Raw genomic sequence first — 144,179 nt, forward strand, 5'->3', positions numbered from 1 at the left:
GGGGTTATGAAACTGGGCCTTGTGATATAAACAGTCCCTCATTCCCTCAAGATTTTCCCCAGAGTTTGTTTTTTTTGTTCTTGCTTGGCTTTGAAGGGAGTAATAAATGAATGAGCAGGCCTTAGAGTGCTAGATAACAATCAGTTTCTTTGTAGAACTAAGACTGATATAATTGCAGAAATTAATAGTTTTTATCTGAAAATAAATTAAAGGTAAAGTAGAGTTTTGAAATACCATTCATAACATTTTTAGATGTTGTTCAGCAGCAGCCCAGAGTAACTATAGAATTTCTTGAGTTGATCACTGAATGAGAGTTACATATAAGGATATTGTTATTTATATTATTTTAATACATACAAAACTTAAACCAGCTGCCTCTATTATCCCCTCCTCCTTTCTGCTTCTCCCTCCACTATGTCCATTGTTTAGATCTGAACAAATGCACAATGAACAGAAAAGGTCCCAGTGACAGGATTAAGGAGTCTCTGAAACCTATTCCCATCTTCTTGGGTTCTGGATTTTATACTCATAATCTAGAGGGTCATGGTGGTTACAACAACCATGTTTCATGTTTGAAACTGTCCAATCTTCAAAAATTGTATTGCTTTGAAATTTTGTACAGGAAGAGTTAAAAAATGTCCAGGAGCCTTTTAGCTTCTATTATATGGTATTAGACCCACTAACAAGGCTTCTGAAAGCTTCTAGACAAGATTTTAGTGTTTAACTCTATTTTGTATTTCCTTATGCAGACTATTTCATCCTTCTACCTACAATTAGTCATTCAGGAATCACTTGATTTTTGCTGAGAGAATTTGATTAATTTTATGTGTTCAAGGGAACACCTAACTACTGTGATCTCATGATTATACAAACTAACCAGAATGTGATGTTTCACACAGTTTTCAATTGTGCATGCCTGGAAATGTGTTTACAGAAACCTGGAAAATCAGGAACAAACTGGTGAAATTAATGAGAGAAACAGGGAACAGCCAGATGAGAGATGTGATGAAATCTGAGTCTAACAGAGTTAAAATTAGCGAGGGGAGCATCTGAAAAGAGAAAAAAAAGAACAGGAAGGAAGGTTTCCCAGTGAATTAAGTGGTAGGATAACAGAGTTATTTTCTTACTTCATAATCAGACATATTAAATACAGTGAATGGCATTTACTGTGCTAAGATCTATTATAAACTACCAGAAAATAAATACATTAGCACTCTTATAAATTAGGAATAATACTAATTAAGGCAATGAAATCAGATTGTTCTAGGAGAAACAGGAATGCTTTTTTTTCAACTGTTCACTCAATGAGAAAAAGAAGAGCAAAGCACATCGTGCTTTCTAATTACATTTGGTAGAGGAAGCAATAAAATATATCAGAAAAATTAAACTCATCTTGTGTGACACAAAAGCATAAAACAGAAATGATGGAAGTAAGAAACAATTTTTAAAGTCTGGACTTTTTTTTTTTGGGGGGGGGTATAGGGATTTGTGGACAAGCAAAAAAATAAACTGTGATGGTTCCATCATATTATGTCTCAAGTAACAGGGAAACATTTTCTTTCCCCTTATTCTTGCAATCTTCACTGTAATTTCCTCAGGTTTTTTGCCACATTATGTATACGGCTCTTATGATTTTGAGTGTTTGTTTTGTGCCTTGGAACTATTCCTGTAACTCCAGCTTTTCTAACTCCCCATGACTAAGCTTTAACCCTGAAATGAAGAGATGAAATGTGGATAGAACTGTAACAGCAAACATCCGTCTTAATTGTTTGGGTCAAATAGGCATTAGCAGCAAACATGAACCAGTTTTACACCTTACTAAATGGTGTTTATTTCATTGTATCAACTAGACTTGATAATGCATCAAGTGTGCCCAGTTTAGAGCAAGATGCATGGCAAGAAACACTGCTATTCTGCACGTGGAGCTTGGCCAGTTGCTTAAAAGGATTACACAGTGGGATCTCTACTGTTTGCAGGGACTGGACCCAGTAGTCAAATACTTCCTTCTAGTACAATGTTCTTAACAAGCAAGGATTAAAAAGCAGACAAAATACTCTTTCACATTTTAAGTCATCTTTTAAGCTACTTTCTATGTAATGAAATCTGCAGTAAAGCTGGGGATAATACTCTTCACTGATCAGCCACACAGCTTTATTTGGAATAGTAAGCGATATTATTTACAAAAAGAGAAAAAAGGGTTGTTCCAGGAAAAGTAGAACTGATAGTAGAACTGATGTTTCCTGATTTGTCTTTGCATATTATCAGTAATTAAAGCTTCTTTTGTGATAGGTCTTACTAAATAACATTATATTTGTGGATTCTCTGGGATCTAATCCTAGTTGAAATTACACTGCAGTCTTTGTCTGGCAGACCATGGCCTCTCACAACTCAGAGATGCCTTGTTTCAGGCAACTTGCTGAATTTATAGATTGTCTACCCACTTCTTGACTTGAGTTTGTGTTAATGAATTGCAAAGTAGTGATGGACAAAGAGCTCTACAGTTAGTGCAAGGCATGGTACATGCACATAAATTCTGCAGGCCCATGGAATAGCACAAGCCACACTTCCCCCAGGACAAACAGGGGAGTCCAGAATGATGTGTACTACGTGATGGGATAAAGATGGCATCCACGGCAAAGGGCAATTTGATATGGGGAATTTCTACCTCCTGTATAATTGGGGAAACCTCAGAGGTGTGATTGAATGAAGGCAAGGGTGATGGTTACAAAAAATGATGGCTTCTTAAACTAATGTGTAGAGAACCCTGCCAGGAATGGTTCATGTCTAGACCTCGTTAACCAGTTATCAGGCAGTAAGAGCAAATTAGAATTGAGCCCCTGGGCGTCAAGTGACTACAATCTAATTAAATTTATTATAATTCAGAAACCAAACCAAATTAATACAAATATAAAAAGTATGACTTCTGACTGGCCTGCTCTGATGCCTCATGAAGAGGATCTTGGTAGTACTTGTACACTGGAGAAGGCAGCTCTTGTGTAGCTCTGGAGGTCAGGTTATGGAAGACAAATCTAGAATTGGTTCTGTCTAAAGCTTGACAATCCAAAAGGAAAATAATTTTTTTCCTCCTAGAAAATGCCCTCCTACCAGTTGCACTAGTTGCATTTGAAGTGATGATTCCTCTCTAATCAGAAAAAGTACACTAAAGACAGGATTAACATGAATATTATTAGCACTCCAGACAGAAGACACACCTTTTTAAGAGATTGCACTTTACAGGGACATCACACATGAATATTATGATATCAGTCATATGCATTATTAACATATGTCCAACCACTGCAAACAGCTGTATGGCTGGCAAGTACAAATCTCACGGACCTGCACTTGTTAGGCAGGGTCATGTAAGCAAAAAAAAGTGAAACACAAGAACAATTATTTTCTTGAGATGGGATATCCAGTTTTTATTTGGTACCAGCACAGCATTTTGTAAGAGATGGGCACACATCTATATAATGTGGCAACTGACCTGCAGCTAGTGAGAACTCAAGTGGGGATTCCCAGCTTCCTCAGACGTTACAGGCAGGATAAAACTTTTTACAAGGATGTATATAAAAGTTGTAACACACCAGAAAAGATCACAGGCAGAAAACTGGGCAGTATAGGTCCCCCAAACACTCATGTCCAAACTTGTCCACTGTCCACACAGAAGAAAAATCCAGGCTCATGCTGCCTTTTAAAGTCCAAGCACATATAAGCCTGACATATATGCAGGTAGCACATGACAGAGGAACCCCCCCTAGAACATCCCCTGCCAGACTGGCAACTCGTGTTTGTAGGAAGCCACAGCCCAGACTGCAGTCAGAGTGTGGATGCTGGAAGCAATGTGGGTGCACAGAGTCAGCTTGAAGAACAGCCTCTTCCAGCCTCTTCCAGCCTCTTCCATTATCTTTGGCTGGATAGGCCAACTTTGGCCTATCCAGCCAAAGTTAATGTAGTGCCATGTGATCAATAAAGGAATGACTGGTGCTTTGAAAGAAGGATTTTTAAAATGAAAAGGTTAAAAAGCCTCCCATGCTATAGAACTGCTGATGTGCAGTGCTGTGTAATGCACAGCATGAGTCTCTCTCCTCCCTACAATTTGCAGTGTCCCTATTTAAAAGGCAATGCCACATCCGTTCACGTACCAGCTCATGATCAAAAGCAACACTCAAAATCTACAATGTCTTGCAGTCATATCTTAGGAGGACTTTTGCCTTCTAGCACTGTTCTCTGGCCTGAAAAATCAGCACTTGGCTCTTTTAATAGTTCCAATGGGAAGTGTTACTTTTGATTAAGCCTGTGTAACACATTTAACATCCAAGAGTCAACAATATAGCTTATGAGTTACTGATTTCTAAGTTTATCAGACTTGATGCTAAACCATGAAAAAAAAAAGGACACAAATTATGAAATGGCAAATGTAATTTTTCATCCATTAATGCAACAATGTGAGGTGCCTCAAGGCAATGGAGATGGTTTCTGGTGGCCAAATATGCGTCATTTTTAAGATACCCACAATAAACTAAAGAATTAGTCATCACATTGAAAAATATACAAAAATACCTCTGTGCCAGTAAAGACAAAATCTTTGTTAAATAACTACAACTTCCACTTGGCTGAGTCTGCCATTGATATATCTTCTGACTGGTACCATATTACATGAGTAACCCCACTAATTTCAGTGAAATCAGGCAAGAGGTGAAGTCCTGCATAATGTAAGCACAAAGAAGATCCTAGTATTTACTAAACTAGAAGAGCAGCAATAACCTCCCATAATGGACAATTTCATTTTAAACATCTTTGAAGACAACAGAAGTGAAGTCCAGACTGTTGTTTTCTGTATAAATAAATTGATACAGAACTTAACTCTTTTTACTACAGAGAAACATTGATTTAGAAGACACCATCTTAACAACAGAAATATTCTGCCTGGAAATTAAATGAAAAATGCCACAGGAAAAAAAAAGTAAAGGAAATATATATTACAGAACTGGATATAGAATATATCTTATAGAACTGCCTTCTTTTATGAAGTGTAACTTACTGTTCATAAATTCATTTGCTATAATAGCTTTGATATTTTTCAGTGAAATTTAGTAATGTTTGTGACCTGAGAATAAGTGGAGGAAAGAACTAAGCTAAAGATAACTAAGCACATTCATTCTTCAGAAAGTATCTAGAGAAAACAGTAAAAATCCAATAAAACAAATTTTAAAAAACCCAACTCAATTCCAAAGCAAAATTACTTAGATTATGTTTTTCACTTTATATTGTTCTATTTTCATTCCTGACTGCTCTTTTTCTTTACAATTTTATTGTGTTTTTAAGCCACTGTAGCTGTGGCTTTTAAATTTTGTGTTTAACCTTTTGCAAGTCTAAAGACATCTTTCCACCCAACAAAGGAACACATGCAGGACTCATCTGGACCTATGACTCTAGTTGATACATCACCACTGATTAGGACACATAGGGGTCTATCACACCAGGAGTGTCCCTGGCACCACTGGGTCATTGCACTCAAGGGGTTAACTGATGGCATTTAATATGCTTATCTGGGGGCAGCGGTTCAAGGCTGGAAAATCCTTCCCCTCGTATTACCATTTGGTCAATTAGCAACCTTTAGGCCAGAGCTATGTGTTCATATTCTCTCTTAATCCTGTCAGGACTCCTTATGCATTCACCAGTAATGGAGTCCTGTGATTAAAACCTTTCCTGGCCAGGGTAGCTGAAAGACCAGCTTCTGATTCCTCACAGAAACTCTCCTATAGGCAATAAAACAGCAGTTATATCACAACTGCTCAAATGGCAAATGTGAAGTGACTGCTCCAGTATAAGATGCTGCCTGAAAAAGAGGAGATGGGGGTAGCTCATTTGACAGAGCTGTTCACACTTTTCCTGCACAGCTGAGAGACATTAGCTTGATTTCCCAAGATCGGTGTGTTTTCCAGCACGGCGAGTTAGAAAAGCCAGCAGCCTCACAGATAAGCTAGGTCTGATCATACATGTTTCAAAGCTCAGGCACCAAAACCCATCTCAACAAAAAAAAAAAAAAAAAAAAAACAACTCACAGAAAGCTGAATATTTTCACAAGGTCAATAGTTCAAATGAAGTAAAAAGAAAAAGATAAAAGGCTTTAGTGACCTGTCTCCAGTCCATCTTTCCCACAATGATACCCTATCTAAGCTCACATTTCCATAGAAATGTTTTTTGTAGATCTTTGGGCAAAATTCACTTGATTTAGTAAAAAAGAACAAATTATTTATGTTCACACAGACTGGAGATGACTGGTAACAACTATCCAGTTCAGTGGATTTGGGAATTAAGCAAAGCAGATACAGCTGATGCAAAACGAGGAAATGAGATCTTGTTTATTTTAGTTTTGATTGTTGTCTGAAGCTATAACATCTGTATTTTATACTGAATGACAGTCAGGAAGACTCATAATTAGCACTGATCGTTACCCATTTACCTTGCCCAGAGTACTTATGACTTCTAAAATATCACATAAGTTTTGAATGCCTCCATATGGATTAAGATTTTTATCTTGGGTAGCCATTTTTTTAAACTTGCAGAAAAAAATATATTTCACCAATCTCATTCTATCATAGTGACTGATAATCAACATTCCTGTAGAAAAAGATATAAAACATTCTATTTTTGGTAGTATCAGAACTACTTTAAAATGAGTGCTGTATTACAATACAGTTACTCTGTGTATTATATTGAATCATAATAGCTCCACCTCTGTCAAAGAGAGTAAAAGCAGCAGAGACTATTTGTCTAGAAAAGATGGAAATCTGTTGATTTCAACAGATTTTGGAATGTGAAAATTTGGAAACTTACTCTTTTGACTCATGGTATACAGTGAAGGGCCAATCTAAGCTAAGTGTCTACTATTTCAGTGTTGCCACTGAAATAATTTATAGTGGGACACTACCATCATTAGACCTTAATCATTATATGGGTAAAAATAAGCAAAAATATAATAAATGCAGTATTTTTACCTTCCCTAGGTAGCTTTGATATCAGCATATCCCAGTTACTGGATTTTTTTTTTCAAAATTAATATAAATAATTTCTCTTGATTACAGGGAATCTTGAAATCTCACTCATCTCACAGCAGAAAAAAATGGAGAAAACAGAAATGAAAGGAAACAGAATTAATTGGCAGTACCTTCTAATTGTGAACACCCCTCTTCATCAATGCTTCTAATTTTATGTTGCTTTAACTACAGTAAGTACCATCTAATTTTCTAATAGCTAAACTTCACAATAATATAAAGATGTATTTGTTTTAAACTACTAGGCATACTTCTCATTTTAGTTATAATGACAAAACAAATTCTACAAGAAAAAATCAAGTTAATACATGAGAGGGGTAGATCACAGCTATACAGATTTATGCTTCAGCATGCTCAATAAAACTAGAGACTGTGCAGGTCTAATGTTCCTCTTTACTATAAAATAAAAGACAAAGCAACTAGGAGAAAAGCTTTTTCCTATCTCCTAAAGTTGCAGACAAGATATTTTTCTGAAAAGCATTTCCCTTTTTTCTGCTGAGATACATGATTCCAAACCCTCAGTTTATTTATAAAGTGATACATTGCCTCCATCAAAATGCCAAGATCAATCCATTCTAATTCAGGATGTCCCACTGTTTTACATATTTGTTTCAATCTCCATCAAACACGATTGGTAATAATTGGTCCCTAATTATTTCAATTCAGACTTTGAAAACCTGACTTTTTATTTCAATTAAAATACATTACCCAGGTATTGTACTGTAAATTGTATTTTAATTGTTCAACATTAGTTTGCAAGTAAGATGTATTTTTGAGGCAGACTTTCCTCAAAAGTCCTCGCCAACAAGTCTGCCAAACTTTTTCAAAGGAAAACAGAAGGGAATTAGATGCAAAAACCAGATATCTTACTGGAATGTTCTAAAAGATGGGTGTGCAAGATGGGCAACAAACCTCCACATATGAGACTCATACTTTGATACATTTCAGGTGCCTGTTTAAAATTAGTGTTTGTCACTGTGAGAAATTCTATGATGAATGTTGAGACAAAAATCAGAATAACAGAGGTGACCACAGCTGGGAGTAAGTTTGAAAAAGAAGCAAAAATGAACAATCCACTCTCTAAATCGATACCACTGATAATGTAGACATATACTTTTTTCATATTGACTGAAAGCTGGGAGTATGTTGACCTAGGTCTGAACCCACTGCCATGCCATCTATATGTATCATGTGCTCTGAAAACTAATTGGTTGATGGACTTGCGCATGGAGGCGTGAAAAACTTTGTAATGCTCAGTCACAGCAGGATAAGACCAGAAGAAGACATTAACAGGGACTGAGGAGGAAGATGACATGGTAACAAGAGTGAAGAAATGCATGTCCTTGTAGACAAAAAAGACAAGACAGTTTAAGTAAGCAAGAACCATTTTTCCTTTTTCACTGTTAAGAAACAATCCTCACATACATTTTGCTAACTTTTGTCAAAATCAGACTCTATTTTTTAAATTTTTTACATATAATAGAGAACACAGCAATAGTTCCATATGATAGAGGTGAATGCAGTACAAATCCCTAAAGTGTAATCACTTTTCCTCTCCTATTGGGTTCAAATTTTCTTTTAGAACAGCGGAAGATGGAAGAGAGATTTTTGCTGCTGTTTTCATGTGCCCAAAGTCTCTCAGAAATATCTTTTTGTTAAGACTTCATAGCTACAGCACAGTTTTCAGCTCTTACTGCTACTTCTTCCATTACTAGAATTCCTCTTATTCAGTTGGGGCATTCGGTGGCCCATTGAACAAGAGGAATCCTAGTAATGGAAGAAGAAGCAGTAAGAGCTGCAAACTGTGCAATAGCTATAAAAGACAAAGTGGAACACTTCTGTAGTTAATCCATTAAAGAACAAGAAGCATTTTACAAGCATTTCTATCATGAAGAAACCACTGTCTGTACAACCACATAATTCATGACTTGGATTCTACAACTGACAGGCTTGGTTTGTAGTTTAGCAAGCTAATGCTAACTTTTTGCCTACCAGTCCTTTGCACATTATCTTCAGCTGGGTAGGTGGCTTCTCCATGCTGCTGAACCATCATGAACTACTACCCAAAAGTGCATTAACCATTAATCTGTATACCAGGCACATAAAACCTTCACTATTCTTCACTTTTTGTTCTGGTTTGCCACTGAATATCAAAAGTGAGGGCATTCATTTGCTCACACAAAGATTATCGGTACGAAATATGACCTAATGCCCACGCATGAAGATGACAATCAACAATTTTCTGTTTGGTTCAGTGGAGCTTTCAACTATCAGGATTATTTTATCTGCACAGAAGACACAGATTATGAAGTGCTTCTTCATTTCACCACTTCATAGGGAACTACAGACCATCACCAACCTCATCACTGCCTATTCAAGCTAGACACTTCTGAGCTTCCAGCTCTCTCAAAATAAAGGCCCTTCACTGAACACACTGCTGCCTCTCTGGAGTCCAAGAGCAAACACAACAGATATCAGTCAGCTTAACACACTGATGGAAGGCATAGGGATAAAATGGTAAAGCCTCAGGAGAAGAGAATACTTCAGTACATATACAGCTGACTGGAAGGGCATTAGCATAGCAAAATATAAGAAGAGAAAAAGCTCTGTTAAGTGTGAAGTACTACCTGTCATGGAAATTAAAAGCACTCATAGCTGTGAGTACAGCCTGTAGTCTGACTGTTGAACAATGACCAATACCCCAGTACAATACACTCTACTTCTGCAAAACAAAAGTGAAGTACTTTGAAAACTGTTCAAATGCTTAAAGTTACTTAAAATTAATATAGATTAAAAAACAAATGAGAACTATGCTACAAAGAAGATGCCACAAAATCTGAAAAATAGATTGATAAGAATGACATTTACTGGTGTTTTCTGATGAATTCTGAGGTCTCCTATAAGAATAGTGGATATAAAGCTATTGCAGGACTGAATATGGGCAGCACTAACCAGACAACTCCAAACAGGGACAGCAGTCAAAAGAAAACACCAAGGCACACAAATGTTCTAGCCAATGTTTGCACATATTGTAGGAACTACTCTTCCCACCTTAAATTTTTTCTTGCTAAGATAAATGCCATTCCTTTTACATATCATAAACTGGAATGTTGAGTCCGTTAGATAATCATATGAATCATATGTACCTAGCTGATTTAAATTTGAGACGGGCTGCAGGACTGAAAATCATTAACTACAACATGCACCAGCACAGATGAGAATGTTTACCCAGGCCCAGGATGGATCACCTTGCACTGTGCAGCAGTGGATCCTGACACTTTGAGAAATTCCCATCCAGATTCCTCTACAATGGACAATGGAGACTACAGCAATATTAAGAAGGATGTGCCCTTTTTATGTACTTAAAAAAATCAGAGGTGCTAAGAGAAAATCTTCCTCAGATACTATTGGTAAATTGGCTGGTTAATACTCATGAACCTCACACCTGAGGAGACAAGCACCCAAGTGGGCAAGACAGGAGGAATGTCAAAAGATTTGTGACTAGTTCAACCACTCCCAGTTTGTATGATATTTTTTGGTTGGTTTTGTTGGCTTTCTTTTAACACCAGAATTCTGCTGGCAGCCATTTCAACAGCTTGTCTTTGACTGTGAGAAAGACAGTTTCTCTTTCCATGTGATCAAAAGATACAAAAATAACAACCAAACATACTGTAAAAATACAGCTAATACCATATGTAACATCACACACACTGTAAAACAGAGCATTATTAAATTAAAAAAAACCCTACAACTGGTCCCCAGAATACTGGGGATCCTTATCCTATGTGAAGGAGCTCCTTTTGAATTTCTGTAGCTAAGATCACTACTGGAGAAAGATATCCTCCCAAGGAAGTGGAAAAACAAATAAAATATTTACACACATAATATAATCCTCAGTAAGCTTTTCCCTTATTTTGTTGAATGAGAAGGAAGTTGCTAAGCTTTTTTTTTTTCTTTGTGAGGGGGGTAGAAATGCATTTCAGTATTTCTATCATCATTTTAATTAGCTCCAGAATAAGTTATAAGAAGATATTTAATTTATTGTTTCTCTTTGCAGTGTTGCCACGAATATGAATTTCATTTCTTTTCACCCAACTACTTCAGTATTGTCATTTTAAAAGAAATATGGTACCACCATCCAAGCCCAGTGTGCAGTACCTTAATTTCATAACATCAAATATAGCTTTCCAAACTAGCAAATACATCTAGGCTACCAATATCTGTGCAATTTGATATGCTGACACATTTTTTTCTGTCTCATTTCAGTAACTCATTGCCATAGGCTACAAACAACTCGCACTCCCTGAAATGTCATACATAATTAATACATAGTAAATTTTAAAAGAGGAAGTTCTTCAGACCCCTTGAACAGAGCATTTCTTTCAATTTCTGTCCTACCATACTGGCTAATGTTGATGCAAATCCTATTTTCAATGTAGCCATATTTGGATGAGACGTGAAAAACTCTTACATCACGATATTCTCTAACCTTTGGTTGAATATACATAAGCATTGAAGCTCAGCTAAATATGGTAGCCTGCCTAAGCAGTGATTCACTGACTGCAAGCACTTCTTACATAGTTTATAAATGTACATATGCTTTTGGCCCTATAGGGCTTGTTTGGCTTGTGCATAAACAAAAAACCTACTCTATATATTCTGTATGTATTTTGAGTATCTGTAAACAAATATAGTACTACATACTTAAAAGATATATTTTCATGATGAAGTGCTGTACCTAAGACCTGTGACTCCTGGAGTCTTCAAGCCAAAAGCCATTCAGGAAGCAGCTTCTGTCCCTGTGGTTCCTGGTTTCAGTTACTACAGGAGCTGTGTAGTTACCCATGTGATACCATTGGTACAACAGCATGTGTACACAGACACAGTTTGCTTCCACAAATGATGTTTGCTGACATAACTCTTTGCAGATTTAGCTGCACAGTCAGTTAGAAAAAGTAAAGCAGCCTTAGGTCTGAATACCTCATCACAATCAACTTCTTTGAGATGCAGAGACACAACTATACAATGATGACTGAAGCCTTGCAGTACAGGTGGAAAGCCTTTGTTTCATTTTGCCACCCAGTCTTAGCCTTGTTCCCTCATTTTTGCTTCCCTGTTGCTATTTTAGCCATCAGTCTTAAAGCAGGTAAAGCAGTATTTATTGCAGTCCTTTAGCAGCAACTAAAATGTGAAACTTACACCTCAAAATTCTGCTTACATTAGATTGTGCAATAAACCTGCAAGCGTCTTACCAGATAGGAGCTACTAATATTATATAGGCCATACAATTTAGATCCTTTTAGAAAGAAAAACTAGAATGCAGTAGACTTATCTTTAAATGCAACTTTATGATTGTAACACCCAATATAATCAAATTTTCTTTATGCCTGGACACAAGGAATCTGTTCCAGTGTACCACTGTACATCTGTTGCACTACCAAGAAAGAGGTGGCTAATAATCTTACATTTTTTGGAGCTTTTTATAGGTGTGTCTATGTGCTCTTGGTTGCCAGGTCTAAAGTCCCAAAGACAGATGGCTAAAGCCATTTGTGTCCCCACTGTCATCCCACATTCACTTACAGCTAATGCCCACTGCATTCAACTCACTTCAAGAGGTTTGTTGGGCTCATTTGCTTTTGCACTCAGCAATGAGAGGCCTTCTCAGGATTAAACATGAAATGATTCTTGTGCATTTCACACATCTTATCATCTCCCAGCACACTCTGTGACAATCTCACTGGCTCAGGCAGGACTGAACTCCCTGCACAAGCTAACTGCATATGCATTTTTGAGCTGATAAAGTCTGAGATGTAAGTGGCTCCCCTGCCTTGAAGCCAACGCCCCTGAAGTTACAGGACACAGAATTTCTTTGCTTTTTACTTTTATCTTGATAGGCCTAACTACAGTCCCAGCCAGGACAGCTCTATATTTCTAGATCTAGGCAGACTCCTGAGGCTTGCATGAGTCTTCAGAGTGCCTATGACAGATTTACTGACCCATCCTTTCAAGTTTTAAGAGAACCACAAAGGTCTGGGCAACTCCTCCATATGTTCTGCATTTCCAGTTGAAGCTTCTTGTTGGGAACCAGTTGTTTTGCACCAAAGAAGAGACCGAATGTGAGCCAACAGTGGTTACTTGGGGGCTCTGAAATAAAATATGTGAGCTTGCTCTCTGAGTTACCATGAAAGCACAAAGTGCAGAACTAAGCACAGTCTAGGTTCTCACTCTCAGAGAACTTCTGTTTGTTTCCACAACTGTGTTCCATTAACCAGGCAGGCTACAGCTAGGAATCAAACCAAGCTTCCAGCAAGGCCACTTTTGTCACTCATTCATTCCACCTCATATCAGAATCACAGAATCACAGAACAGTCTGAGTTGGAAGGGACCCAGAAGGATCACAGAGTCCAACTCTTACGTGAATGGCCCACACCACCATTTTTCCTTGAGAACAAATTGAAGAAATTGGCATTCTCATTTAAAAACATGTTCAGTGTACATTTTAATATCATATATCCTGCACATTTTCTGCATATTTTTACAGACATGAAATATTTTGGAAAATAATTCATTTTCTGTGATCAATTTTTTCTTTGCAGACACATATCTAACATGCTCTATTATGTTGTTAGAAGCTTGTTTCCAGTTACAGAACCCCTTCCTCAGCATGTTCATTAAAAAGCTATTTTTCTGCATTGAACTAGCTAAACTTGCTCTGGTTTTAACCTGGGTAAGGATAACAATTTATAGTCCAGCTTGCTTATGTGAAGGACTAATAAAAAGAGAATTTTCCCCTTCCTATAATAAAATGTTTACTCTCTAATAATTTATCTTCTGTCTGAATTGTCTAAATACAGCTGGCACTTCGATACAGGTGGGAAGGGAGGGCTCTATCCCAAGTCTGAAATTTCTCAGTGTGGGAATACACTATTCACTGACACCATGTTCCACCAATGTATTTATTATTACATCTAGCCAGATACTTGCTTCAAGATAATCTATGAATCAAAGACACTATTTTATACGGTCTATGAAGTTGGCAGTTTGTGGGAATTGTGGCTATTTAGCTAACTGAACTCAAAGATATGAGAAAACTACGCAAAATGCCAAATGCCAGAGGGCATTTATAAAAATTTTCTCTGCTGCAATCAGAATTATTTTTCTTAAAATGTGATAAAGAAAATTCAAGTGTCTTCTGAAGAGTTACAGCATTATTCAGAGACCAAACTCAGTCTTTAACATGCGAAACAGAAGGATTCTAATTTTGCTTTTCAAGCAAGTATCAATAGAATTTAATTATGGAATTATGTCTGATGCTTCACTGAGTGTGCCTTGTAAAGCAAAATAAAAGACTGTCTCACAAGAAAACAACATTATTATCCCTCTAGCTTGAATCTAGCACAAAATAACCTCTTACCATCTTATCTGCAGCTGTAACTGGCTTATTAATCTTTATACAGAAGATATCATAATATCTAGACTATCATAAACACATAAAACATCAGTTTTATGAGTGATGGTTCAGGAAAATCCCTGACCAAAAAAGAAAATCACTGATATAAAGAAAACCACCCAACATATTAGTTCAGTTTCACTGTGTAGTAAATCAAATTGTGAACCATAATAAATATAACTGGATAATTGCAGGACATCTACCAAACCAGTTGGGACTATTCTGCTAAATTTACTGTTCATTCACACAGAATCTAGGAAAGGCTGCAGCAAGTGACACAAAATGGCCAATGGCTACCAACCACACAGGTAACCTGCTGTGAAAAGTCAGTGCCAAAAAATTACTCTCCTGTGCATAGGACACCTGTGGGTGAATCCTCTATCACACCAAAAGCTGCTAGCTGGCAATCAAATTCAAACACCTGATCACTAAATACATGTGTATTTACTTGGTCCATCTGCAGCACAGATCATGTGCCAGAACTGTGACTTAAAGTGAGTAAGAAAGGAGCCGTATAGTGTACCACATGTTTGAGAAACAGTTAATAAAACTGCACTAAATATTTTATTACTTTTTAAATTCACAATCAAAATGCTCCAGAGAAAGTGTAAACATCAGATTTTTTTGTAATGGGATTTACAAGTAGTTATTACTATTATTATTATTATTATTACTATTATTATTATCATCATCATCATCATCATCATCATCATTATTACTATTACTATTATTACTATTACTATTACTATTATATTTTTAAAATTAAATTTTGGGGACTACTGCTGTTGTAGTCTGAAACCTTTTTTTCAAAGCCCTAAAATTTCATAGTAAGAGAAATTTCTGAAAAACCCCATAGTTAAATCAAATAATTTCTCAACTGATTTCATTAGTTCGTGAGAACATGTTCAAAATCAGATCACTGGTACTAAATGCAAACTTTCTGGTACACATGGGTGAAAGGAAATCTAATGCATGATGGGATAAAGAACTGCCAGTCTTGTTAAAAACCAAGATTAATCTAAACCTCACTGAAGCTAATGGGACTTTCCATTAACTTCTACAGTCTTTGGATCAGGTCCTGCAGTTTATTTTTCTCTGTCCTTTTATCTTCTCTCCCTTTCAGATTTGTTTTTCTCCTTTATGTGTTACAAGAGCAGCAGTGAGAGCTGAAATGGACAATGCTTAGCTGGCAGTCATTCTCTGGTAATTAGACCGAGCCTCAAACACCTGACCTGCACATCTATGGATATCAAGCACGTCTGAGTGCCCAATTACCCAGGAGTATTAAGAAATAGGTTTGGAGGATGGGCAAATGATTTGATTCTTAAACTCTTCCGTAGTTGATGCTGTGCATGCTTCTTCTTCAGCACAGACTAGAAGACCCAAAGAGAGACTGGAGGTCAAACCCTGTCTGAACCATGATATGCTGTGAACAATTTCTTCATAGCGTTTAGGATCTTTGACCTTTAGAAAATCTACAGCATTCATAATTATATCTAAAGCAGCTTTGATGGTGTCTTCCCCTATAATGGATTCACAGACGTGAATAATACTCCTTAATTTTCAAGTATATCTTTTTCAAATTAATATTTCAAAGAGAAAAACCCTTATCTTGTTAAGAAGAAGAGTTTTAGGGTAGTAGCTCTTGCATAGGATGATACAGTTTGGTGGCCTATCTTGTTAAAAATGTTCTAGTACCCATCTAATGCCCACTTATTTATGGATTTTAGACTAAAAGCCCTTTTTTGCCAGTTTTCTTCACAAGCACTTATCTCAGCATCCTCATTAGATGGTTTTTCTCTTTTCTTTTTTTTCAAGGCCTATCCATGCCCTTGGTACTTTCCTTTGTTCCATTCTGCAAAAGGAATGGCTTTAAAGGATCTCTCTCTACCAGTTTCAACTTTTTTTCCTTTGTAATTAGCCTTATTTGAGGAGCAGAAAAGTAGAAGACCAGAGAGAAATAATAATAATAAAACCCCCTGGTGAACAAAGCAGATGATGTTCTTTACTTCAATCATATGCTGTATAGCCTGAGTCAAAGAACTTGCACATCTTTTTTTTTTTCAAATCTGACTCATACAGTACATGCAAGCAAGCTGAGAGACAGTTCTGAAGCTAAAGAACAGGAATGCTTTATTTAGCTGGTTATTGTTATTACCAAGAGCTTATTTAAAAGTTATAATTAAAGAAACCTTTTGCAGATCATAATTTGAAAATGAATTATATGTTTACCATCATCTACTGACAAGGAATATATTGATAGTGTTCATACACAAGTGTGTGAATAAGAAAGAATATATTCTATTATATTAATTGGCAAGTGTATGAATCTTTGAAAAATAGGCAGTGAAATAAGATATGGGAACTAAAATGGAACCTGAATATTAATTAATGTAGAATAAAGTCTAGAACTGCTCTTATCGTAGCTAAATCTGGTGTCAGCCTTTATTCAAATAATCAGGGAGGTAAATTTCTTTGCTAATTCTCTTTCAAACTGAAAAATACATATTGGCAATCCTGACAAATTGCTAAACTCTAGAAAGCATTTCAGCACACACAACACTGGCAGAAACACAGAAATCTGAATTTGTAATGATTCTGAGATTCACTTGTGAATGGTTCAGAAGGGCCAAGAAGAACAAAAAAGGGTCCCTTTACTAACAAAGTGAACCGATTTTATTCTTTTTGCAAACTAACAAAAACCCCCAAAAAATTTGTACCTTGAATATCACTTCCTGACTTCCTACAATTTGTCTGCATTTTTCTGTCTTTTTTCCTTCTTGATATGCAGTTCTTGCTATATTAGCTATCTAAATGAATGAACATTTATTACCTGGAACAAAAGCATATTTGGATTTTTAAAAAGCAGAACTCTCCTCTAAAATTGCTTCCAAGGACTTTCATTAACAAGATTTACAGAAGATATTTTACTACTGGAAATCCACAGCTGTTGAATCATGAGCCTTTTGTGTTTTTTTAATCTGTGAATTACAAAAGTAATTCATATTCATATCACTTTGAATAAGTACATAACATTTGACTGCTACCAATAAGTCAGTTATCTTTTATGCACTTGAAGATTACACTTGTGTCATATGTTGACCATCTTGATTTTATGTTGACCCTTAAATAAGTTCACCCAAGCCAACAGTAATTTTCACAGATGTTATAAGATTACTAATATTTACTATAAAAGAAGCAACATACATGCAAAATCTTGATCTTTCAATTTTTGTTTATATGTCTAACTTTTAATAATTTTAGAATTATCCAGGTTAAACTAATTTTGATGGGCACCCAGTTCAGTTAAATATTTCTACTTCTGTGAATTTTACTCACAGTACAAGATCTCTTTGAATCTGCAAAACTGACTGGAGTCATTCCAGTAAAAAAGATGCCATTTGTTTTGTTGCTTATGTCAGAGCAACCACCATTTCTGCCACTCATTCTTTTTAATTCTAGGCAGAAGTCTAGTGAAAATAAAGCAGTTTATATAATTTCAGAATGATCACTGTACAAAATTGAACTATAATAAATAAGGTCTGAATTTTGGACAGAAAGTTCAGACATTATCTAAATAGGAAAACTTTTCCTCATTTTGTATATCCTGAACCCAGCCAATTTACCAGCATTCTCTGTAGGATAATTCATCAGTTTGTTGATGCTAAAACCTGCATGTCTGAGGTGGTTAAATCTCTCACTATCTTATCTCTGTACCTACTCAGATATTTTCCTGTGGTCCCTGCTCATTTACAAAACTGTCTCAGATAATGCAAATACATTATGCAATCCCTGCTCACAACAGAATGATCAAATTTAGTTTGTGGTCTGCATTGTTTAAAGAATTACATCTGTTTCTGTTAGTATGCTTAAGATACTGAGATATACTGTATTTTATCATTTAAAGGACTTTCTTTTCTTGGAAAGGGAAGTTTACTTCTTCTTTTCATTTCATATTTTGTATACTTTCTTTTATATTTTAAGTTACAAGCTGACATTTTTAATTGATCCTCTAGCTGAACCCAGCTACGGCCTCAATATGCACAGGAAAGGCAAACATCACAGATTTTGCAAAATCTATAAATGTGCAAACACCTCTGGTGCCTCACCTGCATGAAGTTAGGCACAGAAAACATCTGTGGGAAAATTAGAAACTGACTCTTGCTCAGGCTAAGGGAAGGTGAAGAGATTTATAGAAGAGATTTCTATTTCCTTCTCTCCTTGATAATCCCAACCTAACACACTGAGAAGAATATAGAATGAATGAAGTCATTTTAACCGCATCCTGCTAGAATAAGCATAATTGGATGCAACAAACCTCTTCAAAATCTTTTCAATTACATTGTACAATTAAATTTCATTTAGCAGGATGTTGCATAGAATAATTAACTTGAATATTAAGGGTTTTTTTTTTCCTTTCCATTTGTAGGAACTTACCTACCTATTAGTGGTAATTTACTTTGTCTGGCAGTAGGTATTTTAAGTGAATATTTCATACAGGAAATTACTCCTCCCTATGTTTTAAAGAAATCAAACAGAAATGAAAAGCTGAGAGTGCATTTTCTCAATTTAAACTTGTACCTATGCTCTCAATCTATTTTTTTGGCCAGCCTGTATTTGTGCTCAGGACTGCCCTGACTCAGGTGCAGGTCCTTGCTCCTGGCCTTTTTGAACTTCATGAGGTTAGCACAGACCCACCTCTCAAGCCTGACAAAGTCCCTCTGGATGGGATTCCTTCCCTCCAGTGGGCTGACTGCACCAAACAGCTTGGTGTTGTCAGCAAACTTGCTGAGAGTGCACTCAACGATGCTGACAACGTTGCAAAAACAGATATCAGACAGTGCTGGTCCCAGTAAAGACCCCTGAGGAACATCACTCATCTCTGGGCTCCACTTCAAGCCATTGACCACAACACTTCAAATACAACCATCCCACTAATTCCTTATCCACTGCATGGTCCATCCATCAAACCCATGTCTCTCCAGTTTAGTGATAAGGATGTGATGCAGGACAGTGTCAAACACTGGTCAAATGCATCCCACTCTGAGCAAGAGGCTGGAGTAGGTGACCTCCATAGGTTCCTTCCAAACAACTTTTCTATCATCCTCTGACTAAAGTGAATGAATAAATCCTTTAATTAGGCACATTCAACTTTTGACTTTGGTACTCACTCACAAAAGAACAATGTTACCTAAACCCTCTGTTTTTCATAGAATCTTTCTTCAAATATTGGAAGCAGAAGCATTAGATGGTTCTGAATGCCTTTCATACAGAATGACTATCTTTGGTTTCATGGCCAAACACTCTTACAGATGAGCCTACCCCCTCGATTATGGATTTTCATACTCAGCAGAGAAAGAAATCTGCTCTCTGCTGACAGACCTGAGGACCATAGAATTGCTCTGATCCTGCTGTGCAGAACTTCTTCCTTTGTGAAAATGCATTTATAGACACATCACAAACGTTGTGAGTCTAGCATGTTGTCAGCTCAGTTAAAATGGTATCCCAAAGCAGAAGATTTGGAAGAAAACAGATGAGGCAGAACCAGAACTATAATGACTGGCAACACACAGATCTCAAAAGTGTCTTTCTATGTTACTCATGACTGATGTCAGACTCCTGCTGCTAAAGGCAGCTGGGCACTCTAACCCTGTTATGAACCAATGAAATGTCCTCCTTAAATCAACCCCATTTGTTCTCTCTATTGCTATTTTAAAGAGGCTGTTTCAGGGCTCATTCTTCTAAAAAATGTTTTAATATTCAATGACATGCATGCCCAGATTAAATCTTCTTTCTTGTGCCAACTCAGATCTTTTGCCATAAAGAGATCTACCTGCTACCAAGGGTTGAGAACCGGTAAGAAAAGTTGTTTCTTGACTGAAGATGAAAGCAAATTTACTTTTGTTTGCAAATAAACAAAAAGTGTTTTGCCACAAGTTCCAAAAGCCAAAACCAAATACTTTGTGCTTTGTCCAGCACCGTTTTTTCTTTAGATTAAGGAAATTAAACAAGACTCTGGAGAACCACAGAGCAGCAGGAAAGAAAGACAGGAACCTACTTCTGAGTTTTGGGTGGATCAGCCTCTACAGGACTTGGCCTCAGCCATGCATATGAGCTCCCATATCATCAGCACTAATGCTGCAATGGCAGTCTTAATGCCCCAAGTATTGCCAGTAGCCTGAAACCATACACAGCAAACCTTTCTCAGTACACTCTGAGCTGAAGGCATCCATGGCCAATCTGTTCTCACCAGACTTTACAAATCTTGCAGGCACCTAAAAGGGTTATCTCAAGTCCTCCTCACAGTAAATAAAATATTCTTTAAAAGGCTTTTGGGGATCCTCAGGGCATTCCAGTATTGCCAGGAAGATGCTCTACCCTACCTAGTAGAGAAATACATAACAATGTGCTTTAAAAATTAAAAATTTAAAAGAATCTGAATAATGCTTCCTGTCAATTTTCTAGGTTGGCATCATGTAATTCAAGAGAAAACCATCTCAACAAATTCATCTGGAAATGTCTGTCTAGCCTGTGGAAAAGCTATGTAAAACTGTGTACACAGCACAACACATAATGAGGTTTACACTTGCTTTGGGTTTGTCCTGAGGAACATACAGCAATTCTGACACAGTTTCTGTCAGTGTTACCAGCTACAACATGCAGCTCGCTAGCACAGGAATCTACTTCCTGTTCAAAGGGGAAAACAAGGACTTTAATATTTACAGGTTAACTGTCTCAAAATATTATCACTTGCTTCTCCTTAAAAATAATTAAGTGCCTCTTTACCAGAATTAATGAAAAAGAATATTATTAAGCAGATGTTAAAACTACAGGGCAGGTCAAAAAATTCATAATGAAACCAGTGTTTTTCTATCTGCTTCTTTAGATTTGCACAGGCTATCGTCTCAGACTGCTCCCTTTTGACCTGACCATAAGAATGAATCAAAACTAACTTGATCAGGGTCTTGTACTCTGATGTGCTCAAATAATTTTATTTTTTTGACATGCACCAAAGGGAGCTGTATGCACAATTGGGGAGGATGTATCCTACCAGCAGAAAGACTATGGTTTATTTCAGTATTTTCTGAATCTTGAAAATAGAAAAAGTGAAATGGTAAGACATATTCGATTATAGTACACATCCACCAACAAGTGTAAAATGCCATCAAACTTGAACAGAAAATCTCTGAAAATTGCAAAGAGCTGCTTGAAAACTTTAAAGCAACAGAATTTCTCAGGAAAGCAATAGCCAAGCAAACAAATACACAGTGAAAAAAACAATCTTTTCAGTAGGATTCTGGGGGAGAGTGCTTTTTTTTCTGTTTGTTTGGATTGGTTGGGGTTTGTTGTTGTTATTGATTTTGTAGTTATTGTTATTTTGGTTTTGTTTGTTTGTGTATTGACATTTCTGGTTGCATGTTTATTTTGTTTTCTTTCCCCAGAAAACAGATTGATTTGCTTGTTTTGATTTGATGATTTGTTTTGCTGCTTTTAGAAAAACCAAGGAGACTCAAAGCAGACTCAGACCATGAAGAATTTCAAACTGTATGTCTTCCTGTGTCTCAAAACTAAAGGCATTCACACTGTGACCAGATCAGTGCACAAAGCACAATGAAACTTCTGCTATGACTGTAATATAAATAACTTTTGCATTAAGTTGGATGCATGTTAAAGACTAAAGAAAGAATATAATTCTCAAATACAAGGTAGAAAAGTGTAAAATTACAGATTTGAGATAGGAGTAAAATCAGATATTCTCAAGAGTTAAGCCTTCTTATATATCTGGTACTGCTTCAACCAGTGTGGCTAAGGTGTCTTTACTTACCTGGGCAATGAATCGATTACAGCTATACACCTATTCCGCTACTTTCATGTATTTATATACATACTTTGAAGGAATCATTCTTACTGCTGTGGGAGACTTACTGAGCAAAGAAGACTACAGCTCAAAAAGAAGACTAAAGTTCCCAGTTGAGCTACAGAACAACACAGCAAAAAAAAAACCCCAAACCAATTAACCAAGAAAAAAAACCCCAAAACCCCCAAAACCAAAAAACACCCCAAAAAACCAGAAACAAACCACAAAACCAGAACATTTTGGTTGGAAAAGTAGCTGATACTGAATCTGTTATCTCACTTGTTAAAAATAGGACCATGCTGCTCATTTTCACTTGTCTTGCTCTCATTTCTAGCCTCAGAATTTCCCCACAGATATCCATGCACAATCTGGCTGTATAAACGTATGCCTCACACCAAAACAAAACTTAGACTACAGTCTGCTTCTTAACATGCTTTGACCTGAGAATTCAGAAACAACACTTGTGAATCACTATGAGTATTATGAAGTGTTTAAAACATAATATAGAAAATCTTAAAATTGTAAGGGTAAAAGGTTTAAGTTGCATTTTTAGAGCAATATTCAGTTCTTAACTTTGGTATCTTGGATACCACTATTTACATGATACGGAGCAATTTCAGAAAATAAAAATTCAGATGAAAAGAAAGAAAACAAAGAGGAAGAGAGAACTACTCTTCACTGACCAAACTGACAGGCAGTAACCCTCTTAGTTATTTCAAAAGCTGCGTGATACCCAGGTGAACTTAGAAGTAATTTATTGCTCTTCATTCCTTGAAGAACTAGCTTCCTTCTTGTCCTCCAAATACCCACTGACCAAACAATTTTCTCTCAATCTGCAGGAAAGGGGTAGTGAAAGTTTGCCTTTAGGGGACCACAGAGGCAAAACATTGTTTTCACCTTTCCCCATTGCTCTCTCAGGGCATAGCACTCCTGACTTCAAGGCAATATCAGCAGTATTTATTCACAAGCCTAGCAAGAACACCCATTAGTTATACTCAAGACAGTATTATTGTGCCCTTTCTCTAAGTTCTATGTACTAACTCAACATCAAATCACAGTTTTGGGTATTGATCAAATAAAAAATTTCCACTTGAGCAGTCCTGACAGAAAGCCAGGAGATTTGCTGCACAGCAGCATAGTCCTTCCCTGCGTGTAGCCCCATATACTGAGGTTTTCTCTGAAGTTTTGTATCCTGACAGCTCTGCCCCTGGAGTGCCTTGGGATATGCCTGAAATACCTCTTTATCCTCTCTCTGATCTTTATTGGCCCTTCACCCCAACAGGAGACACCAGCCTCACACTGATCCCCGCTCTGTTTGCCACACAGCATTCCCCAACTGCAAGGTGCCATGAACATGTCTTGAGATAATGGTCCACATTTGCAGAAAATGCTTCCGAGAAATCATGGGCCCTAAAGTTATGATTTCCCCCTCATCTACCTGAACCCCAACTTTAGCCAAGTTTAATGACAAAAATTCCCCCCAACCCCAAATGAGTAAGCGAGTATTAAATGTAGACTTAGTTCAAGAAAAGAAATCCTGAACTCCCACTTACACCCCAAGCCTGGTTGCTCAGTCAGTAAGACTCTTATTTTTATATCTGTAACCTCTATTTGTTTGTTATATTTTGCTGTTAGTTTTAGGACACAAAAGCAAATATTTGAAGTGCTCCAGCACAGTACGGATAATTGTAAAATTGGGGATTACCATCATACTTATTTAGTGAAGCTCATCTCTTACAAGGAGTGCTTTTTAAACTGGACACTACATCCACCAGCAGCAATGCCAAAACTTGATGAGCTGAAATAAAGAAAAAGGTAAATTTACACAAAATTTACTTTTGCAGAAATACAAAATGAATCATAGGCTTAAGCATCTTCTTTGAATCACCTGAGACCCACTTTAATTTACCCGACATTGGGAATTGCACGCAGAAAAGCAATGAGGTGATTCTTCTTCCTAAGCTAACATAACATAAAGTTGTTAATGTCTTTTGAACTCTACCTTTGTGCTTTAGCAGACCAGAAGACAGAGCTTGACAAACTGGAGTATTTATCCAGACAAAAATAGCCACTCAGCTGTGCTTTAGTGCCATTTTCTGTCACACCAGCATGACAGCACTAAGTGTTTAGTTCAAATAAGTGGTTCCACGTCCTCTGATAATACAACATGGTTCCAGCATTCTGTTCACTACAATTTCAGCTCCATCAGGGGTGGCACAAGACAGCTCAGTATTCCCAGAGATTTTCAAACTGTGGTGCATGTGTTCTATTATGCACTCAACCCGTCTGGTCCATTTGGACTGCATTCACCAGGGAATACAATTAGCTGGCCATTTTATTTACACAAGCCAGCCTGCCAATTTGTCTGGAGCTTCAGCTATTTTTTATTTTTCTCTTTCTTGCAGTATTGAATTATTTCTGATGCGGCAACTATCTGTAGCACAGATTCTTCTTCCATCAGGAATTAGTGTGTAAGGCAACCAGCTGTTGGGGGACTCATCTTGGGGCAGTCAAGATCTTCAAATTTGAAGCAGTAGTTATTTCCTCAACAAACTCAAGTACATTGTTCTTTAAAATGAGCCACTAATAAGACTTCTTGTTAATGTGCTGCCAAACAAATAATGGAGAATACAAATGAACAGCAACAGACAATGGCACACAAACACAGGGCAATGAATTTATTCTGCTCCTTATCACACAACTTATCAGTGCTCCCAAAGCAGGGCACTATTGCTGCCCTAAAGACCAGAATTTGACACAGGCAATGTGTTTTAGGAAAACAGGCAAATATTCAAAAAAATGAGACATGAAATGATCTTATCCAAAGGACAGAGAACTCAAATAATCTCATCAAGCCTTACAGAACCACCATTGTCACTGTATTTGAGATACACTTTCCAAAGTTCTGTTAGCACATACAACACAAATATTTAATGTCAAAAAATAAGACCAGACATAAAAAGAAACATAAAAATCACACTCATTCAAATGTGCTAATTTGAAATGGTAAATATATGAAAATATTGTGTGCTTTTTCAGACATGAAGGTTCATATATTACCAATTTTATGATGCCAAATATTTTCTGCCAAAGTCTTCACTTTTCTTCCTCTCTCTCTGCCTCTCTCCTCCTGCATCAAAGAAAAATCTCTCAGCCTTCATTTTTATCTTGAGCCAACAGTCTCAAAATGTTCCATACAATTAAAATGAAAACCTAGTAAAATTGAACCACCCTTCATTAGATATGGATTTTTTTTCTCTGCTGCTACTCAAAACAAATTTCCTGTCTTTCAATTTGCCTAATGACTTTAATTATATTTTTCCAAAAACATGCTACCCTTGGACAAGTCCATAAAGTATGTCCTAAGGTATCCTCTTGCCAAAAGCTTTTCCCATAAGCTTTTCCAGTCAGCTTCAAGAAACTTATTGGGTTTTTGTAATGATTTATAAATAAAATTTGATATGGAACTTTTGGCAACATACCTATAAAGAATTCAAATTATTAAAAAATTTATCATATAAATTGCAAACACAAAATGACTGATCAGATTACATAACATCTCTCATAACTGCACAGGTTTCAATTACTGTAAGTCTTTTTGTGAGCAATAATGAGTCAAACTGAAACTACCACCAAAAAAGGGTTAAATGAGAAAACATTATCCATGCATTTATGGACTGCCACAAACTACCTGAAGAGCATGAAACATTCACTCTGCTCACTGACACCACCAAGCACATTCCCATTTACATTAAGAGGCTTGAAAGCAAAAACCAGAACCTTTATGGAACTACTTATCTCGAGGGTCCCTTATTCTTCAGGCCAGTTCACTGTCTCCTGGAATGTTTTCCTAAAGCACTGTGTGTTACTAGCTCCCCTCTCAGGGAAGAAGAAAGTCCTAAAATCTTTTTCTGTATTCTGTAACTTCATATTGCATATTTGTCTGGTGGACTGACATAGCAGTCAGAACAAATACTCCTGCTGGGATGAGAGCATCTATGAAGCTACAGGAGGAGAGGGGGACACATTGTCAGGAAAAATGAAGTGCCACTGCTCACTGTGGCAGAGCACCTGTGAAGGAAAGGTCTTAAAAGCACTGACATCATACCATAATCAAGAAATGCATCACTTAATAGCTAGTTTTTGTACCTTCATCAATACCATTGCAAAGACATGTTCTAGAGTTTTGATTAACTGCTGGTAAAGTTTACATATTTAGGGAGACTAGATTTTGGGGTTCATAAGGGTTGTTTACAAAACACACTAAACATATCATTGTTTTCATAAATTAGGACACCTCAGCAATAAACAGGAAAACTTCCAGAATGGATTTTACAGTGAATAAAAACATCTGAATTCTAGTTCATGGATCAAGACAGTAATTGTCTTTGTTCTCCCCTCCAGCTGAGTAGAAGTCCTAATACATTGTATTGGTGGAGGAATTTGTGCTCCCACACCAAAAACAGAGCTGTCTGGCCACTGTAATCACTGCTGGGATATAGGGTTCTTGTCATTTCTTCAACATGACTGGTAGCAGTTATCTTAAGAGCTCTGTGATATCTTGGTGAACTTCTAAGTCATTTAATGCTCTTTGTTCCTTGCTGAACCTGCCACCTCTGTTTCTCTCATGTCTTCTACATACATAATATTAAGATCAGAGAACACAGATTCATAGGGCCATTTTTATTTCCTACTGATGAAGGACAATTCATTTGCAAATACAGAACAGTTACATCAGAAAGATGACACTTAAAAAGCCAGTTATTGTTGAAAGGCAATATAGTAAAAAAGCCAACAATGACAAACAGTTCCCAGAATGTTCAAATTCAGACTTTCAGAAAACTCTGAAATAATTACATCTGCCCTTAAGCCATTTGCCTGAGTACAGCTGCACACAGTGAGTGTCCAGGGACACTTTTCAAAGCCTGTGACTGTGAAGAGCAGACCACTGGGTACTGGTGGTCACAGGCAGGAGGCAAAAAAATCTGCTTAAGAGGGAATGGAAGAACATAAAGACAGCAGCTACAGGCACCTTGCTGTTGTACTTTCTAAAGCAATGATGCTGACACAGCTCCTTCCCAAGCAGTCCAGAAAGGCGCCTTAACACAATGAAAGAATCAATCCAACCACATAAAGATGGCTTACAGAGTACCTGAAGGGTAACTTTATTCCATTTTTACTGGAGAAAGTGAACTCTAGGCCAAGGTAAATGGTAAGGGACAAGTTTTTTCCTGTAGTACAAAACAAACCAAGTCAAAGCCAAGCTCAGAAAGTCAAAAAGAATGTGTCCATTTCTATCTCCATACTTGAATGAATTGTTGAAGCAGTTTCTCTTCTGCATGAACTTCAGACTAGAAGTTCAACACACTGTACCTCATGTGCAAACTTCATTCATCATTGACAGCTTGACCATTTCCTAGACTGCTTTCAAGGATTTCCTTTTTATTTATAAATACAAGTTTACTTTTTACTTTTGCAGCATAGTAGTTTATGCTCAGAAGAAATAGTACATGTCTATCCCACCAAATCCATTCGCACATTTGGAAACATTTGGGGTTGCTTAAGGTGTTCTTAGTTTTGTATCTGTTTTCAAGAAGAGCAGGTTAATTACAAAACTTATTTGAAAGGCATCTGTCTGGTCATGTGGTTTCTGCTGCAGTCTCCAGACAGGGAAAGTGAGGAGGGGAAATAAAAAAACCAGTTGTCATAAATAAACACACCCAATTTATTTTGTGGTTTGTATTTCTGCATTCTAGGTTTGAGCATGTAAAAGGGATCTGAATCTTCTGAGAATTTCTTCTCAAAGAGATTGCTGCTGGTCTGTGCTTCTGGATGTTGCAAAATATTCAGTGCTGCTTGAAAGGGGAAAGATAGTTTTCCCAGACAAAATAGAATTCAGTTTTGTACGCTTTGTCAAGAAATTTTTCAGGTAATATTAAAACAACAAACATATTAATATTTTAATATGAAAAATACAAGAACTTTCCTTTCAAATGTTGGTCAAAATTACTTTTAAAATTTACAATAAGAGCTGGAGAGAAAATGATAAATTTCTAGCTAAACATTTAGCAATATTCTTTAAAGTTTTCTGTATTTCAGACAGATTATACAAATCTTAAATACCACTGAATTCCTACACAGCTTAATAGTTTTCCATATTTCCCATGGACACTTTTGTCATCATTCATCATCAATTACTCAATTACATCATAACTCACCCTCTCTCAATCTCAATCTCAATATTTTTTCTGTAAAACAGATAACACCCATATTAACATTCCAGGAACAAGCCTAGCTCCTATGAAATAGTAAGGGAATGTAAAAAAGTCCTTTGTTAAGTTTTTTCTGGACATACAAAAGAAAAAACCCACCACACACAAAGAAATTATGCAAATCACCTTTGTAAATGTACTTGAACAGTCTGGAGATTTGTTAGTTGAAAACAAGAGAGTATTTCTGGTCCTCTGATAATTTTAATGGTAAAATGACCTAGGTTCGCCCCCATAAAACCCAAATACTGAATTCTTCATCATTATTGCCATCACAAGAGGAGACCTAAAACTTAACATTGACACATACAATATCTGGTAGTCCAGAAATCAATAAGAGCAGTGACCTGCTTTCAACTGAAAAGCAGGAAAAATCTCTCCCAAAGGTCTTAATGTCTATATGTCCTTCCAGCTAACCAGTAATACACAAGAAAAACATAGAAGCCTCAAACATGATGATAAAATGGACAGAAGTGAAAAAAACCACTTGTTTTAAACAAGTATGATTCAGACTTATTTACATTACTAGTTGGGTTTTTTCATACTGCAGAAGTCAGAAGTGGCCTGGAGTAAATGACAGAGGAGAGAGAAACTGAATGAAAAGGTGTTAAGAAGAGGTTAAGACAAAACCACCTAGCCAGAATGGCACACTGCTTACAGAATTACAGTAGTCTTCTGACTACAAGTGTGTGAAAAGCTAGGAGGGTATTTCTGATGTACATCAAACACAGTAAAAGCTGAAGTGAAACCTCAAAGCTCTTTCTTTTCTGAAACAGGTTATGAATTTAATTTTGCAGAAACAGAATTGGTATGTGCACATCTTCTTCCGAAGGCCTTGCAGATCCTTCCTAAAAAATTGGTTCCCTTATGGTAGCAAAGCCTCCAACTCCAAAGAGTTTAAGTATGCTAGTACTTGCTGCTCTCCCTTCACTGCAGACTCCAGCTCCTCCCTGAGTCAGAGTGAATGCACTTCTCTAAAAAACACAACTATTCTGACAATATGCTCATCCTTTCCCAGGATTTACTGCCAATTTCAAATGCCTAATAGCTGTTGTGAACTGTGAGGACATCCAAACCCTGTGGAATGGAAAATTACCTTTTTCTCTCTTCTAGTCTCTCCCTAATTCAGCTGCAGATTTTCTCCCTTGCTAATGCAAGTATCTTTTGTGGAGGATTTTTCCTTTACAATAAAACCAAAAGTATCTCCAGATTTCAACATGATTGTTACAGATCAACACCAATTCTGACTTTGTATTTGACATTAGCATTGCTCTTTAAAATAAATTTGGTAGTTTCTCAACAGTAGCACCACATTTCTTTAATGCTTATTGACAGGCAGGTCAGTAGCCAGTGACTTCTTTTTTTTTTTTTAATGACTGTATTCTTTTGTTCTCTTTGCAGTACCCACAAGGACTTGAATGACAGAAAGTTCATTTTTCTCCGAATGAACATCTGATTAGAGTAGCCCATGCTTTACCCCCCTTTGGGAGACATGCTGTCAGCCAGCAAAGCCATGGTGGTGGTGGTAGCTGTCACTGCATATCCAACAGCTGCTCCGTCACACATTCCCTAGCCTGGCAAGAACCGTGCCGCAGAGATTCTGCCGCTTTTCCCCAGCCTGGCTCTGCGCTGCCCTGGCCCTCCAGCAGGCAGCCTGGCCAGCAGCTCTGCCTGCAGCTGCTTCCCACCCTCCCAGTGCTGCTTCACCACAGCAGGAGCTCTCCTGAAGGTGCTTTCTATGGCCTTGGCCCTGGAGAGTGAGTGTCACCCCACCAAGGAACCAGCACTCCTTGGCTGTGAGCTTGTGGAGCACTAACCTGCTTGGTACCCACCCCTCGCACACTGCGGGGCCTTTGCTGTACCAATGGAAGGAAATTATGGGGGAAAAATTATGCTGAAGTGGACATTTTGGATTATTTACATTCAAGGCAGAACATGGCTTGATGAATAGGAAGTTAATCAAATGGTCTCTGTATGTTGCCCCAATATGAAAAGAATTATGTCAGTGCAGTAGAGCCGTGCTCTAGCCGAGTGCTAGCTCAGAACACGGGCTAGGTAAGAAAGAATTCAATGCAATTTGCATTCAGCAGATGGACTGAGCATCACCTGCACCGTCATTTCAGTTTAATGCTAAAGAGCTCAGAATGCTATTTTAATTACACAACACTAGGTACCTTAAAATTTTCTTTGGAACAATCCTTAACATTTCCATCTTTGTTGAAAATGTGGTTGGAATATGAATAGAGCTAAAACTGCCACCACAGCTGGTTACACCTTCCCAGAGGGACTTTGCACTAATGGTGGGTGTCCTGGTTAGGATTGTATTCTATGTCTCTCACATATGAGTAGCTCTGTGTTCCGCAATGAAATCCAGAACTGAAATCAATGTGAGACACTCTTAAACATCATACTTTTCTAGAAGCCTGAAGGTATAGCAAACTGCTTTAATTTTTTAAAATTAACATGTATTCCTGCTTGGGAAAACCATACAGAGATTAAAAAAGAAATTCAAAATTTTCCCTAATTTTTTGGCTAAGTGATAGCCAAGTGAAAAAGAGTTAATCTGACATTCCAAATGCAGTGTTTCTTTAGAACTCAGGGGTTAAAATCTAGCTGTTACTCCTAATCTGCTGCTTTGCATCAGAAAATCATGAAATTCAAACTTCAACTTCCCTTTCTATAGCTTATCCCAGCATGGGAATAGATTCATCACACACTGCAATCAACTTTTTGGTACATAACTGAATACAAATTATGATACCGAGGGAGATTTACATGTTTCTGTCATAGAACACAGAGCTCATGAAAAAAACAGTTGGTTTATCCAATGCAGGGATTCAGTTACATTTCCAAATAGCCATTCAAAATAAAGCACAGAGAGACTGAGAGAATGGGCATTTTAATTGTTTTCTCTGCCTTTCTATTTCTCTATGTTTGTTTATGTAACTGGTCATTTTTAAAAGTATTGTCTTCCATTTATCTCAATCCTTTGACTTACCAGAGATACCAAATTTGCTCTCCCATAATCTTCTTGTAAAAGTTCTGGATAATCTCAGAAATGTTGTGAACCTTACTGAAAGTTTAGAGGACTGAATATTCTTTTCTCAAAAATGTGAATTAGTCACTGAAATTAAATAAAAGGTGCTGTAAAAAGTGTGGGGGGGGAGGGGAATCTCCAAGAAAGAATGAATCTGAAAATACCTGATCAAAAATCCCTGCTTTTCTGAGTTGATTAACACTTAGTCCCAGTTATGTAAAAACATGACAGAAAGTTTAATATTAAAGTTACCCTTTCTTCTGATACATCCCCATTCAGTCATGTCTGATGCTATGCTCCTTTCTAATTCTGTACAATAAGTCAGAAAGAGAATCAATATCTATATATATGAAACTTTTACTACATTTCACATATATTACCAATGTATAATGGTAACAGATACACAGTAGATGTTTTCATGCTAAATATGACATTTGTAATGTCCTCTTGCTCTCTTTGCCCTTATTCAATTCTGCTTGTTAGGCCATTTCAATTGTTTGTACTGCAAGATTTTTGGAACAGATATGCTAACAATGCCTGAAAAAATAGACTCAAATCCCTCATACTGATGCTAATAATGCACAATGATCTGACTAATGCTGAATAAATAGTAAATAATAAAAATAGTAAATCCATCATCCAACATTGCATTTTATTAGGAAAAGTTGAGAAATATAGGATACACCTTAACTACCTATTTAATTGGAGAGCAAAGAGAGAACTATGAAATCCTAAATCATAGTATCTGTATTCAACTCCCAGTTTCAGTTTGCCCTAAATTAATATTGTTACCATTGTCACTGAAGTTTCAGAACTGTCCAGCACTTCCAAGATCTTAAAAGATTTGTTTTTCTAATTTTGCCAAGGGTTCTCTTGAGTATCCATTTCTCTCTCAAGCTTCAATTACATTACAATACATGAGCATACATGTCCTCATATAATTTTCAGTTGTGAGTAAAGGTTGAACATTGGTAGTAAAGCAAAGGATGTGGTTAACCAAATGCTTTGCAGCAAAGAATTTGAATGTGGAAGTTGTCAGGCTCTTATGGCCTCCTAAGTGCAGCTGGAATCAATGGGATAAATTGCTCGAGTTTTCACCTTGATTCTGCGTATTACAACATGTCACATTAATCAGTCCAAAACACATCTCATGATTCTTTAGACAACACCATGGCTTGACACATCAGCAGTGACCAACCCTTGCTGGACCCCCACCAAGTAGCCATCAGAACTGGAGTCAACCAAAGCCTGTATGACTTAGGGATGCATGTATCCCAGGCAGGGAATTAGGTACACACCAGAATCAGACTGCAGAGAAATACATGTTGAGAGCTGAGTTTTCATATCTCCCTGCATTCAGTGCTCACTTAACACTGAAATGAATGTCAGTAGGTGAAATGAATGTCAGCAGCTATAACACCACACTCAGGAACACAAAAAAAGAGATGAGAAAGGGAGATGAGGGTAGAAATAACATTTGTTTGCAGGTACAAAAAGAATTTATCTCTCAGCTCAAAAATGTGGGACATTATAATTTCACTGCTTTCACCAATAAGCCTCCTATAGTCACAAACAGGCAAATGCTTAACTGCACAACATAGAGAAGATACTAGGAACTAAGCAGTTGATTTTCAAAGCAATGGACGTCTTACAAAGAAGCATGCAAGACTTTTTTCCTTTACTGAATTTCAGGTTAAGGAGTTATATGACTGCCAATTCTTCCTCTTGACAACATCCATACCTCAGTAACTAAAACCTCAGAATCAGTGCTGGTCAGTTGAGGTTCCTTAGCAGAGGAGTGTTAAAGTCACATTGAATTTTCCAGACTGGTGAATATAGAGAAGCTAAGTGTTCAGAGTTATTATTGTTGCATCACTCTTACGCACCTAAAAACTAAAGAGGATGGAAAAGATTTTACAAAAAAACATGTTCTGACCGTATCTGTTGGGGTAGAAAAGCATCTTCCTCCACTCACATTCTGTTTATCAGGCTTTAAGTGACAAGCTTGAATTTAGAAACAAATGCAGGACAGGTATTCAAATGTAAATGTTAAGGTAAAGTCCCCGTATCTTAGATTGTATTTTTTATTTCACAGAGAAAAAGACAACTAACCAAAGACTTCTCAACAATATAAACCTAATAGGTATGCAAATATAACATCATAGATAATTATGTAACACTGTGAATCTGGTTGGATAGGCGTGAGGATTTACTGTAAGTTAAATACTGAGAGCTAGGTGCATGCAAAAGAAGCCATCTGCTGACAGAAGGATTTTTGAGATGGCATCAGGATCACATTTGGCAATGACATTGTTTCTCTTTCATTTCAGCATTCCTCTCTACATACATTAATAAGTAGCTTTTGTTTCATCACCTTTTTCTTCTGCCCCGAGGACTCGCATCTTATCATTTCCAATGATGACAATCCAAATGTAGAAGTATGGATTGTACTTAGGCTTAGTTGCCTGAATCATGAGTAGTGTTATGATCTCAAGTAATCTGAATGGACTATAAATTGAAGAGCTTGATCTTCAGATCTTTAGTCTATCACTAACATTCCTCCACAGTGCCAGGCAAACTGCTGAAGCTCTTTGTGATGGTTTTTCCCTATCTCTAAGGTTCTTTGTGGTTTAGAGATGAAAGAAGCAACTACTGCAGTTGTATGGTGATCCTACATTACAGGGTGGTGTGCCCTATGAGAAACAAACATTTCCAAAACGAAAGAAACAGACAATAATTCTTAAGAGGCTCAACCAGCAGTTAAGAGGATTTGTATCTCTAAGCAGGGATTTACTAAACAAAATGAGTATGTACAAACAAGACCAGCACTCGAATAGGACTGACTATGTAGTGCATTTCAGTTATTAAAAGCTTCCTCTTTCTTTTTCTGTACTTGTAATACAAGGTGACACCAAGGGTGGAGCTGTAACCTCTGTCTGCAGTAAAGAATGGATTGGAAAGTACCTTAGAATTTCAGAGTTTGCCTCCATAGCAATGTTCTCTGTTGTGGCACAAAAAACAGAAACAAATTAAAACCATACCAAGGAGTGATTAGGAAACATCCAGGCTAGTACTGATGCAAAGACAGCAAGAGAGTTCTTGTGCCAGCTCATATACCTAGAGGACTGCAGCACTACTACTACCACACAGTAGTTACTGTGGCCTAGAAGCCACATTGAACACTGAACCATTTCTTTTTTAACATTTATCTTCCAGGATTAGCCCTTCTCTGTGTGGCACATAAAAAAATGGGAAAGGGTAAAGCAAGAGAATGGCTAAATAGCTTTTCAAAGAACTTCACGAACAGAAATAAAACTTACGATGATGCAGAGCTGCAAGGAGGGAAAATGAAAATTCTAACCTCTAGTAATGACTCAAATAAATCTCTAAACAAAACTAGCAATATAAGCAAGAATCACCCTATAGTTGTTGTGAATGTATTCAGACAGAAAAGCATTCTGCCCACAGCCTGAAAAGTAACTCTTCTTGTAAGCAAGGTAAATCAAATGATGAAAGCTTTGTTTTGGTGGTCCTTCCCTTCCTTTTACATTACTGAACTAATAATACCTAAAAATCTTAATGAAAGTCTAATGATCTACACTGCTGTAGAGTTTTTAGCTTTGGGATACATCTGAATCTGTTGATATAAAAGAGGAATTTTTTAGCAAACAAAAGCCAGTGAAAGAGTGTGCTCTTGTGTGCAGACTTCAGAAAAGAAATGGAACTGTTTTCCACTTTGCTAGTCAGATCCAGTAGTGACTGGCAAAAAGAATTATTATTTGAGGTAATTTTTCTACTTTAGCAGATGGCCAGCTTCCTATATACAACTTCAGTGACATCCTGATAGAGACAGCAAGTTTTGGTAGTCACCCTGATTAGATGGTCCCAACTGTCCTGAAACTTGGAAAGGTCAGGCCTATGAAGGGGAAGATTTCATTCTTGGTGAAGTGGTAAAAACAGTCCACAGGACTCAAGATAAGCACTACCACCACAGAGCCTGCCACCAAGCAACAAGCCAGTTCTTCTTTGACAGCAAGAGAGGCCAAGGCAATGCAGTGCCAGTGCCTGCACTGTGAAAATACTGCAGAAGTCTCACATCACTTAAGCGAGCCTTGACAGGCTGCAGATTCACAGGTCTGCAACACAATGGCATCCACTAATATCCAGAACAGGCAAAATTAGAGACTCATGAGACAGGGCAGAAATAGTTCAATATGCTTAATGCTTCTTCTTACAGTAACAGATTCTGCTATAAAGATGTCCTATCCTGAAGAGACATGTGGATGGGTTTAATTCTGTGGGGGAATAAATACAAAATGCTGCAACTTACATAACAGAAAGACACTAAAACTCCTTCATGTTTTTCCCTCTTCTAGAAGATGTCTCAAGTCAGTGAAAATCTTGGATGGCAATTGCAAATAAGGCCCTCAACAACTCTGCAGTGACTTCAGTAAGACTACTTTACCTCCAGAAAAGAAGGAAACACTTCTTTGATTCTAAATATTCTCATTTAAAGTTCCCCCACATCTCACACCTATGAATGAATTTCACATGGGTAAGCTTAGCAAAGAATCACAACCCTTTACTGGTAGGTGTATTTCATGAAACAAGATTAAAAACATCAACAGTGAACAAATGTGTTTAAGAGGTGCCACTTGAAAATAAGCCTTTGAACTCATTTGACCAAGGCTATTGCTTAAAAAAAAAATCACACCTGTGTGCAGACAGATAGGCTCTCTTTATCTGGCAAAAACAAGGTGAGGAGACTCATGGGACAGATAATTAATCTCTATTGCTATCTATAGTTTCTTTGTTAACACTGTCTTGGTTGAAGTGTGAAAATATGTTCACACTTTGGAAAATGGGCGATTAGCTAATCAAATAACAATATGAATCTTAGAAACACAGAAATTACTGTAACCCAACAGCACTACTTCTGACTATATAGGGTTTTAAAAATTTTATAAGAAAAACATTCTCTCAATCATCCTTCAAGACTAAGGGAAGTTATCATACCTTCCCCACTGTAACAATCAGTGCACAAGTTGTGACCACCATCATCAGTCTATTTCCAATACTTCATCCAGTATTTCATCCTCAGGGAATTAATTGCAGGGAGTATTTTCTTTGTATAGACAAATTCCAAGAAACTGTGAAGAGAGATTACATAAGCAGCCAGGGGCACTCAGCAGTAGCCACTGCTCTGTTAGGGCCCTGTTAAGTAGCAGTTGTGTGTATTAAGTAGCACTGGTCTCACACCAGTGCCCCAGGAGATGTCCCAATTAAGCAAGTTTACCATAAGTGTCTCAGTTAAATGAAGCATATGGTACAAACTTGTATCAAAGTGCTACGTGGCAAATGCCCCACACATTTCAGCACAACTTCACAGGGCTGCCCAAGTTGTGCAAGATTCATATTAAAAAAGATCTGACTAAACACAAATTGTATACTCCAGATGTCATTTCAAAACTCTCTCCTGGGGTAAGATACAAGTTAGACCTCATGTTTAAGGAAGACTCACTTTGCACTTTTTTCTTTTTTTTTTTTTAATTAAACTATCCCCTTGAATGCTCCTACAGCATGGAGCTCATTTTCACAGGCACTTCCACATTAATGAAGGAAGCAATTCTTTTCTCTATATAAGTAGATGATGTTATTAACATCAAGATTGCATATAAAAGCCTGAAGAACACATATTTACAAAGTTTTGCTTTTTTATCTGCACTACTAAAATTTTTGATGTGGCACTTAACACTTCACATCTCTCACACAGTAACTTTCTCTCTTCTGGTGGCAAAAACTGCTCTGCTTCTGTTCACTCAAGCTGCTGTAAGAACATAATTATCCTGTGTCATTGAGTCAGCCATTGTGCCACTTCCTGGGATCACTGCACTGGCTCCCAAGTCAGACACAAGATATTATTCCTAATTTAAAGCCCCTTGTGGACACTTGCTACCTTACTGTCTTATTCCATTCCTCCTCTGCATGTCAGCCTCATTTGCTTATCTGTCAAGATAACACTTTCTCTGATACTTTCTCATTTCTGATCATTTCTGCTAACCCCAAAAGCACGAGACTGTTATCAGACTCACAGCTGCATATGCCCTCCCTCAAAAACTATTTCTGACCCTCAAATCTACAAAACAAAGTTGTTCTATCAACTTTTTTTCCTTTGTTCTTATTTTCTCAAGTTGTGTCTCAGTCCCTTTTGCACTTCTTCTTGTCTGTCAGACTTGGAAATAAAACTCCAGAAAGTCCTGTTTCTGCTTTCCAGACCTGCTTCTGAAGAAGCAGCAGCAGCAGAGGACAACTTCTCCAAGCTACAAAACTATTGGACATTTATTTTTGCAGGTACTGTTTCCATGAAAGAAGCAGCAAAGATCTGGCCTGAAACTTATCAAATTAACACAACACATGGAGCTGACATGTAAGTTCAAAGATCTTCATCAGTAAAAGAAACCTGCAGTTCTAATTTTGCAGGGCATATATAAGATAACAGTAGCCAAGAGTTTAAGAGCAGGAAAATTACTTACTTAAATAATGCCTTTTTTTAAAAGACTCAACTTACTTGGAAAGCATACATTCCACTTCTTTGGCTCTCATGCTGAAAGCTCCTCTTTGTATCATGTGTTTTCTTGTATTTTCTCTTTGTAGATTATATAAGAACCCTTTGCAGATTGGCTGGTATCTTTTTCTTTAACACTCTTATATTCTTTGCAGAAGTGGCATAGCCAAAATCCCTTAATAAAACAAATACAAATAAACTGACATGTTGCATTTGCATTGCTTTGTTCAATCAAAATTCTCAAAAAGTTTATAAACATTAACTGAAGTGGTATAGTTTAAAGTTACAGAAAACAACTGTAATATTCATGTTTTACTCTGAGGAATGAGATCAAACTTGTGGTTAAAAAAAGAAAAGCATAGAGGCACTTAATGGTATAAAGCAGAAATGCTCTAGATCAGTAAGGCCAAAAGCATTCACGTGGAAGATTTTGCCTACATCACGCTCTACTAATTTCTGTGAATGTATCAACACGAAGAACTTGGCTCTTAGTGTGGCCTCAAGTTGAAAAAACATATTTCCTAATAAAGAGACAAAATTTTCAAATAGGGAAAATATTGTCAATCTGGGGAAAACCTTGAAAGTTTGATGGAAAATCATTTTCCATCAAAATAATAAATAACATGATTATCTAAATTCCTCCTACTGAATTTTCTAGACTGCTTATTATCTTCCAGAGGCATACAGTCTGGAAGTTTGGGGAAGGCTCCTGGGTTTCTCACTTCCCTGAGAATGCAATGTTTAAAATTCACCTTTCCACTGTACAGAAAGTAGCAATGCCGGGTAACAGAGGAAATGCTATATTTGGAAGAATTTTTGCAGCCTCCTGTAAGAGGCTACTGCATAAAATGACTGATTTTTCATATCACTTGTCAGTCTAAAATGTTAAAGACAGGAAAAGAAGGTAGGCTTCTGAAAATTCTGGCTTGTATTTATTAAAACAAGACCCGAGTTTCAGATATGTCTCCTCACTCCTCATTTCTCTTAATTTCTCGAGAATCATGTTCTTGGGTTTTTTAAGCGTATGACAATTTAAGGAAATTTATCACTTTTTAAATTAATTTTTTTGCTCTGTGTTTTGTGTCCCAAAGTGGTTATTCTTGCCTCATGCAAGTAATAACTAAACGTTGATCAATTAAATATATTGCAGACTCCTAACTAAGAGTTGGAGGTGGGACGCTAGATTTCCTTGTTCCTCTGTCAACCGCACTGCTGTGACAGGAATGTGGTCCCAGTGACACTGAGGCATGAGAAGGGACCTCATGTCCAATGACTGGGAAGCCCATTTTTATGGTCAGAAACCAAGTCATCGATGAAAACAGCCACCAATGAAATTCTCATTTGCCACTTTGAGTCCTTGCTGTGGAAGCCTCAGGCACCCCAAGGGCTGGAGGATGTGACACCAGTCCCTGTCAGAGGCTGCCCACAGGCGGACACACACACACACAAGCTTCCCTGGGGTTTCCTGGGAACTTGGTGCTCACACCCAGGCCTGTCAGGAGCCCAATTCCAGGATCCTCAGTACAAAGAGCCATGGAGCTCCTGCGGTGGATCCAGCAGAGGGCAATGAGCATGAGTGGGGCACTGGAGCATCTCTCTTATGAGGAAAGGCTGAAGGAGCTGGGCCTGTTCAGTCTTGAGAAGAAACAACTGACGGGGGACCGTATCAATGTATATAAATACCCAAAGTAGGGCTGCCAAGAGGATGGAGCCGGGCTCTGCTCACTGGTGCCAAAGAATAGGACTAGAGACAACAAGCAGAATCTGATGCCCAGGGAACTCCATCTGAAACATGAGGAAGATTTTTTTTTACTGTGCGGGTGACCACGCACCGGAACGGGTGCGGAGTGTCCCTCACCACAGATACTCCAGAACGATGGGGACGCAATCCTCCAGGACGACCCTGTTTGCGCAGGTAGGTTGGACAAGATGACCCACTGCGACCCCGTTTCAACCTGACCATTCTGTGATTTTCTGATCCCTCGGTGACTCACGGAGTATGAGCCCACCCACGGTCAGGAAATCACCGCGGTGGCGGCTCAGTCGCGGCGGCGGCCCAGTCGCGGTGCCGCAGGGCCGCCCCCGTGCCCACACGCCCACACGCGCGGCACCTCCGCCCTCAGCGCTCCCGCCCCCGGTCCCCGCCCGGCGCGGGGAGGAGCGGCCGGGGCGGCCGGGCCGCACCGCGCCTGCGCCGCAGGGCCGGGGAAGGGCGGGCACGCTGTGCGCAGCTGCCGCCGCTGCGTGGGGCCGCAGATGGAGCCTGCCCCCGGCGCCGCAGGTAGGGGCGGCCGACGGGCGGGCGGGAAAGAGGGAGGGAAGAAGGGAGGACGGCGGGGCGGCGGAGCGCCCCCCAGACATACCCACTTCACCCCCGCCCTCCTCTCCCCCACCGCCGCTCGCCTCGCCAGGCTTCCTGTGGGAAACCCCCGTCGCTTTCCGCTGGCCCTTCGCACCCAGCGGAGAGGGCGGTGGCGTGGGCTGCGGCGCACCGCCGGTGGGTGCTGCGAAGGGCCACCCTGGGGGGCTCCGGCCCGGCCTCCGCGGTGTTCCCGGCGGGCTGGGACGTTCCTGGTGCCCTCAGCGGGCTCCCGGCGCCACCTCCCTCCTTCCCTCCTTGCCGCTCTGCCGCCGCCGTGACCTCCAGCGGCGGGACGCGGGGCGAAGGCAGCCCCGGGGCGTCCAGGTGCCTGCGGGTGCCTGCTGTGGCCTCTCTGGCTGTGTAACCAACGTAAAGGCAAAGCACCGAGATTGTGCTGTCCTCGGCTTCGTGCTACCGATGTCTTGTCCGAATGGCTATAGACACGTGTCCTCAGGAGTGAATGTAAACCCGTGGCCTTTATACCCATGCAGTGTTCACTCGCTGTGCCCGCGGTTCCCGAGTCAGGCGCCTTCGGCTTGGTGTCTTAAAAGGCCGTTCTCTTCAGCTAATGCAAGGTGTTGAGTCTCCCGTAGGTGCTGGTGCCCTGCAGTGGTCCTGGCTGTGCGCCTCGGTCCCTGCCGCCTGTGGCTGCTTCTCCAAAAGCTGAAGGATGCTGGCCGAGGCCAGGCTCTCAGTTTCTCATGGAAACCTAGACCTTCTCAGTTTCTGATGGAAAGCTGGACAAGGCCTGGAGACCAGACCCAAGGCCTGGGTCTCCAGGCCTTGCAAACAAGGCATTCATAGAGTAGTCAAGTTCTGGGTTTATTGATGGTATCCTCTACGCATCGATCTCTTAATCAAGAAAACATTATAAATCTTAGCGTGGCATTTCAAGTGGTGGATGTTCATCTACAGTGTAATTTCACTTCCCAGTTGTCCTGTGGAAAAAGCCTAGTTATTAGTTAATTCACAGATTCACAGAATAGGCTGAGCTGTAAGGGACCTGCAAGGATCGTTTGACTCTTAAGTAAATGGTCCATAATGGGATCAAACCCACAACCTTGGTGTTGTTAGCAGCATGCTGTAACCAACTGAGCCAATCCCAGCAATTCCACCTGTTGTGTTTTCAGTGCAGAATAAAAGGCATGGCACCAAACACTGAAGTCATTGGCATTCTGCTTCCATATTTATGTATGTAATGACATTATCTGTTCCTCCCAAACTATACTGTGGTTGTGTGTTAGCTGTGATAGGACTGCTAAGGGTGTATCTGCTGTGTGGCACCAATACTGAGATTCATCTGAGCAGTGACATTGCTTACTAACACCTCTCTAAATCTGCTACCTTGTTATCCACTATCTTTTGCTGCCCTCCCCCGCTCCCCATCAGTTTCTGGCTTATACAGTTCTGTTGAAAACCTCAGAATGAACTAAACGTGGAGATGTCTAAGTGAGGTAGTAGAGAAACTGGAACAATTGCTGCAAGAGGTGTGAGCTGCCCTGTTCATGTTAGCAAGGTGTTAACCCAAATACCCTGGTGTGGCAGGTTTTAATGTCATCGTTGTTAACTCCTTCTTGGCTCAAATATGAGAAAAAGAGGGAGGATCACAGTTCTGTAAATTGTTACCATGACTGATAATTCATTTTATGGTCACAAAAGACACAAGTATTCTCATGGCTTTGAAAGGGAGTAGGGAGTGAATATCAAGGAGTTCTCTTGAAACTCAGGTTGTAGAACCTGTGAATTATGTTGTGATTTGTATGGGAGGAGTTTTTTGATAGCCACAGTTTGGGAAGAAACTGTGGTTGTGTCATTAGGTAATTATTTCCAATAAATAAATTGGCTGTAAACATGTTCACGAGATTTTATGTTTATAAAATCACAGATTATCCTGAGTTGGAATAGACCCACAAGGATCCTCAAGTCCAATTCCTGGCCCTGACTTCTCCAAGACTTCCCAGAGAATCAGACCATGTGCTTGAGTGTGTTGTCCAAACACTTCTTGAACTCTGTCCTGCTTGGTGTCATGAGAACATCCTTGGAGAGCCTGTTCAAGTGCCCAGCCACCATCTGGGTGAAAAATCTTTTCCTAATATCCAGCTTAAAAAACCTCCTGTAACTCAGCTTAAAGCTTCTGCTTTTCCCCTTGTGAGAAAGCTTGAGACTGCAGTGAGGTCTCCCTTCAGTCTCCAGGCTGAACAAACAAGTGACCTCAGCTGCTCCTTGAGTGCTTCTAGGCTCTTCCTCTCCTCTGGGCCCCTCAACAGCTTTATAGCTCTCCTTTTGACGCTCTCCTAAAGTTTTATATTCTTTTTGTATTGTGGAGCCCAAAACACACAGGACTCGAGGTGAGTCTGCCCCAGCTCAGAGCAGAGCAGGACAGTCCCCTCCCTTGCCTGGCTGGTGATGCTGTCCCTGATGCCCCCAGGACAGGGCTGGCCCTCCTGGCTGCCAGGGCACTGCTGGCTCTCATTCCACTCTCCAGGACCCCCAGGTCCTTTTCTGCAGTGCTGCTCTCCAGATGCTTTTCCCCCAGTCTCTCTGTACGTCTGGAATTGCTCCATCCCAGGTGTTAAACTGTGTTAAACTTCACATGGCTGCTGATTGTTCAGCCCTTAATTTGTATAGGTCTTCCTAGAGGGTCTCTCTGCCTTTCAGGGAGTCAACAGCTTCTCCCAGTTTAGGAAAATGTTACACTATTTTGTTTTCTCCTTCTCCAAAATCAATGTCCTGTAGCCCAGCCCTGAATTTGATTTTTGTGTGCAGCACTTCCGAAGCTATGTAGGGTGCAGTTTTTAGTGGTAGAGGCCATGGGTTATGAGAAAGTTCATTTTATTTTTACTGTGCACTTGGTTATAGCTGTCATTTTCAGGTGGTGATGTTTGGATCCCTACTTGAACATTCACAGATGCATAAAGTGGAGTCATGGACGATAGCTGAGATAGACAATACAGATTTTGGTACCTATCCTTGACATAGGGGTTAAAAACAGAGGGTCTGAAGACTGTTTGGATATTTTAAGCTACTTAACATGTCTATTTCTTCATCTCAGGTGGAAGTGTAGGTTGCTAAATAAAATGGTTTTATCAGTGGACAGAGACAATTTGGCTTGCAGAAAGGATGTGACTTGTTTCAAAGTGGCAAGGGCAGTAAGACTAGAGCTAGAAGAATACACTGAAAAGAATTAAATTATAGCTTCAAAAGACTGAAAGGATAAAATAATGAGGGATAAAGCAATGTTGAATTTAAAGGGAAAAATGTAGAAGTAAAAGGAAAAGTTGTTTTTCAGCTGTTCTTTTTCAACTTTAATTAAACTTCTTTTAGATAAGTTTTGTGACTAATAACATAAGTTACCAGAATAACATCTGCAGTCCTTGTGTTAATGTAACTGACACGTTTTTAGCCTTGTCACCTCATGCTCTGAAACTTGAGAACACTGGTGTGTTTTAATCATATCCCTGATGTTAGGTTCCAAGATGTTCATTCATTTATATTGTGTGTACTGATTGCTCATTTACTACAGAGGTACAGAAGTCAAAGGTAAGCATTGTTTTTCGTTTGTCTCTTAATCCTTACTTCCAGTTAAAGAATTTTTTTTTAAAATTGCAAGAAGAATGTTATTCAGTCCTGTTATTCATAAGCCTTGCTCTTCATTTTTGTGTGATGTTCTTTATTTGGAATGAAAGGTGTAAATTTTATCTTGAAAGGAGTAGCTGAAGAGCTAAATATTCAAGCTCTCCAGGAGTTTGGGCAGATTTGTTTCTATAATGAAACTTTTTTTTGTGATATACATTGTTTTTCATTCCATCTTGTCACACGCTTCTGAAAATTATGTAGTGCTGGAGCAGCTGATTATTAGTATTGAGCATGGTGGCAAATTTTAGGTGCTTAATGTCTCTTCTTGTGATAACTGGGGGATTTGTTGCTTGTTAGATTTTCCTGCATCCCTTCCTTGTCCATATTGAGTACTTTGTTCTTTCTATGTTGGATTTACTTCTTACTCATCTCTTGTTTCTGGTGCAAGTTCTTGCACAGTTCCTTATGTCACTGCTTAGCTCTATTTCATGTGATCTGTTTGGTTTATACAATTCAGATAGTTTGTGGGTTTTTAGGACCTTTCTCTGTTTCTTACTCCAAGTGGAAGTAAGCAATTAAATTCTTGGACACCATTCACTGTTAGTTAGAAAGGGCATAGAAAAAATAGGGATTTTACACTTGGGACTGATTTCAGACCCGAGAGGTGCTCAAATGTGTGGGCTTGACTTTTTAAAAAGTGTGCCACCCTGTCCTATATGTAGGATTTGAATTGTGTCTGTACTGTTAGTATATTTTAGCTTCTCAGAAAAACCCCTGGAATGTATTTGGTTGCTGAAATCCTGCTGCATGGTGTTTTGTTTAAGTGACAGAAAGTTATGTTGAGGATTTTGCATCAGTTACCAAGTGAAGATTTACAATAGGGGAATTAGGGCTGGCTCTGCTAGTTTAATCCTTGGTCAGCCCACAGCCCTATCTGTGTTTTCTGCATTTTGCTGGAATTCTTACCTGTTTTCAGATGGGATTTGAGGTGGGCTGAGGTGTTCCCTTTATAGGTAGCTCACAGCTTAAGTTTTTCTAACTGGCAAGTGTGTCATACTTGAACAATGGTACAGGCTATGTGTTAATGAAGCTGCATTATTTCCAGTAGTAAATATCCTAATCTGTAATTAATTTTCAGGCCCTGTAACTGGATTTGCTGTGTGATCAGCAGTATAAAAATATCTCCTTGTGTTGGCTTGGCTTTAGTTATTACTCACTAGATGTATGAGCATTTGCAGTCTGCATGTAATTAACAAGAAAATGTGCTTTTCCTTTTCTTTCTAGGCATTACAGACTTGCTGTAATACAGCCATTGTTCACTTTTAGCAAACAGCATTCTCGTAATCCAGTACCGCCATATTGCAGGAACACGAGCCCGAAAGCAAAATGTAAGATAACAAATTCAGCCAGTGAAAAAGGTGAAAATTGACTTTGAGGTGATGATAGAATGGTGAGAAGTTAAAGCTTTGGAAATTTTCCCTGCTGTTGTCATCCCTGTACTCCATCTTAATTTAAAATGTTGTCAGTATTAAAAAGATCTCAAAATCTGTAACTTTTAAAATACAATTAAATTTATTCGTATACATTTAAAGAAGAATAAAAAAGGATACTGCGTAGAAAAGCTGCATTGATAAGTTTCTTTTGCTTTTAAATTAGGGTTTCAGAGTATCACAGATCTAGTTTCATTTGGATTATAACACTTCTGTCATTTCATATTGTCCTTCTGTATTTTAAAACCTCTGTAGAAGCTTGCTGCTTAAGGCTCTAGTTTGTATGCAAACACTGATGTGCAAATGAAATTACCAAACTCTGTAGCATTTCACATATGTATAAAGGTGTTTCTTTGGTCCTGGTCCATCATCCATCAGTTCACACTGGATGTCTTTGATAAAATTCTTAACCTTTAAAGGATTCTGTAGGGTTTTTTTAGGGCTCAGGTTTACAAAGCAGGATGCTGAAATTATTCTGTAGCTTTGACCCCTTGAATTCCTTGTCAGTAAAGGCACAGAAGCCCTCCCAAAGGCTACAGGATTGGATACTTAAAGGATTAATTGATACATCAAATACAATTGTAGGAAAAGACCCTAAGATTTTAGAAAGATAAGTTGTTTTTTTCTCCCATGACTTTAATGGGTCTATCTCTAAATGAATTTGTTCCCATGTGTGACTGGGTGTTTTCAAACAGAGGTTTTGAGTAGTTGATGCAGTCTGATTCAATGATACAGACTTGTTGGAGAAGTTTTTATGATGCACATAGGCATAAATGATTCACATGAATTAATCTAAGAATGGTAATTTTTATTTAATACAAGGGGAATAAGCTAGGCAGAATAATGGAGATGAAAATTTTGAGTTGAATGTGTTCTTTTCCTAGAGGAGTACTAAGCTCTTATCATATTTGCTTACTCAAAACACTAAAATAGATCTGATTATTTTTTTGTAAAAAAAAAAAGAAAAAGTAATGTCTAGAACCAATAGTCTGATTGATAAAAGGAGTGTTTGCCAATAAGCAGGCAGTGGACACTCTGCTGCTCCTTCTGTTATTTAGAAAAGTTTACTTTTCCAGTGTATTTTATAATTATCTCATAGGCAAGTGTTCTAAAGCAAAACTTTGTAATGAAATGGAGTATTTACCTCACAGAAACAATTTTTACCGAGTGGCATGAAGAATAACTGAATCCTCTAAATTAATGCAACTTTGCAACTTTTTTATAAACTTGTTATTCATTCTCCAAACCATATCAAGTATTGTGCAAACTATAGATCTGCATGTGGAAGAAATGACAGAATGGCTGTTAAATTCAAGTTTTAGTAGACTTGTCACAGATTAAAACAAGACCTTCCTTTCCAGGAAAACAGCTTCTTTGTAGTGGAGATTTTCTTTAAATGTGATGTAGGTTAAAGAATGGTAATTCTGCATCTCCTTGGTTTTCTTCCCTTTTCACTTTAGTAATTGCTATTTCTAGTACTGAAGTTCTTATTGATACTTTGTTTGAGTTTTATTTTTTAGCTTAAAAAAGAAGAGTATCTTTGAAATCTGTCTACTCTCAACTGTTTACCTTTGATGGCAACTGGTAGGATAAACTATTAAGATGTAATAAAAAAGAAGATTCCATTTATGGCTCCGCATTTCTCAATCTCCCAAACTAATGAAAGTGATTGCTTTTCAAATTTATATTTTGTTGTATTTTAACTTGGATTCATGAACCTTGACTGAACTTTCTAAAGCATTTTTTCTAGTAAGGAACATAACTGATGCTTAAAAGTTAATCGAACTGGACTTCCAAGAAAAGCATGAGGTAGTAAAATTGCTAATTAAAATGATGTAAAGTTACTAAAACTTTCTCTGTTCTTCATACATACTATGATTCTTAATGAAAAAGCAATAGTATTTAAAGTACTGTTTTGAACACTTTTTGAATGTGGCTAAATAAAGAAATCAAGAAAATCCGAATTATAGATTGTATAACTAGAAATGCACATTTCAACAACTGTTACTGGAATTGCTTGACTCAGTTCCCTTTGGATGGAGAAAGTGTGAGGTTCTTTAAGTAGCTGGGTAGAGCAGATTTCAACTTTTCTGAGTAATCTGTGTCCCTGCTACAAGAAGTCGTGAAAGAGGTGAGAGCAGAGATGTTAACTACCAGCAGGATGAGTAAAGGGTGAGCAAATCAGTTACTAGCTGTGTTGAATGGAGTGGGGAGATTACATGACTTCTCACAGGACACTCTTCTAAGAAAGCTTTTGTCTTGGTATTCTCTTCTTGTAATAGTGTTCTAATTAATATAGAAGCTGCTAGAGTCCCTTTCGTTGTTAGGACTGTAAAGCAGCTTTGTATTTCATTCTCCTCTCCCCTTTAAAGGTCTGCACAGCTCTACACCGTGCTTGAGGTGTTCTCAAGGCCATCCTGGCTCCTTTGGTCAGAGACTAGAAAGTCAGCAGAGTATTTGTCATCTGTTTTGCCAGCTTCCGTACAGAGTGAATTTGGTGTGTTCTAGTGGTTGGGATGTTCTTATTCCTCTTTATGTATATTAGTTTTTTGGGGTTTGGTCATTTTTAGAAAAATAGCAAAAACTATTAAAATTACCAGCTGTGGTCCTTGGCCTTCCATGGCAATAAAGAGCTTTTGCAGCTGAAGGTTTTTGATCAACCACAGAAGGCTGTTATTGCAACTGTAATTTTAACCCCTACATATTGTATTCAATGAGAACCATGAACACTGAGATTTGCCAAACTCCATAGATTTCATAAATGTTTCTTAGTGATTTAGTGAATAAGGATATCCCCTAGTTAAGTAATCTCTCTCTTTAATTCTTTACACTGGGCTGAGGTTTTATGGAAAACAATTTCTCTTTCACAAAGGTATTCCCTTTTCTGTAGCTTTCTCTCCTTGTCTTTTTTTTTTTTTTAGGCAAAGTTGTAACTTCTTTAACTGTTCTTTATCTTCTCTTCTGTTCTTTGTCCCCAAGAGGAGCATTCTGGAATCTGCTGATCAGTCTTTAGGAAACATTCAGTAGTTCTATCACACAGATTCCTTGTCTGTAGACTTATATTTTCTAGGAGCTAGTGACTTAGCTGGAAGCCTGCCTTTGGTTTTAATTCTGGCTAACTTTTTGTATATTTTTACAAAATACTTATTTTTAGCATTAGTAGTATTTAGTCTGTGTTTTGTAACCTTTACTTGATTAGCTGTGTTCATCCATCTGTCCCTTGTAATGTTTGATGGTACTTGGAAATTTCATCAGAAGGTAAGGGTAAACTATCAGAGTATTAAATTGATCTAACAAAAATGCCCAAGTTTGGGCTGGCAGAGGGAGAAGAAAAAGCTGCTGCTAGCATTTGTCTGGGGTGATGTGATGGTTCACTTTGTGGCCAAAGGCCGTGATCTCTTCAAACAGCCTACCCAGAAGACCAGGAAAAGTGTGTGGAGCATGTGAGTGATACCAAAAGTATCAACTTTCAAATGCAGAAGGCAAACTGTAGGAAAATGTATTTCTTACTTGTCTGGAAATAATATTTTCATGATGAAATAAAACAGGAGTAAGACTGTTGAAATGCAGATTCTTCTGTAGGGACTAGTTCACAGGTGTCTGGTATTAGAGTAAGAAGTAGCTTTCTTAGTGCAGAATAGTGAACTTTAAAAAGGGGGAAAAAGCTCTTATTCTGGAAACTGTAATATAGTTGAAAAAAGGCAAAAGGGGTTGATGGTTTTACATCATGGTTGTGGCCTATTTTTTGATGAAGTCTTTCTTCTGAGTTTTTTGGGTTTTTTTTTCCTGTGAAAGTTGTTGGCATATATGTTACTGCAGAGATGAATAGCTTGAATTGATGGTGATCTGAAATGCTTGTACATCAGTATCAGAAGTGCAGGTACTTTGCTTGTGAACACATTTGCTTTATCTGGTATCTGCTATTTTTAATATTTCCACCTTATTTTTCTTAACTATTTTGTGTAAATCCTAGGGATACTGACTTCAGTAAAGTGTTTTAAGATTGTTGAAGGAAAATCACTGTAATTGTAAAGCAATGGATAGTTGAGAATCGAGGAAGAATATTTAAGATGTCCAAGTAGAAACTCACAAGTAAATATAGTACTGCTTAAACTGAACATCTGCATTTGGGTTATTTGGAGAGGTAGTTGTACCCAGAGCCTGAAACTTAGACAGTATAAGATAATTAAAGTTCTTTGGACTTTTCATACAGTCACTTGGGCTAGGTTTAACGCCATCATTTTTACCGTGCACTGTTAAGTACTAAATACTTTCTAATTAAAAATACAAAAGCAAAATCCTCTAAATACAAACATTTTTTTAAATTAAAAAAACCCATTGAAACTGATACTTCACAACAGAGATTGTTCTAAAAGCTGTAGATGAGTTTATAAATAATGTTTACTGTAGTTTCCTTTATACTGTTGTATAATTACTTTTGAATTCCTGCTGTAGCTCTCTTCTCATTCTGCCTACTGGATGCTGCCCAGTGTCCTGATGTGCCCTCTCCTTCCTGCATTTTCAGCATTTGTAGACTTGACAACATGGGACTAAAAAGAAGGAATTTGCCTGGAGCACAGTTCTGTCATGGTTCTGGTTGTGCTGGTGTGAACACCAGTAGAGCTACTCCTTGCTATCAGTCTTACGCCTCTTTCTTTTGAATAATCAAACAGAAGATTGGGTGTTTAACCTAAGAGAAAACCCAACAATCTTTTTGGACTGTTCTGGGCTATCAGGGAAGTCTTCTCTTTTTGGTTTTCTTTTTCTTTGCTTGCTTGCTTGCTTGTTTTTCCCCAGATGGCCCTGTGTCCTGTTTCCTTTAGTTGCATTCCTACCCACTTCTCCCCTCTGTCAGTAGAGGGATAGCTGATCCTTGCACTGGAGGCCTGTGCTTTGGCATTTGTGAAAATTGTGGATGCTTCTATCCAGCTTTGCCAGCAGGGGAAACCCAGCAGCTCTTCCCAGGCCCTGAAGACTTCTCTCCTCTCTGCTACATTTCCATGTATGCTGTGGTAAAAAAGTTAAACCTGTGCAGAGCCAAGGGTTGGGCTTGCTGATTCTTGTGGGTCCCTTCCACCTCAGGTTATTCTATGATGCTAATTATGGGAAGCAGATAAGTGGATTTAATTACTCCAAAGTGTGAATCAGCTGAGAAGCACCTTTTTACATGTATTTGAGTTAGCTTTTTTGACTTACTCACTGCGAGGTTAGGTGCTTAAAAATGGTGATTTAATGGGGGTGAGTGAGGGCAATGTGGCACTGGTAAAACTTCCCTTTTGGTGACAGCAGGCAACCCACTTAATTCACTCTATCTGCATTTGTATTTGTGTACTCCAAGCACCTGTATAGCCAAGTTGAGTTTAGAAAAAGTGTGGGAAGCAGAAATTAAGGCTGTAATCTGAGCCAGTAGTACTCATGATACTTCAGTCTTTCTTCTTGTCCTCACCTCACTGAATTCCCTCTTATGGATGGCTTTGGAGTTATACAGTGAACAGGATCAGGGAATTCACCTAGTTGAAAAATAACCTAACAGGAAATTAATTTAAAGGAAATTAACTTCCCCTTTCATTCACCAAAGGGCTGCTGAGCCTGACTGTGTGGGCAGAGGGAAAAGAGATCATAGGGATGGGGAGAGGGCAGGAAGGCTGCAGTGCCAGCTTGCTTTGGCTGGAGTGAGTGGGGGCACGTAGTGTGGTGGTGCCAGTTCCTGCCGTGTCATTCCACTGAACTGATTTGTCCTGTTTGCAAAACATGCTTGGAAGTTTTCTGACAGCTTTGTCTTATCTCTAGCCTATGTACTGTACCAAGTGTTTGGTACGCTGATGCTCTGCAGGAAGTTAAAATGAAGGATATTTGTAACATTTTATCTGTAAAATAATATATTTGTAGAAATCTGGTATTTGTAGTATTTTAATATGAAAATCAGTGCATGGAAGCAAATCTAAGTCTGAGCTATTTGCTTTTAGTGTTTCTGTTGTATGTACAGAATAAAGGGTTTTTTTCCTGATGTAGAAATGCTAAGAAGGGTATTTTTGAGGAGAAATGTCTTTAGTGTATATTGCTCGTTGTAATCCTCTGTTGTTGCTAGATTCCACTACTAATATCACATACAGTACTGTGTAGTCTTATAGTGTAATGTCTTAGCATTAGTAAACTTTAAAAGATGATGACCTAAGAATGACAGATGTTGGTTTCAGTTGTTTTTTGTAGAGAGGTAACAAAAAATGCTCTGAAAAATGGTGTTTGAAAGTTGATGGTAACTTAAAACCTGCTTCTTTCCTTAGTTTCAGTACATTGCACTTTCACTTTTTCTTCATTTCATCTCCTTTTTAATGAGTAATTTTAAATTGAAATGATTGTCACCAAAAATATCTCTGACAGTAGAATTTCCATAGTGTGAGCATCCCAAGCGGTGCTATTTTGAAATGTGTTATCAGCTTCAAAAGATGAATAAAAAGTGTGTTTCAAGATGAAAACCATGTATTTGGTATAAGTGCATTGGACTATACAGTGTCCTCTAAAGGGTTTTAAACTCAGAAACTGAGAAATAAAAAACTGTTCTTGATGAATTCTCATCCCTTTGTTTTGAAGAAAGTGGATTTGGAAAAGCAGTATTTTTTTAATGGTCTGTGTTGTTTATTCTAAATCACTAGCTCTACTCAAGAGAATTCTGGAGACAGCTGAAAGCGAACTACAACTTTACTTTTGGGTATAGAAATCAGGCAGCAGCACTTCTCTTTTTGAGTTGGATTTCTGAATGAAAAATCTCCTAGATCCTCCACTGAAGAGACTTCATTTTCTTCTAAAGAACCAGAGTCTTCCACATAGCCATACAAATTCTAGCTTGTGCTCTAGTGTGTGCTGTTTTTCTCAGCTTTGTGTTAGTGAATGAAAGAGTGCATACAGATCGTGGGCATAAAAAAAAAATATTAGTATAATAAAAAGAAATAAAAGTATTTTATTGCTGTGCTGTCTGTATACAGGTTTTTTTATTCAATAAGGCAGAAATACAAATGTGCTGCCAGAATTTGCTCCTTTATTTTTGGTTCACAGTGCATATTAAACAGAGTAGAAATATTCAGGATAATGCTCATATTTGTATCTGAGCAAATTTTGGACTTTCCATCCTTTTGGTCTATGTAGTCTTTTCATGGTACTTTCTGCTGCTGTTTGTGACAGTTTTAGTATACTCCTGTATGTTACATAAACAATGTTGTGTTATTTCTTTAGATTGAGTCTTTCTGATGTATGGATAACAAATTTTTTTTCAAAATTATCTTTTTTTTTCACTCTTGCAGAAAATTCTAAGCTGAGACATGTAGAAAAAGATGTTTTGATTCCACAAATAATGAGGGATCGAGCCAAGGAGCTGTGTTCAGATAAGGTGCAAGGTAAGAGTCAAATATTCATTAGGAGATCAGATGTACTCACTTTGTGCCTTGAATATAATCCTTGTTTTTGAAATCATGTAGTCAGAGAATTAATATGTGTGATCTCCATCTTTGTCAGCTCGCTGTGAAACCAGTATTGAAGCATATAAATCTGCTGTGTTGGCTTTGGCTGCTTAGTAAAAAATTTTGGACTATTTTCCAAAATTTTTTACTCTCAGGGGCTGTCGAATTTAGTATGATTAATACAAATTTTTTTCACATCTCAGTATGGTGAGATGTGAAGAGTTATTGTGTCTCAGTCTGGTGAGAGCACAAGAGTTATTGTGTTTCTGTATGAATATTTAATATTAAATAAATTAACCTGCCTCATGCAAGCCTTCAGTTAAGGCTTCTCTCATTATAACAAATTTGTTTAAATATTCCCAACTTACTGCATCCTTTCCTTGCCCCAGCATTGAAATGATCCATGCACATAAACACACACGTTACTAGACAGATGTGGAAATAGAGTGATGCAGTGCACTTCTGCTTTCATTTTCTTGTGAAGAGCACTGGACTCTTTAAATTAATAACTCTTCAATAACTCTTTAAAGTGGTGTCACCCCCTCTGCTGAGGGCTGCTTACACACAGGTAAACCAAGAATGCTGCTATAAGAGGAATGTAAAGAGGGATGAAAAGCCACTGAATTATTCTGTACAAGTGTCAGCTTTCAGTGGAGAGCATTTGCATTCGATCATCCAGATCTGAGCTCTTTAAACTTCTTTTGTTCATGCACTCCAGCAGTAAAAATTTTCTGACTGCACAATCCCAATATGAGTATATTCATTTATAAATTATGTAAATGTATCACTGTAGTGTATGTTATATACATTATAAAACATAAAAATAGAAGTTTGAAAAGGATGAGATAAAGGTGAAATAAACAGTATTTTAAAATATTTAAAATATTTATCAATCTAAAAAGATTACTGCTAATAACTACTTTTTATTGAGATCTGTATTACTGAACATGCATCATAGTTTTTAAAATCTTTAACACTGTGATATAGGAATTTGAATACCTGGTTCTAAATTCGGTGTATTTCAATACTTGATAGGTGCCTAGAAAAGATACCTTACAGAGGTGTAAAATTACAGAGGTAATTTTACTTACCTATACTCATTTTTCAGTCCTATCCACAAGTTTTGCAAATGGTTTGCTTGAAATTAGGCTAATAAATTATCTTCTCCCCTGATGTCAATCAGTTTTTCTTCCAAACTAACGCGTGTCAGTGTTTTCAACCCCCTAAAACTCTCCTTGGGAAGATTTTTAACAGGTTAGAAAGGTTTTTAACAGGTAGAAAGGTTGACATCCTTTTAAAGTGCACAGATATAGGAGGTTTCTGTAGGTGACACATGTTTTTTGTTCACCTACAAAGCCAAGCCAAAAATTACATAATTAGGTGAACATATCCAAATACCTGTTTTCAAAATGCAAGTTTCTTTTGCAAAGGAGTTACTTTCTTAGTCATTATTAAAATGACACCTTCACCTTAAAGGGACACATTGAGTGTTCAGTTTTTGGAAATTCCTGCTAGGTAGCAAACTGCTCACAGCCACTTGTCATCACCAAAAAGGTCAGTGGATTTGGAGCACTTGTCAAACCTGACACATTTTTTTTACAAAAGACAACTCTTGAAGCACTTTGCCACAAATTATCCGGAGAGCAAACCTCTCTGTGCTGCCAGGGATTTTTGTGGCCCCTCCCCATCTCATTACAAAATCTGGTAAAGATGCCAACATTTAAAGGGCTCATTTTTGTCAGGTTATAACACTGATGCCGTCCTGCAGCACATTGTGCACTCCTGGCTCCAACTACTTTGCTGCAATAGCTTACCTCTGAGTGAGGCAGTGAAGGAGTTTCACATGCAGTGCTCTCTCTGTAGCCTTAGTCTGGAATTCCTTTCTTATTCCAGTCAAAGCAGCCACTCCATCAGTAGCTACTTTTGCACAGCTTTTCCATAATACATTGTTTTTTATTCAAGATGCCACTTCCTGTTGAGAATAGATCTTCTCTAGTGCATCTTTCCTTTAGTGGCTCACAAAAAAAAATTTATATTTTTGTGCATTTTATTGTTGAAATGCAAATACCACAAGGTGTGAGAAGTTAAAAACTTCTCTACTTTCAAACTCAACTGTATAGCAAACCTCCCACACTATGTAACTTGTTTTAACGCTTGTTTCTTCAAATCTTTAGCAGTGTCTTCTGTGCATCTTCCAACAGTATTTAGTGACAAAGGAGTGCATTTTAGTTTGTTGCCATATTATTTTCCCTGAATTATTTCAGCAAGTTTTACCATGACAGGAAGAACAGTTATTTCCCTAGTGGCATGTGGCTTTTTGTGTTTTGCTATTATTTAAGAAACTTCGAAGGAAGTTTCTGGAGTTTTATCACTAGGGCACTCTATGACTAGAGTCAAGTCTAGGTAAAGTGGACCAGTGTATTTTTAAGCATCTGCTTTTAGAGGTTCTCCAAAAAATTTTAAAAAGTAGTGTTACCATAATATCTGTCAAAGAAAAGTGGCATCATGTAATAGGTGCCTTCTGCGCTGCCAGAAGGACTTAACAGACCTTTTTTTAAAATTTGAACAATAGTTGAATCATTTTTACTTTGAATTCTATACCTGTTGGGGAAAAAAAATGAAGATGAAAAGCAATTACAGTGGTGTGGATCGTTTGAAAGATGTTGGTTAAAAGTATTTTGAGAGCTTGCTATTTGTATAATATTGTTTGAGGTTAACCAAAGGCACAGTGTGAATGTATTTTTCTCCTCTGAACTTTGTGCAATATGAGGAGTTTGGTTTCAGCATCTTCATTTTCTGTGGCAGCAGCCAATATTGGAGGTTCTTGAGCTGTGAACCATTACCTCGCAGCTTCTCCATCTTTTTTCCTACATAAATTTTAAAGCCAAATGTTATGGTTTTTCTGTTATGTTAAGCAAATTTGTAATTTCTTCCTTCTTTCACCTGTGTAGAGTTTAGTTTTGTATCTTTAGGAAAGTAAGTTTTGTGGATGCATCCATCTCCCCATAATTCTTCTGTCACCTGTCACCAACTTTGATCAAATTGTGTGAAAGTTAGAAGTAGAAACTGAGTATTTCTGAAACAATTTTTTTTTGTCAAATAGGTGAGCAAAACCCCACATTAATACCTCTATTAAAATAAAAAGGTGGTAGCAGAGCTTCAGTTATTTTGTTGTACACCTTTTCATCTGGGTGGAGGGGAGAGACCAAACCATGGAAGATGAAGCTTAAACAATTTTGTGATCAGTAGATTTACCATCTCATAAATCCATTGTGAGATTATTCCTGGAATAAATTTGTCTTGTTAGTACACAGGGATAGGTGTTAATCAGAGTAAAGAGGCTATGCTTTTTATGCTGTAAACAATTATAAGCTATGAACATAAGCTGTGTAATTAAGTAATCAAAGCTCTTGTGACTTGGTTTGTGTGCTGTGGAGTGTACACACATGCATGAAATGGAGTTGTTTACACTGAGGGCAGAGTTACTCATTTAACTTGCTCTCAATGTAGGATTTTTCTGCTTTATGTTAAGTCCATGTTTCAGAAACTCCTATTAGTAGACCTCTGTTTCTTTTTGTCTTTAGGAAATTGTGATAAATGCATCAGTACTGTAGGAAATGAGGCTATTCCACAAGTGTGGGCCCTTACAATTGGCTTGATCAGGCTGGGTTCACATGTGTCCCTATGGGGAGCCCTGTACATTCAATAGTGCTCTGCATGAGCACAGGGTCCATCTGTAGCCAGCCCGGTACCTTAGCCTGCAGCTATACCACCTAGAGCTGTGTGCTTATCAGAGCTAATAATGCAAGTAATGACAGCCTGTCCAGCACGTGTTCCAGAGCTGTCCAGGGAAAAGAAACCCCAAGGGTTACAAAAATACATAAAAAATAAAAGGCTCTTGTTAACTTAAGAAGTGATCCTAGCACACAGTTAAAAGGCTGGCTCATTGCTGTGTGTGGTTGTTAGCCTACCAAAATGACTTAGGGAAAAAATAACCATGGAAAGTATGTCCACTCTGCTCGTATACCATTTTACTTAGATTATTGAAATTTGCTTACAACTTTTTTTTTCAGATTGTTCGAGTATAAGTTCTTGTGTGTTCTGTATGTTTCTTCAGAATTTTGTAGCTCTCAGTTTCAGAAAGATTTTTGTGTGATTTAGGATTTTCAAGTACTTTTTTCAGTGAAAATGGATATATTAGTAGTTTTGTCAACTTGGGTAGTACTTCTGTTAACATGCTTTCTGGGAAATACTAGTCAGTTTTCTGTGACCGTTATGTAAATATGCTTTATTGTGTTCATATCCATGCATTGTATGTGTGTATGTGAAATTGTGGGCAAAAGTGTCAAAAAACGAGCAAACAAAAAACCCCAAAAACATTGTCATAAAGGAATGTTTCACTGTACTTTTACAAACTATAGCATGAGTCTGCCTGAAACAATATTAAATGATATATTTCTGTATCAGCATGTCCTTGCATTTCAAACCTAAGTAACTAAAAGGATCATTTGTTAGCCTTTGTCTCATTTACTGCTTTTATGAAATAATTTCTTAAGCAAGCTGTTTTCCTGTTTTGCTTTAATTTCTAGTTATAAAATCTAAATATGAGTAAGCTTCTTCAAAGCAAATTCATAGCAAATTTCAGGAACATGGAGTTGGTGTTTTTCATCAGAATGGTGACCTTTAGCACATCAGAAGTTCTGTAGTTTCACCAAGCTCTGCTTTGCTTTCCATGAGTCCGTGCCCTAAAATTAGGGACAGCTCCATGCTCTAAAACTTGGGACAGTCATGGAAAAATTTGCAAGAGCTGTAGTTGTTTCTTAATCATTTCTAAAGAGAAGTTTGTCTAATTTCTTGAGAGCACTTACTCTGCTGTTCAAAGTTACAGATTCTGAAACTGAAATTGATAGGTTTTTTTTTTTTTTAGTAACAGAAATACAGAAACTTGAGCTGTCAGCTTAATTTGATTTAATTTTGGGTTACTTGGCTTGGAAAATAGAAACAACTGACTGACTTTGAGATGTTGAAAGTTTAAACTCTGAAGAAGTGTTGAATTGAGAACCCAAAAAGAAATTACTGGGTCACAGAGTCATTAATGAAATTAATTCTGTATTATATTTATTGTAGATGTTTCATGTATTGGTTGTATTGTAAAGCATTTCTGCCCACCTTCCAAAACGTCGCAACATTTTTTTTCCTGGGAAAAGAGCAACTTGCTCCAGTGACAAGGGGTTTAAGTTCTGAACGTCTTTCCTCTGAATTTTGTTGTCTGTTACTGTCACATCATCTGGATTTGGGCTCTTAGGGTCATGAAGAGGACCTGCAAACATCTTCTGTAACTGAGACTCCTTTGTATGATTGAAGGATTCAATAGGAAATAGACCTACAGTATTTTCAGGGTCACTGCAGGGACAGATAGTTCAGCCTGGTTCTGCCATTAGAAAGATGGTGAAGTAGAGGTAGCCATTTCTTATTTTAAGCATATTCTGGGAGACATCCATTTGATCAAGATGACAGGTTGTTCTGTCCTTTAAAAAAAAATTATTGATCTATTTAAAAATTTTTACGAGGGAGACACAAGGAAGATATTTCTCCTTGTACTGAGTTGAGGACCTTCACTGAAGAACACTGTTGTGTTGGTTCTGTTGTCTGGAGGAGCTGTGTAATTAAAGCAACTGGAGTTACATTGCTGAAAAAAATCTCATAATACTTGGCAGGGCTTTAAAAATGGTTTGGAAAGTGTGGCTGGAAAAGGACATTTCCGAGCAACCATCCTCCTCCCATTCTCCAGATTTCCCATTAGCCCTCTCCTCCTCAGGGCTCATGTTGATACTTAGTGAAGATGATGGGATGCAACACTACTGCAGGCTTCTCTACAGTTGGGCATGACCAGTGTCATCAGGAGTTTTGATAATGTGCAGTTACTCAACAGTCCTGTCACTGACATTATCTCTGTCCCCCTAGGGGCCACCTGCTCCAGACCGTGACCCTTACACCTGACATAGCAAGGTCCAGAAATCCAAAGAAATTTCTGATTGAACTACATGTGGTGCTGTACATTTAAATGCCCAAGCACACCTTTAGATACTCCTTCTTTAAAATCACATTCTTTTTATATATACTTTCCTATCAGAAATGCAGATAATGAAATGTGTTAAATCCTTAGCAAATTTTGCTTGATGTTTCTTACTTTCCCTGGTATTGCAGACTGAGTTCTGTTAATTGTTGCCAACCCTTGTTGAATGCTGAGGGAGGATTAACCTGTTGGTACCTACAGTTCTGACATCAGAAAATGCTAACACTGATAGTAGAGGGAAATTACATGACAGCTCTGCTTAAAAATTTTGATGACTGTTCTTGTCTTATAGCAAATTAAAACTAAAATCACCATTTACAGCTGAGCTTTGCTCATCCACTTTGCATCATTGTGAAAATATAGTCCTCACAATTTTTTTTCAAGTTCACATCTCCTAGGAATATGTGGGAACACAGTGATCTTCTAATTGACCAAAGCAAAAAGATCAAGTGACTGATAAAAATCAATGAGTTAACATGACAGCTGCTGTTACCTTTTTTTAAATTGAGCTGCTGTGATCAGAAATTGCTTACATGTGCTTATGTCTATATTATTCAGTTTGGTGGAAAGCCTGAGAGTTACAGTGGAAGAATCACAGATTTTTTATGACCACAATAGCCTTCTCTTAGGAGGATGAAAAAAAAAAAAAAAGCTGCATTATTCTCTGCAACTCCATTTTTTGTGAGAGGAAGGTTAGTATAATTTGAGAACATAGTTTCAATTCAGCAACAAAACTGCAGGTGCAGAATGGAGGAAAGCTGTTGTCCTCTGTTGCTATATTTATTATCTGAATATTGAAGTATATTATAGTCGTATTGTGTGACCACATGACCTTATATGAAGCTATTAATATTACATTATGTTTTACATGTTGTGCAGTAGTCAGTTATTTAAATTATTTTAGATGTTTTGGTAGTTTGCAGTTATATTTAGTACTAATAGTAAATTGCTATGAACTTTTTTCTGGCTTGCATTCCTTGAGAGTAAGATGCTGAATTTTTATACGATGCTCTTATTTGCACACAATAGCTTTTATTTTGGAAAAATTATTCAGTGCTATATATTTCCAATGAAAATTTGCTCCCATCACATTTAACTATGTGAATTAGTACAATCTCTTGAGGGATTATGGTATATTGAGCTTTGCTCCATCAAACTGGGCAGAGAGAGCAGCTATATGTAAATTAGAATTTAAAGACATGAGATTCTAGATTTGTGTGTGTTTGTTTCCTTGAGTGAATGATAACAGCATGAACTACCCTAAGCTAGTTTATAGAAAAGAAATATGAAGGCATATTGTCTTGCTTGAAGATAGAAATTTCAGTGGTCCAAGTAGTTTTGAGCACTTTGAAGAAAATGTTCGGGGAGGGAACTTGCCTGGTTTGATTATTTTTGTTCTTACCCCTGTCCATGTCATTTCAACCCAGCTGATGACAAGAAATGGGTCAGACTGCTGCTAGCGTTACCACTGCAACTTAGTTGTGTGGGGTTTTTTATTTTTTTATTTATTAGGGAAAGGAACAGCTTTTACAGGGACAAAGAGAAATGAAATCACTTTCAGTGAAAGAAAGAGGCCTCATTATAGCCACCAACAGCAGTTATTGACAGCTACACTTCCTATTAACAAGGAGCATTTAAGAGTTTGGCTGTTGGATCTTTGGACTTGATCTAATTTGCTAGCATTAATTAGTTTCTTTTGAGCACAGACACTTGGTGCTCACAGCTATAGATTTAGAGGACTAATTAGGACAGAAAATTGAACAGAATGGGGTAAGGCATTAACCTTCAACCATTACCAGCTGGGGCTCTGATAAAGACCACAGAGTCCAAATGCTCCTATTCATGCAAAGAGTACTTTAATGAATATCAATTTCAGCCAGGTTGCCATATCTTACAAGCCCTGTTCTAATTTTGATTCTCTTACCTGGTAGAGATTTTTATGTATAGATATTAAAGTGATATTGGTAGTTCAGAGCTCATAGATGAGAACCTCAAAAGGTTATCTGTGTTTTGTGCAGTCTTTCAGTTTGCTTTTCTCAAGTTACAGATTTTATTGGTTTCCAGCTAAGATCCTGAATTTCAAATTGATTTCTCTGACCAACATAAATATATTAATATAGCCTGGATTAATTGCATGTTCTTAATAAATGCTGATGTAAAAAGAAGATGCCTGTGTGGTTTTGGATTATTGTAGTACATGGTAGTAATATCCATGAGAAGAGCACTCACCAAGCTAACTGCTGAAAGTTTAACAGAGGTTTGCTTCTTCTGCAGCTCTTATATGGTGTTCAGCTGGTAATCCAGTTTTAGGAGGAAAACTATTCTTCCAGATTGTTTTAACATTTGCAGAATGGATTTTTTCTTTCCTTAATTGTATATAAGGAAAGACAAAAACTAACTGCTTTTGTCCTCTTGTATAATTTCTTGGATTGTTGTAAGAGTTGAACTTGAAATTAAGCATCCAAATCATCAGTTGTTTCCACCCTTTGGTCATATTACTACTCCCTGACAAATTCCCCGTTGAAGCTGAAACATTGTTGCTGTCTTCATTTGACATCTGTACTTGGAAATTCTTTGCCCACTGATGAGAAAGGTTTAAAAGTCTCTTCTCTATCATAATTTCTCCAAACTTGTTTTTTCAGGAATGATGCTAACATTGATGGATATGCCTTTTATGTGCTCTAATTATTTCCAGTTCTCCACTAGTACACTCTGTAGTGCTAGATTGAATAGCTGGTTTTGTGTCTTAGGGTCCTGGTGAGGTAAGATTGGTACAAACTGTAAAAACAGAGAAATGCAACCTTACCTGTATCTAATGATCGTGGGATATTTCATGGTGTTTAGATCAGTCTTTAGGGAACCGTGGGAGGGGAGGAGTGGAGGAGACATGGTCAAGTTCTCCCAACAAAAGGATGAGTTCCAGCCCCTGACTAATGTCTTTTCCCAGGTGTTATACGCAGTGTTTGCTGATCTCAGAGTTTTCTTTTCCACTTGACACATTTTAATTCTTCTGTGTCAGTCATTCTTATTACCAGCAAGGGAGCACAAGGCTGGGATTCTGTGAGGGGTTTTTTGCATCCATTCTGATGGTGGCAATAACCTCTGGGTGCAGTGTTAGAGTGTTACGGTGAGATGTTAGTGTGGTGTGGGTGGACAGAGCAGTGGCAGTTCTTGTGACTCACAGTATCTCTTGTTTTAGCTGCCTGTCCTTAACAGTGCATGAAGTTGTTGCTCTGAAATTTTGCTATATAAACCCTTCCTAGGTACTGCATTCAACAGTTACACAGTTAGCAAGTAGTGTAAATAAATCTTAATACTTCTAAGAGGTCATGCTATATTCTCATTGCCTGTGTATAAATATTTATGTTGTATATGAATTATTAATATTACCCTTGGGTTAGTTTCACACAGAAAATAGGTTATTTTTCAGCTGTAGAAGTCAGAATGTGTTGTATAGGTACCTTTAGGTTCAGCAGTGGAAAATAAAACTTAGTTTGATCAAAATGTTGCTTCTGTGAATTCAGAAATACAATAACTAGTGAGCATTCATGCAGCCTAAAAACAATATATTGACCTTGTATTCGGCATAAGGTGATAGGGGAAAACTTCTGTCCATTCTTTAGAAAACACGTGGAGTTGATAAGTGTATTTGCCAAAGATAATTGCTTATCCAAACCTCAGAAATTGAAATGAAGCTCAATGGGAATTAATACTAAATTGAAATCAGAATAGGAGTAGTGGTTTTACTTAATATACTTTGATTTAATGAGACAATGGATTATGAGAGTTGTAGTTTTGATCTCCTGTATGTTGGAGACCTATACCTGTTGTACATATTTTGTGTAGAATGTTACAACTCTGCAGAACCAGTAAAAGAAAAAAAGGACAGGAATCAGAGTTCTTATCAGGCAATAAGTGAACACAAAGTTGAAACATAGTTTGGCAACTACACACACTTTAAACAAGAGGTGATGTTCCAAGTGTTCTTCATGCTTTTTTGGTCTAAGTGTTCTTCATTGTTTTCTGAAAACAGTGAAATCTCAAATTTTTATCCTGTTTTAGGATGGAAACATCTTAAGCTTCTTCTTACATGTAGAGCAGTAGTTCTAAAGATTGCTTAGCTCAAACTGAGGGAGTTGTCCCTCTAGTACTTATTCTTTGATGTAATATTTAATGGGTCCTGTGGTAACAACATTGACAATGCACAAGTGGGTTTTTTTTAATGCTAGAGACAATGTTGTCTGTTGCTGAATAAAACTATGTTCTTGTACATTATTTTTCAGGTCCTTTTAATAACAACAACAAAAAATGATCCCCCTCTTTCCCACCCCTAAATGTAGTTTTGTTGCTTTTGTAAATGCTTTCCAGCAGTTGTCTCTGTGGTGCTGCAGAGAAAAAGAGTAGGGGGATTTGTGCTCTGGAGAGTGTTTTACTTAAAGGCTACAGTATTGAAAGGTCATAAAACATTGTGCTGTATTGTCATCCCTCTGAATTTTATTCATAACAGTCCTGCAGAAAAGAGCACCTGGAACATTTGCTGCCCCAAATCAGGATGGATCTCTACAGGAAGTGTAATCATGTAACAGAAGGCAGGAGGTGTTTTGGATGAGGAATTAAGAGCTGCAGAACTGCTCAGAGGATAGGAAAAGAGATGATCAAAGACTGCTAGAGGTGTACAGAGCTTTGGAGGTATGGATGAGGCTTTAAATTTATGATTAGGGAACAAGAAAAGCAGTTTAACTGCTTTATCCTAGATTTGAGTGGAATACTAGTAAAGGATTTGAAAGGAATCATGGAAAGGAGGGAAGGTAGTCATGCTGATGGGACAGTGAGTAAGAAAGGAGGAATTTTGAAGAAAATGTAGAACACCTGTGCATGAAAGTTTCCCTTGGATGGAGTGAACAAATTCTTCTCTTAGTATTTATTCATTGTATTGGGAAGGAGTTGAAATGGTTGTAGGGAATTTGGGACTTCAATTATGGTATTAAGAAATCTGCCTTCTTACCTTTTTCCTAAAATGAGTATAAAGAAAGATTTCTTTAAGTCACTACTGCCTTTTTTGGGGGGCTTCTGATATTCGTGTTCTGGATTTCCTTGTATTACTTTTATCACCCGTAATGTTGTTCACTTTTTAGTTTTCTTTCCCTGTGGCTGTGATCTGGAATCTCCCAAGGAGAGTCCAGTTATTCTTCTTTTCCCTCCTCTTCAATATACACTAAATGATGCCCTTCAAGCTTTCAGATGACAGCATTTCAGGGATGTTTAAAGAGTCCTTTTTGAAGCACAAAATCAAAAATATATTGTTACATTTGCATGCCAGGCTTGAGACAGATCTTGCTTTGTTTCCTGGTGACAGAAATGTCCCTTGCTCTTTGCTGCAATCGGATGCCTGTGAAGTTGGTGAAAATAAAGCACTGCAGAGTTGTGGTTTGAGATGTGATCTCACCTATGGCTGTAGACTGTCAGACTTTTAAAAAGTTGTTTTAGGGAGACACAGCTAATCTTTGCAAAAAGACCTTCTGAATGCTATGGTTTAATATGTGGGAAATGTACAGAAAATGTATAATGTGGAAAGACAGAGAGAGCTGAAAGTAGGACTTCTTGATGCCATCTAGACTGGTCTAACTATCCTTCAAAAGCATGAACTTCATTTCTGTAAAATGCTTACCAAACCTGATGCCCTTGGAGGGCACATTTATCAAGCATGAAAGGGTTGCAAGTCTGCAAAGGACTTTGGGAAGGCATTTTGGGCCATCTTCTTCTCTTGGGGCCATACCTAGTGTGCCTGTGTCTGTCCTGTAATCTGGTTAATGTTTAAGCTGCTATGGCCTGTTTCAGTGTTTAGTTCTATTTTACCATTGAAAAATGCTTTTTGCTTTCTAAGTTTTTTGGGTTTTTTTTTTAATCTAATGTCCAAACTAATTTTTCTTTGCGTATCAAGCAATTTGGGTTCTCATATATTGGACAGATTGCTGGCAGTGATCTGAATAAAAGGAGGATTTCAAATGGAAGAAAGAGGATGATCTGATTTATGTTAACGAGCCAAAAAGAAAAAAGAAGAAGAAAATACTTACTCAGTAACCATCCTGGACAACTATTTCTGTCAGAGTCCCCGAAATGGCTTAGGGAAGGTGTTGAACCCTGAGATTCCAGACTTGTTTTCAGGAGCATTAAGTACTTTAAACAAAGACACCAAAAATCTTTAATGCTGTGGTGTTAAAAATTACATTTAAGTTCAGAGGGAGAACTTGTGCTTTCAGCTTGAAGAAAATTATATCCAGTGAACAAGAGTGACCACAGTCTGCAACTTCAAACTTTGTTGTTCATTACTTTTTTTCCTGCCTTTGGGGTGATAATTTTCTGCAGTGACTCTGACAGCCCAGTCAAAATGATTCATGAGGCCAAGGGTGAAAAGAACTCTTTCTTTTTCTCTGGTGTAAATAATCTTTGTCATTTCTGATCTGTCCTGATTTCCTCCTTGTGCTTCTTTGCATGTGTGGTTTTCCTTCTTTTTTGAGTGGTTTAGGGTTTTTTTACATTAAATGTAGGCTTTAGCATGTATGTAGTTAATGAACAGAAATTTACCTTTGCTTTCCATAGAATATGGAAAAGAGGAATACAAAAGAATGGTATAGTGTTTGGGGTTATATAACTTAAGATTTAATTAGTAATTAACTAATCTCTACTGGGGTGCTAGAAGAGCTCACAGCTTCTCTGGCATCTTCAATGACTTACATCAAAAGCCCTATGTTTAAAGTATTTTATATTAGTTATGTGTAACAATGCTTCATGACAGTTGAGTAGCAGTATTAATGGTTCTTCAGCCTTTTCTTCATAATAGAGGTGTCCCCATACTTTTGAAAACTATTCCAAATTTAAGGAAATTAAAAAGCATATTAATGTATGTATGTGTGATGATTTTTTATATTTTATTTTATACATTCCAGACAGCTTGAGGAAGTTTTGAGTTCTTTGTGGAGAGTGAGAGTGGTGTGGAAAAGATGCTTTTGCTTCATCAAGACTGGTGTATGTTCATTTTGATATGCTCCATCTGTTGAGTAACTATAAAACTTCAGCAGTTTTAAACCAAAATACTGTTGGGGGAATCTGTCCTCTTCACTCTGCTGTCAAATTCATGCAAATACTACTTACTGACTGTGCACAAACCATTTAGCAACATTCACTGTTGGGCAGAGAATACTTAGTAAATTACTACCCCAAAAAATAGTATTTGCACTTCTGTAGAAGGAAGATATTTAACAGAATTGTGGACTTTTGCTTTGGCTACCTTCTCCCACCAGATGAACAGTTCTGGTCTCATGATTTTCTTTTCTTCAGTGGTTTCAGTGCAGTGCTGTTTGTTCCAGACCTGATGTTACAGATCTCTGTGGCCCTAATGTTTGAGTTGCAATGACTTGACTTGCCTGAAAGTAATTCAGCCACTCTAATAAAGAGGAGAAATAATTGCCTCTGGGAAATGTGTTAAAAGTACTTAAAGGTAACAATGTTTGGGTTGTGGTATCAAGTTCAGCCAGATCCATTTCACATAAGCAGTAAATTGTAACAGTGACTGTAATTCTTTTGTGTGAAGCAGGTAGAATCTCCTTGTTTCTAATGTAATATAATCACCGTCTTAAATTTGATTGTAAAGTTGATACACTGATGACAGGGTTCTGCTGTGTTATAAAAAGATCTGGTACTTACAATCTTTTGTGTGTCTAGACCTGAACTGATTGTACAATAATATTTTACTTGGGCATTTTTGTACTAATAGTTGTCAAGTCCTCCGGTCTCTAAGCTGAACTTGTGACAAAAAAGTCAGAATGAATATCTAAAGCTTGTTGCATTTCAGGCAATCAGAGGGGATGAATCTGAGTAAGAAACAGAGTCTAGCCTTCCTCTTCTCCCTTCTGCAGTCTTTCAAAGCTCAAGGGGGATAGAATTTACTTCACTCTGTTCTGCAGTGTCCAGAGAGGAGACCCTTGTAACTGGAATACCCTTGGAGACTTATGTCAGCTCCTCAAACTCCTCCTTTGATTCTTGGTTAAGTCATGTAGGATGGGAGACATCTCATCCCAGTTGTAGTCCTCTCTACCTCTTCCCCATCCCCTTACCCCTGCCTTGTCAAGGCTCAAGGCAACAAGGACAGGAGGGTACTTTCAGAATCATCTTTGGGTGGGACATGGAAATTTTGGGTGGCTGAAAAGAGGTAGAGTGTATTCTGCTGGTAGTCATTCTTAGTCTCTGTTCAGCATGTGGGACACTGCATTGGTATGCATAAAGCAAGGATGGCAGTGCTATCAGTTTTTGTTTGGGTATTTGATCTTCTGCAAAAGCCTTGTAGAAACTCTTGGACTTTGCAAGCATTTCCTAAGGATTTCTTTGAGCTGTTTTTTTCCCTGTCTGTCTGGTTGCTTCCATATCTTGGGAATCCCATTTGTTTGTTAGTGGCTTCTCTAACATTAAGCATCAATGTGTCTGCAGGTTCTGGGCAGGTGTGGACTGGCAGGATAGTGTCTTTCAGCTCCCAACAAGATCTGATCAGAGTAGGGGAAAGGCAGTTGCTGCCTGCTGGTTCATGGCAAACAAGGCTCAGCTGGACACTGGTTACCAATTTAAAATTTGGGAAGAGCATTTGTAATTGAATATAGGCTTTTTACTTTTGAGGCTCCAATCACTTTCCTTTTTTTTTTTTTTCTTTCACTTTAGTCCAGCTAGTCCTGTACTTTAGCTAAAGACCAAAATCTAAATCAAATCAAATATATAAGGCTGAAATCTTAGTATGTAGGGGAAAACAGGCAAATAATCTTAACAGTGTAAACTTCGATTTATAAATTTGAGACTTGCAAGCAGACTGCTGTACAAGAAAACAGATGCCATGCAATAAATTAATACTAAGCTGAATAATAAACAAGACTTATTGTTAAAGGTCTTTAATGCAAAGACAGTGATTTCAGACTTTCATATGCTTGTTTTCTGTCTTTGTTTAAATGGAGCCTTTGCATGTGTTTTCTTTATTGTTCTCTTTTGCACACATTTGAGCTTTGTTGGGTTGAGGACTCGGTCTCTGGTTGGGCAGTGGTGATTAACTTACACTAAATAGGCAGCAATAATGTGATTTGAGAATGAAAAGGATTCATTTCTTTTAAACGAGGGGAAAAAAAACAAGGTTGAAGGAAATAGTTTACATAATCTGTAAACTAGTTAAGGAGCTGAATATTTATGCAGGTTGAATTTGAAGCTTAGTTGCCCTCTAGGGGTTTTACATTAATACAGCATATGCTAGCTTTTGGGTGTTTTTTTCTTCTTTCAGAATAAAGGTGAGACAGGTCTTTGGAAAAAACTTACATGCTGACAAATCTGTGGTGATAGAGGCATGTGTACATCTGCATTCAGTGAGTAAAACTCATTTAGTTCAAAACCGAGAAAATGGAGGAAAGATTTTTAGGCACATTAGGTTCTTTTTAATCTCGTTGTACCAGTGGAGAATGTACTCACAGTCAACCAGTCATAGCACTGAAGTCTCAACCAGGAAAGGTCCTTTCTTTCAGTCCTAAATAAACAGAAGACAAAAAGTCACAGGAGGGTGTAGTGACAGAACCAGGACCCTCAGTCAGTTTCTGCTCATGTCCCAGCTGCTGAATGCTGCTTCAGATTCTTGTGTCCTCAGCTGCCACTGAGTGATGCACAGGGGTCTTCTGTCACTTCTGGTCTTACAGCAGGTTGAGCCCTGGATATTGGTCTGTGATTGAATGTGTTAGGAATAATCTTAGTCTCCTCCTTTAGAAAGCAATTGACAAAACCAGTAGTTTTGCTTGGATAGGCATGTGCTGTTTCATTGGAAGTATCCTCATGCCATAGGAAGAAGTGACAAATGGCTTCTAAACTGGAGCTACATATATGTATCCCATTGTCTTAACTTTCAGTATCTCCTTTGCCAATGATTTTGTAGCAGATGCACTGTTAACATACTTAACTGCTAAATAAATTCATAAGTTTGGTTGTTTTTCTAAAAATGGAAACCGCATCTCTGTGATTGTTTTTGCCGTTTCTTTCATAACACTCTATGTTATGCTGTATTTGTATGTTGATGCTCTAAGATGTTTTTGCATCAGAAGCAAGATAACTGGAGCAGGCAGAATAGATGCACTTAAACAACTCCCTCCTGCCAAACTTGAATCCCTCTGCATACAGCTTGAGGAGCACAGTGTAGTCAACTTTCAGAAGGTAGAGCTGTGTCCCCGAGGCTTCAGTGTACCAAACTGCACCTGGATTTGTGCTAGTAAAGTCAATGTTCTCACACAGATTTTTATGCCATTTGCCTATTAAGCTTTACACTGCAAAGCAGTTTCTCTCTTTTGAGGGGTTTTCATACCTAGTTTCTGGTGCATTTTGTTTTGCTTTGTAGATTTATCAAAGACTAGTTTGTAAATTCCCTCTCTACTAGTATTTTATTTTATTGTCCTCAAAATTACAACTTTTCTTCTGAAGAAATGTACCTGGTTATTGCAGTCCCTTATTTAAAACATTTTACAGAAGATGAAAGATAATTTTTACAGTTACTACCAAGTTTCCAGATATTGCTGAGTTTTGATAGTGTGCTTTCCTGCCTCGTGGTTTAAAGTAATTTCTTCAAAATCATGAAATGAGTAGGGTAGTCTGAAATTCTAAATGCCTCCATAGTCAATGATGCAATTTAATTTGAAAAAGTAAGTTTAGGTACTTTATCACACAGTGGCCATAATTGCAGGGGTTGAGTTACTCTTCACTGTTCACTTCAGAATATGGACACAACAGAATTATTTTTTTTTCCTGGAAAATTTGCACTTTGGTTTTGTCATCCTTACTAGCACTGAGTAGTACCTCAATTAGCAGGAATTCTTCCATGGTGAAGAATTCCTGCCTCCACACCAGCCAATGGAAAAACTTGGGAAAAAAAGATATTTACTGGAAAGTAGGGTAAGTACATGATAACTGTTTTGGAGATGTTGGAACAGTGGTTGGGGATGAACTGTGAACTGTGAGGGAAAGTAACTTCCTCTTTTAATAACTGTATAAATATTTTATATTCCATATATTGGGCACATTCTATAGACTCAAAAGACCAGAGATTTTGACCGTATTCTGTGTGCCCTATCTCACCCTCCAGCTGGAATACTGGAACCAGTTTCAGGGTTTTTTTAGAAGATAATTCATTCAGGGGAGTGAGAACTACTATTACTGCTACCACCAACCTTCAGTATTGGAGCTCTGAGTTAAATAGGTAGTTTTGGAAGTCCGTGAAACTGAACAGGGGCAGGAGGAAAGGAAGAGTCCCTGGCACAGCGCGGTGTAACTGAGAGCTGGTGTCATGGTGGAATAGCTGGGCAAATGCCTCCTCAGGAGAGATATAAATGCCCCACCGTGTGGCAGAAGGCCATTACTGTTACTTCTTCTGCTCCGTGAAGCTCTGTTTTTGAGAAATAGATCTATTTTGCCTTTAGAGTTCAGCTGCAGAGTCAGTCGCTGTGGGACAGAGGGAGGGGTGTTGTTGCTTTAAATCCTCTGTTATCCGAACTTCTCAGCTGTCCCTGAGTGGCTCGGCAGCTCCCGAAGGAGGCGGGAGCGCAGGCAGAGGCGAGGCTGCTCTGCGCAGCTCAAGCTGGATGCACTTGTTTATATAAAAGCAGGCAGTGACAGACAGTAGCCATGGGGGAACTTGCATTTGTTCCAGTTCTGCCTCTTCCAGCGCCGGGTATGGTAACACTTGATGTCAGGGATACTTACTGCAGGGTGGCAGGAAAATTAGATCAAGGCAGTTGTTTGAAACCAGTGCAGTTTAACCAGGTGGCTGTGCTTGCTGGGCTTGCATTACCTGAAGCCTTTTAGAGAAGGTGATGCTTGTGCTTGACAGGAACATTCCTCAAGCAGGTTTCTTTAGTGGACAAATCATGATTTACCCAAATAAAATGCTTCACAGCAGTGTGCTTGCTTTGCTTAAAAGGGTCAATTTTTGTAATTGCACTAGGAAGAAAAGGAGGTCTGCTTCTCTGGAAAAATCTTCCTGCACAGCCCAGCAGATTGTCACCTTTGAGCACTTAAATCTGCCTTAACTGACAAAGTACTTGCTGTAAAGCTTTATACATAATAGTTATGCCCTTGCTATTTCTCCTGTGTCTTCTGAGGACATAACCCTCCTGTGTACTGCTGTGCTCTGCCTGTCATGCTTAGTCAGAAGCAGGAGGACTTGTCTTGTAGCTCTTACAGAGCTGGGTTGCTGGAATTTGCTTAAAAATATGACAGTGTACTGGATTCCTGTGTGTTTGGGGCAAAATGTGTGCACACGCCTATGTAGGTAGGTGGGTATACTCATGCATACAGAAAATGCTGACAACTCTGTGCATCCAGGAAGGAGGATCAGATCAGGTCTATGGCACCAAAACTAACAACTAGACATTTCTCTTTATCATCTCTGCCAAAGCTCCTTTTCCTGTTACAGTCCAAGTTCTGTTGAAATTCTAGTGACTAAACATATATTGCTAATGAATTCTGTCTTTCACAGTATTTCATCATTTAGCAATAGTCGGGAAAGCACTGCCTGACATTTTAAGGTATATGTTCTTTTCTGACTCTCTGACTCTTAGGAAAACACTTTTCCTAGTCAAGTTTCAGTATTCATATGAAACTGAGAACCTGCTTTAGTCTTTCCAGCTCTTGTCCCCAAGAAGACATTTTGGTCGGATCTCATACATGCAGGACATAGAATGAGCAGAGCTGACCTGCCCTTGTACTAATGGCAGAACTAAGTGCTCCTTAAATTATCCTAAGACTGCATGTGTATGTTATTTTCAGAACTTTTTTTTTTAATGCTTAATTACTTTAATCTGGCATATTTTTGTTAATACTTTTAAGTATTTGTCTGGGTTTTGTTAGTTGAACTGATCGGGTTGGCTTGAATTGCTGTGTTTGGCTGTGTTCCTCAGCTTGTTTTATGTGTTTTTCTTAAACAAAACAATTATTTTCTTTCTTAAACTTTGCTTTTCAGTTCCATTCTCTGTTTCTTGGTGCTTATTATAAAATTGGAAAGAAAAGGTACAACAGTCCACTGTGGATAAGTGTAGGTTATTTGGGACAACAGAAGGGCTTCTCTGCTGTTGCTTGAGGTTTTTGGTTATGCCTCTTGGAAAAATCCACAATTCTCAGTCTGAATGGTAGCAAATGTTGAACTGCAGGACACAGGTAGTGAGTCTGGTGAGAGAGGCTCCCCCAGCACAAGCCTCTGCATCACATGGGAATGGGACTGTATCTTCATGGTTCATGGCTTCCATGAATGTGCTTGTCATTCCTTGATGGTAGTTTCTTAAGATCCTCTTTTTCTCCCCTACAGATTCTGTTGTTGGATTTGAAAACAAGAGAAACCCTGCTAATATTTCTGTAAGAAAAAGATCAGCAGCTAAGCAGCGAGTTTTGAATTAACTGATGTTGGAGGATCCCTATGTGCCTTACATCTGTTTTCAGAACGGCTGTGGTATTGTGGTTTAAAAAAAAAAAAAAATTTAATAATTTTTGAAACAGAATGTTTAAATAGGCCATTGATTTCCTATATTGATTTTAAAAGCCCATTGTAAGCAGTTGACCAAACCTAGATCCTTGTAATATGAATGGATGTAGGACATGAAAACTTTGGAGACTCTTGTTCCTAAGTAGGTGGGTGGAGTTTACAGAGCGAGTAACTGGATTTACTGAAAAAAACCCCAACCAACTCAAACATTTTTGATCTGGGTACAGTGCCATTGCTCCCTACTGCTCTGGCCTGTTTCTGTATCCAGCTGAGAGATACTTTGAGGCCAATTAATTTTTGCAGCAGGATTTTGAAAACCTGCTAATGAAAAAAGCACGCATGGTATGAAACAAATAACTACAATTGCAGTAGTTGGGAGTTTAGCAGGAGTTGAGTGGGCCAGGGCAGAGAGATTTTCAAGGAATCCAAGCTAGTATATACCTTTCTGGTTTCAGGAGGTTTTTCCCCTCTTTCAACCTCTTGGTTTGGTTGCTTGTCCATTTAGACTCACCATGTAAGGCACCCTAAGGGTTTTGAAGGGCATGTGAGAACTTTATGCTTCAAGATATAAGCCAAACTTACAGTTGATAGGGATTAGGAAAAAACTTCACTTGAGAGGATGTTTTTCCATAATGCAGCCTTTCTGACACATTTCTTTAAAGCAGCTATTACAGCCTTCTGAGAAAGATGGTGTACAGGACAAATAGGCCCTTTGATCCAGTATGTTATGTTCTCATCTCTCAATGTCCCCTAAAGCAGTCTTCACATTTATTTCTAGGATATTGGTAAGATGCTTTCTTTAACCCAAGGCATTGTGTTTAGGCAAGCAGTTTCTAGGGGTTTTTTTTGAAACGTTCTTCCTCTGCAGATCACAGTTATGCTGTTTGCCTTCCTGATGTTCCTCTCCTGCTGTATGTTCACCTCAGTCATGAGGCAAGGGAGGTTTCTGCATTTTATTCTGGAGTGCCAGAGATGCTGTGGTCTGCTGGGGGATCCTCTGTTTGCACTCTGTACTTTAAGATAAAGCTGAGAGTGCCGTGGTAAAGATTGGCCAGGAAGATGAATATCCCTTCCTTAAAATTCTTGAATTCCTGGGATTCTCTGCTCCGCAGTCCTGTATTGTGTGCTAGTATGTATTGATCATCTCTCCTAGGATAGATGCCTGCAGCTAAAAAAGCTGAAATGGAGCAGATTTTGGGGGGCTGGTGATGAGCAGGAAAATGGAAAATATATGATTTTTATGTTATAGCAAATGAATATTTGCAGAGACAAAGTATTTGATCTGATAACAGAGGTTCACTTGAAAGAATCAAGGTTATTTTATGTCAATTTTCTCTTTGCCCTATAGAAGATGCATTTAATTATTTCATGCTATCTCCTTCTATTCAAATTAATCTGCCTTATATATGTTGTTGCTCAAATTAGAATAATTCTTTAATCAGCTGTGTTATGCATGCCATAGAAGGCTAGAATAGGAAAGCTACTCCTAGCATACCGACGATGCATGTACTTTATTTGTTGTTGTAATTTAAAAGTAAAATCAGAAATATTGATTTCTACTTGACTGGAGAGATGATTTAGTTTGAATATCAGACTGATCTTAATCAGGTGAGAATTAATTGAGTTGGAGGTATTAGATATTCAGTGATGTTAACTGAACCATGAGCAATCTACAGAGAAGCTTTCTTTTGTACTGTGTTGGAAATATCAAATAGCTCATACTCTACAATGTGAAACAATCTCTCCATGTTCATGCTGCTACTTCCTCTGGCTCATTAAATGCACCAGTAATCTGTTCTGTGCATACTGAGTCATCTTCAGAGTAACAAGCTAATGAATCCTAATTTAATACAAAATTTAAAAGCATAATAACTACCCTTAAAAATGTTGCTGGTAATGTTTTGGATCATTTAATGTTTTTGTACACATTTTGCAAACATAGGTTTTAAAATTTTGCCTTTGTTTAGATTTTAAAGGGAGCTGTTTCCTCCTCCTTCTGCTATCACCCCCAAGTCCCCATTATTATTTGGGCATCTTTCCCCACTCAGTGGGGAAAGGAATGACCCAAGGAATGACCCAAACACCAGACAAAAAGACAAAACTATTTTTTTCTTTTTTTTTTCTTTTTTTCCTTTTTTTCTTTTTTTTTTTTTTTTTTGTGTAGAGGGAAAAAACCTACCCCAGAATAAGTCTGGTCTGGATCATGATGCAAGCTGGTTTGTTTTTTTTCTTATTTTAAGAGTGTGATAGCAGTATCATAAGTGTTGAGAAAATATAAATGGTGAGATAACACCTCTGTAGGACTTTCTCTTAAGTAGTAAAATTGTAAAGTCTTTAAATAAATGAGAGCCAGACCTGAGAGGATCATTTTATCTTGATAATGGGGAATATTTCATTTATTTTGTGTACAAGCACATCTGCAAAATAGATGCACAATTATAATTGATAAAACTATGCTTCCAACATGATATGAAATGTACAACACTTCACAATATGAGGCAATACGAAGGTGCCAAGTATTTTTATAATCTGAATCTGCAAAAAATGAACTTTCAGAAATAGCCTTCACACTACAAACAGTTCAAACACTGAAGATAATGAGGACGATTCCTTGCTGTTATATCAACACGGTTTCCATGCTGCTGCTTGTCTGGATATAAGTCCCACTTTTTATTCTTCTCGTACTTTGCACATGGGAAGACTTTGATGTTTGGAGGAAGAAATAATTAACTATCTTAATATTTTAAAATATTTTAAGTAAAGAGAAAAAATCCTTTAGAAATCTGCTACAAATACAGTCTGATGCTGGTTGTTCCTCTTTATTAAATTGCAAAAAAAACCCCAGAACTTTCAGTTTGTTTTTAAACTTGTGGCAGGACGTAGCATGGTTATTTTTTATGAAGTCTTTCCTTTATGTACACATAACTGAAACTTCAGCAGTCCAACACACCTATTCCACCATTTCATTTTGAATGCAGCACAGTGAAGAAACCAGCTGAATTCTGTTTGGATGAGGGATGGTGTTGTAGGGTACATAAAGATCACTTTCATCATAAATATGTGGCCTTGTTTTTGGTGTCCACTGTTTGTAGTCCTGCAGACACTGTGATTAACAGTGTTAAATTTAACCTTGCCTGGTTTAATGGTGTGGAAGAAAATCATCATCTTTATTCTGCAGAGCTGTGCCTATGTCTTTTGCCAGATGTTGGTTTGTCCCTTTGACTCAAAATCCTACAAGTTTTATATTTTTGTCATAGAGAGCAAATATTTATTGAACCTATCAATATGTTCTAAAGTTAAAATGGACAGGACCCAGGCTTTTTATTTCCTTTTTTTAAATTAGGACTTGTATGTCCCAGGACATCTGTTGGTGGACCCCCACCAACTTTGTTGTAGCTTTCTGTTGATGTATCTGATCTTTTCAAATACTTTAGTGTGTATTGCATATGCCTGACCGGCTGCTTGAATGGACAGGGAAATAATTTGTCCAGTTTTTACTCTGTGATAAGTGAACTGTTAGCCAGCTTCACTTCAGTTTCCATCTGCTTCTCATATTATCTTGTCATAAAGTCATAAAACAGAGTTGGGGAAAAAGCAATTAGAAATACTAAAGAAAAACATTCTTCTTAGATACTGTTTTTTTCAGCACAGATTAGTGTGGACTGTAAAGATCTTTGTAAACAAAGTTTTCTTTACTGTGCCAACCTAGCTAATTATCAAAGAAACCTTAATAAAAAGAGTGCTCTGTAACTTAAAGAAGTTTTTAATCAACCATCAAATATACTAAGTCAGGCACTCAAAACTAATTGTTCATGCCTCCAACATAATTTGTATAATTCTGTATCTGAAGGGAATTACAGAAAGACTTGGAATGGGATTTTTATTTAAAAAATGCATGTCTCTCCAGCTTTTTAGATAAATTAAGAAGGGTTTAAAAAGCTCCTTTTTTGCTTTTACGTATGTCAGGATCTAATTTCTCCTAGTTCTTTCTGTCGTGCTTTCTCAGGTGGGTAAGTTGGGATAGGAAGACCCAGTGAGATCCGGCTCTTGGATCCAGGGCAGTGCCACAGGACCAAACTCAGCAGCTTCTCTGAGCTGCTCAGGGCTGGAGATGCTCCCTGCTGAAGGGTCAGTCCTTGGAAGGACTCGCTCATCTCTGGCCTCAGCCAAAAAGCCCTCCTGTCTCTCCCTGAAAACGTGCTCTTCCATCATAGGCAGATCCCTGGCACATGCCAGCATGCCATAGTGAGCAGGTGAGAACTGGCAAAACCGAATTGCTCTGTATTCAGACATGGCTGTTCAGCTCTTGTTCAGTTGACAGCAGACCTCTGTTTTGGCAAAGATGCATTTTGGCCTTATGTTGATTTAGAAAAGGTACTAAATTGCAGGCTCGCTTTAGCAGTTAAAATCTCTCTATGTGGCTGTAATGGCCAGAACGTAATGAGACTCTGAACTGCAACCAAAACTTATTTTGGACTTGCCTTACAACAGAAATGCAAAGCTTTCTTCATGAGAGAAAAAGAAGAAATCTGGCCTCAAATCAGTGCTGAGCTGTTCAGTGAAGTCTCTCTGAGCTGTAGCCTCGAGAAGAGATCTTTGCTCTGTGTGCATGCCCTTAGACAGAGCCTGTGGCACAGAGAGGAGCCTGTGGGGTGACCTATGTCAGATCTGATGTCATGAACCATGACTGCTGCAGGTGAAAGGGGGTCTGTAGCCAGTTTCCGTGGTAACTGGTGAGCACCTGCAGCTTGCTGACGCAGTAGTGGATCTGTCCTTGCCTGTGCACAGAGCATTCAGTGATGGACATATGTAGTTGTCCTAGAAAAGCCTTGGCAAAGGGTGGATTTGATGGAAGGCAAGCCTTTTCCCCCTTTCTTACAAGGCATTTTCACTTCTGTGGCGTTGAGCTCTCTTCCTCAGTTTATTTGCCTTCTGTCTGGAAATATTGGGAATGACCTTTATTGTTTGAAAAATGACTTTCCTTTGTGTTACAGTTTGCAGGAATTTACAGACTTGCTCAAATTTACTTCTTGTTTTGCTGCTGCTTGAGGTTTTGTTTTGGTAGCTTGCTGCTTGCAGGAAGAAAGAAAATGTATCAGCCCATGAACTTCTAAAGTCATGGAAAGCTTTCCTGAAATCATAAAGATAGTACCATACACAAGATTATGAAAAGATCAATTTTTCAATTTTATTCTTTCTATGATGTGCAGTGTATCAGGCAGAAGGTTTGTTCGGATTCTTTGGTATTCTGATTACCCCTCATAGCTGCTAAAGTGTTAAATTACAATAGGTTTGTAACTAGATGCTGTGTATCTGCTCCTTTTGTGGTGTCTTGCTATGCATCCTGAAAGGATGGTCAACAATGCAGATATTGCCTGAGTGAGGAATGACTAAGGCATGTCAGACATGGAGATAAATTCTTGGTTTGAGATGCCTGCAACTATTGAGCACTATTTCAGACATTATTCTCCAGACAAGTAGTTCAAACACTGTGTGTGCTGCTCAGCACTGACACATTCCATTTCATGGAAGACTCACAGGATCGTAGAATAAACTGAGTTGGAAGGGACCCGTTGGGATCATCAAGTCCAGCTCCTGGCCCTGTGCAGAACACCCCTATCACACCATGTGCCTGAGAGCATTGTTGACACATTGGTGCTGTGACCATTTCCCTGGGGAGCCTGTTCCTGTGGCCAGGGTGGATATCTTTTCCTGGCAGCAAACCTAAACTAGCCCTGACCCAGCTTCATGCCATTTCCTTGAGTCCTGTCACTGGTTAGGAGAGTGAAGAGATTGGTACTTGCCCCTCTGTAAGCAAGACAAAGCACAATTAAAAAAAAATAAAAATTCTCCAGATTCCTGAAGGTTTCTGGTATGTGTCCATAACTAAGCCTGTCTTACATTCCTTACATGACTGCCAAACAGAAGAGATGGATAATCAAGCTTTGTGTGCTCATATAAGGATGCCTAATATGCTTTAACCTTCTTTCTTCCTCTCTGTTGTTAAGCATCAGTAATGTTAAAGCTGAACAGCTGGAAGCAGTTTTATCACTTTGCAACAGTGCCTGGCCATGTACCACAGGCAGGACCTTCTGCAGCCAGGGAATGCTGGCAATTGCAGTTCAGGCTTTTTTTGTTCACTGGGACATCACGCCTTTAACCAATCAAGACTGGTGAGCTAACAAGTGAGAGGGACCTCCTGTTGTCTTCAGTGGTTTTTTTACTTCACAGCTTCCAGAAGAAATGATTACTACTACAAAAAAAAACCCCAACCCAAAACCTCAGCACAGCACTTAAAGAAGTGCCTGTAGAGAGTATAAATCAAATTAGACAGACCAAAAGCTTTCAAAAGCTTTGGATGTTTTTCCCACAAAAAAACAAAGAAATGTACTAATAGGTATGATTTTTCTGAGATTCTGATGTAGGAATAGTCAATATAAATAGTCCAGGAAAGAATGGAATAAATGACAGATTCACCCTGGAAAACCAAAGAAATAATCTGATAACCTAATAAAACATTGGCCTTGTTCTGAGGTTCAACTGCTTAGTAAACTTCAGCTGTCCAAGTGTTTCCTCAAAGCTGTGCTTGTGCATTTGGGTGACTGTAAGTCTAAACCACATTGATCTTAGAAACTGGGTGTGGTTGCTAATAAATACCTTTGAGCACAGGCTACAGTGTCTTCCCAGCTGGTAATAACTGGCTAACTTAAACCCATTTTCTGCACACTTTCATCTGGTTTTCATGTAGGGTGTGGTGGAGTTGCCAGTGTGTAACACTGGGTGCTGTGTTGGAGAAGGTTTTTAAGTGTTCATCAATAAATAATATGTTTGAAGTAGGAAAGAAGTCAGTTCTTTGTAAAGTTTCACAGTATAAGAACCCTGAAATCTGTCATCAACACTTTAGGCAAAAACTACCTTGTCTTGTCAATTGTTATAGTGAAAGCCTAATTAATAATAGCTGTGGACAAGCAGATTAATCTCACCTAGGGATTGCTTGCAGCTGTTGGATCACTTTCTCAAAATCTTGCCAGTAGTGTTCAGGATCCTAAAGGGCGGATTTTGTTCCACTGAGGTCCACAATTGCTTAATGCCCATTTCAGCAGGCATCTGCTATGAGCAAAGGACACGAGTGCTGCCTTTATAGACACAAATCTCCTCTTTCTTGTTTATTTAAGTCTTAATGTACCTATACACTGAGCATAGGTAACATGATTTAGCTGTTGTGTGATGTAGTACCATTACATGTTGATGTTACTAGATTAGCTGTAAATTGTGCAGGAAAATAATTTTTGTATACCCTAAATTTGCTGGATATTAAATCACTACCAGGAGGACCTTAGAGTAGGAGAAATGGATGGAATTCCAGAAGGGGATGTGGTAGGGGTGAACTTTGTTCTTCATCTGGCTCCTGTTGACTGTGGACACATGGCATTCTTTTTTTCTCTCTTTCTCTCTTTTCCATCTGCTAAATGTAGCTGATTACCTCTTAGAACAGCTTGAAATCTCCTGATAGAAATAACAGCCAGTTCTTATCTAGGGTTATTATTCAATGAAACATCTGTACAGAGTGCTGGTAACAATGAGGCATAATTTTAGTTACTCACAGATAAATCCCATGTCCTTACCCATGACTTTGCTGTTCTGTTTTAGTATCTCACTGACTTGTTTTTAAGTCTTAAGGTCCTTAAAACAGACCAGGTACTTTCACTTCATTGAGCAACTTCACTGTTCTTAAATGCCAGAGATCTACGTGGTAGCCCTGAGTAGAGCATGTGAAAAGCAGGCACAGCATCATGGATTTGCTGCAAGAATAACTCCAGAAATGGTATTAGCAACAGCCATATGTGTGTGAATGTGCTACATGATGAGGGGAGAATCCCAGTTAAAGTGTTGTTGCTAAACAAGTGACAAAGACCTTGCAAACAGTATGAGAATCTGGGCCAACTATGGTTGTATTAATAATAAATCAGATTTGGTCTGCTACTTCCTACACATAGAGTTTTTTCATCTATTGTCATTTTTCTAACTTCAATTTGTTTTTTGTTTTTTGGTTTTTTTTCCCAGCATTTACTAAGTGCTGTCAAGAAACTGGTGTTCTGATGGTGGTGAAGTGTCGGCAGGAGAACGCAGCACTGAAGGACTGTCTGGTTGGCTAGTAAGTCCCTCCTGAGTTTTTGCTGGGTTTTTGTGCATGGCCTGTACTAATCTAGAAATGTTAACTATTCTGAAAAGGGCTCTGCAGGCTTAGGGACTTGGATGTATTTTCTGAAAATGGTATCTTTGCTTTATTAAAGCCGTGCTGGTCAGGGCCCTAACTGACAAGATTTTATTTACCATATGAATCTATGGCTACAGAGCCTCTCTTTTTGATTCACCTGGGGACAGATTTCAGCCCAGAGGACCTGCAGCCCTTTATTTGCTCTGGTACATCACAGATGTGGGGATAGGGGTGCACAGTGAAGCTTCTTCGTAGTCTGTTAGTAAGACAGTAAAAGTTGGTTTTCATTTTGCTTCTGTTTTTTAAGATTTAGTCTGTCTTGCAAGTGTCCTGCTGCTGTGAACAGCAGTTGCAGGAGCAGTGGGAAATTGTTATATATGAGAGGTCAACTCAATGCCATGGTGGATTGAAACATCTTTTTTGGAAGTCCTAATTTACCCCCAGTGCCATTAGGCTGAAGTGTTAGATTCTTGAATTTCCCAGGGTGAGGGCTGCGAAGTTTTTTAGTTTGGCTGGGGGAAAAAGGAGATTGGTTTGATTTTTGCCGTGTCCTGCTCTCTTAAACCAACGATTGACATTAAAAATAAATGCCTTTGAACTAGTGACAGTTATTCTCAAGTATTTAGGAACTGATGAAAAAAACATCTGCAGTCAGGCAAAAATTTAGGCCTAACTACAGCCAGAACTTGCTGGAGTTACTTGGTTTTATTTGTCTGTTCCTTCACCTTTTGAAAAAAATAAAATTAAACAAAATGCTTCTGACAAAAAAAGGTTTATAGTGTTGAATAGTTATACTTCAAAAAATTATGAGAGAAAGGAATTTAATATAATGATCAAGGACCATTATGTCTACTGTTAAAGACATACACTTGAACCTATTCCCAGTAGTTACTTGGATGCACTAAAAAAATAAGTCATCTCCAGCAGGTTCCTGTGCTGAGGAAGAGAACTGCAAGTGAATTCTTCAGCTTATCTTAAATACCAAATGTGTTTCCCTTTTTTTTTTCTCTCCTCTTGATGGCTTCACTACAGAGGCTTGAAAAGGAGAGTGATTTTACTGTTAAAGGCAGACAAGTTTTCTTTGGGTGTGGAAGGAAGATCAGTTATGAGTGGTACTCGTGCAATATCTGTTCAGTATTCCAAGATTAAAAACAATGTGTGTTTTCTGTCTTGTAGCTATTCTGATCCATCATTCTATGAAGAATGCAAAGCAGAATATTTGAAGCAAAGAGAAGAATACAGAGCAACTGGAATTAAGAAAAAAAGACAGAAGTTTACTCAGAATGTGTGATTAAAACTTAAAATGAACTTTTTTTACATGCAATTTAGATTTCACTTGATTTAACAGACTTAAATTGTCTATACCACTCTGTGTGGAGTTTAACTGAAATACACAAAATGAGATTAATGGAGAATAAAATAATGTCTGAAATTAAGAGTTAGCTTTAAAACTTTTCCTAATTAAAGATCTAGAGCATGCCTTCACAGTTTGCAAGAGAGGTGGCAAAGGTGTGTTCCTGTATCTGGACTTGAGATTTTGTTACCAGTATTCAAGTTGGAGTTTATAATTCCAGCATGTCCATTTGAAATTTAAAGCCTATATCTAGCTACATAAAAACATAAGGGTGAATAATTTAAGTTGTATTAACTGGTCACAGATTGGGTATACACTGAAGTTGGTCTGTTAGTCATCACCTGAAGCTGACTGTATGGAGATGCCCTTACTAGAAGAGAAGGGTGGCAAATGCAGAAGAACTACTCAATGTGAATTACCCTTTTCATCAAGATGATGTCAGATGAGAGCCTGGCAGTACTTGTGCCTGCACTGTAACTCATTTTTACGTCTACACTGTGACTCACTTTCAAGCCTACACTGTCAGAAGGGATGGAAGGATGCCTTGTGCTTGTACGTGGCCCAGACTGACCATTTCAGCTCTAGGGGAGACAGTAATCTCATCCAGACCTTCCTTGAGAACAGGGAATGAGCTGCCATGCTTCAGGAGTGAGTGAGTGACCACACTTGCAAAATTATCCCAGGTAGAGGTGAGAAAAGAACTAAACCAGGCATAGAAGATGCAGATCACTTTGCAGGAACTAAGCAGGTCCCTAATTTAAAAAGAGCATACAAACATTCATTTGTGTACTGATACTTGAAGCTGCTTAATTGTAGTTAATTAATTAAATTATTAAAAAACTAATTGTAACTGCTTAAATGACTTCACTTATGGCTTCACTTGGTGATACTAATAGAAAGTTTTAGAAACTATCTTGGAGTATCATCCAAACATTCTGAAATTAAATGAAATTGTTTAAAAGCAATGAAAGGCTGCACTTAAACTTGGTAACTTTAATGCTCTGATTAAAGAAAAAAAAGTAATTTTCTGAGTAAGGAATAGGATTTGATACTGATCCATTAGAAGAGGCAACATTTTACTTGTTTATTTTAATACTGCTTCACCACAAACAGTGTTCCTCTGTTCAGGGAGTCAACTCTGACACATGTATATGAAGGACTTAATGCTCCAGGTCAGTCATTGCCCTTTGTTCTGTGCCTGTTACTGGAATAATCATTAATAATGTTGCTGCAGTAGATTGGGTGCAGGACTGGACTTGTGAGGGACAAACTGAAAAGATGTGCAGCATTCTGCCTTGTTAGGCAAACTTAAATGGCACTCAGCTCTAAAAGTAACCACCTTGAAACAGCTTATGTGGAACAGTGTCCTACACGTGTTCTCAGCTTCTTATCTCAAGCGTTTTGGAAAACCAAAATATTCCTAATAAGTTGTGTTGCTGTATGTATTTTTAAAAGGAGGAAATTTAAAATAGATGTGTTTTTGATGACAGTGACTGTTCTTCTGTCCCACTATGAAAATCTGCTCTATTTTCAACCTCTGGAAAGCCAGCAGGAATTGACCCTTGGATCATGCATCAGCTTCCTCTATAATACACCTCAGGCCTTACTTCATGTGATGTTCCCTAGCTTTGAATTCTTGGTTTCACACCTTTCATTTTCTTAGTATCTTGTGCATATCCTGTACTTGAATTGCATTTACATCTTTTATTTAAAGTTTAAATGAAAGAATGAGTACCATGACATGACAAACTCATACCACTGAATTACTTTTGGTTTTGGTTTTGTCTCAGCCATAAACTCTCCTTCGTAGTCAGGTTAATTGGAGGCAGCCCTGGATTCTAATCAGTGTAAGAAAACACAGCACAGGGGCCTGCCTATCTGTCCTCTTCAGAGCACTTGGCAGGCACCCAAGACACCCCCATTTTTCACTGGAGGCTGTATTAAAGGTCTCTTCAAACTCTTGAGGGGAGCCCCCTACAAATGGAAGATATGACAGGAAAGAAGGAGAAGGTGTCATGTACTTATTTAGAAGTTTGCCTTCAGACACTAAAACCCAAACTCAGAGGGAATCTGAGGGGCAATTTGTAATGCACAGGTTTTTTGAAGAGCAGTGGAACAGCCACTGCAGTCTGAGACAGCACCCAGAAATTAACGTGCAAGCCAGAAACCCATTCTGCTCCACATTTAGCACAGCCGTACTCCTCCTCAGGTAATTCCTGTAGGAAGTTCCTCTGTCCTGTTCACTCTGCTGATCAAGAAATGGTCAAATACCCTTGCACTCTAAGTGTTCCACCTAGTTAAAAATTGGTTCAATAACAGTAAGCACCTGGGTGTTTCTTGCATGTTTCTCCCTAGATCAAACAGCCATACTCAAACATAATCATCTTACCACTTTGATTACTGTATCTTAATGTTTGACTTGCTCTTTTCCATCTTAAAATACAATTAAATTAATTTTGCTGGACAGTTACCACACAGGGTGGGTTTTTTAATGGTCCAACTGCAACTCAGTTAAAAGTAGTTTTTACCTTTACTACTGGTCATAAAAAATAAAATGCTCTCATAGACTGCTCCATGTTCATACAACTGCAAGTAGTAACACCACTCTCCCTAAAGAAAGGCTCAAAAGCCTGAAAAAAATCCTCAAAAAAAATAAAACCTAAAAAAAAAAATTTAAAAAACCTTGAACTCCTACCTGCCCTTTTTTACACTCAGAGAATCAGGGAAATACCTTACACCTCTGCGGCCACTGTCCTTCACAGGGCCTGTCTGAGATCAGAAAACAACAGAGGTGTCAGTCAGGTGCCAGAGCTCTTCACTCTTCCTTTACCAGCCCACAGCATCATTAAAGTTGCAGTTGTCTCAGCACAGGAGTGGCAAAGTCTGCTGCAAGCTGGTGTGGAAGAAAATTCAATCTGCTTTATCCCACCAGTATAGTTCATGTGATACTTACACGGGCCTGGGTTTCATTAGTTGGAATGAGTATTGTTTTACTGTAACTCCACCATATGTCTTGTGCTGCTCTTGTCTTTTTCCAGCTGTAAAAATTGGACAATGCATCACAGCTAATTTGGGGGTTTGCTTTCTTCAATATGGATAGTTCACATCAGCTGTACACCAATAAACGGCAGAGAAATTTCAATGATCAGATTTTAAAAATACTTAAAATTAACGAAACAGGGCAAGTTAACATGTAAGTTATTAGGAGGTTCATCCAACTCACCAAATACCCAAATACATAATCATCAGGTTGCCATGTGATCATTTAAATGTGCAAAGCAACAACCTCCTCTTGCCCCAAAAGCTGGCTTTCATTTCTGTTAAATGGAGTTAGTGCTTTCTTAAATTAAAAATTGTCAATTTGGTGGAGGTTTTAAAATGTTCAAAGTTTGCATTCAAGTTAAAATTTTCTTGAGATCTTTTAACATAATTATTTGAGAACTTTGGTCCTTACTATATGCAGTTTTACAGTTTTATGTAACACAGGCACACTAACACCAGAACCCTGTTATTACAGCTACTTCTCCATGTAATTTGCTGTCACTGATGAAAAGATTTCACTTCTGAAAATGGAAAAAGCACTGTGTAAGCCACTAGTGGCGTGGATTTAAATGACTTTTCCATCTTCAGTCAAAATCTGATTGTAAGCTTCAGACCCAACAGATGCTTCACAAGCCAGCGAGCTCCCAAGTGACTCCAGGTCTGGGGACTTCCTCTTCAAATGCTACAGCCTGGACATGGCAGTGAGTGATTGGATTGGAAATGCTGCCTGCAGCAAACTCTCTGGCATCAGTCCCACTTCTCCCTAGTTAGCAGCAGCACTCCTGAAGTCCCTCTCATCAAACATTGCCTGGGAAGGAGCACAGAATATAAAAGCAAGGGTCAAAGGCAAAACCTGGAAATTCTCAGGCTCTGCAAAGAAAGTCTTAATTTCTTACAGGACAGGACAGGCTGACTGGGAACCTTTTGAAACAAGTAATCAAAGGTAAATAAATCCTTCAGATTTCAACATCCAGAAGGATACTTCTCACAGAAGATGCTGAAGCAGGCTACAGCAGATGGCTGATTTTTTTTCCTTGAGTCAAAGCAATGAACCTCAAATCTAATTGTTTTTGGAATAACATTTATACACAATAAAGAAATTAAAACTTCAGCAAAAAAATTTGTGCCCAATACGGAAAGGAGATTTGTTAGTGAAACCAATTTCAAACAAAAATAAATTTATTTAATATCTTACACAGTAGAATTCCTTCATTGCACAAATCATATTAATGCCTGTTGAATATTACATTCCTTAATAAAAAACCTCTGTAATACTGAGGTGGGGGACCCCAAAAGTAAACTACATTAGAACTAGGTACCATATAGCTTATGCAGCCACATGAGAAATGTTTTCTTTGTTATTACATAGGTAGTTGGTTCTATCAGCTAAAGCCTAGTGACTTGGATTTGTTTTATGCATATTGGATTTTGTTCTATTACTTTCCAAGAGATTGTACTCCCCTGAGTCAGCTGTGTTCATTGGTCAGAATAAATTCCAGCATCTGACACCATTTCCATTAATCGCAGACAAGCCAGTATACGTGAGCAAGATAATAGAAAGATAAAAACAATATCTGGTGAATGGAAAACATTGTTTATGTATGCTGTTTGTACTACAGGAGAAGGTCTCTGGAAGGCATTGTTTTTGCCTTTGACAGACAAAGTGAAAGATGGGCTCTGTGTGAAGTACTTACTGTGCAGGGGAGGGTGTCTGGAACCACACAGGTCACGTAGCACCCTCCTAACGCTTCTACAGCCCATCATTACTATGGCTGTGCTACTGCCAGAGCTTCCCCATGTATTTGCAAGCCATCTTAAGATAATTAGCTACTAAACAGCTGTGAAATTAATTTTTATTACTTTGATGTTAAGCTGGATCTGTGAAGCTGAATACTTCACCCACCCACAGCTTTGTAAATAGCGTATTCAGTATTAGATATCTTCCTGCCCATTACAAGTTAGGTATCATGGATCTAAAATACAATGCATTTTTCTTCAACTTTTTGAGCAGTCAAGACATTTCACTTAACCCTGTTGTATTAAGCCAGATATGAAGCAGAGAAGTTTACAAAAAAACCCCAAAAACATAAATTATGCTCGTCTAGAAACAGTTCATGGCCTTAAGAGGAAAAAAACAATGAAAAAGTAGTGCCTAGACACCCATAATCTATAAAGCAGGTAGCTGGAATTCCAGTAGCTCTGGTTCTCAGTGGCATACTAAAGACACCACAAAAATACTTATTTTTGTATATCAACAATGCAACAACACCAAGTCTGATTAAATTAAGGCTTTGTTTCTTTAACAAAAGAAAAATTAGTAGCCTTCACTACCACAGGAATGAAGAGTCAGAGTTGTGGTGCTGTGCAAAGGAGGCACAATATGGAAAACTGCACTGTGAGCACGCTGGGTCTGTGGCAGCAGCACTGCAGTTACAGCAGCTTCCTTCAGCAGGAACTGAGGGAAACAAGCTGAACCTCCAGGATTCACAGTGGGCAGCAGCAGCAGCTTTACTTACGGTCCTTGACCTTTCACAATCAAGCCCTAAATGGGGCAATCAAACAGCATAGCCTAAGGGTGGTTCTTCTGCCACTGTCTCATATAAATCAAGGTTGGAACAAAAAACAAACCAAACTCACCTTTCTCAGTTAGATATTACAGAAAAATGCATTTACAAACCAGAGGAATCAAAGCTAATTGAAAGGAGGAAGGAAGAGAATCCAATTCTTCATATTATCCTTATTCTGAAAAAGAACACTGTCAAAATATAAGCTCAGAGCTGGTTCAAGTTCTAACACTGGATGCCAAGTACTTTCTTGATAACATATAAATAGCAAACAAATACAGAACTGGATTATTTTGTTTTATTCCACAAACTCACTTTTCATTGTAACCTTTAGCAAATGTATGTCATTTGCAGTACAAGACTATCTAGGCCCCATACCAGATTTCTTTGTATTTACATTACACCAGCACAGCTTTAACATCAAGGAACTCACTCCTGATTTACAGCAGAGGAAGACTCAGCTTTCTGATTTGGAACTAGAATTAAAAATAAAGAAAGAACATTTCAAGCAATTTGTTTTCTCTCCTTAAAAGTTCGAGCATTAAGGTGCCTATTCAGAATCACTCCAAAAATGCCTCAGTTCATTCTAAAAATTGTTTAACTCTTGTGCAGACAGTTTTGATTACACTGATCCAGGTAATCTGCTGGACAGTTTAACAAAGTTGGATTATTTTTCATTTCCCAAAACATATTCTCATTGGGCTTTGGAGGACTTGGGAATACCCAGGAATTATCTTCCAGAGAGCTCTTTCCATAGGAATGGTGTTCCTGAAACATTTTGCTGTCAGCTGGAATTGGTCTCTCATCTGTCCAAGCTTGTAGGGTCACCCTTTCTGATGGGACACGGGCATCTCTCAGCAGAGGGGGAGACACAGCACTGCCGAGGGCTTTGTCGTTTTGTGACAGGTTTTTATGCACTACCCCAGATGTCAGATTCACCTTTGAAATGTTCAAGTCAACACATTGCACTGGTGCAGTACAGGCAGCTGAAGGAAGAAGATAAAAAAGATTTTAAAATTACATTATCTAATGCATTTTTCATGTACCCCAAATGTACTACAGTCTAGCAGGGATGTTAAACACAGTTTCTTCAAGCCACAAGTTTTTGGACCATATTCAGTAACTACTTGAAATCTAAAAACAACATACTACCCTCACCAGTCTCAAGATGAACCCAAAATCCTGACATCATAATGTCTAAAACACACCCAACTCCAAGGATATCTCCCAACTCCTATTTCAACACAGATAAACTGATGGATCTTTCTGACCAGACTGAAATGAATGCTGAAACAGAGACCATTTTCACATGCTGGAGAAATCATCCAGATGCATTAGACTGAATGCTGCTCCCTATTCTACTGATTCTTTAACAAGTAGTATTCTTGTGCCATCCAGAACCCAAATTCTCACTGCCTATGAAGCAGTAAGAGGGAAACACGTAGTGTTCACAGGTTCTCTTGTCCGACTTTCAAAAGTAAAGTGACAGACTGCAATGTTCAGCTATGTGACATTCCAGAGGAGTTTTAAACTGTTAGGGGGGGTGGGGGATTTTGAAACAGAACAGGATCTACCTCAAATGGAAGAGCTGTACCTTCAACACACATCTGAACATATGGCCAAATACAAGCAGGTAATTTTGTTTTGTAGTGATAATTTACATAAACATGTAATCAGAGTAGATTAATGCCTCCTGAGTTAAAACTCACATCATACATAGAGTTTTCTAGAGCAGCTGTTAATCTTGAGCATGAATTGTAATTTTTAACCTTTGTTCTTAAGGGACAGAAAAAGAAGCTGGTATCTTGGTCAAAGAATACAACTTCTATTTGTCACAATAAATTAAAATTTGTGGATGTCAGCCCAAACCACCTTCCAATACCATGGGCATCGTGTCTGAAAAACATGCAAGGCACTGGATTTGGCATTTTTGTGCTGGCAGGGGTAAAATGCAATTAGAGGCCCACAGACCTTTAGAAGTTCGAGAAAAATTGAATCCACTAAAATAGATTGAAAAAAAAACCCAAAAAAACTCCCAATAAACCAACTAAAACCACACAAATAAAAACCACCACCACCAACAACAAAAAAACAACCCCACAAGCACATCCATTTGTTGAAAATTCCTCCATACGTAACACATAAAATGCCTCTCTACATTCTAAGTAGAATCCACAAGTTAACTGATACTGTTCATGTCCCACACAAAGTAATGAACACGTGTTCTGCAGAATTAATGCACCTCTGACAATGGCAGCTGGTCTGTAAATGCCAAAAGTCAGTACTAGAGGTATAGGAAGTGGAAGGCTTCAGTCAATTGTACCCATATTTTGCATAAGCCAAGATTTGTCTATAAATACAAGCAAAGATATATCTGCACTGCATTCATAAGTGTGGCTGATGACCACAAGATTAGACCTGTCCACTCTCACATACTTCTGAAAAATTACTGAAAAAAGTCTACAGATGAAAAGGCAAAAGTCCACTGTTTCCTGATCAATCAAGAATGCCTTCTGTGGCTGTGGATGAACAACTGCATAAGAACTGCAGAAAATGAGTCTCCTCACCAAGGAGAAGAGAAAAGTAAGTAGTTGTGTAGTGGCAAGACAGGTAACTGCAAATTAAAAGTAAGGACATAAGGACTGTATGTGATCACATCAAACCTTGACAGATCTAAGATTATTTAGACTCATTCAGCTGCCAGTTTCTCTGCTGCAGTTATTTGACAAACATGTTTTAGAATTATAGGAACACAGACTCACCTGGTAACAATATGGCCAAATCTACAAAATGTGTTGACAGTTTGTATCAGCCAAGTACCAGAGACAAAGTGATCATTAGTCACTGCTGACCACAAAGGCAGGGACTGCTCGGGAGGTGAATCCTGTCATTACCTCACTGAGCTGTTTAGAAACAAAATGTCTTGATCTGGTAATGGACAGGGACATCAGAGACTGTCACCAGTACATTGTAACCAAGTCCACTGTCTTCCACCGGTATTCTGAGCACAGTAAAGATCACAATTGAAGTGAGCAGAAAACAAAGGAAATTAACTCTTTACCACAGTTTGTTTGCCTGACAGTCTAGCATTTGGCTTCAGAGAAACATATGTATGGAGTAGAAGAACTGTCTGATGAAATGCTCATGGAAAATTTAAATAATTTATGTGAAAAATATTTAACCCTTGAAATTATTTAAGGCAGCTTTGTTTCCCCAGTATTCTGACATTCAGAAAATGTCACACTGTGTAGCATTTCTTCAGAAAAGACAACTTTTCTGAATAAAATACAAAGAAATAGGGAACAATAAGGAACTTCATTCTTTTAAAGTCTGATTTTAAAATGTTGCAAATTTAATACTTCATATATTCTGCACTGGGAAAATAAGACTGCATTTGCAAAAAGATTTTTTCCCTCCTAATATGAAGTAGTTGTGGTAAAAGGTCAAATACGAGTAAACTTAACACCTCAGCCTTGTGCACATAAGCAACACTTGACTGAGAAAAAAGCCACAAGGGGAACAGAATACAGTACTGAAGAAAAAACACATCAGCAACACCTTTATGTGTGAAGTTGACCAGTATGAGACAGAAGCAAAAGCAGAAAATGGGGAAGCTGGAACCATAATACAGTCTAGCTTATCAACTTCAATTGATGAGATTCTGATAAGATATGATAGCTGGTTTATTTTTAAAATGCTACAGCTTGCATCAATGGTTTGTGTTTGTAAGGTCTGTTACTGCCAACACTGACTTGCCTTTCTTGGCTCCTGGTGGGTTCCTTTTCAGTTTTCGCAGGACCTCAGCTTGCTTGTCAGTCACTACACGCAAATTGGACATTTCTCTCTTCAGGTCCCAATAGGTTTGTTGCAAACTTTCAAAACAAAAATTTATTACAAGTTAAATATTGCTGCCTCTAAAGCAGCCTATCAACATGCCTATCAAGTGTTGACTGTTAGTAAATTGTTCTGCAAATTTTGTTGGAGTACCCTAACTGTAACTGGACTGAACAGTACTGAGAATTACCTTCAATGGATGGACCTTTGTATATAATTTGATTCTTACCTATTGCAATATACAATGCATTATATATTGACATACTAGGTAATAATAATAATTTCAACTCTCCAAAGGAAAGAAACATGAAGCTTACTTTTCATTTCAGTATCTGAAACTAACCATCTTCCAATAAAATTAGTCATCTCAAAGGAATACTTTAGTTAAAGTGACACCAGGTTATAAAAAAGGCAGAGTGTTAACTCTGAATATCTTTCAGTAAATGACCACATACCCCAACACATACTATGAGCCTAGTAATACTGATTTATTTTTATTTCAAATAATCAAGAACCAGTATTTGCGTCTTATACCATGCACATTGCTACACTGAATTCAGACTAAATACCTGAGACCCAAACTGGGCATACATACAGAGTCCAATCTAAAATATAAATCATACTCTTTCATATTCAAGGCCTCCAATTTGTGTTAATACACTGCCTCACCAGACAGTGTAAAAAATAGTGTTCCAATTCATTCTCTAAGACAGCATAATAGAAGAAACATATTTAGCAACAGCAGCACTGTTCCAACACTGATGTTTCAGGTTAATAACTGGTAAGAAAATTAAGAGGGGGGGAAAAAAAGTCAGCATTACCATATGTTTCTTGGTAAAATTTCTAGCAAAGGCTCACTGAATATCACATTTATGTTGATTAATAATTAACTTAGTGTTCAAAGACATAAGGATGTAGTTACTTCAACTTAAACATGAATGCAATGATTTAATGCTTTTTTAATGATTAACATCCTACCAAAACACATTTATTGAAGACAAATATAATGGACGAGAGTTTCCAGAATTTTTTCCTCCTCACTACATTCACTGAAGGCATTTATTTCAAAACAGCTCAATATCTCAAGCTACTGAGATGAGTAAGAATTAATAAGCTTTATAACAGTATGTAACACTATCCTTCAAAAATAACAATATAGGATCACTCCTGCATGAAATATCAAGCACAAATGTGGTCAAAATCACTCTGAGAAGTGGCTATTATGCAAGTCAACACTGAGAGAGTTCCCTTAAAGAAACAGAACTTCTGTCCACAGAAATAATTCCCCGGAATACAAAAGTTCAGATGCATAAAGTTCTGTTAAAGAACATAGGAAGGTGTTATTTTAATAAATAATGTGTTAAGTGTCACCAGTTCTGACTAATAGGAAGTTAAAATTTTCAGAACTGATATTTCAAGAAGTTCAGCTAAACCTGTGGCCTTTCTACTGCAGACTCCTTTTGGCTCTTTCAACTCTTAAGAGCTGACAATTTTACAGCTGATGTGGCAACCACACTTCCTTAATTCTCATGTTTTGGTCTAAAAAATAAGATCAAAAACTTTAGTTATGTTAAACCAGAACTGTCCAGTATTTAACACAGAAGTGGCAAATACAGGGACATCTCAAATATCTGCCACCAACCAGAAGGAAAGTGCTTGAATTAATTTTTTAAAATGCATTTAGCAGTTTTACAAGCATCTTGCAAAGGGTTGCAGGTACCAGAATTCCACTTAAATCACATGCAACTGATTTTAATTGTTTTTGTGGATACTGGCCTAGAATCCCATTGCAAAGCCTAATTTTCAAGGAATTTGTAATTGAAAACCAAGGATTCCCCATGCCTGGAATTCCCTGCCTTCTAACATGTGATATGAACCTTCACTATGACAGCCTGTTTAAATGTACAGCAAATTAGATTTGCACACTGAGAATTTAAAGTCAGATTTGCAGGCTGCTCACAAATATTAAGTAACTAGTTTCCAGAAAGTTAACTAGGGGCAAATGCCTCCATTTCCTATAAAAAGCAGGATTGCTTGCTACAACAAATGTTTCTCATAGGAGGTTTTTTGAGTGTTTCCTCCACAGATTTTTGGATGGGCTTACATATTTATTACACGTTTAGTATTTATATTACAATAAACACTATAGAGTCCATATGCTCTTTTAGATGGCTGCCACCTGAGCACCACTTGATGGAATATATCTGCTCTGATTAGTAATTATTTGATCAAATGATCAGTTTAATCAGAGCAGTGATCAAAGAGATAACTGCTGTGTGTTGAGAGAACATATTTTATCAGGTGTGTGGGGCTGACAGCAAAGCTCCAGGAGGAACCACAGGAATAAGTATCCAGTCAAGGTGAAAGGACAAAGTGTGATTTGTGTGTAGTGTGTGCATTGTTAGCCTCACTGCACCAGAGAACAGATGATGGGAAGTGTCTGTATGTTCTCTTTCAGGCTGAAAAGTCTCTTCAACACCCAAGGAAGCAGCAAGGCCCACTGCACTAAAGCCTGGTATTGTGAAGGGCTGCTCTTCCCTCTGGTGGAAAATGCTGTAAGTGCACCAAAGGCATAACTACCTAAATATTCATACAAACACAACAAAGGAAAAAAATGTACAATGATCTTGCTAAATAACTATACTTAGACTTTCAGTGAAATTATGAAACTTGAAATAACACACCTAAAGAGTCAGCAAGAATAATTTATTTGTTCAAACAACTGTCCCTCTGTAAACTGAAGTATTTCATACCTCTGGATGTCTTGCCTTTGAAGGTGGTCTCCATGTAATGGATTTTCCTCTTGAGCCTGGTCCTGCATAACAGAGTGAAAGGAAAACAGAGAATGAATGAACATGATTTCAGATCTTCTCTCTCAAACAACAGCAGTGAAACTCCAATTTGCCTAATACTGAAATTCACAAGAAGTTTTCATTTGTGTTAGCTGCAGTGGGTTTCAAAAGTGGATTTCAATTCTACTAAGAATTTCCACTAAGAAATGCTTAAACTACCTACGTACATGAAGGCATTGTTCAGCTACCTCCATACTCTTCTTTCTTAAAACAGCTGAACTCTCAGAATTAGAGATAGACTTTTCATGTCCATTTAAGAAAGTAATCATTCTCAATTTCTGCTTTTTAAACAGTCTTTTTTTTCTTCTTTCTCTGTCACGGTATATAAAGATCTTTAACTTCAAGGAAGCTGTTTCAGTATAGATTTACTTCCACAAGTCTCTTTTATAACTTTATAACATAACAGAAAATAATTTATGTTAATTTGTTAAAAATAACATAACAGAAAATAATTTATCTCTTCAGTCTGAAAGACTACTTTAAAATTGCACATATAGGCAGCCACACTGAATTTACCAGGATTGTTTAAGAAATCAAACATTGGACTCACTTTGTTAGCTGTGCTTCTATTAGACTCTCACTTGTGATGAGCTCCCTCCCTTTCATATCCCTTCTTTCCATGTTCCCTTCCTATCATCCCATCTAGCCAAAGCTGTTATGGATTTGATCCCTTTCAAGTGGCTTTAAGACAGGCTGCACATATTTCAAGCAACTTGTTAATGTACGCACTGCATCAACTACAATGTTAAACTTGAGTAAGAATATCTTAAAGTACAAAAAATAGAAAGTACACTTGCCTAAGGTAGAAAACATTTGAAAACATGTTTTCCTGTTTTCATTTTCATTATTACCTATTACATTCATTAGCTAATGTAATGAAAATAAGTAATAATGAAAATACCAGCTGAGCTGAAATAATGCTGATTTGTCATTGCCCATTGATCACACTTGACTGTATTTCACCTGACAGATTTTCCCCTCCTGAGCTTTATCACCATCTCCCAAAGGTTTAAATTCATAGCATAAAAAAGTTGCACTGTATTACCCCATATTTGAAAACATGCACTTTATTTCCTGTATTAAGCAGTTACCAGGATCAAGAAGAAATTGTATTAAAGACAAGCAAAAAAAACCAACCCCCCCCCCCAAAAACCAATGTAACAAAACCTCCCAAAACAAAACAAAAAGCTGTTCCCTGTATTTGCTCTGTGCAACAAAAGCTGCTGGCATAAACATTATTTAAACAGTGTCACATGCAGTATTCCTTACAAATGCTATTTTAGTCTGTTCTCTCTGACATCACTCACTCTCACAATACAATCTGTAATTATTTATGCAGCTGTTACTCCGTTCTAGAGTTACCCGAAGACACCAGAACTTCACACAAGTTACAGCAGGCCTTCAGATTTACAAGTTATTGAAGGCACCTGAAACAGCTCCAGACCCAAGTGAAACAACCAACAGTAAGGGAAGTTAACAGAACACCTCACATGCTTTATCCCCACCTAGTGGAAAAACTGCAGACTCACGCAAATGCTGTGTGATACCAGATTATATAATCATCATTATTAATGACCATAAGGAATGTAAAACAGTCTGCCTCCTCAAACACTCACATTTAAATGTTTTACATTCACTGTGTGACTTCAGTGGGACTGCAGAGTCCTAGAGACTGGCACTGTACCTTTATCAAAGGTAAGATGGAAAGAAGAAAGAATGCGCTAGACAATAACTTAGTGCTTTTTGTTACGGTTATCTTCATTTTCTTTTTGAGATCCTAACAACACCTAGGTTACAAAATGTGTCCCTCAGAACAGATACTTGTCCCAGAAATGGCAGGGAAGGGTGCCAAAAGAGGAACTTTCCTGACAAGCTTCATGCAACTACCCTGAAGAAAAGTGCCATACCTCCTTAAACAAAGTTCATGACATCTTTAAACGTTAGCATCCCGTTGCTATTAAAAAAAAAAAAAGAAAATAACAGAGGCCAGCTTTTGTCCAAACTTTCTTAGCAGCCCAGGTTACACAGAACTTCAGTGGCTACTTATAAAAAAATCATAAAGCTTTATTTTCTGTTGCTATATGGGCAACAGCTGGGAAATCTCACCCTTATAGAATCATAGCATATCTGGAGTTAGAAGTGACCTGTAAGGATTAAGTTCAACTCCCTGCTCACTGCAGTACTACCTAAAGCTAAACTTTCTAATTAAGAGTGTTATCCAGACACTTCTTAAATTTCGACAGGCTTGATGCCATGAACACCTCCCTGAGAAGCCTGTCCCTATTTCCAAGAAAAATGACAGCCTACGAAAATATTTAAGGTTAATTTTACCAAGATATTAATATTCATATATACGTCACCTTTTTGTTAACCCTTGATTTTGATTGACCTTGGGGTTTAAAAGTAACTATTAATACAAAAATTCCTTAAAAATTAAGGTACCTTCTGCTTGGAATTTTGCAACTCCTTCCTGAGACTGTTGCACTCTTCCTTGAGTTTTTCTAGATCTTGTTCCAGACTATGCACTTTCAGGTCACTGCTCAGCTTCTCTAATTCCCAGTTAGCCGGAGTACAATTCAGACTTTTTATCACTGTGAAGAAGACAAACAAGACAATTAGATTCCAATCTCAGTCCAAAGAACATAATTCAATATGCAAGATGTTCTTCAATCAGCCCATGCCTTACAAAAACATTATATTCTGGAGAAACTGGAGTCCATGGCAACAGGGAATTATAACACTGGTAATGCTGTTATTGGTCTATTTTCTGGGTTTAAAGCATGGAGCCCTACTTTCTAGGAAAGCTAGACATTTGACACAGAGAAAAACGAAGTACTAGCACAAAAAGGCACTGGAAATAAAAAAATCAATTTATGGCAAATACACATCATATATGCCAACTTGCATACTTCTCACATGCTCTGAAAACATGACTCTTTTTGCCCTCAGATTTGTATTATTACAACACTTACCATTACGTTTTCCCCAAGTTTAACATCAAGAAGTTGCACACAGAACAACAAAAGATACAATCCAAACAAAAGGGGAAAGCATAAAAGTTACACAAATCTTGTTAGACTGAAGCAATTCACATGGTGAGAAGCAACTTAAGCTGATGCTACCATCAGATCAGTAGCAGGGCAATAGTGAGACAGCAAGAAAAGAAGGAATGTGACAGGAAGAAACGCCACAAGTTTTCAACTGCGTGGTACACTTATTTCCAGAATTAATAGTTTAAACAGCCTTAAGTTACACTGATTCTTTTTTTTTTTAAACAAGGTACTCAGAGTCCACTTATGAGTAAAACTGAATTACAAACAAGGAAATCATCACATTTTCAGAGCTCTCCTTACAAACTCTGCAATTCTTACCTCCTGAAACGATGACATCCTCAACAGTGATACTAGCACTACCTGCAATTTGTTTTTCTAGGTTTAAACATTTGTGCAATTGAAGTAGTGCATTACATACATGTTTAAGGTCCTCTTGGAGAGTAATGAAATTCATGCACAGCCATACTCAAAAGTGCCTTTCAAATGACTGCATTTGTACATACTCTGAAGTCAGTCCATACTCTATACAGATGGCATCTTTTTGTAACTAAATAAAGGGGTTTTTTCCTTCCATGATGTTTTGTTTTACGCATCTATCACATACAGAGCACTCTTTACAACTGCAGTAAGAGATGCTGGATTTGGGCTTTTGGAATTGCCAGGATATAATGTTATTTTCTCCTTCCTCTTTTCACCAGGCTCTCTACAACCAACATCTTTCTACTTTCCCTCATTTCCCAGCCAGCTAAGTAACTGTTGGCAACTGCAGCTGTTGCTATACAACATCCTCTTGTATTTGTTGATCCAACAGCAAGACAAAGCAATATGCTGGACCCTCTACAGGTGCCAGAGGAAGTGGGATTGACTGAATGATCTTCATACTTGAACAGGCCTGTGCCCTGCTCTGAGGAAAAGGTGCTGGGGTCCAGAGAAGCACATGACCCAGCCTATAAACTGTTAGGTGGTGCCCATTTCTCAAATTTGTCAATCACCTAGGGTGGGAGAACACAGCAGCCTTAGAATATACGTTTCACCATTCACGAGAATGAAGACAAGTTCAAAGTACCTCGCTGCTGTTCATGCCTCTCTTACCTTGCCCCTGTACAGGGTTAAGCCTCTTCATGCCCCAAGATCACAATATAACCACTACAGCTCCTCAACATACCTTAAGATGAAGTAACCAAATGCATACCTTGCTGAGTTTCCACTTCAGTTCTTAGTTGTAACAGCTCTACTTCTTTAGATTGCAACTGTTCATTCAAGTTTTTCAAGGATTCCGCACTTTCTTTTGCCTGTTTTTCAGAGGAGAGAAAAACCCCAACCCAAAATAATTTGTGAGGCATTTTTCTATCATGTCAGACAATTCAATAATTTAGAACAAATACAACAACAAAAAATATTACTTTGATTTTTATTTTAAGCATTATTCTAGCCCAGTAATAAAACTGAGGTACATTAAATCGTTATTTCTACAGAAAATATTGTCATGTACTTTAAAAGGGTGATAAAACCAAGACCACAGATCTTAAGAACATAAAGCTCATTCTAGAGTAAACAGGTACTAACTATGCAGTGCTGATAAAGCAAGCCCTGAAGCCATTACTTAAAAAGGCACACCATTTTTTCCAGTTTGCTTTTCAGATGGTCGCGGTCGATGCAGGCCTCTCGGTAGGCTTGGTAGGCCTTATTGACTTGTTCCCGCCCAACCGAGCTGCACTCCTCTTCCGCCCGGGAGCCGAGCACCTGAACGGTCAACACACAGGACAAGGCAGAAGTTTTCTGTGTTATGCTGGGAACTGCAAAATTTTAAGCCTGCCATATTAATCTAACAGCTTTTCCTTTTTTTTTCAGTTTAGATAACAAATTCATCAAATACGCTGATACAGGCCATGTTTTTTACAACAGTGCAGCAAAGGCTGTCTACAGATTCTGAAATCTCTAACAATACTTAATGCTCACTAATTTATAGAATCATAGAGTAGTTTGAATTGGAAGAGGACATTTAAAAGCTCACCTAGTCCAACCCCCCTGCCATGGACAGGGACACTTTCCAGTACACTGCTATGAGTTCACTCCTATGAGTACTTGAAAACTATTCATAAGTTATCATTACTCCCACTGATAATCCCTTAATCATATTTTTTCCAGGCTCCAAAAAAATGTAAACTGCTTTTTGAAAAAGGAGTTTTAAGCATATAAATGCACAAAAAGTTCAAAGGAAGACAAACATAATTACTTAAACGCCTCATAATGTAAATAAAGATTTTTTTTCCCCGCGTATTTATGTACAAAAAGCCAAAGCAGAATAATTTTAGAAATATTTATTAACTTTGAGATTACCAACATCTTACTGCCTGCTATGGTAAAAGACAAGCAAGGCAGAATAACCACTACCCACTGGATTGCTAGAAAAAGGGGAACAGAGTTAAAATATATTCAGTGTTTTTAATATGACAGAAAGAAGTCTTACATCAAATTATATCCATTCATATTAAAAGTTCTTGTTTTAATTAAGTATTGCATTCTCCTTTTCATTCTATTTATCCTGCACACTTCCTTTATGTGTACCTCTTGCAGATATTCACAACAGATTTTCATATATTTTCTTAAAAATTAGGAGTCACACAAAAGAAATTACTAAAACAAAGCACTGACACTCACATATCTTCCTTAAATATCTCCTCTTTAAAGTGTTTGCTTGAAAGAAAGTATGGGAAAACAGGAAGACAGATAGGAAGCTTCTGCCCTTTGCTTTTTTTGTTTATCTGTATGATTCCCTTTAAGTTTTGTCCTTATATTTTCTCCCCCTAATAAAGCCACTCACATAGAACACAAGCCTTAATAAGCTTTCTGGAAGTTTCCATGCATGCTGAAACGACAGAGTCCAAAGGGGTAACTCCCCATATATTTTTTAAGCATACAGGTACATTAGCTATTGACAAAGACTGAAAGTCACTAACAGCCTTGGCCTCCCTCATGAAGCAATTTAGTGGTATTCACGCACTAAAAAGTTTTCTCTACAGAAAACAAAGTAGCATCTTAAGGAGAATTAAGCTAAACCAGGCCAAACCAAAACACACAAGACAAAAAGAATTGTCAAGGTCAAATCCTGTTTATTGTGATTCTGAGTAACAACATAAAAGATGTTACACTCAGCATGGTTCAGGTCTAAAGCTCTATTCCTATTCCCAACATCCCCTTAAACTTTACATAAAGACAGTCTTGAGATGGTTTTCCTTTTTGAGAAAAAGTCAATCCTGTCTTCATCAAGAATTCCCAAATAAGTGTCAAAGCTGTGCCAAGTGTGACTCAAGTGCTTCATTCCAATGCCACAAAATAATACACACTTGGAAAGCTTTTAAGAGTCAGTAGCATAGTTAGGAGAAAAGTCCTAAATAATGTCTCAGCTCTAACACTAGGATCTATCTTTACATCTTATATAAGAAAGCAATCTATCAAAGTCAAGAACTTCTGCAGTACAAAGACACTCAGTGCTGAACAATGGATGTACATTTCATCACAGCATTCCTTACTTGGAGAGAAAAACTTGTGCCCTGGTCAATTTTTAGCTTTAATGAACTTCACTAGTTTATGGCCATGAGAAACTGCTTATAAAACAAATTCCAATATTCATTTACATTTCAGAATTATTGCATCAAAAACCAGCCAGCCAACATCTATGTTAGGCATTTCAACTTTGCATTTCACACTTGAGGCTGTGATTAGCTAGACCTAGCTGGATATTCTTACCAACCAATTCTTCCTTATCATTTTGGTATGCTTAAGGGTCTTTTGACACACAGTTCCTGGATTCTGATAATTTACAAGCTTTGCACCTCACTGTTCAACAATAGTGTGTCACATGTGCCTAAGCTAATAAACACCACGAAGTGGCACCCAAACTACAGTGACGAATTCTATGCAATTAGACATCTGTCTGAATCAGCCACTGTCTTTGCATTGCATCATGTATGTGCCCAGTGAGAATCAAAAATGCCAGTATGACACAACTACACTACCAGAGGAACAAACTGCATTTCACTTAAATAAATAAAACAATTTATAAAAACTTTTTAACATGGAAATTATTTCAAGTATTTATTTCAAATCCTTAACCCTCTTCTCTGCCATCCAGCCAGGAGCAAAAAAGAAGCTGCTACCAGAAACTGGTATATCAACTATTTTCTTACCTTCTCTTCTAAAATTCTCACTTTTTTTTTTAAGAAGGAGTTCTCCTTCTCTGTCTCTTTCAGTCGTTTCTTGATATCTTCATATGCAGTGACAAGTGCAAAGTGTGAGGCAACAGACTCATCTCCACTATAGGATGGAACAGGAATATCACTGTCTCTCTTGTGAGCATTGTCTGCTTTTTCATGGTTCAAAATACAGATGTCATCCTCTACCAACTCCTCCATGACAGCTGTTAAAAAGACAGATACAAGTGCTAAGTTTTCACAAAGACAAATTCATCAGAGAGTCTGAAAACCTTCCAAAATAATACTGCAGGGTGTTTCTGTCTAAGTATGACAAGACAAGAGTGAATAATCAGGAAGTATCTTAATGTTGCAGAAAAATCTTGAAATCCATGTCACCTTGAAAATACACTGTTTAGAAAAGACACATTTCACTGTTACTTGATATAAATATTGAGTACCTATCAGATGTAGGAACCCTCAAATTCATTTTTATTAAGACTTAAAACCAATGTAGAATTTGGCTGGTACCAACTATCTGAACTCCAAAGGAATATTATATCAGGGCTTTTGCAAGCTGGCACTGAGCAGTAAAAGAGTACAGTTCCAACAAATCAACCAACTCCTGTGGTTCCTGAGCACAAGTGCCAAAGCCTCTTTATTTTTGAATGCAAATACTTATATTTTTCCAAAACATTAAAATAATCTTAAATAATCTTAAATTACACTTTTATTTGTCCTTAAAGAGACTGCATGGGTAGCTATTCTTTCCCTGGTCACAGTAGAAAACCTCCTTCTGAACAATTACAGTAATTTTTGACTGAAAATATGATGAGAATGAAAACATGCACAGTAACATGATCTGCCTCAATATGTGTGGAGAAAACTGACAATAATCTCATCATTAGTAAAGTGTCACTCTAAAATACCTGGCAGATCCATGTGAATTAAAAATGCAAAGTAGATGTTACACTGAGCTTTTGTTACAACCTCCATCATTCAGACACAGCAAAACATTCAAAAAAGAAAATACAATCTTAAAGAAATTCTATATATTTTCTTGAGCAACAGGTCTCAATGGAAAACCCCCAAAAGCATTTTCTTTAAGAGTTACAAGTTATCTGGAACAAGTTTTGGTGTTTATTTAAAAACAAGCCAACCTCCAAAATGCAAAAACAACTAACCAAAACCAGACACATCTCATTTAGTTATGAACATCAAGATTACTTGTATTCATATGCAGTAGTAAGAAATGCTACTAAGTGCCAGATAATACCACCGCCCTTGAAGCAAACTAGTGATGTGACTTCTACAAAAAGCAGACTTTTATTTTTTCCCCTTCAACAAATCCTTAGGTTCCTGATGATTAGCTAATGAACCAACAGAAATGCTGGAATGAAAGAACTGAGCATAATGAAGACAGCTTTTTGTACTGCAGGAAAAACTTACTTCAACAGAAAACCGACTTGCTCAGCAGAACTTTGCAGAAAAGGCAGGCATTAGTGAAAAAAAACCACAGTCACAATTGCTGCTTCTACTGTGTATTTGCTATTTGAATTCAAACTAAACTTCCATTTGTTTATAGATACTGGACTTCCATTTGTTTATAGATTACAAGAAGTAAAGGCCTGGAGCTTGTCTGTATGGTCAAATATCTCTCACCATGCTGGAAAGCTTTCAGAGTGCAGCATTATGAAGAGCTGTACTACAGCTACTGCTGAACAATAGTGCTGTTATCACATTTGTCTCAATTTGCTCCAAGCCAGTTAGACAACATGATAAAAAACTGTGACAGCTCATTTCTACTAAATAAGACAGCAGTGGAGTTTTTCAACAGTGAAAAAAGACAAGAATACTACAAACCAAAGCTGAGCTCCTTTTAATGGTTATGTTCAGGAGGTGAATAGATGCCTTGTATGTTGTTTGATGCATTCTGACAAAAAAAGTAGCCTAAGCTTCCCTTGCTTGTTGCTCTGCCTTGAATATTCTGTGATATTTAAGTAGAAAGAACCCTGCAAGAAAGGTTTGCTTCCCTTTCATTGTAAGCACAGTATCACTCCATGCACAAGGTGACCTTCACCAAAAGCACCACATCATTCAAACTGCATTAACTGACTGAAGGAATTGCTCATTTTGTCTTCCAAGATGAGCATAACATACCAGCTTATCCTCCCCCATTTCACCAAAGGCTCTGCAAGTCTTGTCACCCATCTCATCAAATTCCCAAGAGCCTGCCCTCTCAAGGCAACACATCTCCTTTTCTTGGAACACTTGACTCAAATGTCGTTAAAGAAGTGTCACAGCTTATCATTATCTCTCAAAGAAAGCAGCAGATTTGTGACCTTGTACATAACACAGATCTTTGTCCCCATGCTTTCCTAGAGCTCCTAAACCTGAGCATCAGATATTCCCTATTTCTTGCACACATCAGTGCCACCAGGAGATGGCAATATGGGAAAACAGGACCATATTTATTCTGCATTTGTTAACCAGAAGTGCCTTTATGAGCCTCTAGGAGAGAAACACTTTCCAAATAAGACTCAGTATACACAAATACTATTTTATAAATACAAATACACACCTAACCTGCACCTGTCAGGAAGACTAGTTACTCTAACATTTTTTTACTTGAAAGATCTCATTTAGTTTATAGGATTATTCAACTCTGGTTTTCTGATGCTGCTCTCTAAGCCAGAAGTGGAGATTATTTAGAAGAGAAGCATTTAATTCCATATAATTCAAAGGGACTTTGTTTGCACGCTTTTCTAAATTTCTACACTGAAGATAACAGTTCCCAAAAATCCAATATACACATTTCTGACTAACTGTATTGCATACTAAGTGATGACAAGCTGCCATTAAACAGTTCAAGATCAGCAGTACTGTAAAAGGCCATGGTGAAATGCACAGCTCACCCAGCTTTTTTTGCTGTCAGGATAGACAAAACCCTCAGTATAGAAAAAGAAATGTCTGTAAGAAATCCCCGACTCCAGCTGTAGTCTTTGATTTCACCCGAGGACAGGAATCAAAATTTAGATGCCCCAGTACTGTATTACCTCATCTTAAAAATATGAACTGACAGCAACAATCAAGCAAGTGTTTTGATTATTCCACAGGTTATAGCTCCTCAAATCTGGAAGAAGGATGCCAGAAGGTCTTTCAGGATAGTTCACCAAGTCCTGCCACAGACTTCTGCCCTGTTTTAATCAGTTTGACTTCTCCTAATTCAAAGTCACATTTGTATGCACGGCTGAAAACGCCTCAGAGCTGACACTCTGAAACACCTGAGTGAATACTGACCTCTCTGGAGCTGCAATTCATGAGATAATCTGTCCTACAGTAACCAGGTCAGGTGAAAGATTTCTCACTAAAATATTTGAAGTAATATACCGACAAGTTAATGCTTCTGAATACAACTCATGTCCATCTCGGCCTCCTTAAGGCAAACTTCACAATCCCATTTACCACACATCCCATCCCAAGAAAGGTCTTCTTAATACTTTTTACTCCCTTTACTTCTGCACAGTAGCTAAGTGTTTTGCCACTGACAAATATATTTCATTTACACTTTAGAATGATCTGCACACTTAAAACAGCCTACTTAAAAAGGACTTTAATCTTTATGTCCAAAACAAAATACATTAAAGGAGTACCAGTACTACTATTTGTATTAACTAACTAATGTTTAAACTAATGTTTAAAAGCCTACAAACAAAAAACCCAACCTGAACACACTGTTCATAGGAAACAGCATTAAGTTCTAGCAGGACTAATTATGCTCCCTGTTTGTAAGCAAATGAGTTTGAAGAGGTGGCACCACCTAAGTTTTCTTTCACGCAATGTGAAGAACAGAAGAACTAACAGGAACCACTTCTGTTGCTCAACATCGGTTATAGAACAGCTTTGATTCAATACACTGAATATTTTGAGCAAAATAATGTTTTCCCTGTATCTTCCTAATGCTTGGCAGAAACACAGATTTTCTCTTTAAAGAGCTTTAAGAACACTAGTCATTAACACCATGGGATGCAGTTAAATATAAAACACATTCTACATATGAGGAACATGGGATGCAGAGGCTCTAATAGCAAACAGACCGCTGCACAAACAGAGCTCTGTAGTTTGAAATGCTAATCTTATTCTCGGATCAGAAGGAGAGATAGTAAAAGCAGGATTACATTAAATTTTTCCCAGTATGAAGCAGATTCTTATTTTGGCCTAACAGTTGATTTGAAAGAGAATGAAACAACTCTCAAAATATTTCCAAATACCAAATGCAAATAATTTCAAGATGGTTGTTTTCCTGTTTGCCTTCCAGACTCGAAGGGTTCAACTTCCTAATGATAATATGAACAGTTTCCACCTGTTGATAACAACAGCATAATTTTTGTACAGAGAAGGGTATACATAAATGCATGTAAACATAAAAAAACCCTTTAAATTCAAGAAATGCCTTTGAACCAAAGGGACGCTGAGTGAGCATGTTACAACCTTCACCTTAATTTCAGAAAAGCTGTACTGTTTTTTTTTCTTTTTTTTAAAGACACTTCAGCATAGCAAGGAATAATACAGAATTCCTGCAGCCAGCATCCAAAACTCCACACAGTACTTGGAGCGTATGACACAAGATGTTAAAACAAGCAGCAAGACTTCCAGTCTCTTTAAGCATCCATCACTTTGCACCTCTCCTTCAGAAATCTTAGGTTCTCTTTGATTCCAATTGTGAACAGACTGTTCTACAGAGAAAGGCATCACTTTTTACACATACTTGCTCCATTTCAGAGTAATAAAAATTCTCACACATCTCAGCAGCTGCTCACACCCACATCTGCTGCTTTGGCCGCTGCTCATCCTTCCTTTTAGCCAAAGTCCCCAGGCCCAGCGCCCTCCCAGCGAGTCCCTGAGCACAGGGGCACAGCCCAGTGCACTGGGTGCTCCTTCAGAAACACGTCAGCATGGGAGCTGCATCACAGCTCCAGAGCACTTTCATTTCATTGCCTTCAGGAAATGGAAACTCTCTGTCTCTGAGCTCACACACCACATCACTGTAGCTCATCTATCCCGAACATCTGGGTAAGCTACAAAAGCCAAGTAAAATCTCCTTAGGTACAACAGGCAAATTTTTTCAATCTCAAAGTTTTTACAATAAATAATCTCCTCTCACAAGGACCAGAAAAGCAATAAACAGCCCGTTTTATTACAAAAGCGCTTGATAAATTTTACTTTCTCTGAACAGTGTCAGACTCCAGTACCTCCACTGCTAATTTGCAAACCTTATGCATCCTCAATGTAATGTATTCAATCTGCCTTTCTGTGGATGCTGTCACAATAATCACTCTCCCTGACAGCCACCTGAAAAGGGGGGAAATAAAAACCCAGAAGTAGGAATCAATAAAATATTATCCTTTCAGCATCATGTAATCCTGTTTATTAAACGATTACATTTAATGTTGAAAGTAATTAAAAGCAGTGCTGTCAAACAAACCTAAGTAGGACCAAAATGGCTTTTGGCTGTTAAATATCTCTAGTACCAAATATAAGTATCTTGAAAGGTTATTGAAACCCTTCTTTTGCTGTTCATTTATTCCCATTTCAATAGGTTTATAAGGAATAACTATTTCCAAAAGTTTAGAGGATTTGTTTTGGATTTTTTTTCATATCTTGCTTTGTAAACCAAATAGTAGGTCCCACCTCCCAATCACAAGTTTCTTCCTATTCAATTCAATAGATTAATTACAATTCAATAAGTTCACAAGTTCAGTGATAACTCTTTTGTAATTGTATTAACTTTTAATTCAAGTGGAAAAGTGCCTCACCTGTTACAGCTACTGGAAGGCAAGTGAGTCTCACCGATGGCCCTTGCACATCCTGCAACTCACTAACACATCATCTGCAGGTTTCCAAGACAATTTCATCCAAAACAGGATGCCAGCAAATCTGATTCAGGCTCCCTTTTACAAGGGGACCAGATGATCTTGCCAGGGCCTTTTCAACTTGGGCTGTCTTCTAAAATCCTACATTCAGATTTATATGGCAATATTTCAGACAAACCTGGTAATTTGAACCTAAGTTGCACTTAACAGCTTCCAAGTGGATGACTTCGAATATTCAAGCCATTTATGCTTCACTTACCCTCTCAAGCTTAATTTCTTCTCCCCAAAGGTCCTGTCAAATTTTAGTTGCATCTACAGTTTCATACACTAAGAACTCCACATAAAAACATTGTATAATCATGTAAATTACTTAGTTAATGCAAGTATAGTATAAACATTTAGCAAAAACATAAGACTGAGTCCAAAGTGAACCATGGATAATGGGCACAGGTATGGAGTTCAGCAGAACTCCCCACTGACTCCTACCAAGCTGGTTCCTATCCCGACCCCTTTGTTAATCCTAGCATTGCCATCTTAGCAAACTGGATCTCATTATCACTGTTTTATTCAATATGGACTGTCAGACTTCCCCTGTCTAGAAAATCCCTGTGAAAGGATGAAAACATATATCAAAAGGTAAACCCACATTGCATTTTATTCTGTTTCCTTCTACATGTTCTCTTAGCATGTGCAGTGACAGGGGAGTTTCCAGTTTCCTAAGTAGGCAACCTACATTTAACATTTCATAGTGCACAATCTCCAATTCAATGCATCTATTGAAACAATACAAACAAATTTTACTGCATTTGCAACTCTATGATTTTCCAATGCTGTGAGATGAAATTATTCTACTTCTCTGCCCTGAGTACACTAAGTAGTTTGTTCATATATTTGACCAATAATTTTCACACTTTCCCCACCTTCTGAGTGTCACATATAAAAGATATACTGAAATCCAGAGTAGAATACTTGCTGAAATTCAGGCAATCTTAAAACTATCTCTCATTTATTTCCCATTTTTGCTGCACAAAGATATCACTTCACCCTCCTTGCTCTTTTGAAAAACTTTTTACTATTTAATTTTCATTGTAAAGCATAACCTAGCTAGCACTTGGGTAATGGTCACCTCGCACTTTTCTAAACTACAAATGCAGCAAACAAGGTTCTGAATAATTATAAACGTTAGCAAAAAACTGTGTTGGGAGTGAGAAAGTGGCTAAACCCTTCACATAGTCTAATTTAGAGTTCAGTGAACCTGTGTTTTCTGCCTTTTGACTTCACTGAGAGTTTAGATGAAAAAATTCTGCTTAAAATTTGAGGCAATAATCATCTACTTAAGTTATAGGGCAATTATCTGATAAACACTTCTAACAAAAGTGCTGTTATTAAACAGCAATTATTCAAAGAACAAAAAGTAGTCATAATTTTAGATTTCTTTTGGTTTCTACAGTAATTTTAGTAGAATTACTAAAACTCTAAAATAGATGTTGGAACAGATAACTTGGATTATTTGCAGCAGAAGCATGTGATCATAGATCACTATCCCGGAAATGAAAGTTTCCCATAACAACATGTCCCAGAAAACTGTCTCAGAAGAGAAACTGACCTTTGGAGTCCAGAGCAGACTTCACTGTCCTGGCAATAATTCTCCCCTAAGTTCGCTTTTTCCAGAGTCTGTTTCCAGCACACTGATTTTACTGCATACATACAGCGAAAGGCAGTGGGGAAATGAAAGGATTCCTTAAGAAACAAAAAACTCCTAAAAGCACTCACTGGAACAGCTGACACTCACTTCTAAGTTGCTAGGGGACCAATTCATTTAAGGAGATAAGGGTATTTTCCCTACCAGGTGAAACAGCAGGATTTCAAGAGGCAATTTTTTATAAGTTTAAAGCACCACTAGCATACACAACTACCTCAATGCTCATCTACACTTCCTTCTTCCAAACTAACACGGCCTGCAGCACCTGTATTCCTGTCAGATCCAATATTCTATCATGTTTCTGTTTTCACACCCGTAATTTGCTCATTTCCTTTGCCAGACTGCTCTGTACCAAGGCACAAACTGCAGCTCCAAGAACCCACGCAGTTTTTCAACTCGATCAGAGGCAGCTTTGTAGCCAGGCTAAGAGCCTGCCCGAGGCCCAAGCCCAGCCTGCTGGCGGTACCTGTAAGCCTGGCTCACCCTCCCGCCACGGCATGAGCCCTTATTCCGGCCAAGTGTGACTGGGCAGGGACACGGCACAAGACCGACAGGCTGCTCCTTCTGAAACTCAGAAGTTCCACTTCAACATGAGGAAGAACTTTATATGAAGGAGGCAGAGCACTGGAACAGGCTGACCAGGGAGGGCGTGGAGTCTCCCTCTCTGGAGTCATTCAAAACCCACCTGCACACAGTCCTGTGTCACCCTCAACCCGCTCGAGGTGACCCTGCCTCGGCAGACGGGCTGGACTAGATGATCTCCCTTCCAACCCTCAAAATTCTGGGCTTATACGAGGACGACTCTTATTTTAAGGAGAGAAACGAAAGACCAGCCTCTTTTCCCAGGGAGAGTCGCTCCTCTTCCACGGGGCACGAAGCTTCCCAGCACGCCGGGGGAGCCCCGGCCGGGGCCGCCCCGCGTTCCCCCCGCGCCGGGACCAACCTGTCCGGGCCCCGCTCGGCCGGGCGGGTCAGCGGCGGGCGCTCAGCTCGGCGGGGAGGCAGCGCCGCCCCTCGCGGTGTCCGCTCGGGCCCCCTCGGGCGCCCATCGCCCCCAGCCCGCCGGCCCGGCCGCGGTTTCGGCCTCCGCCACCGCGGGGAATTCCCGGGGCTGGGCGCCGCCCCCGCCGCCTTCGAGGAAGTCAACAAACGCCGCTCCCGGTCCCCGCCAACGGGCGAGCGGCGCTCCCGGAAGGAGAGAGGCGGCCCCGCCGGCCGAGCGGGCAGGAAGGAGGGAAGGCGGACTGCAAATCCCGGCGTGCAAGCGGGCCGCCGCCCCGCCTCGCCCCGCCGAGGGCCAGAGGGCTGGCTCCGCCCCGACCTGGGTGGGGCTGCCGCCGGCCCCGGGCCGCCTGGGAGCTGCTGCGGGTCGGCGTTCCCATCTGGAACGCTCTCGCAGAATTGTTAGTGATGGAAGGGACCTCTGGAGATTATCCAGGCCCAGCCTCCTGCCAAGGCAGGGGTCAGCACGAACAGTGCTGCATTAACGCGTCCAGGTGGGTTTGGAATTCCTGCAGACAGGGAGACTCCCCCGACCTCCCTGGTCAGCCAGTTCCAGTGCTCTGCCCCCTCAGTGTAGAGAAGTTCTTCCCCATGTTGAGGTGAAACGTCCTGTGTTTTAGTTTATGGCCATTGGTCTCTGTCCTGTCTCTGGCGCCATCCTCTTGGCATCCACATCTGAGTTATTTATATGCACATTTGAGTTATTTATATGCACTAGTGAGATCCTCTCTCAGGCCCAGCTTCCACAGTCTCGCCTTAAAAGAGACCCCTGAAGGGCCTCCACTGACCCTTTCCAGCAGCTCCTTGGCTTTCCTTGGTACCGAGGAACCCAGAAACGGGCACAGAACTCCACTCTCGTCTGGCAAGGATACAGTGCTCCCTGGCGGTGCCCACTCTTCCAGCACCACTGGGCATCTCCACACGCAGGCAGTCACTAAAAACTCACTTTTCTCCCTTTTCTGAGGCTCACTGCACTCCCTGCCATCATTCAAAATAAGGCTGTAGCAAAGCAATAAAGATCAGTGATTTTTAGTGGGAGCTGCCCCCGGCTTGCTCCAAATACTCCTTAGCAGAGGAGCCCATCCAATTCAATCCTTGAAACTCTTTCCAGCTTCTTGAGAAGTTACACCTGCACACAGCTGAAGAGACATGGTGTAACATTTTACATTCGTACTCTTTCAATTTTCTTTTTCTCCCAACCAGGGAGAGATGAAAGGCACCGGATGCTCTGTTGCTACAGCAGGGTGAAAGATCATCTCATGTAACCTCATCTGCCAAAAGCACTGCTTTTGTTCCTCCACCAAGGTCGAAACAAAGCAAGAATAAATCTAAATTGCAGATCAGGACCTCTGTTACAGGGAATAAAAGCAAGCTGATTCAACAAGTCTAATGTAGATCTACAGGGGAGAGCAGCTGTGCTCTTCAAGACTAATTTAAAACTAACAGGAGTTTCCTTTGCTGCTAAAAAAAACAAGCAGTTTGCTTTTATGTTGTGAGAGTTCTTCTTTAGCCAAGTCCCAAAGGACTTTTGGCAACTGTGCCACAAAGTCAGCTGGAGCAAGGGAAGTGTAGTGCCAAATTGAACTATATATGGAAAAATGTTGCAATATTGAGTACTTCTTAAATGCTTAAAGACCAAATGGAAACAGGACCCCTGCTGTGGGTGGGGAATTGTTATTTGGACAAGAATCTAATTTAAAAACCAAAACCACAAGTTCTCCATTAATCATGCTCACAGACCTCAAATTTTTATAAAGTTTGTAGCATGCTTCCATTACTGAGATTTTTACTAGAAGTTTATGTTACATGTAAACTGCTTTTTATTTTATGAGCCAAAATAGTACAATGCTATTTTCCACTATGTTTCTTACCAAGAGCAGCGGCCTTCAGTTGAAGGGCAAAAAATACTATTTCCAAGTTAACACCTCTTTGTAACAATTCATGTGACATGGATACAAATGTGTTTGCATGTCACTAAGTTACAGAACAGAGGTCTTACTGCATAGTTTAACATTGATTTGAAATAGTGCCATTATGAAATCCAGAAGAAAAGCACGTAAGGATTTGGGCTATCAAATATGCCCACTATTTTTGTGGATAGCATTCACAGAATAATTAGCACGTTTATTTTTCATAATGTGTTTAATTTGTAATCTTTTTCCCATTAAAATATATCCTATCTACAGAACAGTTAAACAAAAAATAGTCCCAGACAATGGCTGGTATTGTAAAACCTGTTGCTACGCATTTAAAACCAGCTTAAAGACAGTTATATATTGAAACTAATGTCAGAATTTTCCAGTAGTAGAGAGTCTGGTTTTGTTTGTGTTTTTTTCTTTGAAATGTTGAATCTTTAGGTGGATAATGGTTCATCATGTCATTTATATTTCCTGAAAGAAACATGCTTTGATTTCTGAAGAGATAAAAATGAATTTATTATCATCCCATTTGCACAGAAAGTACTAGAACAGGGTATGGATTAAAAGCTATTTAGAAAGTGTAAAAACATACATAGTTCAGCTGCCTATGGGCATGCATTGTTCTGTTGGACAACAATGGAATTAAAAAAAGATAATGAAACATACCATTAGATTGATAGATTCTTCCTGTAACACCATCATGTTTCCACACATGTTTGTAAGCTGCCCACCCTAGAGCTTGGAAGCTACAGGAATTATCTTCTAATTAGCAAGACATTTCCCTGTACTTCAGCCTGACATCCTAATCCCAGGATGTGTTTCCTTTGAATGTTAAGCACATACAAAGGAAACACATTGCCAGGCACAAGCATTAGGCCTCCAGAACCAGAATACTGACTTTTAAAACACAAGAAGAAAACCCCACCAAAAGCAAATCCCAGCTCTTTTCAGACTTTAGCAGATAATTCACCATAACAGATGGCCACAAGGATGTGTGCCAGAGCATCCGGTGTCAAAAGGTGTGTCTTTAACTGAGACTGGTAACTTTCCAGTACTAAATACATTCCAGTTTCATGACCCATCAGAAAGGTGTGTTAACTGATTCCACTGCTTGTTTTTCAGATTTATGGGAGGACTATGTTTTGCTACAAGAGAGAAAAGTTAAAAATTCTATCATGAAAAAAGATAATTCTATCACTGATCAGCAAATATAGTTGTTTGTGTAAGTAATATTAAATGACACCACATCAGATTTTCACCTAGAAAATGGTAAACAGAAGATAAAATATTCAGAAATGTTGAGGCCCCAGCTGACAAGGTGAAGCCTGGTAGGGTTCAAAGATATGTTGGATAAAGCCTTGAGCAACCTGGTCTAGTGGGAATTGTCCTGCACATGGCATGGAGGGGTTGGGGCTAGAGGATCTTTAAGGTCCATTCCAACCCCTTAGCCTACCATGATGGTTCTGTGGTGGTTAAATAACTCTGATGCATTAGAAGTGTGTGCCTGGAACAGCTTACTCCCTGTGCTCTGTTGAATTCTCTTGACTACTTCTATTATGTGTGATTTAAATAAGTACAATTAGAATGATACAAAACTCTTATTGCATATAATTAGAACAGAACAAACTTGATAGAAAAATCAGCATTCTGTGAACCACATTTCATTAGATTTCACTTTGACAGATGCAAAGGCTGTGTTAAACACATCTATTTATGCAGTGCAAGTCCTTGCAAATACAAAAATAAGTCATAGTTGCTTTCTTCTGATCCCTTTCTGTGCTTGACATTGTACAGAAGCAACAGAAAGATCACAAAACCTGTCCTGCTCAAAGACAATGGCTCAGCACTCTTTATACTCTCTGCAATCCTGCACCAGTCAAAGTAGGACACAAAGCTGCATTACAGTAAAAATTCGGAAGTACCAAATAATAATGTATGTAATTAAAATCCTAGTTGTGCATTTCTCTGGACTACTGATAAGGCATAAGTAACATTTAAAATAAGTCTGCCCCAGCACAAACAAGCAATCTGTTTAAAGTCAGTAGGTAGCTGTAGAGGTAGAAAAAATGTGAAAAGAACCCTCAAATAAACCAAGCCCAAAACACTACACAGTGTGATTTCTGAAGTGCTCTGTTTATGGATTTATAACAAATCAAGCCCTTTATTACACATGAAAAGAATAAAAATGTCCATTCAGTAACATGTGCTGTGCAAGGGCGTGGGAAAAATGCTAGGTAAGATGACTAGACTGGTATTATTTTTAGCTGTCTATCTTGACAGATGCAGGCCATACTGGAAGGTAAATCTTCATGGTTTTGGTGACAGCAGGCAGCTGGTCCTTGTTCTGTCCTGGCTATTGTTGCAGGGCCTCTTAAGGAAGGCTATGAAAGGAAGGATTTTGTCAGGAAAATCCACAAACACCAGAGGTTTATGTCCAAAAAGGAGATAGAGGGGTCCTTCAACTTAATCAAAAGTGGGGCAAACACGTGCTGAGTTTTTTCTCTCGAGGTTTCAGAGGACACAGCCTCCTTTTATCCTAAACTTTGGCCACATGTCACCCTCTTCCTTTCTCCATTGCCGAGGCACTAGGAAGGTACAGCCTTCCCAATCTGCCTGCCACGTATTTCCCCCTTGAACCGACTGTTTTACCCCAAAGTTCAGAAGTTCAGGCTTGTGCAGACCCACTTGTTTGTTCCAGGAGCCAAGCTGTCTGAGCTCTGCAACAAACCTGGTGCCAAAGTTAGTAGAGAATTTAAACCTATATCAAAGGTGTTAGCACCCATACCTTCACCCAACAAATGCTTATAAATACATTAGCTTTCCTCTCATTTTGATAACACAAAAAGAAAATAAAAGATAGGTCTGTCTGGGGGAAATTATTTAGGATTTGTTTTTACTTTGTTACTTTATTAAATTTTTTGTTAATCATTAAAATGCAGAAACATAACTGGATAGTTTTATGACTAGCAAAGAGCAAGCGAAGACTAAGAACAGTAGAAAAGGCAAACCCACCTTTATTTTCTTAACAAAAATGATACCTTTTCCTTGATTAATTCTGAGGTATTTACAGTCCTGTAAGAAAACTATGACAAAAAACTTCTACATAGGCTAAGTCTTGTATGAGGGACAGGTGTGGGTGACACTTCCAGTGAACCAACTTCTTTATGGACCCTGCACTGGAAGAACTTTTTTAAACCTTACAGTATCTAAATTATTCCTATTGCAATAGCAAACATCCTTGAAGAATAATTTCTAAAGGTTTAGTTAAAAAGGATTTGAGAAAGAGCTGTAAACCTGGTTTTCACCAGGCAGGGCTTGCTGACTAGGGCGCCAGTGGTCCTGCACTGGAAAAGTTTATGAAGACATGTTTCTGACTAAGAACTCTCTTACCCGGCTGCCAGCAAAGACGATGAAGCTCCAAATTAAAAAGCTGTCAAGCTCCGAGACTGCTGCCCGGCTCGGGTGCCCTCACACGCGGCGCTCCCTCAGCTTTTCCCTCACATCGCTCCATGCCTCCGCCGCCGGCCGGGCGCTGCCTGGCGGGCTCGGCGAGCCCGTGAGCAGCGGCGGAAATGCCCGCAGGGTGCGGGGCAGCGGCTGAGGCCCGGGTCGGCTCGGGCCGGAGGCGCGGGGGGCACAGCGGCCCTGCCCAGCCCCGCTGTCCCGGCCGCGGGCGGGCGGGGGGCGCCGCTGCTGCGCCCCTTCCCCTCAGCGCGGGCTGTGCCCGGCGGCCGCTCCGGCTGGGCCCCGGGCTCCATGTCCGGCGGCGCGGGGAGCGGGGCAGTGATGCCGCTCGGTGGTGCCCGGTTCGCCCCTCAGCAGCGCGGCCCGAGGGCTCCGGCCGCGGACAGGGCGGTTCCGCGTCCTCCGCTCGCTTCAGGTGCCCGCGGATGCTCGGGTGCGGCTTTCGGTGAGGCGATGGGCGCTGCAGGGACACCGCAGGTACCGCGCCCGCTCCGGTTCGCTCGGAAAGCGGCAGCTCTGGAAGCAGAGCAGCTCTGGAAGCAGAGCAGCACCGGCCGGGCAGGCTGAAAGGGGCCGCCCCTCCGCCCTGAGGGCTCCTCGCAAAAATCTCCCTTTATTCCCCTCATCCGCAGCCCTAACAGGTTGAAGGAAGAAGTGGTTGATCATAGGAGCTTTGTGGCTGGAGCTTTTTTTTTCCTTTCTTTCTTTTTGCTAACCGTTAGCAGGCTTCTCAGTAAATCTGAAGAATATTATTTTTTTAAAATCACAATAGGTCTACCTATATTTATATTCCTTGAGCCTAGTGGTGCTCCCTTGGTGAATTAGCTGAAATGGTGGATCCTTGCAAAGAAAAGATGCTTTGGCAGAATATTAAGTTCCTAATAAGAAAGATAGTGCTTAAAGGAGGCTAAAAATATAAAACACTGAACATTCATCTTTCATCATAATCTATAATGAGTAGGGGTGGTTTTTGATTGACAAAATCAGTGTCAACCTTTTACTAAATTCAGCTGAGCTAAATTTCTCTTGCTGCCTCCTAATGATGTCACCAAAATCCTCATGATTTTGAAATACTAAATTGTTTTGTGCATTAAAATCAAACATTTCTTGTCTGTGCTTAAGCAAATACTATTTTTAGTTAGTTATTCTTACTTTGTCCTTTCTCTACTTTGAAGTTTAAAACAAAATAATAGGTCCTTATATCAGTAAACTTGACTAACTTTTTTTCTTTGTACCTAAGACACATCAACTGGGTTTGTTCTGTTCCTCAAATGAAGGAACTGTCTGTTTGAAGCTTTGTACAATTTTACAAATGTCTGGAAAACTCTTGGAAGTTCTATTTTGACTATTGTGTGATGTTGCCAGAAGGTTTATTTGTGTGTGAATGAAAAGAGAAAGGAAACAGAAAGAGATCTGTCCTGAACTAATTTGGTGGTAAAAATCATGCTTTGGAGGGGTCACTTCACTCATTTTTTTAATAGGAAGCTCTGTTCTGAAAGAAAATCTTGGCTAAAAAGTGCATAAACTCTGAGGCACAGCCCTTGCCATTCCAAATATGGCAATTTATTGCCATACACTTTTTTCACAGTTTTTACAGAAAAAGGTTTTTGATTGGAAAAGGATCAGGGATGAGAAGAGGAAGCTTAGAGTATGACCAGAGTTTTGCTACTGACTTAATATGGTATCAGGTTTATTAAGCATTACTTTTTTTAGTTGACACTTAGTTATTTGTACTTTTTTCTTATCTATTTCATGTGTGCATTTAGTTTTATTCTGCAGTGCAACTAGGATATGGCACAAATGGGCCAAGATGAGGCACACTCAGATAATTTCAGCATGATAAAGAAAACATGAAAGTATCAGTAGTATGCAATTCATAAGCTGAATAAACAATACTTTTATTATCAAATGAGTTAGCTCTGGGTTGATTTGTCTGTCAAATGTCTCCTAAATTAAAGCTGTGTCTGTCTATTCTTTCTTTCATGGATTACAGCAGGAGAAAGTGGTAAGAGCTAACAATACCCTCAGAACATTCTAGTGTCTTGAGACAGCTTCTTGTAGCAAATTGGTTTTTGTCTGATTCCACAATCAGAATTCTAATGGATGGTTTCTTTCCTTGTGAAATGCTTTTACTGTTTTGTATAACCCTTGATTTTAGTTACTGTTTAGGTTGATGATTAAGGGTTGTTAGCATCTTTTGTAATCTTATTCATAACCTTTCTTAGAGTAGGCTTTTACATTGTATGAGTGCTGTTGTCATTTCCAGTAACACACTGTTAAAATCAAAATACAAGGTAGAGACATGGTCAGGACTTGCAGCTCTCTGAAGACATGAAATTATCTGAATTCAAACACTGCCGTGTCCCAGCCCACAGGCAGTGCCTTGCCCTGTGGAAGGCACTGAAGCAGCTGGCCCCTAATGTTTCAATGTTTTGTCACTGTCTGGCAGCTGTGATCAGGGTGCCTGAGCCACAGAGCTCGGACTGTCAGGGTGCTCTGGAAGCATTTCAGCTGAGCAAAGGGAGCTGGTCTTCAGCACACTGAACTTGTTCTTGTTAGTTACACGGAGTTTGAACTTCCATATACCCATCTGATAAAACCAGTTAAAATTCCATTACCCTTTCCTGACTAAGCTTTTGAATTTTATTTCAGTGTTAATCCCAAACTGCTCATCTCTCAGTTATGAGTATTTAGAATTGGAAATGTAGCTACTTTTTTTAGCTAAATGTCTTCAGAACTTGCTCAAATGCAGGCATCCCTGCTGTTTGGCTGTTTCTTTATGGATTTCTTGTACAAATCTTAGTGAAACACATTAAGTGAGCAAAGGAAACAAGAAGAATTTGTAGGGCTCATTTTGTGGTTTTGTTTATTTGATTTTCTTTTTTTTTTCTTTTTTTGGGGGGAGGGGAGGAAGAGTTGTTTTATGGGAAGTAGGCTATAGGAAGGAAATGTTTGTATTCCTTATTCATGGAAGTTATTAAGGGGTACTGTGATAAATAGATGATTTGGTACTATAAAAAGAATGAGTGAGTAATTTTCTGCTGAGATAGTTACATTAATTAGAGACTGGCTTAATAAGCCTCCAGTTCAGTGATACACACTATAAATGCTTTGTATTCTCTAGTCTTCCCTAACCAATGGAACTCTTTTCCACAGCTTCAGTTTTTAAATATTTTAGTTGAGTTCAAACTGTCACTTTTCAGCTCAGGAAAACAGAATGCCTCTTTTGAGGCCTTCAGATGATAACAAAAACATTATCCTACTACAGAGGTATATATCTCTTTAATGAACAGGAAAGTCCTTTGGCATAATTTTTCATCTCTGTTTTCTGCCACTTAAATACTGATGAGCCAGTCAAATTCCAAGACTGCAGTTTCAAAGCCATTAGCTGGTGAGGCTGATGTGAAAAGAAATGCAGAGAGACGTTCCAGTCCAGTCCAGTCTGCTCCTTGATAGGTCAGCAGCATGTTCTAGGAGTGCAAGAAAGATAATTGATTTCATTAATTTTGGAGGAATAATCACAATTCAGGATAGACTAATGTACTTATCAGAAAAGGGTTTTCCTGAGGGCTTTTCCATTTTTTTGACCCATGAGAAGAAGGAGAGTTGTAGATAGGCATACTGTACTGAAGGTGGGCTCCATGTTCTTGGGCCTATGCTCTTCCTATTTTTTTTTTCCTCTGATCTCTTGTTTGAGAATGCATTTATGAAAGTCTTTCCTTATCATCTGGAATGTATATGACAGAAAAAGAGTATGGACCAGGCATCCAGGCATGTCATCCACACATCAAAATATATTGCTGATTTTTAATTCTTTTTTTATTTCTTTTTCTTGCATACATGTACCAGCAATGTTATATTCTGCAGTTAAACCACTTAAACCAGTCTTGGGTTCAAGTTGTGCCTGCTATGCTTTCTGATCATTGTGCTGACCTTGTAATGTAGGCAGAGGTTGTTGCTGTCATACTTCATTTCATTATCAAAGCAATTAATTCTTTAACAGGACTCTCTTCCTCCCTTTGTGCAATATTCTGATTTGACAAAAGTAAAATTAAAAAATCTTTTAATATAGTCATTCTTCTGGGATAAAAGAAAACAGATCTTGTTTTGTAAACTAGAAAATGAGTGAAAATAGGAGGCAATGTAATGATTTTGTTGTTGAAATGTCATTAATGTTCATATAATTAATTATGCATTTTAAATATATGATATACATTTGGATGCAATAGCTATAGGGAAATGGTGATCTCAAAGAGCTGTATTGACATATATATTTTACAAAATCCTACTTTTTCTCCACAACACTTTCTTGCTGTTTTTTCCTATTACCTTCTTCCCAAGGTGATAGAGAAGTCAGTGGCTGGAGTAATCCATTGTATATGCACTGACTGACAGTTTCCTGGTATCCTTGTGGTGTGTAAAGATAAAATGCTTTTGTTACAAGATGTTACTTTTAAATCATAAAAAGATCTAAAAATAACTTTACTGGCAAGTAAATCTTCATTGAAAAAAAATCTGTTGCATTAGTTGTTATAACTCAGGGATTTTTGAAGAATTTAGAATAAACACAGTTTGACACTTCATAATGAAGGATTTGCAAAGCCTTTATTTTCCTATGGCTGAAAAAAAAGAAAAATGTATCTGTATAAAGTGTGGGTTTATAATGAAAATGGAAAGTGTTTGAAGCAGGGACTGATGATGCAAGTTCACACAACTCAGCCCTGGTATTGCAATATGGATACTCATCCATATTTTAAGTGTGTTGGATTTCTGACAAGTATCTTCCTGAAGAGACTGAGCCCCATAAGAGTGCAAGTAATCACATCTGTCTGGAGCTTCCTCTAGGAAGCTGTTCTGGGAAATATGCAGATAGCCAAGGTAAGATTACACGGGCTGTAATCCTAATTTTTTGATCATCTTTTTTGTCAGGGCAGGCACATACTTTGTAATATATGCAGAAATATTTTAGATGTGCTCTTTTTCTCAAGAGTTTAAAAAATAAAAATTAATTGTAGAAAGCTACTTTATATTGTTTCAATCACTGCTGAATCTGTGCTCCAATACTGGGGGCAGGATGATTTGTATCAAATTTTCAGCACCAGTGTATTTTTACATTAGATTGTCCTTCATGTTGTCTCTATTGATACCTATTTAACTTTACAGACTAATGTTTTTAAGAAGTCTCTGTTGTGATTTCCAGCTTCTAACACCAGTTGCCTTTGAGCAAAGCTGACTTTTCTGATGCTCTCAGGCTTGGGTTAAGGTGTACAGAAACAAGAGGAACACACAAACCGATCTCATCTTTTCAGCAGAGCAAAATCTGACCTGATCTCTCCACCCCACCCTTGCATTTTCCAAAGCTTTTTATTCCTTGGGGCTTTCTATTAGTTTTACTCTCTGGGAAACCATACCATAATCTTGTCCACAAATGAATATGCTGAACTCTTGCAAACCCCTGAATGATGCTCTCTAGCAGACAAATGTTCTCTGCCCATTTCTCTGGAGACCCTCAGCCCCAGCCGTCACCTTTCTCCCACAGTGCCACAGCACAGCTTTGTACAGAGCTCTCACACTCTCCTGTGCCCTGCCCTGTGCTCCCAAGCCTGTTGGCATTGATTCCAAACAGCTGCAGCTCTTCTGGAGCAAAGGTTCCCTCTTCTTGCCACCTGCAGCATTGACAGAATGCCTGGCCCTTTGCTGTGGAACAGGAAAGCTTTCTGAGTCCTTCTGTGAATTTTGCTTTTATAACAAAGTTAAGAACATAGAAAATACAAAACATACATCTTACACTTACTCCAGTAGAAGTTCTTTCAATTGAAGTTTATTTATTTTGGGGCAGGATGATCCCCCAATTGAGAAAAATTGCACAACTGTGATGTTTGTGTCATAGTACTTTTGGATTTTAGCATCGACAGGTCTTTCAAATTCATTAAAAGGATTTCTGAATGTCTATAAAGACAATCACAATTGGAAAATTGATCAGTGAAGGATCTCTGAAGCTTTTTATCTTTACTTTCTTTACTTTTAAATTATAATAAGCATAAAGTAAAAAATGAACAGGTAGTGTGTCTTGTTACTGCAGGAATAGCAACGAAATGGAAAAACTAATTTTTTAAAATGTATTAGATTGGACTTGCTCTCTGTTGGTACAGAGGTTTATCACAAAATTCAGATGAAGTCAATTTGGATTATAATTGTTCACCTGTGAGAGCTTTCAAAGATAAGGATTTTATTTCTTCCTCCTAATGCATTCCATGCAGCAATTGATGGCAGCAGAGATACGGATACTTCTCCCGAATAGACTTCCTACAAAGGCCTTTTTTCTTTCAGTGGCTTTTTAGGGTGCTCTGACAAATTTTGTTCCAATCCAGGTAATAGACATTGCGTGGTGTATAATTTAGATGTCTTGGTTAGAGCTATCATGCTGAATTCCTGGTTACTCTTTGTTCCGGAGCTTGGGTAGCACCAAAACACATTAACAGTGATTTCAAACTCCTTTAATGTTGGGAAAATAACACATTATGCACACATGACTGATAGAATATTTTCATATATGAGTTACTGTATAGCTGTGCTTAAAGGTAGTTGAAAACTGATTTTTCATATTATATAGGCATTAACAGACATAAGAATAATACAATAATTTTTCTGGGAATTTTGAGATTTTCTGACTGTCAAAAGTTGAGAAGTAAAACCATGTCTTAGAAGTAGCTTAAAAAATTCTATTCAAAAGTAAAATTAAAGTACAAAGAGATTAAAAATTCAAAGTGACACTCTATCTGAAAGTACACATGCATACAGTAGTGTAACCAAAGCTGTATGTTCAATTTGGCAAAAAAGAAGGTAGAGAAATATGGCTGAAGTTCCTATGATCATGAAGGAAGTGGATAAAAAAAAATGTGGAACTGTTGCTGGCCAATTCTCGCAGTACTAAAACTAGATGGCATTCAATTAAGGTAGTTGGAGGTGAATTTAAAAGAGACAAGTGAATTGCTGCTTTATGCAGTAGGCATTGAGCTCTTGGAATTTACTGGAGATGGTGTAGTCAGGTAGTACAAGTGTGTTCAGAAAGGAATTGTTTCATAACCAAAGTAATTACTTAGTGAGAACAAAAGTAGGCAAGGGTGTGCTGACATTCCTAGCCCAACACTTGTAGGTGCTGTGCGAGTGTGCTGGGAGAAACTGGCTGGATGTGTGTTCTCCCTACACAGCATTTCCTTTTGTTACTCAAAGAGCTGTGCTATGTGGGTTTTTTGTCTGACTTAGCAGTACTTACATATAAAACCTTCAATTTTTCTCACCAAAATATATTTTTACTCATGCTCGCTGGCAATTTCATAGGAGCTTAAAGCTGATACGAAATATAAAGTAATTTCTAAATTACTTGCCATTTTTTGGGGGTGTGAATTAATTTTTGCTTTTTATAGGCATTTGGAACATCAATATGCATTTCTTGCCAGTGTATACTAATGAAAATGTCAGATATTTACCATAAAATAAAACTATCTCATGACTATTGCTTTGACTGCTTTTGAGTGCTTGCCAGAGATTAGACTGTGGATATAATTTTGTTTTAATAACTTTATGTTGGGTAACCCTGCACTCTAGTTTACCCAGATTTGTGCCAGAACAAATCAAATATGAAATCTCTGTCTTATATATTTTGGAATTCTAAATGTAATATAGCTTATGGATATTTTAAGAGAGTATATTCTGTGTGCCATCATCAACTATAATCTATTCTTCCTTCTGTTCAGTGTATCAGCACTTGTTCCTCAGTGACAAGCATGTTTTTCCTGGAAGATGTTACTCCTTACATGCCACTTAGAGGAATACAAAACAGAGAGCTCAAAAGCACAATCTTTTTTTGTTTAATATCATTTGAACCATTTTTCAGATGATCGTAATTTTCAATAAATCAATAATGCCTTGCAAGATAGTTGCTATGTTACCCACAGCCAATGCTTGCTTGGTTTATACTGATAGAAACAGCAGAATGCCAATGTATTCATACAGGAGCCTGTAAGTCTCAATATTCACTTATTTGGGTTAGAAATTGTTGAAGTGCTGTCATTTTTGAATGTTCAGGCACAGCACAACTTTCTATCTGTGAATATATACCTGTGCATACATGCATACTAATAAACTGGAATGTTGAATGTTGAAACTAAAAAGAAATTGGTTTTAAATAAACAAAAATTGTCCTGAGAGATGTAATATTTTGTGCAGAAGGGAGTCCTGGTTCATTTTTAAAAATAGGTTCTGTAATATTACCATGGACTTCTCTTATTTATGTATAAGTTTACTATGCCAAATATGAATGTCCTTTTTTATTGTTTTTATTTAGTGTTCAGACTTCCATTATAGGAGGAAAAATCTGAAAGGGCACATTGAGTTTGTGTATCAGGGTCTTGGTAATGGAGAGGCTCTAGGGCTGGCTTCTGTGAGAAGCTGCTGAAAGCTTCCCTCAATTCCAACAGTGCCAGTGCCAGCCTGGCTCCAGGATGGACCCGCCACTGCCCAAGGCTGAGCCTGTCAATGGTGGTGCTAGTGCCTCTAGGATTACAGATTTAAAAAGGGATAACAGATTTAAGAAGGGGAAAAAACTGCTGTGAAAAGGTACGAGAGAGTAATGAGAACACATGAGAGAAGCAAGCACAGACAGCAGGGCCGTGGCAGAAGGAGGAGCAGGAGGCATTCAGGCACCATCACAAACTCCCCTGCAGCCCGTGGTGCAGCCCATGGTGGCGCCCCTGCAGTCCAGGTTCATGCTGGAGCAGGGATCCACCTGCAGCCTGTGGAGGACCCCATGGCCGAGCAGGTGGGCACCCAAAGGAGGCTGTGACCCTCTGGAAGCTTGTACAGGAAGCAGGCTCCTGGTAGGGACCTATGGACCCATGGAGAGAGGAGTCCATGCTGGAGAAGGTTTGTTGGCCGGAATTGTTACCCCAGGAGGCACCCATGCTAGAGTAGCCTGTGCCTGAGGGATTGCACCCCTTGGAAGGGACTCATGATGGAGCAGTTTGTGAAGAACTGCACTTGTGGGAAGGACTCATATTGAAAAGATTTTGGAGGACTGTCTCATGTCCCCATACTGGAGCAGGGAAAGAGTGTGAGTAGTCCTCTCCCTGAGGCAGAAAGAGTGGCAGAAATAGTGTGTGATGAAGCGACCATAACCCTCACTCTGTGATCCCCTACTCCTCTGGGAGGAGATAAGGAAAAACCGTATTTAAGCCTGGAAAGAAAAGAGGAGTAGGGGGAAGGTGTTTTAAGGTTTGGTTTTATTTCTCATTACTTTGATTTGGCTTGTAATGAATTAAACTAAGTTCCCTAAGTCAACTCTATTTTGCCTGTGACAGTAATTGCTGAGTGACCTCCCTTGTCCTTATCTTGACCACAAGCATTTTGTCATGTTTTTCCCCCTGTCCAGCTGAGGAGGGGAATGACAGAGCAGCTTGATGGGCACCTGGAAGTCAGCCAGGGTCAACCCACCACAAAAGGCCATCTGTCTTTTTATGTCTTTGATAAGTGTTGGAGTGGTTTCTTTAGGAAAGATAGCATGTTGTCATTGATCTTTAGAGCCTCCAACAGATTATTAAATGTACAGGTGCAGAGTGTAGAGAGATAGGCCCCTAAGCAGAGTTGATAATTTAAATAGTTTCCAGTTTGTCTTAGATTGGCTGAAATTAATTTTTTATGTGCTTGGAGAAAAACTGAACCTTTGGCCTTAATGATGGACCAGAAGAATTTGTCATGTGCCTGATACAACTTATGCTTAATTCACCCAGCTGATCATGTATTTCTTAATATAGTCATTCTGATTTTTTCCAGATATTTCAATTATTTTTCTCAATAATGATATGCCCATTCTTGTAGAGAGGAAAATATTCTTAAAAGAATTACTGTGTTCTTGCCTTTGGCTGAAGCACAGCTCACAGCTAAGATTTTGAGGAAGCTTGCCATGCCACTCTGCTAGACAAGCAAGACTACACCTGAGATTAGCAGTCCTCTTGACTTGTTTCATAGAATTTTTACTAATACCTGTCTGAAAAGGTGATTACCTAGAGCTCTGAATGGCAGAAAAATTAGCTCCAAATGGGCACTACATGGGGTCTGTGGAGCATTCCTCCAGAAGTCCTCAGAACCATCTGCTTGTGAGAAATCCAAGATAACATGCTTCAGGACTTTATTTCAATTTTCACATCCATCTGTTCTGATCATTACACACATCTGATCTCCATGTTGGAGAGGCTTTTCCTGACCAAGAGAGGTGGGATATGAGAAGCAGCTTTATGTAAGAGTTCCAGAACTCTGACCCCTCTCCTTCTGTCCTCCCCTCAAACCTGAGCAAGAGGTGCACCTTCCAGCAGCAGGCACAAATAAGAGAGCTGTGTTTTAATGAACATAAGGGAGTATATATATTTTCATTCTGGCAGCACTTTGGGACTGATGTTTACCTTCTCAAGTACGTCTGATGCCAGCTTTGCCAAAGGCATGTAGAACCCTACCAGCAGGTCTCAGCCACAAGTTTCAAGATTTCAAAAGTGCTGCTTAGGTCGTGGTATTACACTAAGCTTGCTGTTCAGGAGGGGCCTTGATCTACTTGTAGACAAAATATGACCTAATGGATAGGAAGTATTCCCTGTCAAATAGAAGTGGATGGAAACTTGGTCCTGAATGGTTTTGTGCTGGATTTATTTTTGTGAGTTTCTGTCAATTGCAGAGTTAATCAGACAGATGCGCAGTGAATCAGAGTGTATCATGATGATTTCTTCTGTACAGATCTGACAGCAGCAGCATTGACATTTTCCCACCTTTCAGCAGTATCTCCTTTCCATATGGAGAAAAGGCTGCCTGATCCTTATCATTACATCATGGCTTAGTTCATGCTAGACCAAGTATAAATGACTTTGTAAGTCAAGATGCTTTCTGGAAATATGTGTGTTGTACAACTTTATGTGTGGGACAAAACAGTGGTAGCAGAGCAACATAGCCCCCCTCCTTCTGTATGTATACAGTTACATTATTTACTGTGTAGATATCTTTAGTTTCTCTGGCCTCTTCTTTGGGTACTTCTGTCTTACCTCTTAACTTACTTATGCCTTGACTAAGAGTTTTATGAAAGGTCATAGTACTGAAATCCTTTTCACAGCAGTAACTCTGTTGCATGACTTCATCCTGTTGCTCAGAATTAGATTTTTCCTTCTGAAATGTTCAGAATGCACTTCGTTATGTTGCTGAAGACTGCATTTTTATTACTTAAAAAAATAGAAATGGGAGACTTTAATCCTCGCTTTGTTGTATTCCACATGAATGTATTTAATTCTGGTCTAGGAAAAGCATACTTGCAACTTAATAACAAGGTAGCATTACTTATGCTCATTTTATTTTGTTCATATTATATTTTTGCCAAGAGTGTAATTTGCTTAAAAAGTTTATGAATATAATTTGCAACACAACTGAGCTCTTGTCATATACAAGCTTATTCTAGGCTGTTAAACCAAATACTAATTGAGATTTCAGGGGAAAAAATCCCTTAAAGAAGATTGTATGGGACTTTCTAAAGAAGTGAACTCTTTTGTGGTTATTGTTATATAAGCAGATAAAATAGGAGAAATTCAACAAATCTAAATAACTGTAAGTAGATAAAATAGCGTGGATTTTTAAAAACACCTTCTGTTACTTTATTCCTATTTTATTCAAGAGATACTGTTTTTCTGATTAAAATTTTTTGATAGGTATTTAAATGTTTTTTTTATATTAGAAATTTTCACTTGAATAGGTATCTTAGCGACCATGTTGTCCAATACATTTTATGCAATGAAATTCAACACAGATTTTGATAGGGCACTGGTTCAGGCTCCCCAGGGAAGTGGTCACAGCACCAGACTGACAGAGTTCAAGAAGTGTTTGAACAATGTTCTCAGGCACATGGTGTGACTCTTGGGGATGGTTTTGTGCAGGGCCAGGAGTTGTAATCAATGATCCTTGTGTGTCTCTTCCAACTCAGCATATTCTGTGGTTCTGTAATTATGCTTTGCGCTTTAAATTAAATATTCAATCTCTTCACAAACCTAAAAGTAGGTGAGTGAAAGTATCTGTAAGACTTAAAATCTTGTACTAGAGGTGTGAGAATTTCAACATACCTTTTTCTTGTAAGGATCTCAAAATAAAATTTCAGTACTGCTTTAGCCATGATGAGCTGAATTGCTCTTCAAAGCTGCACAGAGCCAAAACAAAGGTTAGGAGAAAGTTGCATTCCAAGTAGGATTTTCATATAAAGAGATATCGTTTGTTTCTGAGGCATGATATATTTTGTTTCCTAAAGACTTCATGTCCTTGTGTCTGCTAGAACCATACAGTTTGTGTGTCATGAAACCCAAGTCCAATTCCATTCACAGAAGAGGGAGGGAGTGGTTTTTAGGTGGTGTGTGATTTTTTTGATTCAGATTAGGCTTAAAATTTAGTTTGTTTTCCTCAATAATTGAAGTCACATTTAACAGTGCTAATTAAAGCATGTCTGTTTTAATGATAGAACAGCATTTGAGTCAACTTTCTCTTTCATACATCACTAATAACCTCACTTAAATTTTAGAAGAATACCCATTTCTATATAGAGAGCCTATAAGTAGTGTACTCTTCTGATTTTATTCTGCCTTCCCCCCACCACTGACCGTGTCTTCAGGGTCTCTCCTTGTAATATCGAAGGCAAAACAAATGGTGCTCTGCAGCGCGGTGTCCTGGCCTGCACTTAGACCGTGTGACCACGAGATGTCACAGCCCAGCTGCGGGTGCGGAGCTCGGCTTCACCCCACCTTCCCTGCCCCTGTTCGCGAGGAGCATCACACACCACCCCCTCCCAGTATTGTCTTCGGAAAAGTATTCATTTCCTAATGGCAAGTATTTCTGTCTGCAACTGCCTTTATAATTTGCTCTCCATTTGCTAACTCGGTAGTCAAAATACTTTGTCTGTTCTGTGGCAAGCATTCATTGGGCTTCCTTCACAGCTGTACTGTTATGCTTTTCTCCTTTAAGCAACTGCTTCCCCTATTGTTGTCTGTATTTTTGTGAGAACATAGCAAAATAGGAAATAATAAAAAAATCTCTTCACTTTCTCTATGCCAGTCAAGACTTAGTATATCTCCATTTTATGATCTTGTCAGCCATCCCTTTTCTAAGGTAAAGAATTCTACCTTATGTTGCGGTAGTTGAAAGGTGTTCTTTACCTTGATTCCTTGTTGCCGCTCTCTTTTTTGTTCTGTCTTGTTCTCGTGGAACCAAAAAGCATGCAGCTTGTGAGATTTGGGAGATTTGTGAAATCAGGTGGTGGCATGGTGATGTGTTCCTCTGTTCCTTAGTAATCTTAGTAATTCCAAATACTTGATTTCCTCTTTTTGATTGCTCCTGAACATTGAACCAATGTTTTGATAGAGTTGTCATAACTTCAAGGTCATGTTTAAATGTCAATTTTTCAGCTTGTCATTTTTATAAAGGTAAATTATTTTTCCCATATTCATCACTTTTAAGTTTTAATTTACCCTGTATTTAATCTGTTTTTTATTGCCCAGACAGGTCTAGAAATGTGTGTAAGGTTTTTTGCTATTTTTTGGTTGCTTTGTTGGTGTTGTTTTCCAGTTCCTTATCCCCATGCCTTTCCTCTTGATAGTTGATACTAACTGATACAAGTTAGTATCAATTTACAGCATACTTAGAGATTCCCCTTGGTGTTTACTCAGTTTTCCAGATAATTTATGTGCATGTTGCACAAAAAAAGGCCAATTTTTGGATTGCATTAGTGAAAAGTCATTACTGAGAAAACAATCCAAATATGCTTTTGCCCTTCTTTTTTCATTTTTTGGTCATTGGCTTAGTCATCTGAGGATCCATAAACCATGGCATTCTTACTTGTCTTAAGAATCCATAGTGAGGGACTAAGTGCCTTGCAGAAATTCAAAGTTGTATTAACCTGATTTCTCTGTCAAGATACTTGCAGATGACTTCAGAGAGTTTGAGTGGAAGTAATAATCTTTACATCTATATTGATTCTCTATGATAAGATGTGATTCAGTATTGCCATCACCTGGAGGATCTTTGAAGAATAGTGGTTTTTTTCAAAGCAGTGATTCAGCAGCATTGCATAGATCCAGCACTGTATCCTAAAACTCATCTGGTACAGACTTTACACTCTCATTGTGGATGTTTCCTCAGCCATGACATTATCTATCCCAGTTACATAACTTCAATGTTCAGAAAAAGAACTCAAATAGGAAGATTATTTTTTGGTGCAAGTTAATTTGGAGGGGAAAATGGCAGTAGTTTCTGCATATATTTTTGTCTGGTTGGTTGGGTGGCTTGGTTTTTTTTTGAAATTGTATTTGATTCCTGTGCTCTGAAAGTGAAGTTTTTTTCTGGGTTTTGGGTGAATAGTTCAACTTCTGAAATCCTAAAGGCTCATTTAGCATCAACCTGTGTGTATAATTTCATTTTCCCAATGTTTTAAAAATATCAAACTTCAAAAAAAAATTCGTTACTACTGACATTTTTCTATCTGGATGGGGTGCTTATAAAATGGAGGTATCAGTTTCACTTTCATTAAGGTGACATGTTGGGCTCTCACAGAGCATTCTATCCTATTTTCCTGAAAAACTTGGTGAGTTATCCAACTATTAGGTACATACCTATCTGCTGCATCTTCACTGGTAAGTCTGAATGAAGTTCCTGTCCTGGATTTGAATTATTCTACATACTGTTGCCTTAACTGCAGAAGCAAAAATCAAAATATTCAGAGTAGCCATGGGAGAGGTAATGTCTCTTCTTCAGCCAGCACCTTAATCAGAAATTCTGCTTAAATACTATGCTTTCTCTTTTGTTTTAAACATTTTTCCTGTGCTTAACTGGAGAAAAACTTATACCTCCTTATGTTCTATGCAGATTATAGCTGTTACCTAACATCTACTGAGGTCTTTGAAGGAATGTAGTTTCCTTGTTAATAATGGTGGTTCCCTAAGAATTATCACCACAAATTTTCTGCCCCCTTCATCTTCTGCAGCAAAGTTTACTTTGCTCAAGGTAACATCACACTCAAAGAGGTTTAACTCAGTTAAAGTTAACTGAGTTAACTGAAGACTTTTTCAAGTTATTTTTTATTAATGTTTTCAAGAACAATGGCGCTGAAGGAAGAATTCCCATCCTTCCTTTTGAGTTCTTGCTCTAAAAGAAAAGGAAGATTGAAATCAAGCTGGCAAAAAAAGAATTTTCAGTTGATTATGCCAGTTCACTATATAATCATACTTGGAAATAGGATTTAAGACAAACATTTGACTTTCAAATGTTCATTTCAATGACCCTGAGATTTGTTAAAAATTTGGTAAGCTTATAATCAGAGGATGCTAATTCCACAAACAACAATATACAGAAGTAACCCTTAATGGTAAATTTCCTTCAATAAGATATGCTCAGGAATTTAATTCTCCCATTGACTGAGTCTCTCCAGTTTCAAAACTCTCTTAAGGTGCTGATTTATTTCTCACTGTTCACTGGCAAGCTGTAGTTCATGAGGAGCTCCACCCTAAAGGGTGGTGTGGAGCAGAAGGCAGATTTTTTCAGGATTCTGAGGGGAAAGACCTTGGACAAGAGCAATCCATCATGATAATGCTACTCTCAGGAGGCTTTATTGGAACTTGCATTAGTGTCCAACAGCTGTGCGCCTGGTCCAGCATGAATGAACCATGTCCCAGTCAAGGTGAATAGGAACCATCAAGTTATAATGCTGTCCAAAAAATACAAAGTACAAGGGTCCATGGTTTTGTAGGGGTCTTTCCACTTCATTTGAGGAGTGCTGGGTATCTTCAGGTACAGGTCCTGGTACCTGGGTACAGCAAAATCCAAGAGTGCTATGAATATGTTGAAGATAATCTCTGTTTTCAGATGTGAACATCTGCTTAAGCTTAGAAGCCAAAAACTTACAGGCATTCACTTTCTTTTCTTGTCAAAAAGTGAAAAGCATGATCCCAAAAATATCTGATCCTTCATGGTAGATTTTTTGATCAAGTTACTAAGTTTCAGTTCAGTGATCTTTTACCAATACAGAGGATTTCAGATAGGTTTCTTTAACGCTGTGAAACCAGAAATCTCAAAAGGACATGAGATTTGAACAGAAGCCATAAAATAGATATTGAATCTAGAAGCCTTCTATTTTTGTATACCAGTTACAAGTAGATTTTATTATTGTTTTATTAAAATAATGTCTAATATTGAAGACTTTAGTCCTTCATGTCAGTATTGGAACTTGTATCAAATTTAGAAATAGTTACTAAAAAGGTTAATTTTAAATTATATTCTCTTTTATGCTTATTTTTTTTTTCAGATTCAGAATCACTAGTTTTTATAAGTAACAACTTATTATTTTAGAAACTATAGGAAAATAATCCACATTTTAGCTTAGGAAATGCCATAACATACAAGGTTTCATCTACCTGATGAAACCTTATCATTAGTCAGATGCTCCCTGAATGACACATTATGAGAGTTGAACAATATTCTTAGTGAAAGAGATAAGTCTATACTGGATTTCCTACCGATGCCCAGGGAGTTTTCATGTCTCAGTAAATATATAGAAAATTACTGCAGAGTTCAATTTGTTTTGATGCTGCTTTCAAGCAACAGCTCTAAACACACTTAATAGTTGTGAAAGCTCCATTTTTTGCTTCTTACTGTCAACTTCCACACAATATCAAACAACTGTAGGTAGATACTATGATAGGCAACTGGGCTCAGTGATCACTGTTAGACTAGAATCAAGGCAGGAAAAAAGTTAAGGTGAGCCAAAGAAGCAGAAATTAAGAGTGGCACAGAGCATCTTTAAAAAAAAAGAAAAATAAAAAAGGCAAAAAAGTGAAAGCATACTCAGGAATCAGACTTGGAATGAAAATGCCACAGAATCAAAATATATACTAAACAGAAGGGCGAGGTGAGAGTTCTTTTCAAGAAGCAGGCAGGCAGACTGCTCAGGATTGGGAAGCAGAATGAAGCAGGTATTAAGCAGGTGAGAGAAGGAAGCCACAAGAATGAAGTTGCGACCGATCACAAGTAACTGAGAGCTCCCCTGGATGGCATCTCAGAGTTTGATACACAGACAGTCAGACACACAACCCAGTACCCCCACACAATCACACAACTGTTCCAATTATTCAGATTTACTAGGTCTTACTGGGAGAATTCCTCTCCCTTCAGTAGAAATCCAGATCAACAGGCACCACCTGATATCTTTATTGCTGTTGTTTATTCTCCATCTGTTTGCATTGCTTGTACTTACACATAGCTCCTCCAAGGTGTCTGTCTTTAAAAAAGGGGAAAACCCCAAAACAAAAGTTCTGCCCTCATTTGGTCAGATGGTCACCTCAGGTATGGCACACAAGGTATCCTGAGGGAGCACTGGGTGCTCCACAATGCAGAGGGGTTAACAGTGCTGCCATCACTTACTTGTTTTCAGTGTATTGTCTAAATTCCCATTTACAGATTGTATTAACTAGTTTTGATTACATTAACCCTCACAAAATGGACAAGTGTCTTAAAAAGAGTCCTGCAAAGAAATTGTCATTGAAGATGATTCTCAACGCAAGCAGGGAACAAGAAAATGGTAGAGCTGACACTTCTTTTCCAAGTGTGACCTCTTTGTCAGCCACACAACATCAAAACCAATGGTGATCTGATTGGATCTGACAATAAGTTGATCGAACACATTAAAAATTATCAAGACTGAAGTATCCTGTGAGGAAAGGCTGAGAGAATTCAGTTAGTTCAGCCTGGAAAAGAGAAGGTTTTGGGACAATGTAATTGTGGTCTTCCAGTACTTGAAGGGAACCTACAAGAATAACGGAGAGGGGATTTTTACAAAGGGGGCAAAGGGGACTAAGGGGAATGGCTTAAACCTGAAACAAGGTTGGTTTAGATTAGATATTAAGAAAAAGGTTTTCACTGGGAGGATGGCAAAGCACTGGAGCAAGTTGCCCAGAGAAGTGGTGGATATGTCATCCCTAGGAAGAGTTCAAGGCCAGGTTGGATGGAGCTCTGAGCTACCTGATCTAGTAAAGTTGTCCCTGCCTATGGCAGGGGGGTTGGAACTATCATTCTTTGATTCTATGACTCTATGATTCTATGCACTGACAACCACTGTTAATGAAGTTCACCAAAATGTGTATTGTGTCTTGAGATATCAGCTAAAGTTGGTATGAAGCCACTATGGTTAGCCAGATGTTTACAAAGCTACACATTCAGAACATGAAGACAGACAGACCTTCAAAATATTTTTCAGTGATGCTTTCAGTCATGCTGCTCAATCCAGCACTTTGCAAAACTTAATGATAAAAGTCTAGAAGTTTCATAGATAATAGCAAAAGACCACATGCCATTGAGGAAACAATTGTTATTCCCACGACAATAAAAATAACTGAAATAACACAGGTAGAAGAATATAGCAGCAATCTAAAACGCACTCTTGTCAGTAAATACAGTTGAAAGATGCATAGAAGACACTGCTGAAGATTTGAAGAAACAAGCATTAGGACAATTACTGCTCCAAATGTACTGGAGAAGATCTATTCTCAACAGGAAACAGTTTCTTTGATGAAACTGATGTTTAATGGAAAAGCTGTGCAAAAGTAGCTACTGATGGAATGGCTGCTTTGGCTGGAATAAGAAAGGAATTCCAGACTAAGACTACAGAGAGCACTGCATGTGAAACTCCTTCACTGCCTCACTCAGAGGTAAACTATTGCAGCAAAGTAGTTGGAGCCAGGAGTGCACAGTGTGCTGCAGGACGGCATCAGTGTTATAACCTGACAAAAACGAGCCTTCAAACAGTGGCATCTTCACCAGATTTTGTAATGAGATGGGGAGGGGCCACAAAAATCCCTGGCACTGCATAATGATTCTCTGGATAACCTGTGGCAAAGTGCTTAAAAGTGTTGTCAAACTTAATACATTTTGTTTTACAAAAAGACAAGTGCTCCAAATCCGCTGACCTTTTTGGTGATGACAAGTACCTGTCAGTAGTTTGCCACAAAGCAGGAATTTCCAAAAAATAAACAGACTTAATGTGTCCCTTTGAGGGGAAGGTGATGTTTTAGCAATGAATGAGACATGCAAACATATTTTATTATATGTTATTCATTAATGGTATGATGTTTGCTATTCATTAAAAATAATAACAGATTCCACAGATCTACACACCTAAAATGGAAGTAATTTGAAAAGTGTGAGAAAATGGTTTATTATACTGGTTTATTGTGACATAATAAATCAACTACAACACCTGTATTAATATATCAAAGGTAAGGAGTACATAAATCTTACGAATAACCAATATAATATAATTTATTTTGTTTGTCAGATGTATTTATCTTCTGCCTGTATTGGTTTTGAAATGTTTTTTGGTGGTACTACAGGATCTAAAAGGTAGTAATGCTCAGGTGAAGAGTGAGATCTCTTATAAAATTTTCTGTAAAATATGAATCTCTAATATTCTGATTAAAAGAGATGATAGATAAGGTATTAGGTTCATAGTTTTTGCATCTCGTACTTGTGTTTTTTTTAATGTCCACCAATTTAAGATTTGTAGTTCTTAAAGTACCTTGAAAAAACAACTGGAACCCCTCCATCACAACAATTCTGATGTTCTTTAGAACAGAAAAATATTAATTTTTTTAAAAGCATAACTAGAAGATGGTAATAATGTATTTTAAAGTATCATAAAAGCAATTGTATTTGTAAATACTATTTGAGTTTTGAATTTCTTTCATATTACTGTTTTTTGCATATTTTTCATTTTTTTCCACATGCCCTTTTTTGTGTATTATTCTGTATTTTAAAAGTAGGTATTTGAAATGTGCTAGTGCAAAACTGTGAGGCACAAAGGGGGCATGTTTTGAGGGGCAAGAAAGCAGTATCAGGTGTAAAATCTGTAAAATCTGAAAAAAAGAGTAAAAGTGTACTTTAACTACCTAGACTTTTTTTTTTTGCATACTTCATCTTTTTGCAACCAAATAATGGCTTTGGACATATAGACAGATGGACAAGTTTAAAAAACCCAAAATACCAGATTCTGTTAAATATCAGGTCACAATATGGCTCTGGGTCTGAGGGTGTACAAGATCTGAAAGTCTCACACCACATATAGGAGGCAATTCTTTGAAACAAGCTGTTAGAGTAATTTTGGAACTTCTGAGAAATTACACCCTGCCCAAGGTAAAGGAATTCTTGCTACTATTAGTAGCATTTCCAGATGTTACACTTTGTCCAGATGTACAAGTGGTACTACTTTTTTTATTTATTAATTTACTAATCTCTGACTTCCTGGAAATAAATTTTAAAAAATACTACACTTCAATTTATGAATTAAATTAAATGCATGCTTATTATCAAAAATATGGAACAGTTGTTAAATATGGGAATAAAAAAGAACTTCTAAAGTGCTAGCAGACAGTAGCTGTACTGTAAAAACAGGTTATGCCTCTGTCCCTGTAACTGGAATTACAACTGTACTTTTGTGATAGCTAAAATTTCTGATTTCCAGTCTGAAATGTGGTTTCTAGTAGATGTGTAACCATTTTATCCGAGCTTGTGTTGTCCTTATGTTTAAACATCTATGTTTCTTCTCAGTGTTTTCTTTCAACATGTGTTTATTAGCAAACAATGATCTGCACTTGCATCATAAATTTGCATTGTTATTCTCAGCTTCAGGCCTTATTTTCTGTGTATATACTTACATACTGAGAAAAGAAATCCCATCAGGAAACTGATGACTGAAAGGTTTTTATCGATCATGAGTCCCTTGACTCAGTTCACCGCATAGGTACAGGAGCATTAGGGCTGGTAGAATGTGCATTTGAGGTAGAAGCCAAAACAAAATGTGGAATTAGAGGTAAGGAGAAAAGGTAGTGAGCCATCACTTTCTGTAACTTTGATCTTACAAAACAGGGAAATTTCCATTTTCTTATCACCCTAGTAACAGTTCTCCACATGTCCCAGTTTGAATCCATTTTTCTTTAATATAAGTTGCCAGAATTCAGTGTAACAGTGTACACAGGGACTCATTAGTGCAATGTAAAATAACATAAAGTCTTCTCTTACTCTACTGAAATGATCATTTCTGATTTAAGGTCATGTTTGCCTTGTAGGGTTGCATCACATTGGTGGCTCAGTTGTCCTGAGATTGACTAATATGTTATGATCTTCATTTCCCTAATAGGTTTTCAGTGTGTTAGTTTCTGAGGAACTGTCACAGAACTAGATTTAGGCATAAATAGTTGTGTATGATGACAGACTGATGTGTCTGCAGAATCATCATGGTACAGAATTGCTCCCATATTTCATCCTCTCTTAGCAGCTCAGGATGCCAAGACCACATGAGCATTAATTTCATGACTGCTGCTATGCTGGCTGTGTACTGGTCCCCTCCTGCTCACACCTTTTCCCCAACACTGTCTGCTTGATTGCTAGAGGAGATAACAAAACAGAAAAGGGTTCATTTCAATATGGGGGAGTGGAAGATGGATTTAAGAGTTTAAGCTAGTCCCTGCTGCTGACAGGGCTGGGTGATTTAAGTCACATAGCCACATATTATTGGGACTGGGAAGCTTTACTTCGTTGTGACCTTTGTTGCCTCCTCTTAATTTCTCCAGACTGGAGAAAATGGAGTGTTCTAGGAGGATTTGGCCATTGACAGAGGTGAGCATAGAGCAAATTGGGATCTTGGCTATCTGATGCTGGAACGTTTTTGAAGTTCTTTTCACATTTCACTTTTCTGCCTCTGCCAGTAGCTTTTGGTTCTTCTCCTCAGACAGGGTGCATGGCTCCAGCCCCGAGACAGAGAGAGGGTTGTGCTGAAGGTGGTGGGACCACGGCTGTTTGCTATTGGTGGTAGGGATGTTGCTTAGCTTAGCAACACAAACTTCTCAGGGAAGATGTTCCTGTCCTGGTTCCTCTGTCATCACCACAAAATATAGTTTTGAAGCCTGTTCTTGTTGAGAAAATAAGTAATTTTATCCTCTCCTTGAGGGCATCAAAATCCAATTTAGTATACACTGCTAAGAAGCCTTGAGCACGGAGCCTGTGCCCCAACCTCATACTTCGTATTATTAAATGTCATGACACTTCCATTACTCCAGTCCCTGAGTCACCCGGTTTTTCCTTTGTCTTAGTTCAGTTCTCTGTGTTGACACATGGTTAGGAGGCATTGACATCACTCCTACTTTTTATGCCAGGGAGTTTTAAAAATATTAAATAAGACTGTTCTCAAAGATGATCTTGGAGCAACTCTACTACTAACTTCACTCTAGGGCAGAGGTCTGGCTCATAGGAGTTGACGTCTCCTCCACAGCCAGTTCCTTACTTCTTACAATTGCAGCAATAGCCACAATTTTATGTAAAACTTTTGTGTAGAGTGTTACAGAGATCTAGACAAATACTGTTCTGCTTTTTATTTGTTCATAAAATTTGCTCCTTTTTTAAGACATCCAGTCATCCAGTCATTCTAGCAGGATTGCTTTGCTAGTCATGTCATTTTATTTCATTTTCTGTTCACCCTCATATATTTAATGGTTTATTTTCTCCAGAAGTTCTTTTAGATATTTTGTACTCTGAGATCAGAGTAAAGTGTTCAGGTGTGTAGATCACTTTTTTTTCTGTACTGTTTGCTGACATAAAATAGGTATAGGAATAGAGAAGTAGGAAAACATTGGCAAATGGCATAAGTTAGACTTCCTGTAATATTACTTTCAGTAATGGTTGTTATATTTGAAAAAAAGAAAAATTATTGAAAAATATTCAGAAATAGCTATGGGAATGTTTGTGTGCTGCTTGTTATATGGGTTATGATGAGAGGCTTAGAAAGCTCAATCTGTTCAATGTGTTTGAGTGAGGATTCAGATGTAATTTGATTAGGTTCCACAAATAGATTCATGAAAATGAGATTTCTAGTATTTAATGGCCTTAAACGGTATAGAATGTAATAAGGTTCAGAAGCTTGAAACTGAATGTAGACAAATCCAGACTAATAAAAAATGTGGATATCCCTTAACAATGAGGGTAACTAACCTTTGGAACACATGATTAAGATTGTCATTACTTGGAGTCTTTACAAAGACATTTAGTTTTGATGTAATAGCAGGAGATTCTTTGGCCTGCAGAGGAAGTGTGGTTGTGCTAATGTAGTTATAGTCCCTTTTGGCCTTGATATTCTTCTGCTTCTTTTTAAAAATTCGGATACATAAAATAAGTCCCTCAAACATGCAAAAGAATTGAAATAACATTAACCTCTCCTCTCAGCTTGCTATGTACAATGCACTTATCTTCATTTTCTATACTTACCAGGAAAAGACCTTACAAAATGAAATCTGCCTGCCCTCCTGCCTTGATAATCTGTAAATGATGGCATTTTATAGCCATGAAGTGTTGGAAATACTATCTTATTTTTATAATACAACAGAGTTTGTTATTTAGTCAAGATTATTTCAGCTTGAATTAAGTCCTAGGCAGTCTATTTTCAAATAAGCATTTCTTTCTTTGTGCTTTGAGAACTAAGAATAAAAAAGCCCCATATGCTGAATATTGGTAGCCACTTAAAAAGGCAAAATACTGCACTTTTATTGTATGTGGGAAACCCGTTGTAGACAGGGTAGTATTAGGGGGGTTTTTGAGCCAAGTTTTATGGGACGAGACAAAAATTCATTAAGAAAAATGGGCAGACATGGAGAATAGCAATGGTACTGATTTTATTAGTTATCCAAAACATAGGAGTAGATGGGCCAGTGCTTGAGGTAGCTCTGGCATGAGGACTTCTGGGGTTTTTTAACAAAAAATTGTCTAAGCTCTATGCTTTACATTTACTATTCAATGTAGAAAAAAGGAAAAAAAGTATTTAACCCTCCATATCTCTCCAGACTTCATTAATTAGTAAATAATTAAGAAAGAGGTTTCTATTAAACAGGTAGAGGAAATAGGAAATGAAAATGAGTTAGCTTAAAAATATTGCATCTTAAAATATTTCATTATATCACTTCTTTCTTCCAATGTCATTTCACATTTCAATTGTTAAATTTTAGCAATTTAAAAGTTAGCATGACTTGAGGAAAAGAAAGCATGAATGGAGAGATAAACATAGACGTTTTTGTTAATTTCTTTTAGTTTAGGAACATTTTCACTTTACAAGCACAGAACTACTGATTACTGTGGTAACATTTCTTGACATTGCACACATGGTAAAATTCAGAAGACTGAATTAACTGTGACCTTTAAGAGAAATCTTAACCTAGATGATCAAAGTAAAAATGGATAAGCAGTCTTTGACAAATGGATTAATAGACTGTCATCTAATACATTTTCGATATAAAATTTGTTTAATTACTGCACTATTTTGAGAAAAACATATTTCTAGTTTCCAGAAGAAAGTTGAAACTGATGAATTGTCATGAATCTTGAGGATCTAAGGAAATGAAATCAACAAGGTTTTATAGAATTGTATGAAGAGAATACAATATTCTTAGGTGTTCAATAACAATTATACTAATTTTTTGCTAGGCACCTGATTGAAGAACATTAAATAAGGTATAGAATCTAACTGCAAAAGCCTGCCTTTGGCTTCTAAGTAATGAAAGTGCAAATGGGCACTATGGTACTTAATTAATGCCTGTAATTTTTTATCTGGAGCATTTTGGTGCAGAATAGTTATGATCATTTATTTGAACATATAAAGGGTTTAGGAAACATTTACTTGATGTTTGAAAAATGATGAGGTGAAATGTAATAGTATGTCATTACATAATTTCTTTCTGTAAGGGCAAATTTGAAGTGAAAGTACAAAGTTCATCTGGATTTGTCTGCTAGAGCAGATGTCTGCGATGAATGCTGAATTACTTTAGTCTTTAAACAGAGGATTTAGAAAGCTTCATGTTTTGAGTTGAAGTGGAAATAGCTATGAAAAAAGAAAGCTGTTTCAATGCTGAAGATACGTGAGTTTTTGTGTATATTGTACATTATATAACCTTAAAATTGTAGTACTGTTGCTGTTCCATTCTCAGCAGCTTTTATGTGTCATGTTAAATCATGCCAGATTGGTGGGTTTTACAGTGATCTAGTAGAGGCTACAGGAATACTACCTACTCAATTTTTAGATGTTGAACTCGCTAAATAGTAACATATTGCTTCAGCAGATTTTTAGTGCACCATTTTGCCCTATAGAAAAATGTTTAGGGGAATGTACAGCAGCCAGCACTAAAGCATATTAGTTTATATGAAGTATATTCTCAGTATAGATGTTTTAAAAATAATCGACAAATTGGTATCATCCTTCTTTAACTTCTTGTTAAAAAATGCAAAATGTACTAGAACAAGCCTCAATCCAAACCTGGAATTTAATGTAGCAGTTTCTGCTGCTCTTAATTAAACATGCTTGTTCTTCACACAGAATAATTTGATAAAAATTGCTTATTAAACAAGTACAGGACTTTACATTCTGGAAAGTACAGTATGGTACTCCTTGTTCACTTGAACTTGTAAGGAGTTCAAATATATTGTGAAAAATTAATATCAAAAAGGCATAAAATTAGTATAACCTTAAAATTAAGTTAAACTTGCGTGTTGAAAATATTGAAATTGCTATTTCTTAAATTACATGTGAACACAAGAGCTGTGGTTGTTGAATACAGTATTACTGATAAGTAAAAGGTTTGCAGATTGGCTGCACTCACAATAGAACTTAATAGAACAATATTCTAAGACTGAGAGATTCAGATAAGTTATAATGACATATAAAGCAGACTCTTCTAAGTATATAATTGTTAGTACTCTAAGGGAAAGTAATAATAATTGTTATAACCAGTAATATTGGATTGACTGAAGGCTTGCAGCAAACAGACCTGCAGAACAGTAAAGCATTTGATAGAATTTCTAACTATAAACTTCAGGACTTCTTGTCCTTCTAGGCATTTGAAAAACAAGCATGGGTGACTACTGAATTTCTCTATTGTGTGTGTCTGCAAATGCCCAAAGATGCTTCTGACAGGGTGGATAGTATCTGAAATTCATGAAATTTGGGGAAGGAGAGAGAAGAGCTTGAGAAAAGAAAGGAAACTCGGCTGGTTTATGTATAAGACAGGGTATTGGACAAAATCAAATTTTATTGAAACAGATCCTTTCTGAGAACTGCATATATTTATGTAGGTTCAGGTTAAAGTGAGAGAACATAGGTTTTTCTTTGTTTGCAGGGCTTATATTAAGTTTCTTACGAGGAGGAATGTTAGCTGTGCAGAGACGTTTAATATTTGATGTGGGCAGTAACTCCTCAAGCTGACTTCAATGCACAGGCTGACAAATCAAGAAGTTGCTTTAGATTTTAAGTGTAAGCACATTTATTGTTTAGCTGATTTGTGCTTCTGGACTGAACGTGACCTGTTAGCATTTTTTAATGATTACTTATCTATCATTAATGGAATTATCCCAATAAATTTGCCTGATTTTCCTTAGTATGTGCTAATTTAGAGAATCTTAATAGTAAATTTTCATTAATGTATTAAATGCATCAAAAAGCCTGCTGCATGGGATGCTGTAGAAATGCATGGAAAACTAAACCCTTCTATATAACCCAAATATTTCACAACACTGTTGAGAGGAAGAAGGTCATTGTGGTTGCAGGATCCCTATAATAAAGAATTTTTAAAAAGAAGACACAGATAAGATAATAGTTAAAAATTGCAAGGATCTTCAGAGTAAATATAAAATTATTTTATTCAGAAGTTAAGTATATTATTCTGTTAAATATAAATTAAACAAAAATATAAATATATAAAAATAAAATATAAAACAATAAATTATTTTATTAAATCAAGTTATTTTATTAAGAAGTTAATTCTTAAGTAAGAAATATTTTCATTTTTATCCCCAAAACCACATCTGCTCCTTGTTAAGTGATTTACTGCTATTTCTAATTAGTTAGATTTTCATTGTGATTTTACCAGGTTTTAATTTCTGATCCAAGCTATGTTAATGAAAACAACAGCAGATACAATTCTTATTGGGTCATAGGACAGGCCCTTTTTGCCTTCAGTGTCTCATTTATCAGTGAAAGTAATTAATTCCTTAAGGGTCTACATTACTTAGAGTAGTTTGTGAGCTATTTAGGCAACAGAGTTCCTGAAAATAGAAAAGCTGTTTTTCAGAGTGTGAAATTGTGGAATTATTTCCCTGTTAAATAACATCAGCAGAACAAGCTAAGTATTATAATTATTGCTAAATAGTGAAATTATTCTTTTCCCACAGTCAATTTCCAACCACTAACTCTTTCATGAAATGATATGTCTGGAAATAATATTTCACTTTTTGAAATTGTGAGACTTATGGGTGTTTAATGACATTTCACAAAACTATACAATCTTTTTAAAGGAAAAGTGTGCTAAAACTGTTGAAACAGTTCTTGTGGGGAGGTAAGACACATAGAACTCCTCATTTCTGAGGGCTGTCTCATCAGAAATTACTTGTATATGAGTAATATAACACATGTGAAATGCTTAATACTTTCTCTGTGAAGGGAAAAGAGTTTGCTTCTGATATAGCAGTGTTTTAGCAGTCACGTCAGTTGTTTACTTCAGGCCCAGCTTTTCTTATGGTGTTTTTTTTTTCTCCCAGCTTTATTACTTTGCCTAAAAAAAGATTTTCTTCTTAGAGTATTTGATCTGTTTAGTTTTATTATTTTTAAAACGCTCTAATGATTACAATTGGAATGATACTACTACAGTTACAATAAGTATATATATATAAATACTATTTTATATATATATATATATATATAAAATACTATTTTTTATATATATATATATATATATATATATATATATATATATATATAAATATATAAATAAAATACAGTAACTATAAATGGTGCAAGAAAAAAACAATTTCCAAGACTTTTGTTATTGCCATATCACATTTTACTTCTAATAATTTCAAGATAATATAAATTACAAAGGCAAGTAAACCTCTAATTTTCAGCAGCCACATCCTTAGTGTTTCAGTATAAGTAATAGCTTTCATTTTGGCACTGAAACACAGGATGGTTTGCTATCCTACTGGTGTACCTTATTGTTTTATTAAGTATTATTAAGGCTAGATTACAACATTTACTATGCCTCCCGGTTTTTAGTTGAGAATTCTGTTGGACTAGGTTTAGTTTAAAACCAGGTGAACCAACATATAAGTAAAGATATCATTAGTATCCAAAAGAAAGGTTCTACTAGGTTTTGTGGTGTTCTTATGCCACACATTGTTCTGTGCAGGATCTCAGATGATCAGTTAATTTAGCTAATTATTTTATAAACTGT

At 38.0% G+C, this 144,179-nt stretch overlaps 2 protein-coding genes across 2 annotated transcripts; one reads left to right on the forward strand and one right to left on the reverse strand.

The window, feature by feature from the left end:
- The first annotated feature begins 40,425 nt into the window (after positions 1-40,425).
- Positions 40,426-83,160, forward strand: CMC1 (C-X9-C motif containing 1). The gene is made up of 4 exons (XM_058018777.1): positions 40,426-40,521; positions 52,967-53,059; positions 80,803-80,893; positions 82,133-83,160. The coding sequence occupies exons 1-4, from the start codon at positions 40,497-40,499 to the stop codon at positions 82,245-82,247; spliced, it is 324 nt and encodes a 107-aa protein (XP_057874760.1). The 5' UTR covers positions 40,426-40,496; the 3' UTR covers positions 82,248-83,160.
- A 5,040-nt stretch (positions 83,161-88,200) lies between these two features.
- Positions 88,201-110,471, reverse strand: AZI2 (5-azacytidine induced 2). Its single transcript, XM_058018764.1, has 8 exons — positions 110,367-110,471; positions 101,846-102,075; positions 99,273-99,398; positions 98,848-98,947; positions 97,045-97,193; positions 94,504-94,565; positions 91,673-91,788; positions 88,201-88,902 (listed from the first exon to the last, which is right to left on the reverse strand). The coding sequence occupies exons 2-8, from the start codon at positions 102,068-102,070 to the stop codon at positions 88,514-88,516; spliced, it is 1,167 nt and encodes a 388-aa protein (XP_057874747.1). The 5' UTR covers positions 102,071-102,075; positions 110,367-110,471; the 3' UTR covers positions 88,201-88,513.
- Between the last annotated feature and the right edge of the window lie 33,708 nt (positions 110,472-144,179).

The sequence above is a fragment of the Melospiza georgiana genome, chromosome 1 (genome assembly GCF_028018845.1).
Source record: "Melospiza georgiana isolate bMelGeo1 chromosome 1, bMelGeo1.pri, whole genome shotgun sequence".
NCBI lineage: Eukaryota > Metazoa > Chordata > Aves > Passeriformes > Passerellidae > Melospiza > Melospiza georgiana.

What these genes read in the sequence shown, in the direction of transcription:
- AZI2 (XM_058018764.1), bottom strand. Translation starts at nt 102,070, where the DNA reads ATGGAGGAGTTGGTAGAGGATGACATCTGTATTTTGAACCATGAAAAA. An exon ending in TGAGAATTTTAGAAGAGAAG is followed by an intron (nt 99,399 to 101,845) that starts GTAAGAAAATAG and finishes TTGACCGTTCAG; the next exon opens with GTGCTCGGCTCCCGGGCGGA. An exon ending in CAAAGGCAAGACATCCAGAG is followed by an intron (nt 91,789 to 94,503) that starts GTATGAAATACT and finishes TTGTTTTGAAAG; the next exon opens with TTTGCAACAAACCTATTGGG.
- CMC1 (XM_058018777.1), top strand. Translation starts at nt 40,497, where the DNA reads ATGGAGCCTGCCCCCGGCGCCGCAG. An exon ending in GTGTTCAGATAAGGTGCAAG is followed by an intron (nt 53,060 to 80,802) that starts GTAAGAGTCAAA and finishes TTTTTTTCCCAG; the next exon opens with CATTTACTAAGTGCTGTCAA. An exon ending in AAGGACTGTCTGGTTGGCTA is followed by an intron (nt 80,894 to 82,132) that starts GTAAGTCCCTCC and finishes TCTGTCTTGTAG; the next exon opens with CTATTCTGATCCATCATTCT.